Here is a 144,179-nt window from a genome sequence, read left to right as displayed (position 1 = left end):
GCAGAGAAGAACATGGGAGGCTCTGTGAGATTAGAGCTTCGTGAGATTTACTTAAAAGGCTTTCATTAGGCGCTGGGGTATCTGCAGCATATTAAAACCTCACCTCTGCACAATACATGGAGCTCGGGCTTTTAGCCCCCTTCTTAAGAAATACGAAACACTGGTGCTTTGAATGGGGAGAGGAAAAGGATATTTTCACAGCGTTCTGTGAAATAAGGTCTATATTTCAGATTGCTACATAATTAGCCATTCCATGCACTTCGTCCCTCCCTCTCTCTCTGCCTTCCTTCCTTCATCCCTGCGTTCATCAGTGCATGTTCATACGGGGCTTCTCTGTGGTCTGGTTCTTTATTTCGTTATTATTATTTTTTAAACCCCGTTTTCTGTTTTGACTGAATGGAGGAAAGGCTTTCAGCAGTTTCTCAAACTCGAACGTGCACAGGAGTCACCTGGGGCCTTTTTAAAATGCAGATTTGGGTTCAGTCCGTCTGAGGGGGCCTGAGATACTGCCTTTCTCACAAGCACCCAGAGAAGGCGACGTGCTGGGCCGTGGTCCAGGTAGAGCAGCAAGGAGCTCCAGCACTCCCCAGGTTAAAGCAGACGAATCAGATTCCTTTAAATGCAGGGGATGAACCGACTGGGAGAAAAGTGGGGACAAAAAAGAAAAAGAAGCGATAACAAGCAAAAAAACCATCCCACCAAACACAATATAAACAACTTAATTATCCATATCAATTCAGTTTAAGGATTTATCATTCTTGAGTGAGTGATGCCTCCAATGCAAATTTTGTCCTGTCTTTATAATGCAACTTGGGTTTTGGCAAATAAGTTGGAGTTCAAATAAATGAATCTTTGGGAGTTCAAAGAAATGAATCTTGGAGACACCGAATAGGGAGCTCGCGCGCGTGCGCGCACAGACACACACACACACACACACACACACACACACACACACACACAAATGCTGTCAGTCAGAGCAACCTGTTCTATATATCTAAGGCCCCATAATTTCCCCCCCAAGGATACAAAGAACCTTGTCATTAAACATAATGGCTTTTCCATAGACAGAGCTGAGGGTTGAGACCTGAAACATAGCAGGAATTTCAGCCTCAGCATATGCCACAGCCTCCGACCTTATTTTGGGAGCCAGGGTTCAGGAGGGCTGCCTTTGCCAATGAGATTGAAGGAGAAGATTGGTTTGGGAGTATAGCCAACTGTAGTGCTTGATAAGTGCAGCTTGCTATTGTTTCATCCTATTTGGATTTTATTTTCTTATGTTTTCTTATGTAAAAATATCCTTTGGAGTTGTGGCTGGTTCATGCCATTTACGCTGATTACATTGCAAATTGGCAATATGCATTAAAACTAAAAATTGAAAGCGATCATATACCCTGACCTATCATATTGTCTGTGTGGAATGAATTCTACAGAAATACTTATGCAAATGCGGGTGGTCAGTGCATTATTGCTTAATAGGGAAAAGTCTGAAAACCCTAAAACACCCTTCACGGGGACTTTCTCCAGGCCTGATGGCACATCCATAGGGTGAGATACCCTGTGGCAGAACCCCCGAAATCTGGGCATGGAAGGATATCCTGAATATACATCTATCTATATTTTAAAAAAAGAAAAAGGAAAAACAGCATGTCCTGAAGTTGAATTGCCTCTCTGTCTGTCTATTTTATTTCCCTGGTAAACCTTTAGAAAAAAATTACACTAAAAAGTTAACAACAGTGATCACTGGCGGAAGAATGATAAGGAACATTTCATTTCTATTTTCAAATTTTTTATACTTTTTCTTGCTGTAATTCTGAAGACAGAACATAGAAAAGGAGACGATAGATAATTAAAAAGACTTAGATTGGGGTCGCCGAGTGGCTTTGGGCAAGTTCCTCTGAGCATCTATGTTCTTAAATGTACAATGTGGTGTCACAACACCGCCTCATGGATTTTCTGGGAAGGCTGAATCAAGTGTGTAAAGCACTTTGCCCTCCGGGAAGAATCAAGGATGTTCTAGTGTCTTTTTGCTGCTCTAAACATACTGTATGACTGCAAGGCTTGGCACTCGGTGTCAATATTGTGTCTAGCCCAAGATGCCCCAAACTGGAGGAGGTGGAGCTCCAAGAAGCTCATTGGAGCCTCCGCACCACTTCTCCTTGCCCTTTAACCCCTTCCCAGACACTTCCTGTCTCCAGTGAAGCCCCTAAAATGTCAGAAAGCGTTACCTCCTCCACGTTTAAGCTTTTGTGTAAGCGTAAGCCCATGTGTTCTTTCTCCCGGGAGCACTTGCTCTTACATCTTACGTTGGAATATCTGCCAAAGGATTTTGTGACTTTGTCCCAAATGAAAGGAATCTGAGCGCAACAGACCCGCCAGGAGGAATGCGGGCAGGCGAGATTCTTCCTGCGGTCTCCGGAAGCCAGTCACTTGCAGCCAGTTACACACATCCATGTGCAAGCTCTGATTTTGTACGTAGCCTTTTTCTCTGTATTAACTAACTTAAACATCATTGTAAAAGGAAATAGAAAACCTATATGAAAGCTAGGCATTGATAAAAAATAAAATATAACTAATAAAATTTCAAAAGTGTTCATCTGTGCCTCACCTAAAATAGTGTTGTGTACGAGAGGGGTGCATTTGCCACCCTCGGACAACAAAGGCATAAAACATCTGCATTTCCTACAACGAGTGTCTCCTCATTTTCTTGGTGGACAAGAAACCAAGCACATGACGCCCTCATGTCTTGTGGGCACAGAACAGCCCTGATGGTCCAGAGGGGACAGGTCTCTTCCCAGAGGGGTGGACACTATATCCTACTCAGTGTTCAGTGCCTGGCACAAAACAGGTACTCAATCAATCCTGGGTGAATGAGTAGAAATATGAATGAATGCAATGTCTCTCTCTCATTCAATGCTGGTGGTTTAAAAAACAGGTTTCCTATCAGTTTCTTTTTAAAACAAAAAAATAATTTTTAGTTGTCATATGTCCAATCCCTTTGTCCATTGTGGAATATCTCATTTTTAAAGAGCTCGATTCAATTCCCTCATTATCACGAAGCTTGAGTTTGCACAAAGGACGAGAGGATTGAGGCTACTCTTAGGCTGGGATTTGTAAAGGGAGAGAATTAACTGCACATCCTATATGTATTTGCACTAATGTCAGTACTAGATGCCTTTTGTTCTTAGTTAATTGCTGTGGAGTCTGCCTGACTAATGCAGAAGTTGTCAGTTACATAAAATCAAAGGACCTGAGTCCTGGCATCCTAAGAGCTGTCTAATTTAAGACCATTGAAACCCACATAATATTGTTAATTCCTATCATGTCTTCACAATGGAGTTTTGCTAGATCCACGTGGATCACAGGCTAAGACCAGGGAGAAATGAGAAAAAAATAAGTGTATCTATGTGTATATATGTATGCACACACATGCACACTGCTATAAATCATACCAGAATATTCTAGTTTGCAACTGATATGCAGAATATGAAACTGTGAGTTACCAAGTATTCAGAATTCTGAGTATTATAATCCTTTTCTTAGTATAACTGACATAATTATTGTTTTCAATGAAATGAGAGATTTTCTTTATGCAATCTATTTTTAAGGAAGAGGTAGATATGTGTAAGCTAACAGCACACACACACACACCTATCATATAATTATATTCTTTCTGAATCTTTATACTCTCTGTGATTTCCTTTATGCCTTATTGGGGGTTTCATCCAGCAATTGAATGACTGGAGGAAAAGAAATTGAGAGTTTTTTTTTGGCATAAACATCAATGTGGTTAGTTGCAGCCATCTTATATAAGTAGGATTTTAAAAAATGCTTTACATCCTGCATTTTCAGATCTTTAGTGTGTATGTGTGTGTATGTGTGTGTGTATATATATATATATATATATATATATATACATATATACATATATATGTGTGTATATATATATATATATATATATATATATATATAGTAGATATTCAGCTTTTAGTTTCTATAAGTTGTTTTATTTCAAAAAATGAGATGTTTGGCTAGGACACATGTGAGTGTGTGTGTCCCACCCTCCCAAGCATCCACTCACCTGTTTTTAGTAAGACAGATCCAGAATTTCATCTCATGAATCACAGTCCCCTCAACCCTCTCAGCTCAAGTGTTTGGGTGTGATGGGCCCCAACTAGGGTTGTCAGGTAAAATATAGGCCGCCCAATGAAATTTGAATTTTAGATCACCAATGCTGTGTTGTTGTTTTTTTGTACAACTGTCTCCAAAATATTGCCTGGGACATAATATACTAAAAACAATTCATTGTTTACCTGAAATTCAAATTTCACAGAGCAACTGTATTTTTATTTGCTAAATCAGGTAACCTTAACCCCAACCCTCAGTATCAGGCCTGTGCCCTAATTGGCATAAGCTAGATCTGCATTTTCCACGGCCCATTGAGAGCCACGACTAGAAAGTTCGTTGGATGCCTGAGGGAGACACACACTTTCCTTCCTCTGGCTTTGAGGCTGAGGATGTCAGTGTCTGGAACTGTTGCTGCAGCCACACGGAGCCGTGGTGGGACACCCAGGGTGGAGGACATCACACAATGGTAATGATAACAATATCTATGTTCTAGGCAGGTTTCCAAGTACAACCTATTAGCTCATTATTCTGTCTGTTGCTTTGTGCTTGACTATAAAGGTGAGGGTTAGGGTTAGATTTATTAGGTTGTACCGCAGTTTGCTCTCACGACCAGGTGTGATGGCTAAGTGATGGCATCTGGACGCAGGTTCCCTCACTTTTGCTCATCCACCATCCCCAGCATGTGGTTTTCATCTTCATGGTCATGAGGTGGCTGCTACTCCTCAGGCATCATGTTAACATGTCAGGACAGGGGTTGTCCGAAAGGGCCTCTCCCAGGAAGGTTTGTCTTCTATTCCGGACCTCCCTTCCCCCCAATACACTGGACAAGAAGCTACCATTTTTTGGATTTGTTAGAATTGTTGTCCCATTTTAGCAATGAAGTACCCAGGCCATAGTAAGGTAGCTAACCTGTTCAAGATTACCCAGTTACTGTATTAGGGTTTTTCAGAGAAACAGCCAATAGGTTGTGAATTTTAAGGAGCTGGCCCATGCGATTATGAGGTGAAGTCTGAAATATTGGTGACCCAGGGAAGAGATGATAAGCCCAAAGGTCACGTGGAGGCAGAAATCCCTCTTCCTCAGGGAACCTCAGCCTTCTTTCTCTTAAGGCCTTTGACTGATTGGAGGGGCCCACCACATTTATTCACATACTGCTGATTTAAATGTTAAGCACATCTAAAAGATACCCACACAGTGGAATTTAGATTGGTATTTGATCAAATACTAACCATCACAGTTAGTATCCGGGAAACTAGAGTCAAATTCTGGCATGCTATCAGGGCCAGGCTTTCTCACTAGGCCATTTGCATGGCTCACTTGGCTTCTTGGAAGAAAAAGTATTACATGAAGAGAAGGCAGTTGTTATTTTTCATAGCAAAACTGAATCGTAGCTCTTCAGTCATTCTGCCTCAATCACTTGATATTACCTTTTATTTTAAAACTAGAGGCCTGATGCATGAAATTCGTGCAAGAGTAGGCCTTCACAGCCGCAGTGGCTGCCTGGATCCCTCCCTCACAGCTGTGGCAGCTGCCTGGATCCCTCCCTTGCCCTGGCTCTGTCTGGAAGGTCATCCAGAAGGACATCCGGAAGGACATCCAGTCTAATCAGCATATTATACATTTATTATTATAGATAAAACACAGATACTGAAAATCCACATGTCAGAATTACATAGCTTAATGCAATAATATAAGCTGAGCACCCTTATAATAAACAATCACCCTACTAAAAACAAACAAAACTAACAGAATTTTGCTTGTCACTCCAGAAATCCTTTCATGTAGTCTATCCCAATCTCAAGTCACCATTTCTCCTCCAAAGTAAACATGATCCTAACGAGGGATTGGTCTGCTAACTGTTTTTATAAATAAAGTTTTACTGGGACACAGCCATGCCCATTCATTTACTTACTGTCTATGGCTGTTTTCATGGTGTAACAGCAGAGTTGTTACAACAGAAACTGTCTGGCACTCAAAGTCTAAAAAATGTTTAATGCAAGAAAATTTGATGACTTCTTATCTCAAATGTTATAGTGGTAATTTCCTTGAGTTTTTAGATACTTTTATCACTAGTGCGCATCCCTGGGCTTTGCCTTTCTTCTTATTTTTTGGATGTCTTTTAAGTTCCATTTATTCTACAGGCACACCCCCCCCCCATCCCTTTCTTTTCAGTGCAGTTTATTTATGGAAGACCCAGGCCACTTAACTTGTAGTTTCCCACGGTTTGGGCTTTGAATTTGCATCCTTTGGTGCAGATCAGCACATTCTTCTGTCTGTTGTATTTCCTGCAAAATGACAGTTGAATCCTGAGTCTTAATCAGACTTGAGTATAGTTTCTCTGGCAAGACTCCTGGAGGCAGTGTGTTTATTCATCAGGAGGCATAGCATGTTTGGTCATCTTTCTTTCTATGAAAATAATGTGCAATGCCTGTATCTGCTAAGGTGCAGTGCCTACATCTGAGAATTCACGGTGTGGCTCCTACAATGTTGATATTCTGGTTGAATCATTGCCTTTTATGTACAACTAGGAATACTTTTCAAGAGATACTTTGCTTCATCTTCCATTTGAGTTCCTGGAAGTTCTTAGAAGTTCCTATAGGAAAGGCAGGATGAATCCTGCATTCTATCTTTGTTTTTGAGAGGCTAAATTGGTTCTCTAGCATCCTCCAGAGACCATTTACTTTTACTATTATTAATGTCATTATAACTTAATGAGATATATGATAGCTTTTAATCCATTGCAATTATTATTGAAGCTCAAATTATTCCATTTTCACCAGGAGGAGCCTTTACAAGTTGGCTCCTGAGTCTTTCTGACATGACTCTGATAGGCCCTTCACTTTCTGGTTTAATAAGATGTTCTAAACTCATCTTATATATATTTTTGCCCCAAATCTGGAAGAAGACACCCTCTCTGCTTTTAAAATGGTATTTTGAGCCCTAACTGGTTTGGCTAAGTGGATAGAGCGTCGGCCTTCAGACTGAAGGGTCCCAGGTTTGATTCCAGTCAAGGGCATGTACCTTGGTTGCGGGCACATCCCCAGTGGGGGGTGTGCAGGAGGCAGCTGATCAATGTCCTCTCTCATTGATGTTTCTAACTCTCTATCCCTCACCCTTTCTCTCTGTAAAAATCAATAAAATATATTTAAAAATAAATAAATAAAATAAAATAAAATGGTATTTCGAGACCACAGCCTGTATGCTAGACATGCTCATTTTACTTGTTTGATTATTGGTCTTAGGTTTTCACAGTGTACAGAGCCAAGACAAAGAAAAAATGCCATATAAATTCCTATTTATACTTTCATCTCAAATTCAGGCCTACAGGGTTTTGTCAAACCTCTTTTTATTATATCTGTATTTTCTTTTCTTCCTTGCTAATAATTTTGCTTGGGTTCATAGGGGATGATAAAATCTATACTAATAAAAGGGTAATATGCTAATTAGACAGGACATCTTCCGGATGTCCTTCCGGACAAAGCCATGGTGGCAGGGGCTGAGGCAGAGGCGGTTAGGGGTGATCAGGCTGGCAGGGGAGAGCAGTTAGGGGTGATCAGGTAGGCAGGGGAGCAGTTAGGGGGCATCAGGCTGGCAGGCAGAGGCAGTTAGGGGTGATCAGGCAGGCAGGTTGGTGAGCGGTTAGGAGCCAGTGGTCCCGGATTGTGAGAGGTATGTCCCGGATTGGAAATGGTGCAGGCCGGGCTGAAGGACACCCCCCCCCCCCACCAGCCGCTGTGCACAAATTTTGTGCACCAGGCCTCTAGTTAGACCATAAAAATATAAAATATCATTACTCATTTGCTTTATGTCAGATGTCATGACAACCTTGGAAAAACAATAGTGACACTACCACTAATATGATTATTTAAAATAGTTAAACTTATTTTTCAAATGTTTTCCCCAATTCAACACTCTCTCCTATTTTTTATGATTGTTAACTAGATCCATATGATCTGAGCACATGGTAATTGCATACTATATTTTCCCCTTTAATCCTCCTTTAGTCTTAAACCTAAAACTGTATGTTTGGTCTTCACCACCAGGCCTCTTGTAGATGTCTCTGGTCATTCTGATCATCTGAAGCTCTTTCTCAGTAGATTCTTTAAGAAGCGCTCAGGGTTTCTTCTATCCTCAAGTCGATCAGATGTCCCATTTTTCCCTCTGCTTCTTCTGCACAGAGTCTGATGCACTTAGGACTGGTGGCTCTTGTCCCCACAAGTCAGAGTACTTGAAATTCGTGGTATGTGGAGGTTCTAATTTTTTTCCCCCTGAGTTCTTGCAGGTGCCCTTGGAAGACAGTTTTGCTGGTTATAAAAATCCTTGGCTCACATCTTCTTTCCTTGAATATCTTAAGTATGTTACTTCATTTTCTGTGGCATGAAATGTTGCTGTCAAAAAGTCCCATGACAATAATTTTCTTTACTTTATAAATATTTTTTTTCTTTCTACTCAAATGTTCAAATGATATTCCTTTTGTTTTAAAGTCCAATTGATTTTATTTGAATATATCTTAGAGATAATCATTCAAGGTTACTATTATCAGGTTCTTAGTGTAGCCATTCAATATTTAATTCCAAATACATGTATATATTTTTTTAATTTGAGAAAAGTTTTCTTAAATTATATATTTTGACATTTGTTCTGTTTCCTTGCACTAATTTTCTTCTTTAGGGACTCCTTTTATCCATCCATTTTTGTATCTTCTCTGCCTATCTTTAATATTTATCTTCTTTCTTGATATTTTTATCTCCTGTTTTGTTTCCTTTATTTTAAAAATTTCATTTTAACTCTTTTATTAATCTTAACATATTGCATATTATGCTTATTCTTGTATTGATTGTTTTAATTTTGTATTATTTTCTAGTTTAGCTTTCATTTCTTAAAAAATACTTATAATTATTTCTTGTGTTCTTTTACTTCATTTTCTAATTCTGATTTGTGCTTTTTTTTTATCTTGTATAATGTTATTGTATAATGTAGTAGGCTATAGTTTTTATCTGTTTTGTGAGCATGTCTTTCGGGTGTATTTTTATCTCTGTAAGAATGTTATTGGTCCTTGGTTCTCTTTTTTCTCTTGTAATGTTGCAAGGGATCTGACCTCAGTACTTTTCTGTTGTCATTTTTATATGAAACTACATACACATTTCAATTTTCATTCTCTTACCAGCAACTTCTCCTCCATTGGGGCCCCGTCCTGGAAGGGGATTTGGGCTGGTTGCCATTGAGGATTCATGTGGTCCAGAAAGCTACTGTCTCTTTCAGGATTCACACTGGCTCTTGTACTCACTGGCTCTTAGAGTGCTCATAGAATTTCCTATGTGCCTCAAACTTGCCCACTGTGCTTTCTAATGAGTTTCTGTTGGCTGTTTAGAATTCTTCCTATTGTTAAGTGTGTGGATAGCCATTTCTCTCTTCTGTGCTAAGTCAGACCCATCAAGGACTCAGGGTCCTTCTCCCTCCCCATTCCCTGGAAATCTGAGGTTTCTACAGATGTCATCTATGTTGTCCATGATTTTGCTATGTAGTTGACCTATTTACTTTTAGGTAAGTATTTAGACAATTAAAATATTATATTGTCAAATCTCTATTTTCTAACATGCCTAACAAATTACCACAAATTTAGTGGCTTAAAAGAACACCTGTGCATTATGTCATAGTTTTTGTAGGTTAGAAGTCTAAGTGGGCTCAGTTTGGTTCTGTGATTAGAGTTTTGTAAGATTGAAATGCTGGTGTTGCCTGGACTGGGGTCTTATCCGGAGCTACATGGGGAAGAAACCTCTCATAAGCCTTATTCAGGTTGTTGGCTGAATTAAGTTCCTGTGGTTGTGGGACTGGCTATGACTGCTTTCTTGCCGGCTTTTAGCTAGTGGTCACTTTGAGTCCCAGGGACCATTCTCTGGTCCTCTCATTGTTCTCCTCCTTTGTATGCATAACAATACAATATTATTCAGCCTTTAAAAGAAGGAAGTCTTGCCATTTGCAACATGAATGAACCTAGATGACATTATGCTAAATTAAATAATCCAGTACGAAAAGGACAAATAGTACATGCTTCTACTTTTATGAGGTATCTACAATAGTGAAACTCATACAAGCAGAAATTACTTACAATAGTGGTTGCCAGAGGCTGGGGCTGGGGCTGGGGAAAATGAGGTGCTGTTACTCAGTGGATACAAAGTTCAGTTATCTAGATGAGTAAGTTCTAGAGATCTGCTCAAAATAGTGTCTATCATTAACAATACAGTGCTGTGCACTTCAACATTTGTTAACAAGGTAAATCTCATGTTAAGAGTTCTTACAAAAAGAAAAAAAAGGGACACAAGGCAACTCTGAGAGGTATTGGCTATGTCTATTATTGATGATTGATTGTGATGATGGCATCATGGTTGTTTGAATATGTCCAAACTCATCAACTTGTACACACAAAGTTTGTGAAGTTTTTTGTATGTCAACTGTGTTTTAATAAAGTCTATAAGATGTTTTCAATACTCCTTTTTCATTGAAACTTCCCATTTTGTTCTCAGCCATCGAAAACTCTGCTTTTAACGTTCTAATGTAATTGCATGATAACCTTCTTATCTTAAGGTCGACTTATTATTAACCTTCATTATATCTGCAAACTCCCTTTGCCATATACTAGTAAGGTGATATTATCACTGGAATAACACCTGGGGTGAAGAGCATGTAGCCATCTCAGAAACCTGCCTACCACATCTTCATTTTTAATCCCAACAGTTTATTGAGCTTCTATTATGTTCTAGTCATTCAGGATACACCAGTGAACAAGACAGACAGGCAGGTTCCTGGCCGTAAGAGTAGAAAATTAATGCTGTGTTTAATGAATGGGTGGGTGGATAGACAGATGTATAAAGGTCTAAATGCACATTCAGGGAAAAGCAACAGCAGACTGAGACTCGATATTATTGAGTATGTTTTAAGGGTCCATGTATCATCTTGAATGGAAATATTGCTCAACTTCTGATGAGAAGCCTAATACATCAATATCTCTGTTATCATTGACTGATGACCTCGCATAATAAAAGATCTTGACTTGCGTGTATGTTAACAATTAATGGAATGTGTAATGCATCACGTGGAGTATATGGAAGGTAATAAAGAGGTGTAAGTGATAATTACACGGGTTAGTTGGTGTCATTAATGTTCCTTTGTTCTGCTAGAGCAGCAGTATCTTATTCAGGAGACAGGGTTGCTGTTCTGGTTGCCAAAATGACTTAAACGTGCCAATTCAACGATTGTCGGTTCTTTAAGAGTGTTCCCCATGCAAAAGCCCCTCACTCAACTGTATTGACCACACTGTATACTTCTGACCTCTCCCTTTTTTAACCCTTTCAGGGGCTTTAACCATGTGGAGACCCATGTACTTTGTCAGAATATTGCTTCACTCCCATAATTATTTGTATGCTCTTGTCATGGTTCTTTATTTCCCAGAAGGTTTCTAATCCTGTATCCAGCCCCTAATGAAATAGAATCATAGTGATCAGTTTTACAATAGACACTTCTACGCAGGGGACCCTTTTTATTTATTCAGAAATATGTGTCATAAAGATTGAATGAGAAGCTAATATTCAGAGCTGGGAAAAGCAATACTGTATATTAGGAAGAATCAGCATTTGTTAGCATAAGTAAGACTCTGAGTCTTGATTATAAGTGTCAGTGTGTTAAAAAACATTGACTAAACCCAGTGTGAAATTACAAGTCTGTAATGCAAATATATTTGGGGGAAATGCAAACACATTTATCCGTTCATTTATGCATTCACCCGACAGCAGCTTATTGAGTGCCTAGCATGTGTCAAGTGCGGGGGATCTCGTGGGCTAACACAGAAAATCACATTGCCCTTTGAGAGCTTCTATTCTAGAAGAGGGAGTCAGAAAATTCACAAAACAAATGAAGACATCATAACATTATCATTTATTGACAGACAGTAATGACATTAATGTTAGCAAAGGCGTTTGGTTGAAACAAACCTGCAGGGTTTGAAGTAGAAACATAAAGAGATTTGTGCTGTTCACATGTGCATTTGTTCTTTCTTCTGTGGACATTGCTAAGGACTGTTTCATCTTGGTTGGCTCCCACCCCTTTTCATGTTCACTTCAAGGCGCAAAGCCATCAGTTGGCGGAATCTATTTACTTAGCTATTCAGGAAATGTTTATTGAATGCATGAATGTTACTGAGTTTAATTTTAATTCAAAATAATAATTACGGTAGTGGTTGAATTTTATAAATATTTTTAATTATATGCTTGTAATTTTACCCTAGATTTAGTGAATTATAATGGAGTCAGCACCACTACTAATAATGGCTACAATTTAATCTTTAGGTCTTGGTTTTATGGCCATCTAGTTAGAGAGGTTTCATTGATGGTTCTCTCCACCTAATACTGCATCCCTTTGGCTTCCTTGATATTTGTTTTCTCAATGCATGCACTCGTTTTATGTATAATTGCTTAGCATCTCTTTTCCTTACTAGACTGTAAACTCCAGAAAGGGAGGGGTTAAGTCTGTCTTATCAATGTATACCCTTCATAATGACGGGCATGTGATAATCCTTCAGGAATATTTATTATATAAATGATATCTATTCACCTTCCTTCCCCTCCCAGTCCTTCCTCCCTGAGCCTCTCCATTCCTTCCTTTCATATCCCTCTATCCATTCATGAATGAGTTGATCTATTCTGTAAACATTTACAGAACTAACAATAACGGCAGCTAGCTTATTTATTGAGCCTTTATGATATACCGGACACCATGGAAGCAGAATAATGATAATGCTAAATGAATGAAGGAAAATGAATTCTTACGGAGCACCGACACTGTGTCAGGCACTGTTGCAGGCTCCTTCCATACATCATCGTCCACTCCTACAACAGCCTTGCACAGTAAGCATCATTATCCCAATGCAGCAGGGAAGAATCTGAGATTCTGGGGGGGGGGGGGGCAGGGAGAGCGCCCAAGATCATGCAGCTAGAAATGGGTGAAGGTCTTCTCTCTGCATCTTCTTTCTTTCCCTCTGTTTCTCCCTCCTTCCCTTCCTCCCTCCCTCTCTCCCTTCCTCCCTCTCTCTCTTTCTCCCTCCCTTCCTCCTTCTTTCCTTCCTTCTCTCCTCCCTTCTTTCTTTTCTTTTCATATGCATGGTTTAAAATTGAAAACTATTTCAACGTGTACGACTAATTACAAGATGATGGCATAGTTTTCCTTTCTTGCTCCTTTCTTTCCTCCTTCCTGCTCTCTTGACCCATGTGCTTAGCCTCAGTACCTGAGGGCTATGAAGGGCATTCCAAACCCACACCTGAGCAGGAAGTGCCCGTCCTCTCCTGTGTCTCCAGGGCTCTCTGCCTGCTGTCACCCTCTTCAAGTCCTTCTCCTGACTTCCTTTTTGAGCTGGGTGCCTGCTACGACCCTGTCATTTTCCCTGTCTCCTCCCTGCATTCTATTTAGAGATATCTAACAGCAATTGACTGGGTTTTTATTAGTTTTTTGGGTACATTTTCCATTTCTCAAGGATCTCTCATCAGGGGTTCCTGGCTAGTAATTACTGCAGCTCTGAAGACGTGGAGGAGCTTCCTCTCAGCGTTGAGTGATGGGATTTCTTAATACGGCTGCTTTTTATTTTTGGAGGGGAAAAATTAAATTAAATGTGCTGCTCCATACGAGGCTTATTTAGTCCGCAAAGACACTGGAATAATTCTGTTACAATGAGCAGCCTTCTCAATCATTCTGTCCAGTCATCTGGAAATGAAAAGGCCTCTATGTATTTATTATTTCCCTAAGGGGAGTTACACAAAAAGGGTCACAAACACATTGAAAGGACAGATATAATAATAAAGACATTGGTATCGAGGATAAGCCATTCACAGGGGTATTACCTTGATCAGGCTTCAGCAAACCAAGGCGTTGGGGCCCAATGCAGCCTGCTGCCTTTTTTTGTAAATAAAGTTTTATTGGAACACAGCGGCGCTCATCCTTGACATATCTTTGTACAGCTGTTTTTGTGCTGCAATGGCAGAATGGAGTAGCTGCAACGGAGCGTGTGCAGCTCACAACGTCTAAAACATTTACTGTCCGACCGACCCTAATGCAGAAAACGTTTGCCAGTCTTGATGACCAACCCATGAGCAGACGTATCTCAGGATTTCTGCCTCTCCTGTTGTTCCACAGGGAAAGGCTCTGGTGAGCTGCCTTGCTGGCAGCCTTCACTGTGAGTTCACATACAAGAGAAAAGGTTTGTTTACCAGTTAGAGACCCCTTCATACTCTTTCATTCATCTCTCTCCCTCTGTTTGAAAACAAAACAAAACAAAGTCAACCCTGGAAGGACCAAACCATAAATAAGTCTTCTCTGCTCCGCACCTCCTTCCCCACGTCAGCTCCTTCGTGGGACCTCTGGTTCTTTTTTCTTAAAAATATATTTTATTGATCTTTTACAGAGAGGAAGGGAGAGGGATAGAGAGTTAGAAACATCGATGAGAGAGAAACATTGATCAGCTGCCTCCTGCACACCTCCTACTGGGGATGTGCCTGCAACCAAGGTACATGCCCTTGACCGGAATCGAACCTGGGACCCTTGAGCCCGCAGGCCGACGCTCTATCCACTGAGCCAAACCGGTTAGGGCGGGACCTCTGGTTCTAACGCACTGGGTGGAGGTTACCTGGGCCCACACGGAAGACATAGTTGATTTTAATTTACTTAAAATGATTTTTCCTTCTCAACTGGAAGACAGGAAAGTAATTTTCCAGGCTAAATCCTCTTTAGCCTCTGGAATCTGGCACTCAGCAATCAGCCTGACAGTCATGCTGAAAACTTACCACTTCACGACTATTTATGTCAAAAACATGGAGGCTTTAAGTGAGGATCAGTCACACAATTAGATAATTGGTGTGCGTGACATTCGTCTACTATTTCATTTGGGAATTAACTGGAACATGCAAAATAAACCCAACCAAAAATGAGCATTTTCCCCTTTTTTTTTAAGGAAAATATTGGAAGATTTCCTTAGCACCCAAGTTATTTGTAATGTAAAGTTAAGATAATTCAGGGGCCTTGCGCTCACCGGTGAGAAATGATGTAATAAGAGATTATTCCTCATTAGCAGGGATACGAAATAATATCACATGGAAAAAAACACCTTTTCTTTTTGTTTGAAAGAGCTAAAACTAGTATTCAGAGTATGGAATTATCTGCTCAGGGCCATGGTCACTGAATAATGATGACAGTAATAGTGATGGCTATTATTTCTTGAGCCTTTACTGTGTGTCATACTGAGCTCATGGTTTACTAGTATACACCGTAACCATTCAGTATTCCCCCAGAACTCTTTAGGGTGGCTGACATTTATCCCCATCTTACAGACGAGGATGTAGCAAACCCGAAATTTAAACCCAAGTCTGCCTGTAGCCCAGAGGTTTCTAACTGGAGGTGATTTTGCCCCATGTTCCCTCCACCAGGAAACACTTAGCAATGTCTGGAGACATTTTTGGCTTTCATACTGGGATGGGAGTGCTACAGGCATCAATGGGTAAAGGCCAGTGTTGCTGCTAAACATCCTACAGGGCACAGTATGGCCCCCATGACATAGGGTCATTTAGCCCCAAATGTCAATAGAACCAAGATTAGAGGAACCTGCTCTCGAGTTTGCACAATTAATAGAATCTTCTAGATCTCTAGATTCATAAGATGTCACCAGGGGTTCTAGCTTCTCCCTAATGCTGGGGAAGCAGTTTGTGACTCCCTCCCTCCATTCTTGGATGTCCTCTTTCTTTATCTTAGAAAAAAGTCTTAGATAATAAGTGCTATTTCTCAATAGCTACCAGTTCCACGTTCTACCCACGGTTGATTGGAGATCTCTTACCTTCCGTCCATGTGACTTTCCACATCCCTTCCAGGGACTTTTGGTTTGACAAGCACAGGAAATGACCCTTAGAGAACAGAAATACCATTCCTGTGGTCCAGTCAGCCATGCTTCTTGCCTTTCTGTTATTCCACATTAAATGCTGCACCTTGTCAATAGCATTTCCTGTCCACAAAAGTGAGGACACATGGCAAGAAATGAGCAACCAGAGGCCAGTTCTCCCCACACCCCGCGCATGGCTGTGACCTGGCAGGTGGTCCCCCAGGCGATGCAACAGTCTACGGTGGCGTCTTCCTCTTTTCACCCCAGCTTACCTTTCTCCATCCTCAATCCTATTTTCCACCATCAACCTTCCGACCTTACATCCTCTGAACATCTAATTTACCCAGGGCCATGCCAAGCATGCCACCTTTGCCTTAGTGGTCTTCTTTAAGTTTGCCCTTCAGAGGGGCTTAGTTCTCAATCTTTGATCTCAAGGCAGATTAGAAGTTTGGTGCCAATGATCAATGGCGCATCCAACTTATTCCACATTCCAGATCTGATTCCACTTCAAGCATGGTGCTTTTAATAGAAAAGAGGCTTTCAGAAAAAAAAAAAAACTATTAAAAAACAGTATTTAAAAAAAATCTCTCCAACTTCCAACTCCTTGACTAACCTCATCATGAGGCTACTCGACGTCTCTCTGGGCTCTGACAAGGGCATTAGCATTGCCTCTGCAGCAGATTAACATGCAGAGCCGCGGTGGCCATGGCGGGTGCGAGGCTCTGGCAGATCCACAGAAACAGAAGAAAACTCTTTGCCCTCAGGGATTTTACACTGTGGTTGGGGAAATAGGACATATGCACACAAGGAAAATGAAATAACTAAACAGGAGGTAAATGACAATGCAAAGCAATAGTCCAAGAGGTGACAAGAGGTATATCTGCTTAATAAAAAAGTCTGGCCCATTGTTCAGGAGGAAGAAAGTTTGCTGGGGCCTGGAGTATTCTGAAGTCTGCATGTGGAAGATGGGATTTGAGAGAGAGAACATACTCTTAGGGAAATTAGAAAAAGTGGAAACTGTCTATGGTAAAGACTAGAGGGAAAATATTTAAGGTGGGTTCAACGTGCCATGTGCCAACCAGCTGTAGTGCAATGACCATCAAGGAGTGTGTAGAAGTAAGCCTACTGGGGCCGCAGGGGCCAGGATTTAGGGGACCTTAATGTCATGTGATGGAATTTGAGCTTTATTCCATAGGCAATGGGGAGTCATTGAAGATTGCATTTAAATTAAAACAGCTTTCTAATGATCTTGGCTTTCACTCATGGCCCCCATCTAATCTACTTTCTTAAAGGCAGACAGACTTATCCTTGGTAATGAAAGTCCACTCATATTGTTGCCCCACTTAGAGCCATCAGATAGTTTCCCATAAACTTAGTAAAATCCACACTTCATACTGCAGCTTCTGTGGCCTCGTGTGACCTGTCCCTGCCTCATTTGAGGCATCTGTGCCCCCAAGTCACAATGCCCTGGCCACACTCTTTCTTGATCGCACAGATCTTTCTTCTACCAAAGGACGCCTCTACTTGTTAGACCTCTGGCTTGAACCTGCCTACCTCTGATTGTTTACTGTTCAATTCCTTTTCTGTGTTTGTCTCTCAGCTCACAGCCCGCCTCCTGAAGTGCCATGGATGACTCTGCTGCCTTTTCTCCATAGTCCTTATCGCCATCTAACATTTTCTTATTTATGTACTTTTTTGAGGGTTCCCTACCAGCAGCACTATCTGTTCTAGTTTAACTTGAGTTCATCCTAATGCTTAGTATGAGACATGGCATATATTTCAATAGATGTTGTTGAGGGGATGGAGGGATGGGGTAATGATTGACATAGAGAGATGAATTATGGAACTGTTTACTATTAATTCATTCATCATTTATTATTGAGGTCATCTTTACTAGTAGCTGAGGATACAGTGCTGAATGAAGCAGAGGTATTCCCTGCCACCATGGTGCCTACCAATAAGGGGACCGGGATTTAGCAAGTGATGACAGGTGTGTTGAATGCTGCCCAAGAGGAGATGCAGCTTACTAAGACAGTATAGAGAAGCTCTCCCACACCATGGACTTACTGGTAGGAAGAATGCTCTGAGACCACACTATGAATTCGGTAGGGAAGGAGGTAAGGTAGGAGAAGGCTGTTCTAGGTAGAGGAATAGCATGTGTGGAGGCAGCAAGATAAGAGAATATAATGTACCCCCAGAACCAGAAGATGACCAGGATGGCTGGAATGGATCAGAGGTGGAGAGAGCAATATTATGAAGCCACAGAGGTCAGCAAAGCTCACATCTTGAAGGAAGCCATGAAGAGGACTTTAAATTTTATCCAAAGGGTTTTTTAAAGGGGGCTTGGGATCAGATGTGGGTTTTTGAAGGTCTCCTTGGCTTCTGTTTGGCTTGTGGATAAAAGGGCAGAGACCGTGTGGAGGTAGTTGCCCTAGTTCATGTGAAAAATGACTAAGGTGCTTGTGGTGGTAGTGATTCACGAAAACATTCCTATTTGGGAGCTATTTGGATGTAGAACTTTTCTGGGAGATTATCTGGATAAGGGTGGTGAGAGGAAGGAGACGGGTATTTGCCTTTCTACCTGGGTTGTGGTTCCTAAGAAACAGATGGACAGGTAGGACCATTCGCGGAGAGCAGCACTTTCCTGGGAGGAAGGTTAGTTCAGCTCAGATACGTTGAATGAAGATAACTTGAGATACGCGGCAGTTGCCATTTACAGAGATGTCAAACGGACAGTAATAGTGAAGGAGTGGAGTGAAGGTGGCCAGCTCTACGCGGTGGCGATAGGAGAGGCAAACAAAAGGCACAGGACTCCTTTTCTTTCCCAAATGCTTTTAAATAACCCTCTCCTTCTCTCCTTCCCCCGCTGTCCCCTGAACCCCAACACACACACAAAGGCTCAGCTGCCATCCTGGATATTAAAAATGCAGATAAAATCCCAATTTTGAGCAGGCTAATAGAGGAAAGAGGGGGATCCTGGAAAGAGCCTGATTCAGTGCTCACATTTGCACCAAATTACTGTATTTAAAGGGAGAAAATATGATTTTACAAATTATGGAAAACATCTCAAGTGTCCCTTTTACGCTGTAATAGATCCTCTACTCTGAAGAGCATTTTTTGCTCTGCAGAAATTAGTACAAATGGTGCCTATTTTATGACCTGGGGAGACGAGGAGGCGCGGTAAGACCAGGGTTTATTAAACTGGACAAATTGGGCAGGCTGTTTCCTGCTATTTGAAAAAAGTGACTGATCTTTTGATTTGGAAATGCGATGGGGAAGAGAAAGCTACAGAAATGGCTTAAAACAGCCTGGCGGTGCATTGGGCAGGAAGTTTAGTGTGGCGTTTTTTTCGTGGGGAAATTAGGAGGAAAAAGGTGACTTTTATTGCTGAAATTAATTTTATTGCCATACTAACGAAGCGTCTTCCTCTCCCTGCCTGCTGTCAGACAGAGATAAAAGGTGAGCAGACAGGCCTCCTCAGACACGGCGGCTTCTGGTCCTGGTCGGGGTTCTGGCAGCCGAATGTGGGGTTTGTAAATATAGCCCAGAAAACTGCAAAGCTGCAAACAGATACATAAAGCATGAGGCATCTGATTAAGAAACAAGCATTTATATTTTTACTGGGTTTTACTTTTAACATAAAACATCTTGAAAAAAGTTTTATGATTTAGCATTTATGAATGACTAGATTTTAAGAGAATTGTAATATTTTTTTAGGGTGTTTCAGCTCTATGAGTTATTTCTTGTAGATTCAGATAATGACATTATAAATCTTTCTGTGGAGGCAATTACTAAGGCAGAAATGGCCTATTCCCCATTGGCTTTTAGGTTCAGCTTACTGACATATTACAAGCAGGCTTACCGTGGTCATTAAAAACGGATCGGGGATTTATTGTACCTCTTTAAACTCTCAGTACTTTGAAAAGTATTGAACAGAAAGAATACAAAGCGAAGTTACGAAGAGGGCCTGCAAGCCAATCAGGAGAAAAGCAGATCTAATTTATCCACCCAAGACCACCACAAGCGTCATGAAAATATCTGCAAAACTGGAACCACAGCTTTGTCACAGAGACAAGGACAGGCTAAGTGCAGATTTCCACCTGAAATCGTTTCGAACACGGTGCCGCATTGAGAGTTAAAGGGCCGTTTGTCTAAGATACTGCACACACGGTGACGTGGGCCTTTTAACCTTTATTGAGAAGCAGCCCTCCTGGAGACATAGAGCACACGGAAGAGGGACAACAGTCTAGCCAGCAAAGCACCCCCCTTCACCAGCGAGAGGCACTGGAGGAGTGGGTGGAGGTAGGCGAGAGCTCTCTCTCCCCTAGCCCAGCCCGGCTCCCTGGGTATCTGATTCACGGAGAGTCGCTGGCCTCCATCCTCTGCGTCTCTGCAAATGATATTGAAATACTTTTTCTGGGAAAAGGTATTCCCAGCAATGTTCTAAGCAGATGTCTTAGGTCAGCACAAAGGCAGGAAGGTGAGAGAAAGCACAACTGGAGACAAAGCAAGGAGGAAGGGTTCCTAAGGAGGGGAGAGTTTGGGGCTCTAACCTTGAACAGAAAACTCAAGGCCCTCATCCAGGAAGGCACCGACGCTTTTCTTTACAGAGGAGCTTACTGGACCACGGGCAATGCAGAGAGGACTGGGAAATGCTTTTACCACCTTGCACTGGAACAAGCTGGAAGTTCTGTGTTTGTTTATTTTATCGCGTGAAGTTTCCTTAATGTCATAACCTGGTAACTTGTTCATCACCTTGAAGGCAGTACTTGACTGAGAACAAAGACGGCCAAAATTGCCATTCTGTTCTGTTTGTCTAAAACACTTTGTTTGCCATGGCTGGTTTCTTCTCATTACTCTCAGGTTTCAACTCAAATGCCACGGCTCTAGTGAGTCCTTCCCAGACCTTCTACTCAGCTCCCCACTCTGGGCACTTCACACGTCACCCTTCTTGCTTCTCCACAGAGTTAGCAAACCTTTTCTGTAAAGGCCAGATAACAATATTTTAGGCTTTGTGGACCACAAGGTGTGTGTCCCGACTGCTTAACACTGTTGTAGCACAAAAGCCACCATAGGAGATGTGTGGACAAATGAGCATGGCAGTGTTTTAATAAAACTTTATTTATAGGAACAGCCTGGGGGCCATAGTTTGCCAACCCCTGATTTAAGAGAACCTAGGGTCTGATTTTTTTGAGTGCATTTATTTATTTTCCATATTTATGTGTCTCTTACCATTAGAATTTGAGATTCATGAGGCCAGCAATATAATCTACTGAGTTCACCACTATTCCTGAGCACAGAAAGGCTAGCACATATTAGGTGTCCAATAAATGTATGCTGAATAAATGAACCTGAATTCTCCCTCATATGTTGGTTGTGCTATTTTACTCTGTTTTGAGTTACAGAGCAAATTCACACTTTCTTTGGAAAATAATATAACATAGTTTTTAAAAAATAGAAAATTTTTGGTTTATTTGTAAAAGAAAATGTTGTAGTTAAAGTACCCTGAATTAATTTTGGGTTTTCCTTATGGTTTGGTTCAAGCCTTTCATTCGGACTTCATTCATTCTAGAGCAGCAATTTTCAACCTTTTTCATCTCGTGGCACACATAAACTAATTACCAAAATTGGTGGCACACCAAAAAACATATTGTATTATTTTCTGAGCTGACAAAAAAATAGGTATAATTTTAATTCAGTCACATCACATGGTCATTATTGTGTTGACTGTTGTCATTTTTCTATTTGACAATCTAAGGAAAAGAGGTCAGTGCCCCTGACTAAGGGCCAGGTATTGCATGTTTTAAAAACTCTTACAGGCCCTAGCCAGTTTGGCTCAGTGGATAGAGCATTGGCCTGTGGATCAAAGGGTCCTGGGTTTGATTCCAGTCAAGGGCACATACCTCGGTTGCAGGCTCCTCCCTGCTCCAGCCCTGATTAGGACGCATGCAGGAAGCAACCAACTGATATGTGTCTCTCTCACATTGATCTTTCTCTCTGTCTTTCCCTCTCTCTTCCACTCTCTCTAAAAATCAATGGAAAAAATATCCTCAGGTGAGGATTAACAACAACAACAAAAACACTCGTGCAGCACATGGGGTGAAAATTGCTAGGGTAGAGGGATGCACCCTGCCCCCAATTCATAGATTTCATCCACACCTTTTTATACAAGGAGATCAAGAAAGCAAAGGATCCCAGGGAATTCTAGAAAACAGAGCATGTGGATCGGGGAAGGACGCTGACATTTGAAGAACTTCCTCTTGTCTCACGTATGCTACCTGCTCTCTTCCCTCTCTAGATGGTGGAGATGTCTTTCCTGGACCCACCCTCTTAGCATTTAGAATGTAAATTCATGGCCTGAGGTTCCCCCCTTCTTTGTGGTCTCACGCCCGTGGGAAAATACCTGCTAGAAAATACCCAACTTTACATTCCGTTTTCCCCCTACACTACTCAGCTGTGAATATATGACTCAACTGTCAATATATCTTTAAGATGTGCGGAGGTCTGTGACGAAGCAGACACTTCGATGACAGTGCATGGAGTTGGGACGCAGGTCATGTTCTTTGATTTTAATAGGACTGTGTTGTTGGCTGTTCATTTAGGAGAATTGAGAAAGAGAGTCCCTAAGTCACTAGACCAACACTTGGTATCTCAGCATCATAAATAATCACATTGTCACAGTGATCATATTCTTCATTTATTCCACACATATTCATTTGTGGCCTACTGCATGGTACATTTCATTTGATACCACTTTGTGCAAGTTTAGCAGCATCCCTGTCCTCATGGGGCTTGTAATCTAACTGGGGAGACAGAGCAAAAACCGATGGACATGAGACAATCAACGCAATGGTTATGAAGTGTACTTACTGCCCTGAAGGAAGCCGACCGGATGCTGAGAGCATTGGCGGAGGGCGGGGGGTGTGGTCCAGGACAGCCTGTTTGAGGAAGTGACCTTTACACTGACACCCCTCCATGGGGTGAGGAAGAGCAGCGTACCTCAGGCAACATAAAGAATGTAAAGAACGTGGGAAAGGCAGCCATCCAAATGACAGCCAGAATAAAGTGAAAATTCCCCAACCAGATTATTCCACAGTAATTGCAAACATGTGATGCTGATTGGCTCCAAGAGAAAGAGGCGAAAGGTCTGGAAACTCGTCCCCACAATGCCTCCCCAGTGTCAGGTTGTGTGCACGTGCCTTTGTTCAAGCAGCTTTGTGTTTCCACTTCCTCGTTTTCCTAATGCCATCAGCTGCCTCACCTGAGTGCCCCAGCTACACGAGGCAGCAGCTCTGATCCAGAGAAACAAAGGGGAAGGTTGCCATAGTAACAGAGGCCACGGAGAACAGCTACTCTTCTCTCCAGAGTCCCTCTCGCAATGGGAGGCGTGGAGACACCCTCAGCCACCCAGGGTCCTCCCAGGGTCCTCCCAGCCATGGGCCCAGTTTGCCAGCCATATGCCTTTCAGCAGTTTTTAGGAAAGTTACTTAGTTCTTAGTTCCTGAGCATAGAGGAGAGAAATGAAACAGATTAGATGTTTCTAGACTGGACATATTCCATTAGATTTATTTTGCACTTCTTCATCCCTACTGCCCTTTCTCCCCCCCATCAGTCTCCACGCACATAAAATATGCACCAGCTTGTATTGGAGACATGGTACCCCGACTCCATTTACCAGGCAAAATTACAGCATTCCTGACAGCACTGTAATAAGAGTAGTTGCCCAAAGTTCTGTGACATATCGCTGTTCCCACCATTGGGAAGAGTGATTTTTTTGAAATATTCATCATGTTTGGATCAATTTTAACAGATCAGGGTATCTGTAAAAAGGTAATACTTGACAGCAAATGAATTGAAGCTGTTTTAATTGGACTGAAGTTCCCTTGTGAGAATTTAATGTTTTTTTTATTGACGTTTCCAGGAATCTATCCCAGATAAGTTGGGATGTCCTTATGAAATGCCATCCTCACCTATCTTTGCATATGCAGAGATTACTCCTGTTTTCAAGGGAAGGGAAAGTCTTAATCTATACAGGGTTTTCCATCCAGCCCTTGGTCATCTTGGATGCCTGTGGTGATTGGGCTGAAACTGGCTCTCCGGCATCCCCAGAGGGGTCCGGATTGCAAGAGGGCAGTTCTCGGGTTATGCACCCCAGAATCAGGCTCCCTCCTCTCTGGTTCTGGTGTGTCACCTGAGAACCACAGCTGCCAAGTCACTGCAGCTCAGCAGCTCCTGCGTTGAGCGTCTGCCCCCTGGTGGTCATTGCACATCATAGCTACCAGTAGGATGGTCAAACGGTCAGACAGTCACTTAGGCTTTTATATATATAGACTTGAGGCCCAGTGCATGAATTCGTGTACTAGTGGGGTCCCTCGGCCTGGCCTGCGGGATCAGGCTGAAACTGGCTCTCTGACATCCCCTGAGGGGTTCTGGATTGCGAGAGGGCACAGGCCAGGCTGAGGGACCCCACCGGTGTACCATCAGGGCCAGGGAGGGATGCAGAAGGTTGGCCAGCCTGAGAGGGACTGCGGGAGGGCTCCAGGGTGTGTCCAGCCCATCTTTCTCAGTCCTGATCAGCCAGACCCCAGCAGCAAGCTAACCTACGGGTCGGAGCATCTGGTCGGCTGGTCAACCAATCAAAGGGTAATATGCTAATGATATGCTAAGGTTGCTCAACTGCTTGCTATGACTTGCACTGACCACCAGGGAGCAGACAGTAAACCGGTAGGCCAGTCACTATGATGTGCACTGACCACCATGTGAGTGACATAGGTGCTTATGTATGTGGGTTCCGACTTATGGTGAAAGTGTGCTGTAGGAATGGATCTCCGACATAACGCGAGGACCTACTGTGTATCATTTATGTGAAGCCAGAATAATATAAGCTAATGTTTGAATATTAACTCAACTACCTAGCACTGTTCTCTATTTTATTAAGAAATGCTTACATAAAGTAAACTGCATAGGTTTAAGTGTGTTGTTCAATGAGTTCTGACAAATGTGTACATTTGGGTAACCAACACCTTTTACAGAGCAGAGGTGGCTAGCCTGCAGCCCCTGGGCCAAATCCAGCCTGGGGGAGTTCTCGTGTGGTCTGTGAGCTAAGAATGGTTTTAACATTTTTAAAGGGTTATTAAAAAATTAAACAAAGATTTTATGTGGACCACAAAGGCTGAAGTATTTACTATCTGGCCCTTTACAGAAAACCTTTTCCAAATTCTTTAGAACATTCTCTCATGCTCTGCCCCTCCCAACCCTCACCCCTGAGGCAAAGACTACTTGGATTTCTATCCCTATAAATTAGTTTGTCTGTTTTTGAAGTTCATTACAAATAGAATGATGAAGCACATTTTGTTCAGGAGCTGGGTGGATTCTTTTTCTGAGCATAATATTTCTGAAATTCCTCCATGTTTCTCTGTGTATCTGAAGTTCATTCCTTTTTATTGCTGAATATTATTCCATTACTAGAGGCCCAGTACATGAAATTCGTGCGCGGGTATGGTCCTTAGGCCTGGCCTGTGATCAGGGCCATCTTCCCCAGCTGCCCGCAGCCAGCCCTGCCCCATGCCACCACCCACCCCCAGTTCCCCATTTGCCATCGGGCGATCGGAGCCTAATGACTGGGGAAAGGGACCAAGAGGTCAGCCATTCCTGCCTGCTTGCTGGTTCCATTCCTGCCACGGGTCACCCTCTATGTGTGGGGTGACCAGTGGGGCAGGGGCCTTGGCCTGGTGCCACTCAGGTCCCCCACCCTACCACCCACCCCTAGTTCCCCGTTTGCCATTGGGCAATCAGAGTCTGCCAGTTGGGGAAAGGAACCAAGAGATGATCAGTGCACCTCATAGTGACTGGTTGAGCAGTTATTCTGGTTGTTCCGCTGTTAGGGTCATTTTGCATATTACCCTTTTATAATATAGGATAGAGGCCAGGTGCATGGGTGGGGGCTGGCTGGCTTGCCCTGATGGAGGCCCCAGATTGGGGAGTCTTTGCTGGGTGGTGGGGCTGACCCAGACGAGTTGGCGGGTCGTTTGCCCCCAAACGACGGCAGGTCGTTTGCAGGCCAGCCATGCCCCTGATCAGGGTGGGGGTCCTACTGGGGGGCAGGGCTGGTTGGGCCAAAGGCCGCGGTTGTTCTGATCTCTGGTCATTCTGGTCATTCCACCATTTCAGTTGCTGTGCTTTATTATATAGGATATGAACACACACTATGTTTATCCAGTCTGCTGCTGATAGATACTTGGGTTGCTTCCATTTATTTTTTTCTAGTGTGAGTAAGCAGCAGTGCCCATTCTTGTACAGATCTTTTTATAAACATAAGCTTTAATTTCTTTTGGGTAAAGACCAAGGGGTGGAATTGCTGAGTCATAACGTAGATGGATTTAACTTTATGAGAAAGTGCTGAATGGTTTTCCACAGCAGTGACATGGGTGTGGTGACACTCACATCAGACACGTGAAAGGGCCCAGTTGTCCTTCAATGTCATCAGCCTTTACGACTGCCAGTCTTTAATTTTAGTCAGTCTGGTGGGTATTAGATTCTGTGCTCAATGCTTTCAACACACAACCATTCTGCCCCATCCCCCACAGCTCTGGGAGGCAGATATTATTATCCCTGTTTAAAAGATTAACAAAAAAAAAACAAACAAACAAAAAAAAACTGAGGTCACAGGGGTGAAAAAATAGCCTAAGGTCACAGAGCTGATAAGGGACCCAATGAGTCTGGATTTTCAGCAGGACTATTGAATTATTACATTGAAGTCCCATAAGATCCATTACAATTCCATACAGTACATGGCCTATTTCGGGCAGGGTGCTGCCTATGAGAGCGAAGGCTGGGAGTGCCCATAGGGGCACTGCCCGGGTGTTAAGCGGGGCTCAGCTCATCAAGCAGCCCCAGATGGGACACTTTTTCCTAATTTACACAAAGGCTCGGCATAGCTTACCTGTGACTCTTGCCTACGGGTCTCCATTCATATTAGTTGAGCTAATTTCTTATGTAGCAATGTCTCTCAGTTGGTACACTTTATGGAATGAGAAGGCCTTTTGTAGCTGGTAATAAGCCCAAAAGGAGTTCAAAGGGAGAGTAGCAAACTCCATTTGCTCATTAAGATCAATAAATTTTTTTGTTGGGTCATTTATTTGTTTATTTTTGTGGAGGTGTCATTGACATAATGTAAAATTAACCATTTTAAAGTGAACAATTGACTGGCATTTAATATACTGACAATGCTGTGCAACACCACCCCCATTTAGTTCCAGAACATCCTTCTCAACCCAACAGGAGACTTGCACTTACTAGCAGTCACTCCCCTGTCCTCTGCTCTGAGCCCCTCCTTCCTGGCTGTGGGCAACAACTCATCTGCTTTATGTTTCTACTAGAGGCCCAGTGCACAAAATTCCGAAGGGAGGGTCCCTCAGCCTGGCCTCCACCCTCTCCAATCCTGGACCCCTCTGGGGAAGTCTGACTGCCTCTTGCAATCTGGGACTGCTGGCTCCTAACCACTTGTATGTCTGCCTGCCTGATCACCCCTAACTGCTCCCCTACAAGCCTGATAGCCCCTAACTGCCTCTGCCTGACCCCACACCCAGGACCCAGGATTTCCTCCTCTGGCTGGTCGCAGGCACCCAGGACCTGGTCTTCCCTCCCTCTGGCCGCCTGCAGGCACCCAGGACCCAGGCCAGCTTTGCCCGGGCCGGCTGCAGCCACAGGAGACCATGGGTGGGCACTTCACCTGGGCTGCAGCCACAGGCACCCAGGACCGTGGGGCGGGCGGCTTGTCCCTCTCCCGGGCTGCAGCCTGGCTGTCCCAATTCCTCTCTCGAGAGCTCATTTGTGCCTGGCTGGTTCCCCTTCTTCTCTCCCCAGTGTTGAGTGTTTGAGCCATTACAGCGTGATGGCATAAGGGCGTGATGACCATTTGCATATCAGCTCTTTATTATATAGGATAGACTTACCTATTCTGGATGTTTCATAGAAATGGAGTCATATAGGATGCAACCTTTTATGTCTGGTTTCTCTTACTGGGCATCTTGTTCTCAAGGTCCATGGCTGGATCCTATCCCATGGTAAGTACAGACCACAGTTTCATCATCCATTCATCAGCTGGTGGCCCTTTTGGTTGTTTCTGCCTTTGGTTGTTGTGAATAGAGCTGCTGTGGACAAGCGAGCACACGTGTTTGTGAGCACAGATGTTGGTGTGAATACCCGTCTTCAGTTCCTTTGGATAGATGATAAGATCCCTGTTTTTGAATCTGCAGTCTATGGAGAGAGAGGAAGATAGTTGGTGGTGGTGGTTGGGAGGTTCCCGGAAATTGAAAACAGGATACATTTCTTAAAAAATCCTTTAATACACAAAACTAGTCCATCTGAAACTTCCCAGTACCTGCTCTTGGATGGGTTAGCTGCTAAATTCCGCTCAGAAACCAACGAGGCTGGGCCCGGGTGGGGACCCCGGACGGTGCTGGGAGTTTGTAGGTTTGAGAACCGGTATGTATTTTCTTTATACAAAATGCAACAGTGGGAAAGTCTTTTTGAGGTTAACACGGAGGAAACATCATTTAAAGCTTGCTTACCCGTGTGGGAAAAGTGACCGAAGGTTTATTTCAAAGCTCAGTGAAGCCTACAGTAATCTGCTGAGTGAAAATGCTCCATGAGAAACACGGGGTCCAGAGGCTTCTACCTGCGGCCGGTTTCCCAGGCTCATGGAGCGTTTTCCCCTGACATCGGACCTAAGGCTGCCCCCGGGATAGGAAGGCCTCCTTTCCCAGATAAAAGACAGGGTGCCCAGTTCAATTTGAATTTCAGATGACACAAATAGCGTTTAGTATACACGTAGGTCCGAAATAGTGCATTATTTATCGCCCATGTCACATTCACATTGAACTGGGCACTCGGTGCTTTCATTTGCCAAAGCCAGCAGCCCTCTTTGGTGTGGCCCTGAGCGAGGGTGCGAGCCGCAGGGAGTTGTGGGAGCCCCTTTAACTGCACCTTGAACAGCCTTTGCTCACGCCTTTTCCTCCGAGAGAACCATTTCCCTTTTTATATAAATAATGTAGAAACGTGGAGATCAAGTACGTGGGACATGAGGAAGGTGAAATGGAGCCTTTCCAGTGGAAAGTGCTTTCTCCCCGGCCCAGTTCATTAGCGAGGCCTAGTGATTTAAATTACGCAGCTCACCCCTTCCGCCCGGCAGGCCTATAAATCAGGCCGCCGCTGAAGGGGTGCGTGGGCCTTCGCGGGAGGCGCTCCTCCGGCGGCGGGGGCAGGGCTTTTCCTCTCTCTGTGTTGTGCATAAATGGCGATGCGTGCACCTTCGGGGTGTCCGGCATATCCCCTCCACTCAGTTCCCTTGCTGAAATAAAAGCAAAATAGGAACATGCTCACCCCGTGGTCTTCCCAAGGAACAAACACGACGGCGGGGCTGTGTGATACTCCGCATGCTTTCCCATAGAGGCAGGCTCCTGCGGCCACGGAAATCACATTAAAGGTGTTTACTTGTCTGTCTTTCTCCTTTCAGTTTTGTCTGTCTCTGTGCCTTTATTTTGTGTGAAATTTTGAGAGCCGAATTCCATTTTCTATTAATTCAATGGCTGTCATATTGCATTACATCACGCAGCTCGGACCACAACAGTGAGATGTTAGGGTTTAAATGAACAGTATTGCAGCACATCACTGGATAAAGCAGTGTTCTTAATCCCATCTGACCTGCTCAGGGAGTCTGACTTCTGCCTGGAATCTGCAGGCTGCGGTGGAATTACCCAAGTTCAGTTGCAAACAAGCCATCACTGTGAGCAGATACTTGTGAGCAGATACTTGAGCTTCATGGTAGAAAGCATTCTTTTAATATGTCAGTGAGGTTTTATACATGTGACAGTTGTGTGTGTGTGTGTGTGTGTGTGTGTAGGGGTGCTTTCTGAACAGCCTTTTTGGTCCTAGAAATACACCTCCTAACAAATACCTGTTCTATGTAGAGTCGCCTTACAAGCCCTGTTAGCTAAAGCCAGCAGCCTGAGACACCCTTCCAGGGAACCATGAACCCAGTGACCTGCTCAGCAGGTATTTCCGCAGAGCCCTCCCCCTTCCCCACCCCCGCCCTCCTCCCTGCAAAATGACTTCAGCGTGAAGACAGCACCCAGAGCTGCGGGTCTGAAAGGCAGTCAGGTTGGACGCCCACGAGGGAAAGGGGTCTGAAGTCCATCCAACAGCACTCCTTACAAAAGCACACTGCTCACGGGGCTTTTTCTCCTGTGCAGATGCTTTCTCTGTGAAAACAAAACAAAACAAACAAGTAACGATGCATTTTAGGAACCAAGAGAGGCATTTGGGAAGCCCGAAGCCTCAGTCACGGGCCCTGAGGGGTGCAGGCGGGCGCAGGCTCTCCCTCTCCGGGTTCCTGCCTTTCTCCTCCTTCCCGCCAGCAGTCCCCGCCTGCCGGCCGCTCTCTGCAGTCCCTGCTTCCTCTGCCTGGACACCTCCAACACCCCCAGCATCGGGTAAACAGACAGACAGGGGATCTGTACGTGGCCTTCATTAAGGTGGGTTGCCAATTGTCAAATTAGTTTCTGCCCGACCTGCCGAGTGCGAATGCAAAACCGCCACCCGGGGTGCAGCCTCATTTACAGATATTGATTCGTGTTTGCCTGCGAGTTCAAAAAAAGTTGTCTCTGCCGCCTCCCTGTCCACACTGGGCCTCCCGGGCCCAGGTGGCTTCCCGGCCCGGGCCTGGCAGTCATTTTGATCTTTGCATTCGGAATGCCAAGGAGGGTCATCCCAGGTAACTTAGAAGCGAGATACAATCAGGAAGGATTTGGAAATGAAGTCTTTGCCTTGTCACATTAATGCGGCCCTATCAAGTGGCAGTTTATCAAGAGCCACCTCACAAGGTTTTAATGAGCATGCTGCCTGTTCTTATACAATACTAATTAATCCCATTTTTTCACACTGCCGTGATTGCTTCCTGAAACCCACATTGTTTTATACTCAGTAGCAAAGCGGCTCTTACTGATTAAATCTCCTTGCCTGCGATGGAGCCTGACAACTGAATTATACCTTGCTCAAAATAATAATGGGTATCAGCTAATAAATACGGTTTAACACACACAAAACCATGCAGCCAAAATCACACCACAAAATAGGAGTTTGACTTATAGGCTCAGCAGTGTTTCATTAAACATCTGTATTATAATTCACTGGTTTTCCAACTGATGTAATAACTTAATTGATGAGAACAAAGACAAGCTTATTTATTCACCCAATTGCTTGCTTCTTGACTAACGTTTTTCCTGGGTGTTATTGTGGAAATAAATATGTGATATTCTTTTTATAGAAGTCTAATTTAGGTCCTTTCCCCTATGGAGAAGTCAGCATCGCTGACAGGTTCTTGCTGCTTTGCCACGGAAGCGTTTGGATGAGGTGGGTTCTGGTGTTTGCCTTGCTGCCCAGTGTGGCGGGCAGAGGTGAGGTGCATAGCGGCTGCCCGCTGATTCTCTTCATAAGGGTGGGAATGCGCTCTCAGTGACCATACACCCCCCACACACACACACACACGCACACACGTGCATACATACGTACACTTTAAAATCTCATCCAGTGTCTTAAGTCACCAAGGTTGAGATGACCCCTGTGCAGCCCGTGAATGGCAGGGTCACTCTCATCTCCAGCTTGTTGCTCCCCACCCCCACTTAAGAGGCACCAGGGACCACTACGTTGTGTGCAGCACTTTTCTTTGTAGAAGATGTGTGTTAGCTGGAGAGAAAAGGAAAAATGAAGCCATCTCCTCATCCTTTCCGCTTTGGGTTGCATGCCTTCCAGAGCAATCTATTTAGCAATCATGCAAAGAGAATGAACTTCATGTTTCTCCTTCTGTGAGGCAGGGGCATTGCCACAGCTCTTATTTCTGAGGACGTGCCAGGGCCTTATCTCCGTGCTCTCCTGCCCGCGCACACTCACACTGTTCAGTTCTCTGCCCACGTTGGGCTGTGAGCTCGGTAAGGATGCACACTTTCCAACAACATTTACTGAGAGCTTACTGTGCTTCCGGAAGGTTCTAAGCTTTGGGATATCCTTGTAAACAAGAGATGAAGTCCCTGCCCTCAGGGAGCTGGCATGGTCCAGAGGGAGACAGAAATCAAGCAAGCAAGCACATATGTAATGCACCACGTTGTATCTGGCATTGCCAAGTGTTATGAAAAAGAATAAAACAATGGAGAGACACACTGTGTGCGTTTTTCACTTAGCAGGCACTCATCAAATACTGGTTGAATCAGTGCAAACTTTGTTCTCTTGCTTCTGCATTCTTGTGCTGTAACCACTCTTCCTTTATGATATGGCTCAAGACGTGATACTTTCAAGAAATTTCCTTTGGACACATAATCATTTCTTTGCTCTGGCTTCATCAGGTGGACACTGGTCGTGAGCATCTATAGCTCGTTATGTACCACTTTCCTCTGACCTCACTGTACAATTCTTCCCTGGACGGAGGAAGACCATCTCCGGGTCTTGTTCTTTGGAAACAGACAGTCTAGCACTGAACAGTTTCCCACTATCTACATGTCCTGCCTCTTACACAAGTGCTGTTTCCTTCTCTCTGGGTATCTACAAGACATCAATATGGATTCCACATTGTTGTTTGTTTTAAATCATTTTCTGTGCTGATCACTATCTCCCAATATATTCCAATATAAAATCAATATTTCCCCAGGTTTCTAATGATCCTGATGCAGCAAAGGTCCCTCTCACAACCTCTCAGTCCTCCAGTCATGGAATTTAAATAACCTGACCAGTTATGACTTGGTTTAAGTCACATACCTTTGCTCCGTAAGTCATCCTGTCACTAAGTTATGTTGCCACTTCTATTCACGAATTCCCCTCTCCCCCGTTCATTCTATTCCCTTCGCCTCTAAGATGACCAGGACCTCATTATTTTGACCCAGACGTAAAAAGCATTTCTGATTCTAGCATCTTCTCCCTTAAATGCAGGCTCTGTGATACTCCCCAAAACGTTGGATTCAGCAAACCTGTCCCCTGCCCCAGAACTTCTAATGAGTACGTAGAAACATGACCCCAGCATTGGCAAACCTTCTGATTTATTTTAAACACCAAAAATATAGATTTATATGTGGGGTTTTATGAGTTTTGAATGTTGGCAAGCTCTTCGAAATATTTTGAACCTTATGCAGATCAAACAAAAGGTTTGGCTGGACCACTGAGTAGGAATCTTTGCTCTAGGCTTTTGGTTGTCTTGTTTTCCTGTCTTGACTTGTTCTCACAGTTGTGTGAATTCAGCCACTCTCGCCAGTGATCATCTCCATGTGTCCAGGAAATCTTCCGCTCCCATCCATCTCTCTGTAGCCATTTGACTTACTTTCAGGTCTTTATAATGCTTCTTATGGAAAGGGGTCATATTTTATTCTTATTTTGAGTCACTCACTGTATCTGACCCATAAGGAAAAGTGCCAGATGGCGGAGGTTAAGGACTTGGGTTTTGAAGTCTGAAGATCTGGGGTTAGCCTTGGCGCTGCTGTTGACCATGTGGTCATGAGCACAGTACTTCACCCCACTGAGCTTTAGCTTCTGTGTTGATAATTGCATCACTGTGATGTTTTAGAGCATGTGCCTCACCCCATAAAGTTCTGCAAAATAGAAGTGAAGTAACTCCACATAAATTAACATTCATAGTGGCAAGGAAATAAGCATTCATTAAGTATTAGCTATTATTAATATGATTATTAGCATTATAGTTACTACAAAATACATACAATAACTGTTTTTTGGCTGAAAAATTAACCATTGAAAGTATGTGTCATGACCTATGTATATCCTATATAAGGGATTCACAAACACAAATATATAATCCAATAAATAATGAATAAACACATTGTCCAAAGAAATATATCTGCTCTCACAGATAACAACAACAACAACAAAAAATTCACAGTTGTCAATCTTAGGGGAAACAGAAGAAATATAATTCTATTTTTTGCAACAGAGGGAATTATTCACCTTTAGCTTATTTGTATAATTAAAAAATAGTAAACACACTTAAAGTACAATATCAGCACAAACCTGCATGCAACCCCAACAATCTTCAACTCTTACTCTATCTTGTTTTATCTAAATTTCCACCCACCCAAGATTATTTTGAAAAAAATCCCAGACATGTCATCATTTCATCTGTGACTATTTCAGTATATATCTTCAAAAGGAAAGGACTCTTAAAAATAAGCATTATCACAGCTTGGGTAATTAATAATTGCTTAATATTATCAAATATCCAGTCAGTTTTCAGCAGGTTTTTAGAATTTGTTTAAAACAGAATTCAAGAGGAGAGCTTAAATAGCTGAGCCAGAAAGGATGAATAAAAGCTCACTAAATGAAGAAATAATAATAATTACAGCAGCTCCAACAGCACTAATACTTAATACTTACCAAATACCGCCCTAAGCATTTTGCAAGTGTTAACTCATTGAATCCTTACTACAACCCCATAATTTAGCAAATAAGTTAACTGAGGCAGAAAGTAATTAAACTTCATACTCACGTAGCAAATAGAAGACAAAGACTTAGGGAAGTATTTTATAATATAGAGTAAGATGTTCATCATTTTCTTTTTATTGGTTGATGTTCACATTTTTCATAGTCAGCCCTCTCAGAGGCAGTCTGGTATTTAGGGTCAACTTTTCAGAAGCTTCATAGTCTAGACAGGTTTCATCATGGCGTAAGAGCTACTGCCAGCATTTCCCTGATAGCCACATGACATGGCATCCATGATAACCATGAAATAAAAAGTGAGATTGGCAAGGGAATCTGGTCTACTATCAATGAATTAGACGGTGCTGTCAAAAACCACACACTGAACCAGAATTTGGACTTATATTCATGGCTGTGTTTCAGTTATCATGTGAATTGTTACATTGATTTTCAAACTGATATAATAACTTAATTGATGAGACCAAAGCTGAGCTTTATTAACATTCACCCATTTGCTTAATTCTTAGTTTATATGTTCTCCATAGTTATGGAGGGGGATGTGCACTATTGTTGAGGATTTAAATTCTTAGAATGGAGATTTCAACTTATTCTGTGCCACAGATGTACCTTAGCAGGAGTGTGAAGTGAGCACTTAGAAAGTTAGTGGCAACCAGGTCATGAAAGAATGGAAGTGGGAGGTCCTTTTGCCCAGTTCTCTGCCTCCAGGAAGCACCATTTGCTTAAGATTGCAGAGGCTATAGAGCTACACTCATTAATCATAAAATACATATTGTATTTCTGTTGCCACGAACCCTGGGAAAAGAGTGTGTTCACCTAAATTTGCACTTAACCAAGTCAAAAATGTTAGAGAAATATGTGACAACATTTGATGAACTTCAGGGAGGCAGCAATAAGCTCCTTTTTCCCTACGGATATTCATCTCATTTTTCAATTTAGGTATTAAAGTTATCTGTGCACTTAAAAAATCAGACTTCAAAGTCTTAAAGGCAAAAAGAGCTATTTTTTTTTCCTCCTTCGGTAGTTGGACCTGTTAAGAATATCTGCAAAATTTAGAAGAGCTACATGGAAATTATCCAAAGCACCCATCTATATTATTACAAGCTTTAATCATACAGAGTTGCACTGATGTTAAGAAAAAAAGTACCATTTCATTGTTCAGATTTTTTTCCTGAGTTTTGTTCGTTGATTATAATTATGATGTGTGAAGTAATGAGCCCATACATGATGGGCAAGACAGAAAGATGATTTATTGTTTGGGGGAGCTTTAGGCAGGAAAAATATGCAGACAACAGGGAATTAAGTCTCAGGGTATAATTTATTAGGCAGGATGGGGATCTAGGTCTGCTGCCTTGACAAGATGCGGTTGCCTCCTGAATGATGCGGGTTGATTTAGATATTTTGAGAATAAGTGTACATAAAAGGCTAGATGTTCACTCCACTCACGGGACAACGTGCATCAGAAAATGACTGAGTAGAGGTCTGGGGAGATAAAGAATTGGAAAGGAGATCGGGAGAAGCTATTGTGTCTCAATTTTATTGAGTAATCATACTATTTCCATGATTATTGTACTATATTTGGATGTATCATCAACTAAGTATTCATATAAACATCTCTTCTTTTCTCATTATTAGATTTGATTACCTATTAGTTTACAGGTGAATGCCTGCATTCTAATCAGAGAACATGATTGGGAATAATGGATATAAAGCATTCTCAGCAACCAGTAAGTATGCATTTCCAACTTCCTGCTCCTCCCTTTGCTCATCATTAAAGCATTTGTCCTTGTCACCTACCACACCTGTGTGAGTTTGAAAATAATAATAATAAAAAAAAGATTCCTATTCATGCTCTTTGAAAACAAGGCAAAACAAAGACATTCAGTCTCTTAATGAACTAGACTCACCCTTTCTGGCCCCAGTGAGTGGCATTTACTGATATTCTCAACTCTTATTTGTAGTATTCTATCTTTACTAACCTCCATCCCATGAGAAATCCATCAAAAAGTCTTATAAGCCCACAGACAAAAGCATAAGGCAGAACCTCCTCTCCCCTCCAAGGCCATTGTCACTCTAGGCATATAGCCCTCCAGCTGAGCTCGCTTCCTGGCTTGCTGCTCTGTAATCTACATACTACATAGCAGCTAGCACTGCGGTGTCTTATCAAGTTTTACCAAGGTCAGACGTAAATTAGATCACGTCAACCCCCTGCTCAGGGTGCTCCAATTGCTTCCTGTTTCAATTCAAATAAAATCTAAGTACCTTTCTATGGCCTCTGAGTTCCCATAAGCTCCTTTCTTCACATCACTCACAGTGCTCCCCCCTACAGCCTATCTCTTGCTCTCTCTGCTCTAGCCACACGTTTTATTTCTGTCCTCCTGACACCAAGCTTCTTTGTGCCTGGGGATTTTATATTTCCTGGACCCTTTGTGCCTTCATCTCCCCATTCTTGTTTCAGGCTTCCCAATAGAGACCTTTCCTGACCAATCAATCTAAACCTCCCCCCGCTCCTTCTGTTACCCTCATCCCATTAATCTGACATTATTACGTGTCCTTAGCTTTCTGAAGGCAGAGTCTTTGGTTGTCTTGTACAATGCTCTACCCCAGAGCTAGAAACCATGCCAGTTATGTGGTAGGGACTCTAATGTGTGTTACAAGATGAAAAGCAAAAATCTAAGTGATTATGGAAAATCATCATTCTTGGGGCATTCAGACCTGAATTTGATTCTTAACTCTGCCTCTTGGTTTCCACATGTTGCCCTATTTAAAGTCTCTGTGACAGGTTACAAACAGCCACAAATTCTTTGCTTCACCTTTTATTAAGAGACAGAGTCTAAGTCCCTGTCCAGGTGAATGCTGGCCTTGGTCATGTGACTTGCCTTGGCCGATGGAACATCACTGTTCACTGGGATGAGCTGCGCAAGCTGAGGCTCGAGGGCACTAGCCCATTGCAGACTGTTCCATTGGAACTCTGCCCTGAGACCACCACGTTAAAAGAAAGCCAGTTTGGCTTACAGGAGTGAACACATAGAAGAGAACCAAGGGGCTCTAGCTGATAGTCAGTAGTGCCTACAAGATGTGAGTGAGGCCACATTGAATACTCATCAACCTGCCCATCTAGTTGAATACAGTTGTATGAATGAGCCTAAATAAAACCACCAGAGAAACTGTAGTCAAACCACCAAATTGTGACAATATTACACAGCTGTTGTTTTAAACCACTAGGTATTGGGGGTGGTTGTTGGGAGACCAAATGAGATATGAGACCAAATTAATGTCCAGTGCATTTTCAGTTCACAATAGGAACCAGTCTATCTTAGTTCTCTGTTATTATCTTTGCTTTGAATTTGACTGCTGAAATTTTCTTAGTCAAAATCTGGGTGTGCCTTCTACTTTGATATGACCAAGACTAATGGTATTTGCAAAATATGTCTGGGGATTGATCCTATCAAGCATAGGAAAGGTGGGACATTAAATCAATTAAACTCATCCTATGATTACCTCTTAAGACAACTAAGGTGAAAAATTGAAACAGGTTAAAAATACACGAAACATAAAATAATGGCTGCCATTATTAAGTACCTACTATGTGTCTAGAGCCATACTATAGTATTGTATTTATATTGACTTGTTTATATTTGACATAAATTGTATTTTGCAAAGGAGAAAACTGAAGTTCATATAACTTAAATAATTTGTCCAAGATCACAGATAGTAAGTGGAAAAGCTGGGACTTAGACCGTGGTCTGTGTGACTCCATGTCCACTGTGAAAGAAATTTTGGAGGGGTTAGAATTTCAGCATGGGAATGGGGACAACCTCATAGGGATCTGACTATTGGAAATCAGATAACCAACCTCAGGGCCAATAAACACTGCAAGTACTGTGGAAGCTCAAATAAGGGCAGTTTAGGTCAGATTGTTCAGATAAATTAGGCTATCTAGAGAAAGGAGGACTAAGAGGGTGGCCTGTATGACTTACCACCCATACTAGTAGCAAATACTGTGAGTCTAGACCCTGAACTTAGTGTGTTGTATGCATCCTTTAATGAATCCTCACAGAAACTCTATGAATTAATTGAGATGTGATTACATTTTCAGATAAGGATATCAAGGCTTTCAAAGGTTATTTGCTCAAGGTATTACAATTTTGGGCAGACCTGGGCTACAAGTCCTAGTGGTCAAAGTCCAGCACTGTGGTGCAGCGTTGGCTCTGGAGGGTGCTAACTGCTCCAGGAGATAAGTGGTATTTAGGAAAATTAGGACAGCAGTAGGCAGAGGGATGTGTGTGTGTGTGTGTGTGTGTGTGTGTGTGTGTGTGTGTGTACATATTTCTGAGTATATGCAAAAGACTGGAGAAATAACAATAGTTTAGGCCAGTGGTTGGCAAACTGCAGCTCATGAGCCACATGTGGCTCTTTGGCCCCTTGAGTGTGGCTCTTCCACAAAATACCACGGCCTGGGAGAGTCTACTTTGAAGAAGTGGCATTAGAAGAAGTTTAAGGTTAAAAAATTTGGCTCTCAAAAGAAATTTCAATCGTTGTACTGTTGATATTGGCTCTGTTGACTAATGAGTTTGCCGACCACTGGTTTAGGCCAAAGTTGGAAGGGAAGTAATCAAACATAAATTTAGGTTTCTATGACGGGGCAGCTTTGAGTATATAAGGAGCCCTGCAGCAAGCACTTGTTATTGCTGCCTAGCCCATATCCATTTCTTGTTCTTTTGGGACACACTCTGGTTGGCCTCTATTCTTAGGGTCTGTGGCCAGGTGATTCATACCTGGCCAATCAGAGCTCTGAACCCTATAGGCTATAGTTATTAGTTGACAGACAGGCCCATAAGATAATCATAAACTAGGGCTCCTTTCTGTTGGAATTAAACGGAGTGAAATATAGGCTGACTGCCATTTTGATATCAGATAGAGCCTGGGAGTAAAGCCAGCCTGGAGGAGACTGTGCTGAGCAATGGTGAACAGCATGTTGGGGGCATTGTCCAGCCCCAGGATCAAGCCAGAACAAAACTAGTTTTGCCAGTGGACTTTTCAGTAACATAAGCCAAGAAGGCCCCATGAATGATTAAGCCAATTTAAGTTAAGGGTTTCTGTTATTGGCCACACACAAAAATCTTGATGTCAAATTTATTTTTAAATTTAAAAATTTTTAATTATTATTATTTTTATAAATATGCTGAAATTTTAACTCAGAAATTTAACTCAAAAAAGCCTAATTTAAAACATAATCAGGGAGCAAAGATTGTGTAGAATTTAAAATCACTGGCTTTGAGTTCTAGTCTTGACTCTACTGCTTTATTTCAATGATGTAGTCATTTAACAAATGATTGTTATATGCCTTTCTGTATGCTAAGAACTTATTCTACTTGAGTATACTATGTAAAAACAACAAAACAACAACAACAGAAAACCAGAAATTATTTGCCAAGTAATTTGAGTCCAGTTACTTCACCTCTCTAAGCTACATTTTCTTCATTTGTAAGAGTCTACTAATTGTAATAACTTGATTCTAAAGAAATGAGTGAATGATTTGAGTCACATGTTGCCTTTCCATAAAGATAAGATCTTTGGGGAAAGGTCTCTATTTTGAAGACGATGATTGGGAAGCAAAGATACATGAGTCTTGGTATATAAACACTCTCTTGCCTGGAAACACCTGGCTCTGATAAACTCTGAAGGTCATTTCCAAGTGTCTAGTATTGGTTAGGATACAGAAAAGGCTGCTATTAGAACAGATCCAAAATTACAATGGCTTGAATCAGAACAGTAACTGGCCTCTCTCTTATGCAATACTCCAGAGGCCGTTGAAGATCAGCCTGCAATTCAAACGTGTCAGGGATGTGGCTCTTTTTACCTTATGTTCTGCCACATCTAGGGTGCAGCCCTTATCCCTGTGGTCAAAGATGGCTTATGGCCACACCTCTCCTCCTGCCCTCAGGAAGATGGGAGGGGAGACAATGGAGGGAACCCACCTTTCCTGTGAAGGACATGCCATGGAATTTGGAAACGTTCATTCTGTTCCTGTCTCACTGGCCAGAACCCAATTATATGGTTACACTGACATGCAAGATAGCCTGGGGAATGTAGTCTTTAGCTGGGTGGCCTTGTGATAAACAAAAACTACTGTCACAATTGACAAAGGGGAGAATAAATATTGGGGGCACCGAGCAGGCTCGGCCACATCTATTATCCCGTGTCAGAAGGAAGTAACCACACGTTCACTAGCTCCAAAGCTGTTCTTGGTTCTGGGTTTCAGCCATTCCTTGAGCAGCCAAGTGGGCCCACTTCCATCTGGCCTGCGCTGGGAGCCCTCTTCCCTTTGCAAAGAGCACTGCATGCATGTGAAGCACAGAAAGCTACGGCCACGGGCCTCTCCTGGGTGCATGTGAGTGTGTGGCCAAAATCATCCTGTGGTGGAAGGCTACCTCTTTGCGAATAACAGACCCTCTTATACTCTCTATTAGCTTCTGCCTTATTTCATAATTTTTTAAAGGAAACTCTCCTCTCATGCAAGAAAATCTAATTATGCAGTGACAGCAGTTGGCTGACTCGGGCACAACACAACATGTCAATTTTCAGTTGCTTACACGGTCTCACAGAAACTGTTAGAAATTGTTTTGAAATCTGGCATACATTTCAGTCATGTTAATTCCTACAACTGTGCCAAACTTGATGAAATTTGGCTCCTCCATACTCCAGGGAAGGTGGGGGATTGGGAAAGGCGAGCTGTATCTTTTTTTTTTTTTTTCCTGGCAGTGACATCATCTCCTCATCCTCCCTTTATGATGAACAGTGTCCTCAAACAAGCCAAGGAGTAATATAACTTTATATTTACAAGACTGTGTGACAAAATGACTGTGAGAGGTTGGAGCTGTGCTATAAAACGATGGAAGAAATACAGATGGCATAATGTTGTTTTTTTCCCTTCCAACAGATTTGTGCCAGATGTGTGAATATTGATAATTTCTCTGGGGCTCAACTCAAGGCACAGTATAGATTTCTGTTTGATGGGGGAATGAGAGAGCGAGAATCCATCCCAGTGATGGTATTTACAGGAAATGTTTTGCCTCTTCTTCTGAATCTGTCAAAGCAGACCCAGAAATCCCAAATTTCCAAATGAGCCTCTGAGTCATCCTTTGTTCTGGCCCCAATTTTTATCTCCCCAGTAATTGACAGACTGGAAAATTCATTTGTGGAAACATGTGGTAGAATTCTAAAGAGGAGTCTCTCTACTGGTAGAAGCTGTCGCTGAGCATCAGTTTCGAGCAGGAGTCATAGGAAAACCTTAGGAAAGCGCCTTAGACAGGTACCCGCTTTACCATAACAGATTCTCCTTATTAACTGAGTAATAAAAATGTTTTAATGAAATAATAATTTTCAGCATTTACAGTGGGAAAACGTGGAAAAAAAACTATTTGCAAAGCTTTTCTAACTTTTTAAAAAAATTATTTCTATTATTCTATTATTCTTGAACCCATTTCAAAATATGTTTCTGGGAGCCAGAAAATGCCAATAAAGTTCAATTTCTTAATCCAACTTTGAGTTTTTTAATATCAGAAAAAATTCTTGAAAATACTAAAAAAACAGGAATATGTATTATTCCTAGAAAAATCCAGCCTTCATCAAATAATCAAGCAAGTTGATTTCAAAATCAGTGTAAAAATGTGTTTATATTTATACCTTGGATCTTCTGGAAAGTATTTCAAATAGCTTAGAATAGAAGATGACATACTAGGATGGGACATAAAGGTAGGGAAGTAAAGAAATCAGAGGGAAAGAGCATACATCCAGAATTAGAGATGATAAATGGAAATTGCTCAGCACTTTGGGGACACCTATTCGCTAGAGTCTAAACTGATTTTTTTTTTCTTTGAGCTTCTTGGCAGCCACAGCGAAAATATAGACATGGTCACTTACATAATTTTCTTTTAGAAAGAAGTCTCTGCATCAACTCTGCAGGAGATAAAAATCTATTTTTAACATTAGGCTATGATGCTGGTTCTTAACTGGGGCTGATACCGTTCCCCGGGGACCCTTGGCAATATCTGGAGACACTTCTGGTTGTCACAAAAGGGGAGGGCGCTGTTGGCATCGAGGATGTGGAGGCCAGGGATGCTGCCAAACACCCCGCTGTGCAGAGATGGCTCCACAGTAAAGAATTATTCGGCCCCGAAGTTCAATAAGCCAAGGTTGAGAATTATAAAATCAACCCTGAATTATAAAATCAACTTTTCATGTGGACGTTCACCATGTTCCCTGTGAGGTCCTCACAGCACATGGCTTTGGAACAAGGCAGATTTGGGTTGAAACCCATGTTTTTACCACTTACCAGCTGTGTAACCTTTGGCAGGTTGGTTAACCCCTCTAATTCTCAGTGTCCTGGAGATAGTGGAATAAATCCTACAGGGTTGCTAGAAGAATTAGCAGGAATAATGTTGATGGAGCATCGAGCATAGTCCTTGGCACATAGTAAAAGCTGCATAGGGTATAAACTATTTAAGTAGTCCCACAAACACCGAGGGTAACACCAAAGTGTTTTTCTGAAGATGGTGATGGTTCGGGAGGGGTTGTGGGATGAAGCTCTATTGGGAACTGCTGAAGCTGTTGACAGACTTAAGAAAGCTTAGAAATGTGGATGGAATGCTTATAATGACCTACCATCAATGCCACCAAGGCAACAGTGTGAGGATGAACTCTCTGATGGGGTCAGAATGTGGATTCTCTAGAAATCAGACAAGCAGGTAGCATAATGAGATATTAAATGCCTACCTGGTGTCTTTGCCAGGTGCCAAGGTGTCCCCACAGGCAGTCTTGGTAAACTCATCATCTGACAGAAACGCCACAGAGCAAGGCTGTGCCCACCTTTTGGGAACACATTTAGGGATCACTACTTCAGTATTTAGGAGATGGCTTTTGAAAACAAAAATAGCTATAAAGAAATGTGGAATTCCAAATTCTGGGGGAAAAATCAATCGCTTTGTTATTTGAACTTATGATAGGTCACGTTACTAGTTGGGGTCTTGCTAGCTGCTAAACCCAATTTCAAAATGTCCACGGTTGAGCTCAGTAGCAGTGCATTTTTCTGCATGCAACAGATGGATGTTGGCAGCCCTGGTTCACATGTGGATTACTTTATCCCGGAAGTGGCTCAGAATGTAAGTTTCTAGTTTAGGGCTCTGATTCTCTGCCTCAGAGTCCTCACTTTATAAATTTTGTAGCTGGAGAGATAGAGATAGAGATAGAGATAGAGATAGAGATAGAGATAGAGATAGAGATAGAGATAGAGATAGAGATAGATAGAGATAGAGATAGAGAACAGAGAAGATACACAGGCTCCATAAAACTCCTCTCTGGACTGGATGTGACTCAGGTCACATCTGTGTACATTTGATTGGCCAGAACTTATCATCTGGCCAGTCCTGGTTGCAAGGCCAGGACCAAAAGCCCCCGCTGGCCAGATGCCACTGCCCGGGACGGGGAGCATGTTTTAGTGGACAGAGCCTCCTCTGCCACTACCCGCAGATACTAATGGGTTTTGTTAATCAACTTCCACTTGACAAAGTGTTTTTCATTCTGAAAGCCAGGATAAAATACCTATATCTAGAAACCATCCATAAGATTTAGCTCAGCCCTTTTCATTCCAGCAGTCAGAAAACTGTAAAAAGTGGACATGTGACAAGTTTGATAGACTGGTAAAACTCTAAAAAGGCCATTATTCAAATATTTATGGATCCTTTTAGCTAATGGATTCAAATTTATAATGCCGCACTTGTCAACAAGATAATTTTGCAGAAACATTAAAGGCTGAGCAGTTTGTTCCCTTCTAACCCTGAGGCCTCTCTTCTCCACAGCAAACAAGCAGCTATTCGTGGTGAAAATGGCCCAGCCGTGCTCGCTGTGTCCTTCTGAGACCCACGGCACGCTGTGTGGCGGCCACTGGGCTGGGCTTCAGGGAAGAGGCTGGCACGTCATGAGATGCCCAGGACTAGGCTGAAACATCTGTTTTAGCAAAAGAGGAAGGAAAGGCAGCAAATACTTGGGCCAACAGGTAGGCTATTGTAAGTGACATAGGGTAGTAAACCACTCTTTGTGACATAAGGCACTGTCTCTCTCCCCTCAGGGCATGTAGGTTGGTGGTCAAGAGTATCTGACACGAATTTGGGTATTAATGTGTTAGCAGAATGTACTGTATTAGGAGTAGTGTTGGTCGTGATGTGTCAGGTAAGAGAGTGAAAGTCTTCATGGGAAAATAGACCTTGTAGAGAGGTTCTACAAGTAAGCACACATGTTTAGGGTTATTTTATGTTTGGCTTAAATAAAATGTATTGAGACAATAGAATTAAATGAGGTTATCTTGGTGAATGTGATGTTTTTGAGATGCCAGACTTTCAAAGGGGAAGAAATCCATAGTTGTACCACTCTGATAATCGTCAGAGAGAGGGAAGGGAACTAAGATAGACTGGGAAGAGTTTGTTCAGACAACAGAGAGTAAAATGGTATGTGTTTGTGTGTTGGGAGGGGCTTGGGTCTTAAGGAATATTCTGAAGCTCAAACTAGGGAGCTCTCAGACGCAGTGTCTGCCTGTCATTTTGTCTTACGTTTTTGGGGATGCACACGGGCCGACCAGTCCGGCCTGCCAGCCAGCTCTCCAGGAAAACCTGGTGTCGGAGAAGCCACCTGGCAATTCTCATGCACAGACCTGGGTCTTAGAGAATGTGGCTGCAATTACACGATCTCCAAGCCCCTTATTGCTAAAGAGAGGATGGTACGTGTCAGTGTCGCTCCTAAGAGCTCTAGCGTAGTAGGAGTCGAGCCACCCTGCACGCCTCCTTCTGCCTCTGACTGACTGTATGACCATGGACACGTCATTTCACCTCCTCGCACCCTCGCTTCTAAAAATCTGTTCTAAAACTGAAATACTGAAACATCTCTCTTCTCTCCCTAGAACACAAAAGACAATAGGACTTCCCATTCAGTAACAGTGTAGTGAAAAACGCAATGTCTGACAAGGGGAATTTTAAATAGATTAGGGTGCATCCGTCTGATGGGATAGTTTACAGCCATTAAAATTCCATTTACACAGAGTTTTAATAATCGTGGGAAATTTTAATAATTTTTATTGTGACATTAAATGAAAGGAACAAAATTAAAAAAAAAACCTTGTGCAGCCAGCATGGATATAATTACACAAAAAAATGTGACACATAGAGAATATTCAGGAGGGCTTCTTTCTGCCTAATAGGGCAGACTTGTGAAATCCGATGTGTGAAATCTCCTTGTCCCACATTAACATAGAAGTGCTGGAAAATTTTATAATTTAAATACATGGCTAAGCTCAAAAGCAAGAATGGAAATCCTTAGGCATCTCAAGCAAAGTGTTTATTCAATGCTAGAGATGAGCAGAAACCTAAGAGGAATGCCTCACTGGGTCTAGGGATTGATGTCTGGGTGGGGATGGAAGATGAGGCCTCATGTTCATATGTTCATTCGGTGCCATCAGGCAATCAGAGCCTGCCAGCTGGGGAAAGGGTGTGAGAGGTGGTCAGTGCATCTCACAGAGACTGGTCGAGCGGTCATTCTGGTCATTCCATCATTAGGTTCAATTTTCATATTACCCTTTTATTATATAGGATAGAGGCTCAGGGCACAGGTGGGGACTAGCCGGCCTGCCCTGATGGGGACCCCGGATTGGGGGGGAGGTCCCCACTGGAGGGTGGGACCAGCTGGGGTGAGGGGCCACGGGTGGTTTGCAGGCCAGCCACACCCCTGATCCGGGTGGGGGTCCCCACTGGGAGACAGGGCCAGCTGGGGTGAGGGGCAGCGGTTGTTCTGGTCTCTTGTCATTCTGGTCATTCCGCCATTTTGGTCGCTGGGCTTTTATTATATAGGATAAGGAAACTGCCAGGGCAGAATTAGTAATATTTTGGGGTACTTGCTCTGGGCCAGGCAATGTTCTTCATGCTTTAAGATATTAATTCACCACCACAATAACTGTATGAGGTAGCTAGTATTTTTATCCCCATTTTTAAATGGAAAAATAAAGCACAATTGGTAAATATGTCTAGGGAGGAGTCACAATTCTTTCCACATCTGGAGTCCTGTGCGTAGAACTTTTGTCTTTGAGATTTGTAAAACATCTCACAGAGTTCAATGAAGCATCCAACATTTAATGATGTCACTTAATGTGCTTTCTGTTTGTTTAGGGCTTCTTTCTGTCTTTTCCTTTGTGGCATAATAAAGTGTTCAGGTGCACTGTTGGGATGGTATTAATTACCATCAGCCCAACGTGAAGAAGTCTTAGAATTATCCCAAAGGCCATTGGGAATGCTCACGGTGTTTATAAGGGCTCCCTGACTGGGGCCAATCTTTCAGAGATTAAACGTATTGAAATTCACAAAAGGATTTGTAATTATTTATTTCTCCAAACAGGCAGAATAATTAAAAACAACAATGCTGAGCTAGATAGGAATCCCTTTCCCTCCGATGTTGACTACAAAATGCAGCATCCTATTTCCTCCTTTGCCGGTCTAATACCAGTGCCACTTGATTGGCATCTAATTCTCACCGGAGGTTACACAGGGAAAGGAGACAAATCATTTCTTCATTCAGCACACACTTCCTAAGCTTCTACCAAGGGCCTGGCATCCCGCTAGGTACTGAATATTCAGAGGAAATAAAACAAGTATGGTACCTTTCTTCGCGGAACTTATAGTCAAGCAAAATATTGATAATGATTATTAATCAAATAGAACAAATGGGAATAAATAGGACATTATTCAGCTAGTCAGACAATCCAGAATATATTAGATATACAGAGAATGCTATTTGACCTGGGATCAAGCTGGGGTACACAAGACTAAATTTTGGAAGGAGAATCTGAGCCTCTCTTTTTATGTTATTTTGTTTGTGTTTCATTAAGTACATTTGCTCTGTGTTCCTTCTTTTATGATGATTAGAACATATTTTTATTCCTATGTGAAAATCTTAAATTTCACTATTAAGGGAAGAATCCACAGTGTTACATTTTGTATAATCTAAGCTGTGCAAAACAAATAAACACACAAAATGCACAGACAAAGAAACATACCAAAGTATTTAAAAGTATTATTTGGGGATCGGCATATTCGTCATGATTTTTAAAAGTTTCTCTGGCTGGGGGCGGGGGGTTTCAATTGGAGAAAAGGAGACATGTGTAAAACTTTAGACAATAAAAATAAAATTAAAAAACAAGTTTTTTCTTCATAGTTTTCTGTGTTTCAAAAAAATTTCTTTTAAATACATTTTTAAAAATTTATTTTAAAAAGGGGAAGAGAGAGGGAAAGAGAAATGTTGATGTGAAAGAGAAACATTGATTGGTTACCTCCTGCACTCACCCCTGATTGGGGATCAAATCCTCAACCTGAGCATGTGCCCTGACAGGGAATTGGACTGGTGACTTTTAGGTACACAGGATGATGCTTAACCAACTGAGCCACACTGGCCATGGCTCAAAAATTTTTGTTTTAAGCAATTTTATTTTATCTACTTGGCTTACTTGTTAGTGAAGTGTATTGTTATGTAGATGCCAGGGAACTCACTTGCAGGTCTATCTTCCTGGATAAAAAGATTTTGGTTTGTGAATGTAAGCATGTTCTAAGGATGAGTTCGTATGTTCATCCATGATTCCAGGGCAGACAGTACAGCGGAATCAACGGCAGATTGAGCACTGCACTGAATTATAGTCCAAAACTGAACTTGCACCAGCACAAAGGTGATTGCAGAGGGGAGAGAGGATGATGAGATCTGATGGAGGCCGGCTCTGTTTTTGACATATTGAGAGACCATGGGTGAGTTCAGAGAGTGGTCAAGATATGGAGAGAAGTTTGGATAAGGAGCTTCATAAATAAGTAATGGACACCGAGGGTTTAGACAGTTTCATATTTAAAGAGATATTTATGAACTATTGCAGGACTTGGAGCAGCTCTCCGCTCCTCTCTTCCCCTCTCATTACAGCCGAAGGGGAGAAATGAGGTCTAAAGAAAATGCAGACAAGCGTAGAACCACGTCCGACCTGTTCATTAAAAGTGAATGTGAGAGTTAGCACAAGCTGGGACGGAAACGTTCATTTTTATCTCTACCTCCGCTCACTGCTTCAGAAAAGGATCCTGTCACAAAGGGCTTTTGATAGGGATGCTGTGTTAGGCATTCGGACGGATGAGGACTGCACACACCCAGGCACCAAACCCATGTCAGTTTCAGGATCCCACGGTGTTGGTGGAGGAGACAAAGGGTAGACACAGCACTCAGCTATTACCGTTTTGTTTCATGTTGTTTATTTTTCCATTAAGGCTCGGTGACAGCCACTGTGCACAATTATTCAGTCCCATTCTTTCTGCATCCATGCATTATCTGAGAGCTCCCAGGGTGCAATCTGCAAACATACATGAGAATCTGTGTTAACACAGACATACATGTGCATGAGATTTGTAGCAAAATTTAAGAGTATAAACCTTCAAGTCACAGAGAATTGACTGTAGTTTCTCTATCTATAAAGTGCGAAGTGATTCCTGCCACATTGTATCATTGTCAAAATTAACTAAGATAGGATATGCAAATAACTTAGAATGTTACCTGGCACATAGAAGGCATTCAATCCATAATCTCTGTCATTACATTTGACGTTATATAGATATGCACTGATGCAATTATCAACGACTATGAAAATAGCAGTAAGATCTGATTTTTAAGTTTATTCCATTATATCTGCATTCTAATTCCAAAACAAGCAGATTGCTCATGACTGTTTACGTTGATTTCTCTCCTCACATTTCCTCGAACCCATTTTATGGAATGAGAATGATCTTTCTTGTTGCCCTGACACATGAATCAGATGTCATGTTGGGGAAGGCAAGGAGAGTCCTCTTTCTTAGACCTGACAACCTCTCTTTCTTCCCTTGAGGAGGGAGAATTTGCCTAACACGGTGAGCAAGCATCCATCTCTGCCCCAGCCTATCGCGGTGGGTGCATCGCAATCCCTCTTCCGGGCGTTCCAGACACTTGTATTTCATGATCAGTTATCTGCAGACAGGTGTCTTAGAAAAGTGCCTTGGCTTGAAATTGTCTGTTCCATCATCCTGTCCATGGAATAGTACACAAAAAGATTGTTGAAGGGGCACATACACTTTTCTTTAAGTAAATTAGGTTTTCGTTGAAAGGGGTTCTCAGTCTTCCCCATGACAGGCGTGACTCCCAAAAGACACCAAGTCCTCAGAGATAAGTGAGTTCATTGGATGATAAATGCGGGTCACCCTCGGAGCACCTGCTGGCCCACCTGTGGGTAAGCTTTCCCTGAGTGCGAGTGTGGCGGAATGAAAGGATCAAGCCCTCGGGTCTGCCCTGCCATGTTGGCAAGCCAGGCCTGCTAAGGATTAGGTGTTCCACAGTGGGAAAATCAGGATATCTTTCTTCTAACGGTAGTTTTAAAGGCAAGTGGTTTTGTCTATAGAATCTAATAATGATAAAATATGACTTGAACCCCTGGAGAGACTTTCAAGTCAAATCAACATCTATTGGTAGTCAACTATAGGCTTTCAATGTTTACAAACTCAGTTCAATGTATACAGTTATACAAAAAGGCTCAGTTTCAACATGAGGAGGTCTTATTGGGGGCAGAGATGCTATTATGGGTCCCAGACATCCAACTTAGACGGGAACTCCAACAATTATGTTAGGATTGTATGAAAAAATTGTACTTGTTGTCTACATATGAATGGGTAAGAGAACATGAGCTCAAGCAATGACAAAATGATTTCTTGAACAAATAGAAGGTCTTAGAAGAAAGGCTAGGACCTAAGACAGAAGCATGCAGAATTAGGTCATGGTTAAATAAGTAAACAAAGAGATTTCACTGTTAGTTGAGTGGAAGGGGTAGGAAGGAGGTAATGTTTAGGAGTAGGATATTAATGTGTGTAAGAGCAAGAGACAGCATCTGTTTATCAATGACTATGTGCTACATATTCGGCTAAGTACTTATATACCTGATCTCGTTTGATGATCACAAAACCCCATGACAGAAGCAGTGCAGAGTGGTGGTGGGAGCACAGCCCAAGTTCATGTCCTGATGCCACAACTTCCCAATGGCATCATCCTGAGCAATTTGTCACCATCGCTAAACCTCACTGTGTGGATATTATGAGATGACATGAAATGGTGCTTAAAAAGCACATCTATTCACTTATAAGGACTTCTCAAGGTAGGCTAACTGGAGTGAAATAGTTGGCCGTATGGGCAACTTGTTCAAGGTTGCACACCTGACAAGTGGCAGAGCTGGACTTGAACTCAGACCTGTGCCGTGCCGAAGCCTGTCCCTGTAGCCCTTCATCACTTGAACTTTTTATTTATTTTTTTGACATTCGATTCTTTATTAAGGAAATTTAATTATTTGTTAGAACTTTTTAGATTTGTGTTTGCAAACATTTAACATGGGAGTGGGGAGGGGAAACCAAGAACAACCCACACCACCCTTTCCCCAGCTTCTGTGGCAGAAGCAGGACCCAGATAGGCCTCCAGATAGAGGTTTCCACTTGAACCTTGCCCCGAAATGCCTTCAAAACCTGGGAACCGGGCTCTGGGTAGTGTTGGGGGAGCTCTGGGTCACCACCGCCTAGACTGTGTCTGGGGATCGTTGGGTCGCCACCTTCTGGACAGATGGGAGATAATGGAGGTGTGATTAGTTCTTTGCTTCTGTAACTTAGGACTGGCCAGCCTGAATGTGAAGATACCTCATTACCCATGGGGTAGTGCATAAAGAAAAGGCCAACAATAAGGGCAATACATTCTTACAAGTCTGGTTCTGAAACTTTAAAATCCAAGTTATCCTTACTGGTGGTTCTCACAACAGCTTTTTTAAATTATCTTTGACATCAGAGCCAGGTTAATTTGCAGACCCCGAAAGGCATAACTGGTATAACGTGATTCTACAACTGGAGGAATAAAAACAGCCACACCTCTTTTATTAGTTTCACTTAATGACTCGAAGCCCAAGAAACACTCAGAAATGGAAATTTTAGTATGTCCTTCATACAACCTTCCCTGACCTCATACCCTGTCTCCCATACCTACATGAATTGGTACTGAGTCCCAGGAGCTATATTCATCTCAAGTTTCTAGTTTCTTTGGATATATTCCCAGGAGTGGGATTACTGGGTCAAATGGGAGTTCCATTTTCAGTTTTTTGAGGAAACTCCATACTGTTCTCCACAGTGGCTGCACCAGTCTGCAAGTCCCCCTTGCTTCAAAAACCACTGGGAGAGAGAAATGGGCTGGGGAGTCTCCAAACCAGTTGGGGAAGCGGCTACTATTTCTGGTGCTTCCACAGGGTGTCACTGTGGAGAACTGGTCCCATGCAGCCTCTGTGGCTTTCATTGTCCACTGCTTCAAGGAGTCGGTTTGGCTGCTTAAGATCTTAGCTTTGACTGGAGTGGTGTCCTAACCCTAGAAGCCCATGTATTAGCCTTCTTGGGATTCCCTGGTGCACTCCAGGATTTCCGTGAAGGATGCCGCTGTGTTGGAATGGCAGGTCTGAGGTCTCTCTAGCCCATGTCACATGGTGGGCCCTGGGCAGGTTTTTCCAAAAGACCTTGAGGGACTGATGTTGTTCTGGGCCACCAGCCAGGATGCCCCTCATCCCAGTGAGTCCCCTTTGGGACCTGTCCAGAGATCTTAAACAAGAATAACTCAGTCCATCAAAGAGGGTCTAAACGTTTGAGCCACTGAAGGAAAGGGGTCCGTAAACTTTTCTTTGCCCCAGACACCTTGTCCCTATGTAAGCATCTCACCTCTTCTGCAGCAACCTGATCTGATGGCAAAGGATGCTGGGAGGGGCAGCCCTACAAGTTCCTACTGTGTCCTTCCCCCTGGGCACATGAGTGTTGTCTGGACTTTCCTTGCCTGGCTAAGTGGTGGAACTCTAACTCTTCCTCCAGCAAAGAAAGCTTCAAGTTTCTCCGTATCTCCTTCATAGGTAGAGTTGCAGCCAATAGCTTCTCAGGCTGGAAGAAATAAAGGCATCGCTGAACGGTTATTCCTACAGGAATGTTCATTCTTTCTGAAACAGAAGTTAAGGTCCAGACGGGAACAACTGGGACGTCGCCTTGTCCCCTGAGCAGGAAAGCGGTGCTGCAGTCACGGAAGGTTGCTTGCTTGTCCAGTGCGTGTGACCTGAGCCACCAGGGCCCAACCAGAGAGGAATAGTGAGGTTGTGCTTTCTGCCCCAGAGCCACCAAGAGGAAGGGTTGCTCATGCGGCATAATTAACCTTGCAGTGATGGTGAAATGCTGAATCAGTTACTCTAATAATATTTATAGTAGCCTTCATTTTCGTGCTGCTTTTAATCTAGACACTGAACAAAAAAAGACAATAGATAAAACACCCCACAACAGGCAGTGTGTGAAATGAACAGGGTGGGGTGCCCCAGCAGAGATTAGAGCAGACTAGGGTGGTCGGGTTAGGCCCTCTGAGACGGGGCACTGAAGCTAAAGTTGGAGAAGGTACCAGTTAGGCCGATGATTCTCAGCCGAGGGTGACTTTGTCCCCCAGGGATCCTTGGCAATGTCTAGAGACATTTTTGTTTGTCACGTTGAGGGGATGGCGAACTTGCTACTGGAATCTCATGAGTGGGGCCCAGGGATGCTGCTATACTGGTACATCTTCCAATATACAGGACAGACCCCAGCGAGAGACTTATTTAACCCCAAATATCAGAAGTGCTGTGATTGAGATGCAGGCCAAGAGCTGGGAGATGTAGTCCCGCCATGTGACAGGAATACACCCTTTTTAGGCAAGAAATAACGAAAGGAAAATATCCTCAGAACAGCATCGTTTATTCAAATTGAAAACCCTGGGTTTGAGCACATTGTTAACATCGGGGGAGGTCTGGGGTTGTGTTTAGAGAGAGGTTGAAGTCAAGTTGGGTAAAGTGAGTCAATCACACATGCCTTGAAGGGTCAGCTGGTAAAGGAGAAGATCAAGGCTGACCAGGTGAAAGCTGAGGGTGAGGTGAAACTGGCCGGGGCCACCAGTTCTCAAGTTCTGCAGGTCATGACCATGACAGTGTCGCTAGATAGTCTAAGCTTTAACAAAACGCTGCATCCTGAAAGTTATCTGGGAAAATGCTTTAATTTAATCCTTTTTAACCCTGTGGAAAAAAAAAATCCTTTTTAACTAAGAAAAATAAAAATACCTGCAGGTGAAATTTTGGCCTGCAGAGTTAAGATTTTCAACATTTGGTTCAATGATCCGTGGGACTAATTTTCTCATCTACTCAGAGAGGTGTTTGGACATGCTTTCTCTCAAGTCCTTTCTCAAGTCCCGGGCTACCTTCGCCTTGGTTACAGGTCGTTGCTATGCCCCATTTGTAGGTTCGGGGGTTCTTTCCTTCTACCTCCCATGGCACCATTCTCTCTGCCTTCCAAACCCACCAAGTCCCAGCACACCATCGCCAAGACTCACTTCAACAAGACGGAAGGGAAAGACAAAAATTCCCCTTAATCCCCGTTGATATGTGACTTTGCCTAGCACTTTGAATATTATTAAGTGTTTGAATTTCTTCCTGTGTCTTTTTCACCGAGATGACTGTCTTTCTGTTTCGTTGACAGCCTCTGCAGGACCAAATTGACAGCTCTTTAAAGGCGGCTGACGAAAAGCAGCATTAATTAAGTCATTGCCGGACTGTAATTGTGTTAAGAAGTAAAAATCTAATATGAGAAAAGGTTAGTGAGTCCTCTCTTGTGTCAGATTTTCTACTCCCTATGAATATTAATGTCCTTAATGAAGACAATCTTTGCCTCATCAAGCCGTTGTTCTGTATTCAGGTGCCAAATCCCCGTGCCATTGATTTGTTTTTAAAGAACAAATATGTCAGGAGAGAGTGACTGTCCTGTTTCTTATCAACATCACAGAGGATGCTTTTGTATTCCTGCGAAGAGTTTATAGATTGTGTGTGCGTGTACAACCTCTTGCCAAGGGGAGGGGGCAAACAATAACGTGCAGGCAAGGTAAATGGGTTACGGTAATTTAATATTAGTGTTGCGTTTGATCGCATTAGCTCCTTTTCTGTGTGTGTGAGCAATATTCATACATTAGTGGGGTTACGATCAGCAGTTTTAATGATAAAATAGGAAATCTCTCCAGAAAGAGAGAGGCCTGCAGTTTTAACATTGAAATGAGCTCCAGGAGAGAATCTGATTCTCCTTGGCTGATGACCCTTCTCCTCAGACGACGATGCGGATGGTTCTTAAATACAGTGGTTTTGAGGAACCCAGCTGCACCGAGGAATGTCCCGTGCCTTTCTTCTCTCTCTGTCTGTCTCTATCTCTACCTCTCATTGTGCACTCACAGCTCCTTCAATCAAAGATGAAATCTCAACTCTCTTCTCCAGGATTCTTGGCTAATAAGTGGAATGGCCCCATTTTGAATATCACTTGGGTTTCTCTGTTCTAGAAAGTCCATGGTATCCTGCTCCTGCAAATAAAGTCAGCACTGCCAATAGTTTTGTTGGTGAGAGCCTGATTATGAGTCAATACATTGAGTAATGTATCTCACTAATTAGAATCTATTAACAGGACTGGGTTGGGCTGGGAGTGACTAGGTCCTGCGAAGTATTGTTTGCATACGCAAGTCCAGGTTGATGTGGTTTTTCGGTGATGGTCAAGGGCTCCAGGCTCCCTCCATGTTTTCAAACCCAGGGTTTTTGGTTTGATTCATCCCTATTGTGGTTCTTGTCCTTTAGAGGCCAAGTTGGCTGTTGGAACTCCAGCCATCACTCTCACTTTCAGCGCCATGAGTGGGCAACATCGCATCTCCCAAGAAGGAAGGGGCCAAAATTTCCAGGAGCACAAATGTGCTAGGCAATTTTCTTATATTATTTTAGTTAATTTTTATGTCACTATATGATGTACCGCTGTCTATATTAGTTTTCTATTGCTATATACAAAGTTAACATACGCTTCGTAGTTTAAGAACAATGCACATTTATCACCTCACAGTTCCAATGCGTCCCCTGCTCAGGGTCTCACCAGGCTGAGAGCAGGTGTCCGTGGAGGCTGTGATTCTCATCCAAGTCTCTGGGTTCTCTTCCAGGCTCACTGAGGTTGGAATAGTTCACTTCCTTGTGGCTGTATGCTTGTCATCCCCCTTTTCTTGCTGGCCATGAGCCAGAAACTGCTCTCGCCTCCTAAAGGTCACCTGCAGTTCATCGCCCTGTGGCCCCGGAGGCACTTCACCACATGGTGGTTTCCTGTCTTTCCAGCAGGTCTCATCTCCCTGAAGCTTCATCCTCTTTCAAAGGCTCCTCCGACTATGTGCAACCCACCCAGAGGAATCTCCATTTGATCAACTACAAGTCAACTGGTCAGTAACCCAATCACAGGAGTGATCTCATCGTAATCACGGGTTCTATCTGCACCAAAGGAGGGGCTTATAGAGGTCGCGGAGCACCCGGCTGTGAGAATATTGGACACCATCTTAGAATCCCGCCTGCCACACTTCTCTTATAAATGCAGAAATTGAGGGTTAGAAAGACTAAGAAACTTATCCAAGTTTGTAAGTAAAGTAAGTAGTCAAGGACTGTATTGTCTCTATGACTCTAAATCTCATGATTATTTTCCAGTTAAGGTTATACCATTCATTGTCAATATACCTAGAGTGATTAACCATGCCCTTGGCTTTGCCCAATGTCCTTTAGTCAAGTGTCTGTAGGATGTAAAATTTTCATTAATTCATTTAAGAAGTGTTTATTGAAGATCTCTATTTGCTAAGTACAAAGGAGGAGAGACAATGACATGAGGCACGATGGAAAGCAGGTTCAAAGATAATGGGTCTCTCTGGAACTAGAAGGCTGGAGTTTAAATAGTAACTGTCCCATATTAGGGATACAACCCTCTGCAATTCCTCTACCCTCAGTTTACTCATCTGTAAAATGGGTACGAGAATAGTAGGCCTCAGTTCACAGGGTTATTGAGATGTATATCAATCAATATTTATCATTATTATGAAACATTGCGTTTATATGGTCTGTTTTTTATTTCAAACTTTGGAATTAAAAGCGGGGGTTTTTGGAAATTTTTTTATTGTGCTATCAAGGCTTCCATCACATAGCAAGACATATCGAAAATTAATTCTTCTTATGGAGGATGCTGGTAGCACATTTCTGCCATGAGGCAGATTCTCCCAATCTTAACACACACGCTTGGGCATTTGGGAGAGAAGGGGAAAACTGCACATTTTCCTCGTTCACTCCAAACGCCGTGCAGACTGCTAAGCTGTTTCTTCAGGGGGGAATCGCACTGGCTCCAGATTCCGTGCAGGCTGCCAGACCGTGGGAAGTGAGAGAGAATGTCAGAGCTGGCAGTTGACAAACAATGAGATTGTTCCAAAATGAGGAGGGTTGGCCTCAGAAATAGTCTTCACAAATGTTTTTCTCAGCTTTTAATGAAGAAGGAAAAAGAAGGGTAAAATTCCACAAATCTTACCAAGATATTCCGCAGAACTGGGGTCACAATTGGCAAACATTTCAAGTCCAAGAACATACCAGTGTTTAGTGCATAGCAGAAAAAAAATGTTTGTATATGCAATTAATCCATGGAATTAAAGTACTCTCCTTCTAAATATAAATGAACAGTAGAATAGTGCTAAGTCCCCTTTGGGCCTCATCCCCATTTTCATTTTCCTCCTTCCCCTAAAGAAGCCACTGTTATGAGTTTGAAATATGGCCTCCCTGCCATTTTTTAAAACAAATTGCATCTATGTTATATTCCCTGAGATAAGACATATAATTGTGTGTTTTTTCTTGCTACACAAAATGCACAGAATTGCTTGGAGTTCCTTTGACTTTTATAAAAAGAATCATAATGTTCATACCATTTTTCCCGCCATCTTTCAGAGCTCCCCATGTCAGTACATATTGATCTTGCTCATTCCTTTTAAGCTGCTAAATAGCCTGAATTTTATTTGTGTATTCCCATGTTGATGGAATGGTTTGTTTCCAATGTTTCAGTACCAAAAACAGTGACTCAATGTACATCTTTTTGGGAACACTAGGCAACCTGGTTTGCCTGGACACCTCACTTTGGTCCTGTGATATCAGGGTATTTATTGTCTTTTTAAAGTTACCTGTTTTGTTTTGTTTTTCTTTTCCAAATGGGCAGTTGATAGAAGATTCACTTATTCGTTCAAATGTTATATTCTAACAATATGTCAAGCATTGTGCTAGGTATTAAGGCTATCACATTAAGTAAAACAATCACCGCCCTCCCCCCCTCGCCCCACTCCACCACCACTGCCTTCAAGCAACTCAAGTGATTAATTCCACGAGAGATCATGTGCAAGGGACTCTGGTGGCACATAGTAGGGCATCTAACCCAGATGGTAGCAATAGAGAGAGTTCCCTGGAAGAGGGGTGTCAATTTAATTCAAATCTTAGGAATCATCCTTTAAAAAGAGTAGGCCCTTCCTTGAGTTATACTGGGTAGGAACTTCAAACAAGTGCCCAAGTGTATTTTATAAAGTTGTTTCTTGTTTGTGTTGATTTTTTTTGTTTGTTTGTTTGTTTTTGTTTTGTTGTTTTTTTGTTTTTTTTTTTTGTCATTTGACCTTTACCAGTTGATTAGGATGATAAAATATAGGGCTTTCAAATAATCCATTTTTATTTTAAGGAGCATTTTTTTTCTTTTTATCGTTTATATTGGTTTCTCCTCAAGAGATTAGTAAATCCTTGAGGCAGGAACTTCAACCACACATTTTGGGATCCTCACTAGATCCCTTTGTGAATAATAAATAAATGTGAAAATGGGTAATTCATGAAGATGGCATGCTTTATTCTTTTCATTTTGCATTTTTTAAAAATTTAAACCATCTGTTTCTTTTTTTTCTCACCCAAACTGTTATGGTCATTCCCTGTCCATCCTGATCATCAGTGTCCCCATCCATGCCAGGCCAGGAAGGGCAGCCCCTGTCACTCAGGCAGCACTCCACCATCTCCCCACCCAGTGATTCCCATGGAGGATCTGCTCAGGGAAGCCACTCAGCGGGAGCTCCCATCTTCATCTCATCCTTCTCTCCTGTTGCTTCCATTTGTGTCCACATCAGAGAAAACCTTGCGTGGAAACTTGCCATCTCTTCTCTCAGGTCTGAACTCTTTTTACAGTGGTTTTTGAGTTCGTGTTGTTGCCAGATTTCAGTAATGTTGGCCAGATTCAGGTTTGCACATTGGTGACAGTCTGTGACGAAGTTTTTGCAGATCTTCAGTAAAATAAAGAAAATTAAAAAAATACACATCTGACAAGCTTAATAGATTCGGTTTAAAGGGTAGTCCTTTATGGAAATACTCTTTTTCCCACTTTGGGAGTGTTTAAAATGACTTCTTTTCTATGCAAAAGTGTTTATGTTCATGGTGGTTATGTTTTATTCTTTCATGGCCTTACTTTGTAAAATGAAAAGTTGCCTCCCCCTCTGCCCCCCACGCTGGTCTGCATCTCCTTTTTCTGGAACTTATCTGTGATTGAAAACAATTAGCAAAAATATTGGAGACTATGAATGCACAATTTTTAAAAGCAAGCAAGTCTGATAATAGAGTGTCAGCGTTCCATGGAAAACTAGATAATGCTCAGATGCATACCTCCCCTTGGAAACTCACAGAACACATTTGCATTTTATTGCCTCTGAAAGTACTTCAGCAAAGGCACTCTTAACTTTGTGTACTGTCGAGTTTTCTTAATTCATTCATAGTATCCTTACATTTTCCCCACATAATGTGTATTTGTTCCACAGTGCATTTTGGGTAATGCTGCCATCAATGAAGTATGATATATTTGAGTGGAGAAAGAAGTGGGAGTAAGAAATTTGGGTAAGATTAGTCAGGCAAACTTTTATGGAAGCAATGCATGTGGGGCAAGCTTATTTGCAAGTAAAAGGGGACTTGGTTTGGCTGCAGAAAGAGGCCAAAGATGAAGATAAAATTAATCTATACATGCAGGTGCAAGCCAGTGTCCCAGGCAGCTAACCTGAATGTGTGAAACAGTCAAGGATGGAGTATTGGGGAGTAGTGGGGAGTATGGCCAACTGGGAAGCACATGCCTTGTGGCTCATCTCCTCTGGATTGTCATCCTTCAAGAAGGTGGGTGTGGTGCCAGATCTTTTGGATGTTGTAGAAAGCCAGAGATCCAACTTTTTCATAAAACATTTCTGTTTTTAAAAATTGACAATGCAAAACTAAAAGCAAAATGTGAGCCAAATATATGAATATCTATATATATATATATAATTTACATTCATGGTTACTAGTTTATGAACTATGATCTATTTGTTAAGAAAATTATTGCTAAATTATTTGATTTACAATAATTAATCACAAAGTCTTCTTTATCAAAAATTATTCTAATGTTGGGAACATACAGCATCCTAAGCAACCATGAGTACTTACTTTCAATATCCAATTAGGCCAATAAGGCACTGTTCCAAATTTCCCTCCTCTAGGTTATATTGCTGCTGTTTCTATATATTGTATTGTTGAAAGGACAGATTCTGCTTAGATGCCTGCACACTCTCTACTTCCCTGATTCTCTCCTTGTTCTGGGTCCTCTCTGCAGAGAATGTCACTCCGTATCATTGGCCCTGGATGCTGCAGCTTGTGGGGCACTAGATTTGGGCAGGCAGGCAGGTTTCATGAGCAGCAGAGAGAGAGAGTTCAGAGATTTCTCATCACGCCTGATCTACGAGCTGGGTATGTATCTCAGCACTCGGGTTGCATTTGTGCACAAGAGTTTTTAAAACAGCCACCGCAACAACACCCCAACTCCAAAGACGGCACACAACTCTTAACCTCGGATTAAATTAAACATTTTTTTAAATTAAACAATTTTTAAAAAGGTATGCCCTAGTAGGAAAAAAGAATCTCCATAATGTTATTAGGAATGACCAATATTGGCATTTTTAACTGGCACCCACAGCCCACTTAGGTAGGTGTGAAAGTCCACGCTGGGTGATTTGAATGGAAAGATTGTCTATTGAATATTACACTCTTTCAACATCCATTTTTTTAGAACATTTGCTTCCAATGTCTGAAGGCTCCCATAGAAAGAGGAGGATGCTTTCTGTGTACGCCAGGACTTCTCGACTAAGGGTGATTTTCAATGCCTCCCCACACCCCTTGGAGCCATTTGGCAATGTCTGGAGACATTCTGGATTGTCATTTCTGGAGGAGGACTGCTACTGTCATCCCGTGGGTAGAGACCAGAGATGCTGCTAAACATCCTACAATGCACAGGACAGCCCCAAAACACGCACTTCTCTGGCCCCAAATAGTGATAGAGTGAGGTTGACAAATCCTGGCTGGTGCCACCCTGAAGGGATCCTGCTCTGAATTACCGTCATACACAGGGGAGTTACTTGTTGTACTCACACCCTGGCTGGGTCAGGGGCACATACAGAACCACTGCCGTGTTTCAGCCTGGAGCCAACCTTGGTCTCAGTGCCTTGCAGGGAATTCATATGGTGAGATCAAAGCATAGCTGTTGCCTGGGCCACCATTTCTGTTACTGCTTCTCTGTGTAGGTGGGACCCAACCATGTCCTCCTGAAGGAAAACTGTTCTGAAACTATCATTTCAAAGATTTTATTTTTTTAAAAAAATCTTTAAAGAATTGGAGCAGGCACAAAATATACTGCATTTATTCCTTCTCCAGGTATATATTTCTTGGTATCTACTAGATCAGACCCAACTGGATTGCAGGAAGCAGCAGGGCACAGACACATGTGGTCATGAGTCACAGGGTCTAGACTAGGGGTCAGCAAACTTTCTGTAAAGGGCAGGATAGGAAACATCTTAGACTTATGGACCACACGGTCCCTGTCACAACTCTGCAACTCTGCCATTGTAGCTTTAATCAGCCATAGACTACACAACCCATCAGCAAATGGCGTGTCCCAACAAATCTTGACTTACCCAAACTGCCCACTGGCTAGCTTTGTCCCACAAGCTGTCCTTTCTTTTCTCTGGCCCACATTATGCGACAGACATGATTCAGATGAATACTTGATCACTCATATTTCCCCCATCTGTCTGGTATTCGATCCCCCTGGATTTTTGCATGATAATTCCTTCGTTGTAGTCAGATCTCAGTTAAAATGTCACCTTCTCAGAAAACCACTCCTTAACCACTTATCAAAAATTGCCTCTCTATTGGCACTCTGTCCCACCACCCTGCCTTATAAGGCTCATGATGCATATAAGCCAAATTATATATATATATATATATATATATATATATATATATATAATTGTTCAATCTTTTCTTGCAGAAAAGCAGAGACCTGGTCTGTTTTTTCACGTATACCCCCACCTCCTGGAACAGTGCCTGGCATGTAGCAGGTGCCACACACACACATACATGCAGCCTATAAAGGGAACTTATAAGAACAGACTTAATAGTAAGACTTAAAATAGTTTGCGAGCGTGTGGGGGAGTCTAGCTATATAACATATAGACTATCATTGAAGTAACTACCAATACCAGTAGCTAACACTAATTGATGAGGATCATATAACAGGCAATATTCTAAGTATTTATATGTATTAACAATTTTGTGAAGTGAAAATTAATATTATCATCCATTTTATAGGTATGGAAACAAGAGATTAATAACTCTCCTGAGGTTACTAGTACGTCTGGGATTGAAATCCGGGATGTCTAGTTCTTGCTCCTAAACACTATGATATGTTATTTTCACTGCATTCCTCACCCACAAAAAAACACACCAAAACAAAACAAAAAACAAAAAGCCAAAAGCAAAAACCTGACTATACCAAAAAGGTGTATTTATTTGGTCACATAATTCTAGTATGGCAGAGAGAGAACCTAATAAAATTTCAAAATGTGAATTCCCTCCTTGGATTGATTTGGGGGAATTAGGATTCTGAATCTCCGTGTGCCGCAGGTGAAATGGGTCTGGCGGTCTTCAGGCTGCGGGGCGGGGGCTGGTTTTTGTAGTGAGACAGCAGCTCAACCCACTGCAGGGCAGCAGCCCCGTCCTTCCAGTGAGGAATGAATGGAGGGAGAATGTGGCTTTACGGGGCCGAGCAACAAATGCATCAAATATTTATTGCCAAGAAAGATTTATTGCCAATTACATGCACATGAAACAAGACCTCGTCCCTGACCTAAACAGCCATCAAGCCACGAAAGGGGTGAAAACAGGCTGCCTCGAGGGGCAGTCTAGGAGGATGCAAGAGAGGGGAGGCGATGCCAGGAACAGAGACTGGGGTGTCTGTGGCAGCGATGGGTGAGCTTATGACTTTATGAGAGGTGTGTGGCTTTTGGAGAAGGCACACCTGAATGTGTTGTCTGGAGGAGCCTCAGGATGACCACAGCTGGTTTTAAGACTCAATCTAACAATCAGGGCACTCACTTGGCACGAGGCACCATCCTCAAAACTTTACATGCATCATCCCCGTGTGTTCTCCAAGCAAGTCCACTATGGTTACCCCGTTTTCTAGATGAGGAAACTGAGGTTCATGAGGCTTCATGATATTTCCAAAATCACATAGGAGCACCGTGTGTGGAAGTCCGGCAGGTGAGCTCCAGGTACTGTGTTTTTAACAACTGCTCGAGTGCAGCCCCAAACCTGGCTTCAAGCCCATTTATAGATGGAGAAAACAAGGCTTAGAGAAGGGCAGTGACTTCTCTAGATTTGAACCTGGATTTAAGTCCAGGTCTTTCCGATGGAAAGGCCCACGTTCTTTTCATGACCTGGAATATTATCTGTGGTCCCAAATCCATTTTACTAGTATCTCCCTATGGGATATCCTATATAATAAAATCCTAATATGCTAAGTGTCCGATGGTTCGACGTTCGACCAGTTGCTATAATGTGCACTGACCACCACCAGGGGGCAGATGCTCCGACCAGTAGGTTAGCTTGCTGCTGGGGTCCGGCAGATCGCGACTGGGCGAGACATGCCCTGGAGCCCTCCTGCAGTCCCTCTCTGGCCCTGATCATGCACCGGTGGGGTCTCTTGGCCTGGTCAGTACCCTCTAGGGGGATGTCAGAAAGCTAGTTTCGGCTGATCCCTGCAGGTCAGGCCGAGGGACCCCACCAGTGCAGGAATCCGTTCACTGGGCCTCTACTCTCAAATAATAACCTCTAAAAAGAGGTAACAAAGCCAACCTGGATTTGTTGCTCTTGAGAAGGGGAGGGGGGAGCAGGCACATCTTGTTGGATAGACCCAGCGAGACTTAAAGGCTGCCTGGCCATGACCAAGGACACCTAGGGAAGGGGAAGCTTCACTGGTGAGGATAAAAGGTCAGGTGGGTTTGGGAGCCACAGCTACTTTGAGGGCCACAATGATTAGGCGATGGGTTTATGTGGGTCACAGCCTTCAGTTAGGCAGCAGCTTAAGTGGATCAGGATAGAATCCATTTCACTTTTTAAACGAAGAACTCTTTTTAATTGTACCTTGAAGCTGGAAGATTTGATACACCATGCTTTGCCCTGATCTTGGAATTAACATATTCATATATTTACTGGCATCCCAGGAATTAAGGAGATCACCTACTCACCTCTCCAGTGTTATCCATTCCTCGCCCTTTTTCTCTCCAGGTTCCAGCCACATGGCTTTCTTCCACTTTCTCTGAGCCAGAACCATTTCTCCCTGCATAATACTCCTTTCGGGGCTGTACTCTTCCTCAAACTGATCTCTCCCAAATCATTCCTTCAATGACAGCCTAAAGTTAACTCCTTCAGGAAGCCCTCCCTGACGTCTTCCTCCTCCCCAAAGCTGGGTCATTTCTGCTGTTCCCTGTTATGACTGTTCTAGGTTTTCTCCTCTATAGAACTTACATCAATTATTATTAAGTAGTCTTTGTGTTATTACTTACAAATATTTATTTTTCGAGTAAGCTACAACTCCCTATAAGCAAGTTATCCATGGTATCTCCGTGCCTACAACAGTGTGAGTACATAGTAGTTGCTCAGTAAATAAAAGAACAATGAATGAATTAACAAACATTTGGTTAGTCAGTAGCCTAAACCCATTAACTATGATTTGGGGATGTTGCTGAAAGGCAACCCAGTATCTACAGAATTCAAACTCTGAATTCCGATACTTAATTCTGAGGCTTACATAAAATTTCTACATAATTTTTTGCAAGCATATATTCTATTGTTGTATTTTTCAATCTTAAAAAAATACTGAGTTTAATCAAATCATCTGAAACCTATTGAGATGTTACTCCATTGCATAAGATCTATTCATTAATAGCATAATGTGCCACTGAAAAATAAAATAAAAAATTTAATTATGGCAGCATTACCCAAAGTGTGCTCTGTGGAGCTCTAGTTTTGTTGGATGTTAGAGGAAAAAGAGTCACATGATCAAGAGCAATTGGAAATTTTTTTTTAAAGGTAGATATTGTTTGTTTCAGTGCAGAACTTCTTGAGCCTTGAATATGCTAATGTGCATTATGAAAACCAGAGAGGAGGATTTAAAATGAAGTGTTTTCTAAATATGTTTGACCACAGAGAATTGCCTGGTCACAAACCATCTTTGGTAAGTGCTGATATGTGTAAGGAAAGGCAGGTTAATATTTCATGTTTATACCTGCTTTGGGAGAAAGAACGGTATTGATTTTTTTAGAGAAACTCTTGCCTCTCCCACAAACCAAATTTTAGAAACAATTTTCCCTTCCTTGCATTGGCAAGCAACTTTCAATAAAACGCCAGCTCTGTGTTATGGATTCAACATCAATAATAACTATCATTAGAACGGAGGCCTGGAGTTCCCATTGTCACATTCCACATTGAGCTCTCTTTGGGAGTCAGGAAGGGCAGAGGGCTTAGGGATATTTAAGAAGTGAAATCAGCGTTTTTAAATGACATTTTTGATGGGGGGACATAAGCAAGGAGAAACAATATTCGGATCTGGTAAAATAATCAGACTATGGAATATAACCTCAAAATTGGACATCTGAGAAAAGTTTGCAGGGGTTAGCTCCTAGTAGGAGACAAACAATTCCGGAGGTCAGATTGAGAGCATGGGTTCTGATACAACACAAGTAACTTCAAAATAGTTTATGTCTGAAACCGAGAAGAATATGGGCTCTGCCAGTATGTGCTTGCTAATCCCCTTGTGAATAGTATTTCTGTTATATTTAATGACTATAGGGTATGACTCATGAATTTGATGGTAAACAGGATAGTCTTGTAGCCTCGGGTATTTTTTAACCATCTAAGCAGAAAGGGGGAATATTTAGGGCATAAAAAGGACATGAATTTTATAATAAAAATAGCATGAGCGTTTGGTGCATGGGGTTTAGGTATCTCTGTGGAATACAGAGTTAAACAGATTACCATATGTTCCCTTCAGGAGCATTTGAAAAATGAAGACCAAATGTGTTTTATAGAATGATGTTCTTCATAATGCAGATAGCCACTGATTTGAAGCTGCAGCTAAAATAAATATGATACCTTTTGAGTGCTATTCACAGACACTAGTGACCTATCAATTTCCCTATCTCGGGAAAAGCGAACTGGAGGATGACAGCTCACTCCCAGAAGAGTGGTTGATATATGTTAAGTGGCTGTGTCTCTGCTTCTGATTATTAATTGTGGCTAATATAAAGCAAGCAGATGTCCCCAGACTATGCAAACGTATCTTGGAATGGGGAGGTCCTCAGGCATCATGAAAAGAGCCCCCACTGTAGAGTTTAGAAGCTCCAGGCCTGGGTTTCTGGCTGTGCTGAATACCTGGAGACCACGAATGCTTAAGCTTCAGAGACTCTCACATTTCAGGCCCTGGGAGGAGTCCTGCCAATGGGTTGCCATGGTGATGTGTATCCATAACATCTGTGAAAATAAAATGTCTTAAGCACAATTGTTTTTCCCATTCCAACATTCCCTCTATCATACTTCCCTCTGAGTTAGATGGCATTTGGATGGCCATTGGCATTTTAAGAAACTGGCTATATAAACTATGAATAGGGGATTAATTTATTTTGAGGTTAATATGATATATTTGTGTTCTTCTTTATCACTTTCATTTATAGTTCAGGTACTGCTAGTATCCTGGTATAGCACTGGCTTCTCGGAATATTCCCATACCTGCTTTGTCAATGAACCCAGTGCTGTGATGGGAAGGTGCAAGGTCAATGGCAGCCCTGCAGTGTGAACATATCCTAAGGTGTCTGCATCACCAATGGGCAGTAGGAGAGAAATATGCTTTGGGATGTAAGGAGTGGGAAGCTAGCCTGTGGAATATTCTTCTGAGCATCAGATCTGTACCCTAGTGAGTGGAGGATTTGATTCTCATTAACACTGAATCAAACTGGAAGTTCTGTCCTCTCAGGAGTGTACTCACTAATGCAGGCTATACATTTATAAATGTGCCATACATTACTTCGTTGTTGATGGGAATTTTTAAAATTATCATATTCCTGCTGTTTAAATGTCTTGCTGATTTGACACAGAACACTAGCATAAAATTCAGAATACACCATGAAATAAACCATTAGTGACAAGCTGGTAACTGGGGGCCCTTAATTTAAAGAGCATTTAAGATTAGTCACTACACAAAAACACTTGAATTTCCCTGAAATTCTAAAGCTCACATTAGGGAAGGAAGTTTCCCAACTTTTAGGACTATCCTAAAAATTTATAGGATGCCATCAATAATGAGTTATAAAGCTCTCATGAGTATTTGTAAATAATAGAAAAGGTGTTGCTCAACCACACTGAGGGAAATATTTAAGTTATTTTTCCATTTTCTCTATAGAAAAATATTATGTAAAATCTTGGTCATGATGAGACAAAGAGCATGAAGCAAAAATGTAAGAAAAACATTCTAGAGCTGTCAGTCAGTTAATAAAACATGGTTATTATTCTAGATTTTGTGATGTTTGTTAGTTTTTTAAAATTTATGATTTGTCTTGGTTTATATTTTATTCCAAATATTCACTTTCTTATCTCCTTGGTATCACTAATTTGAATTCCTTTTTAGAAAGGAAGAACCCAAGTTGAATATGCTTTAGAATCAACACAACCTCAAAATACCTTCTTTTACTGTACTCACCCTTCTTGGTGATATGAAATAAGAAAAGTCAAGAATGTCACCTTTTCATTTAAGGGAAGCCTTTATGGCTTCTCTTCTGCTTATCCACATTGCCAGCAGCACTACCCTTGTGCTTAGGGGTCATCCTATATAATAAAAGGCTAAAATGACCAAATGGTGGAACTACCAGTCACATGAGGTGCACTGACCACCAGAGGGCAGATGCTCAATGCAGGAGCTGCCCCCTGGTGGTCAGTGTGCTCCCACAAGCCAGGCTCATGGCTGGTGGAGCGCAGTGGCGGTGGCGGGAGCCTCTCCTGCCTCCCCAGCAGCGCTAAGGATGTCGACTGACGACTGACGGCTTAGGCCAGTGAGTGTGCCTAAACCGTCAGTCGGACATCCCCCAAGGGCTCCCACACTGTGAGAGGGTGCCGGCCGAGCTGAGGGACACCCCCCCCCAAGTGCACAAATTTCATGTACTGGGCCTTTAGATATGGAATAAAAGAAGGGTCATTTGAAGCAAAGCAAGGAGCAGAAGGAAAGTGAGGGTCTGAGCCATGCTCAGGAAAGGCACTGGCCTCGGCTGCCCCTGATTCCCGTTCTCAGGTCCCTTGATCTCTCCTCACCTGCTCACTTACCCATTTTCTCTTTGTACCCTTTGCATTCTCTGCCATAGAGTCCGACCAAGGCTGCGTGGAAGACCACAGGCTCCAGCGGGGCTGGAACCCTGGTTCAAACACTCATTAGTCATGCAAGCAAGAATTTCACCTCTCCATCCATACTCTCCCCTGTCAAATGGGTGGTTTCTAATCTTAGGGCTCTTATGAAGATTCCAGAAGTTAATGCAGGTCAAACAAAGCAGTGCCTGGGGACATAGCAAAAGCTCATGAACTCCTAGGGTTCCCTCTCACCCTCTGCCCTGTTCAATTTCAAGCCATCTGTTCCCAAGCCTCACTCATTTATATGACAATTTCATAGTTTTGTCATATCCAAGAACATTCTATAATAGTATCACATTTGCTTAATTTTTCCTTATCTCAAATTGTCCTAAGTAATAATATCAATGATATAAAGGACTTAAGGTGCAAGTTAATTTTTTTTTCTAACATTGGTTTTTGTTGTTCCTTAGCAACTAAAATTAAAAAGTTAGTTTATGTAATTCTTAAATTTATCTGTGCACCACCCATGGGATGGACACTGCACCTTAGGGAATACTTGGCTGAATAATTGTTTTCACATTCACTTGTTTGATTATTAACTCACTAATTTACTAATTTCTCTAGTTATTTGTTCGACTGCTCCCTGAGTCATTCGTTAGTGAAATTGTTTTCCAGCAGAGGCTTCCCGAGTACCTCTGTGCTCCAGCTCGGTCCTGGATGCTGATGGGATGCACACGTCTCCAGGTCAGTCCTTGCCTGGGGAGTTCGGGGTCTCGTGAGGGAGTTGGAAGACTGATGAGGGAGGGAGCCCGCACACAAACAAGCAATTACAGCACACCGTCACAGCCACCTAAGAGAGGTGTGTGGTAGAAGTTTTGGGGACCTGAGGGAGTAGGTGCTCCTGCAGCAGGATGACTCTCCAAGGACATATACTCAGCTCCCTCCTCCTGACAAAACAACCGTGCTCATGATGCAATGGCTCCTGGTTGTTGCCAAGGCTGCGTGGAAGTCAGCAAAGAGAGGCTTCTGCGTTGAGTTAGACAATGGAGAAAGTGCGGGAGGAAAGGCTTCTGGCTGAAAATGAAGATGCTTCATCCAGTCTTTTCTTCGTTCCTTCTTTCTTTCAACAATATTCCTCAAGCACCTACTGTGCCTGACACTGAGGGCGGAGTCTCCGCCTCATGGAGTTTAAAGTCTCTGTGGGGGCCAGATGTTATGATGCAAACAATCACACAGAGGACAATTCATTTATAATTGTGACAGTTGCCAGGGAGAACGGGAATAGAGTTATGAAAGCTCTAGAGAACCCAAGGTAAGCTAGGGAGTTAAGTGTGTCAGCTCCAAGAAAGTGACATTTAAGGGCAGATCCAAAGAATGAGGAGAAACTGGCCAAGGTATGGGAGTGCGGGTGGCAGTGTGGGAAAAGCAACGTTACAAGGCAGAGGCTTTCTGGGGACCTTAGCCTGTGGAAGGGTTTAGGAGGGATGGGACGAGAAGGCTTGGAGAAATGCAGACACCTCCTCTTTGCTGGATGTTAGTGTGATATCTAAAAGCAGGGATTCAGGAGATGATGCCAGAAGCACAGGATGTTCAATGTTACCTGGGATATAGGCAATGTATTGTCCATCTTTATCCCAGCCATAATGATAAAAATGTAAAGATTTTAGGCAGGGAAGCTCCCAACTTGATTTCCCAACTTTGGGAAACTCACTCTGACTTCGGTATGGAGAATGAATTGGCAAGGGCATGGACTTGAACTGAATGCTCAAACCAAGGGAGGGAAGCGTGAAAAAGGGCGGTGAAAGTGATGAAGCCAAGGAGAAAAACTCTGAATGGATTCTCTAAATAAATTAATTGCCAAGGTGATCCCCTCAGAGACCAAGGGGAGGGAGGGCATTGGGGAAACCAATGTCACAGCAATATTTTGAGTTTCCTATGAATTCCACGCTGTGGGAAGAATGTAGGCCAGTTTGACCTCCACCTCTCAATTTTTCATTTATTCATTTACAGAATGGAGGCAATAACAGCACTGCCTTCCTAGTGCCCCTGGAAGGCTTAAACAAATAATGGAATTTCTGGCACATAGTAGGTGCTCAGCAAAATATAGTATTAGGATTGCATTATGCTCTGTTTCCCATAGATGCTGCAGGATCCAGGCTTTAGCACTGATTTGACAACGTATTCCAGGGGAGCAGCCATACTGTAAAAATATTCTTTCTGATAATGCTGCACAGTATAGTAAATGGCATTATTCATGGATGTGTCAAAGGCATAAAATAGGAGATTTTGAGGCGATCACAGCTGTGAATGATTAATATTTTCTTCCCCAGATGCCAGGGAGGTGGCAAGGCTATGTTAATTATTACATGCCTGAGCCTCACGGTGGGCTCCCTCCCCGAGTGCCTGTTAATTTGCTCATGTGCCGTGCAGCTGATGGGACCAGGAAACTCTGCACTCAGAAAACACAGTGGCTCTCCGGCAGCTCCTCATGTCCCTAATAACTGCTTTTATATGTCTGCGGGAGGAAAAAAAAAATTAACGTCCCCCAATCCAGCAGCCATGATGGGACTTAGACAGAATGTCACTAGAGAAATGCTTTATCAAAGTTGGCGTTGAGCTGTTCTTTTTGTTGGCAATTTATTTATTTATTTATTTATTTTAATTTTTCTCTTGAAATTTTTAACTGCTGCACTGAAATCATGAATACCTCATATGCAAATACTGTATCTCTTAAATTGTTTTCCATTGGTATTGAATTTTAGATTTCTCAGGATCATCTCCCTAGTATTTAAAAATGTGTTTTTACATGTAGCAATTGTTTCCTTTAAAAGCGGCTGCATATTAGGTGCCAGGAAAGCAACTCCATTTGTGTAAATATTTGTTTAGCTTTCGTGTTGTCTCTCTTTGTATGGAGGATGTTGATGTTAGATTGTTACTTCTAAACCCCTTTTAAAATATAGGTAGATTAAAAAAAAAAAATAGCAGGGGCCGAGAGCTGTGTGCTCATCCTCGAGGTGAATGCATGAATTTCTCTAAACCCCATTGTGTCCTTATTACACTGAGCCAATTCCTCCTGCAATTTCCGCAAATCTCCCTATTCATATGATTTCACTAGAATCAGTCTCTGTTGAAAAATCTAGTTTAAGCTGCCTGGCAGTCTGAAAAGAGGAAGATCTATTAATTTAATCATTTTGTATGAATCATGTCTAAATGATCTCAGCAGAGAAAATGTGTGAGCCATTTAAATCCCATCATTACATATTATATAATAATTACTGCTAATTCTAGTTTGGATGGGCCACAATTTGGCTTCCCATCCCCTAGAAGTGGGTAGGATGACCTCACCGAATTTTGCCTCTCCCAGAGCCTTGAGGCTGCCTTCTGCCGTCCTCATTATGGACTCAATAATCATGTTGCCATCAAGTGTCTAGCCAACTTCAGATCTGTTTTGTGCTCCTAATTAGTATTCGTTTTGTGAGCGTGGAGTCCACCCCCAGCACCGAACAGAACCTAATGCTAATCCCCGCCGAGTCTTCCTCCCTTGGACTCCGGTCTGCCAGCACTGGGAGCTGGTCCCCTACCTAATTTCTCCCCTCACCAGCCAGCGAGCACCTTCACGGCGGCACTGTCAGAATTAGAAACTTTTGACAGATCTGTAATCATGCGGCTCTCATCAGCTCTGTGCATGTTAGTCATTCCATTTCCACATTCCAACAGTTAATATGCCTTAATTTCTCTCACTTTGTGAATATTTAATTCCTCCCTTTTCAACATCATTTTTAGGTTGTGTGAATCATTTTCAAAGCCCTTGCTCTTCTCCCCGCACTCCCATCTGCATATTTTATGAAATGGCACGTGGAGTCTCGGAGGGCTCTTGATAAAAATGGAGCTGGCAGCCTGCTCATTAGCTGTTTACCTGGAGCTGTGTGAGCCCCCGATAATGGCGAGCTCCCATTTGGGTTTGAATTAGGATTCTCTAACAAATAACAAGCCGTAGCTTTCTTGGAACCTCCTCCACTTGCCTTCCGGTGCCCCTTCTCTCCTCATCTCAGAGAGTTTCCAGAACACTTGCTTTTGAGGGCTGTCCCAGGGAATGTCACAGCCCGGAGGCCTCCGAGGCAGTTTAAGTTCTGAAGTGGAGACACCAAAGCTTTAGCAAATTAGCACCTCCAAGGACAGCAGAGTTCCCCTAAAAGGACACATTCTGAAGGTCAGGGTGTTTGACCTTCCGGAATTTTGCAGATGCCAGAAGCCAGTTACCTGCTTTCACTAGGTGACCAAACCTCCGCCTGGGCTGGGGTTTCCTGGGGCATGGGACACAGATCAGAAATCAGGACAGCCCCAGGCAATGGCTCAGCCATCCTCCCTGTGACTACTAGTATATTCCAGGATTTGAAAGTGGATGAGAAGGTCTCGGAAGGATTGTAGAGAGGAGTCTTCTCTGTTTACGCAGGAGCTGAGAGCAGGGCACAGACCACAGACTTGTGGTCCCCGAGCTCAGCATGAACATCTAAACTATTTCTACTGGCTGATCGCCTGCATTTAAAAATCAGGATATTCATATATGAAAATTCAGGGTTCTCATTTCTCTTGAGAAACCAAAGACATGCTTATACCAAGCCCCCATTCTTTATGGAAATGATTGGTCAGCTGGGGCTGGGCAGCAACTGGCCCTTTAGGTGGGGGCATCAGCTTTGCGGTGCTTATAAAACAACTTTATTGGCTTCCCAGCTGGCTGCATTAACCTGGTCACAGTTTGCATTGGGTTTTGTATCTCTGGATAAAACTTAAGAGTGTTGGCTTTGCAGTAGATTGAAGTCTCAGTTCTGTTATCTCCTGGCCGTCTCACCTGGGCAAGGTAAATAAACACACTGAGTCTGCTTTCTCACCTGTAACTTGGGGATAACAAAAGCAGACTAGCATGATAATATGCTGTGGCAAGTGTTACGTAAGTTGTACATTGAGGAAATGCACATCAGCAGCGTGGGATAGTCCTGGTATATAACAAGTGTTCATTAAAAGTGTTTGTTCTTGTACTTCTTTTTGTAGTATCATTAGTTTTACATAAAAATAAACTGGAACCCAGAATTCCTAATGAGCTACTTAGTTTATAAATAGAAACTATGTGACTAAAAACAATAAGAGGGGGCTGTTATTGGCATTAAGAATAGTTACTTTATAATGTCTACTGGAACAAAATCTTGAGGTGTGCCCAAAACAGTCCCAGGTGACCGGCTGTGCCATTAATGATACTGTTGACTGTGCCACGGGAAGCGGAACATCCCGTCCTCAAGGTACACATAAGCTTGTGTTCCTCCTCGCATTAGGAAATCCTCTAACACCTTTTGAGTTCAACAAACCTATACTTTTTATACAAAGTAAATTCCTTTGTAGTAGAATCTGTTTCCTAAAGATTTTCTCCTGCTGAAAAGGTTTTAGCCTTGTGTCACTGGGGCTTTTATCACCGTGCAAAAATGATATACTATTAACACCTTGGATTTACATAGCATTTTCCTTCTGAACAGTTCAAAGGTATTAGATGGTTCTCAAAGAAACAGCATTTGGTATTAATGAAGATGTTAGACCACAGGAAGCAGCTACCTGTTTTTTTTAAGTGTTCCCCCTTACCCCCGCCCCTTCAGACACCATAATATTACATGCTCAGATATTTTTCCAAGGAGATATTTGGGAAGCTCTATGGTTTGGTGATACATATTTTTTATTCTAAGTTGTTGGGGCCTAGATTTGAATCTCTGATCTGTTCCTGAAGCTGTCTGGGCTTGCACTCATATGAGCATATTTTTAAGAGAGTTAAGTAAGGGTACTGTTTACAAAGCCGTGTGCAGGGTAGAGGGAACCCACCAGGAAGAGTGGAGTATCTGAGGCTGATAACAGAGGAGCCCTTTTACTGCTCCTACACCTGAAGAGAAGAGGAAGGACAGGTGGCCAGACTCTGGAGAAACAGGGCTGTGTGGGGAAGAGCACTTTATCACAAGAGGGTCCTGATCAGCTGATTATGACCACACAGAGAGGAAGCCAGCAGGAAAATATACTGAGATCACTCTCTCCTCCTTCCCTCTAATTTCCTGGTGGTGTTTTCCTTGGCCAAACCCAACCAGAAGCTTCAGGAAGAAGAATCTTTGGTTGTAAAGCATACTGCTTAGCCTCCCAGGGCACAGAGAGCATGGGATGGTACACAGGGAATGAAGAAGGGACAGACGTAATCAGTTGTGACTCTGGGCAAGACTTTTAACTTCTCTGAAGCTCCGTTTCTTTCTTAGTAAGATAGAGCTGTGTAGTATCTACCTCAGAGTGTTATGCGAGGATGAAATACATCTGGCACAGTCCCCTGGCACATAGTAGGTCCTTACTTGAAGGATGAAATAAACCAGTGCTTTGCATAGAGCCATTTCATCTAGGAGGCAATATACGACTAGGGGTTGGGTGCCAGAAGTTGTGTGAAACTCTACGAAAGTGTTTGAGCCCTGAAAATAGAAATCTGTGTTTCAAAATATAAAACAAAACTCAATAAAAATAGATAAATCTCTAATCAATTTTATATAAATCACTAGAGGACCAGTGTGTGAAATTGTGTGAGACCCAGACCCGCCGCGCCGGTGGGACCCCAGACGTGCTGTGCTTGAGTAGCTCGCCGAGCCCTGCACAAGCCCCTCCTTGCCACACAAGTGGCTCTCGTGCTGTGGGGGAGGGACCTGGGGGAGGGACCAAGAGGTGCTCCATGCACCTACTGGTGACCGGTCGTTTGGTGTTCCAGCATTCCGGCATTACAGCCACTGGCCTTTAACAATATAAATAATAATATGTCAATGACTTAAGCTGTGACCAACTCTTAGTTCTATATAAGTTTACTTAAAAGTGATCTGTTTGACATGTCTATCTAGGATTTATAATATTCTCAGTTCATCTGTTTCAAATGCTGGTTTTCCTGGAGAATATTTTATTTAAATATTTACTATCTCCTCAATGTTGTTGACCAAATAAAATAATCAAATATTGAGCTAAAAGGGTATCCGAGTAGAGTATATGGAGTTTCATCCAAGGCGTCCCTTGAGATAACTTAACCGTGCAGGTGTTTGGACATTAAGTAGTTGCTAGTGAAGAGACTACTCTAAGCAAGCAGGACCGAGGGAAGGCATCATCATCTGACCTTATATTAATATAGTTAAAACTGCTGGAGGAATTACACCACACAAAAATATGCAGTTGCAAATCACACAGCACACTTTATTACTCACAAGGTTCCTGGTGCTGTGGGCGCAGGCTTAACGGGGTCCCCGGGGAAGAGTGGCGTCCTCTGCAGGCAGCAGTGGATCCGTCTTTGGGTGGCTGGCCGTCTGGTTGGGTCGAGTCAGCGGAAGGAGGGCGACCGAAGATCGGAGGTTCGGCCATTCTTCTTCCGTCCAGCGTGGAGCAAGGCAGCGTGGAGCGTGGATCAAGAGGATGATCGATGTCTGAAGTTGGGGACCTGTTTTTAAGCCTGTCCTGGCCAACGGCAGTCCAGGTGGCTATCAGTAGCATATGTCATCACACAAGTGTTAATCAGAGTACAAGCTGGTTATCAATCACAGTGAGTCAATCAGAAGGTGTCTATCAGGTTTACATACGTCATTCCTCAGGGTAGCATTCAGCTACGGTCTTATCTATATGGTGCAGTTAGGGCTTGGCCAAAGTGGTCATTCCCTGTGCTCTTTAATATTACTCTTTAATATTTCACACAAAATAATTTTTCTATAAATTAATTTGTTACTAAGACATTGGGATATTGGAGAACTTGTAGACAAGGCAGAAGTAAAACAACAACAACAACAACAACAAAAAACTGGTGGTCTCCAGGTCATACTCAAGTATCATGATCTTTTATTATAAATTAAAATTCTGAAAATTATAATTTTAATGAAAAATTATAAATAAACATATTTTAAAAAGAAATAAACCTATTAGATTTCATTGATTCTAGAAAAAATGGTTTTATGTTTTTTACTTCTCAGAAATTAAGATGCATATTAAATGATCTCAGACTTGATGAAAATGGGGCTGACCAACATATAAACATCATGAGATTTATTGCAATATCTAAACATTGGAAGGCCTCTCAACCCTGGGCACCCACATAGCTATTGTGGTGAAATGGAGACACTGAGCTCTTGAAAGAGGACCAAGGTGCTCAGGTCCACCCTGTCCTTACTCAACCCTTCTTTGCCCATTGGAGTTTGAGGAATTTAGTGGCTCCTTCCTTGGGGCTTCTGGACCCATAGAAGCTCTGATAGAGAGGAATGAAGATGGATGAAACAATTTTAATATTTTAGAATACTTATGGGCATTTTACCCAGCAAGAATCAATAAATTATTGGTTCACTTGAGTGTAGTCATAATAGTTATCTCCCAATCAAAAGTTCTTATTGACAGGTAATGAGCAAATAGCAATAATAATAAAATACAAGGTGAGGGGCAATCGGTTCATTATGTGGTAAGTGAAGCATGACAGATACATGTGGATAGCTCGGGATGGGAGAGAAAGGGGAGGGAAGAAAGGAATCCTTGGCAGTGGAAACATGAAGGAAATGTCACTCCAGAGACAGGTAGTAACCTGTCCAAAACGTCACATTCCCAGCTCGGAAGTGGCAGACCTCTCGGCTCTCAGTACAGTATCCTCTCTATCAAACGTATGGAAGAAGTATATGCAAAATGCATAACAAATGCTCTCTAACAAAATGACTTTCAGAGAAAAGATTTTCCTGCTTTTGTCAAGATACATGCCAGAAATAGGTTTGAATAAAAGTAGCTATGTGACATTGTTTATGTTGAGTATTCCTCATTTATATTTGGGGACATGCAGGTTGCACTAGGATCATTATTTCTCAAAGGTGATCCTTCCTACATTTTATTTTATTTTAGACACTATATTATATCACTTCTGTCTTATTTTTCATATCTGAGAATTTGAGATTACAATAAACCATTTTGTAATGATGACCAGAGATATGCACGTAATATATGTACATATCCTTTACACTCCTTGAGTGAGAGCCCACATTATAAATGTGAGCAATTATTCAATATAATTTTTGACAAAGAAAATAGACCATCTGGTCTTGCAAATAAAAGATAATTTCGCAGAGGATGTTCTCTGTGTCACCTTTCTACACTTGACCACTTCAGGTGAAGACGCTCCACTTGTGTGACTGTTCACAATCTAATTGATCTCACTTTCCTTAATTTCATCACGTTACTCACTTACGGTGCTCACTGTTCAGATATCTGTGAGAGGGAGCCTCCCCCCAACCTTTGGAAATTAGACAAGCTATTGTTTCTGATTAAGATATCACATCACAGAGAATAATAGCAATTAGAGTTGGAACAGAGACCCTGTGAGTCACACAGTCCACTCACTTCCCTGCCAGCTCAAGAGAACATTTTACAGCACACTGTAGTTTTGTGTGGTTTTGGTGATGTTGTTTTTTAAAAAATCCGAGCACACATTGATGTCCATTATATCCCTGCCCCACAAGCCCACTACGACTTAATTTTCTACTTTGCATTGCCGATTCTCACAACTTGGATTGAGTGATGGATTCTTGATGTTATCATCTCATCGGAAGACAAGGGCATGGTGAATTTTCTTTTGATCAGAGAAAGCATTTGTTATTGTTTGGTTTGTTTTTTGTTGAGGGTTGGAAATGTACTCTGTACAGGTATATTCATTGACCAGGGTTCCCAAGCTTCAAACTGCCTGGAACATAGTAGGTTGGGTATTTATTAACTATTCCTTTATAAATCAGGTGTCTGCATTGCCCACTATCCAGAGTGGCCAGATTATTATGACCTCTGAACGCATAATAATCTCGACACGCAGTGTATATCCTATATAATAAAAGGCTAATATGCAAATTGTCCCCTTAACCAGGAGTTCGACCAGCAGGCAGGCCGGCCAGCCAACTGTCCATGTCCCCTCCCCCTGGCCAGGCTGGCCCGACCCCACCTATGCACGAATTCATGCACCACACCTCTAAGATATATATATATATATATATATATATATATATATATATACATATACACTGAGTGGCCAGATTATTATGCAGATATCATAATAATCTGGCCACTCAGTGTAAGTGTCCTTAATAAAAAAGTTTGAATTTCTCAGGAGCTTTTCTTTGAATCAGTTCTTCCTCTGCTTGGGGTTCAGGAGAAGGGTCTCAGTAGGGGGAAAGGACCCTGAGTGTGGGGATAGAAGAAGAGGATGGTGATAAAGTTATTGTTATTATATCCATTTTTGAACCCTTAGTGTATGCTAGACCTTGTACAAAGTGCTCTACATGCATTATCTCATTTAATTCTCACTGTTACCCAACAGTAAGGATTATTATTATATGCAAATAAAGAAAAAGAGGCCAAAGAGGTTATAAAACCTGTCAAGGTCATTATGCCACTAAGTTATGGAGCTGAGATAATGATGCTGATGATAGTTAATAATATTGAAATAATATTTAATAATAATAATAAATGGAGCCTCCCCACTTTAAATGTGGCTATGTAAATGGAAAATGGGGCTGTGGTCATTTTCTTTGAGAAATTCCAAGGCTGTGACAGAATTATGGTGACCTGCACATTGTATTGCATGCTACAGTTTTCCATTAGATATTTTATTTGTTAAAATCATCTTACCTAGATCAACCTGAAGTGATTGAGTAAATGCTTTGAACATCATCATTAATTTTGTTGCTTTGGTGTCATTTTATAAATAATGCCAACCACGTTACTTGTTTGATATTGAAAACAGTGCAGAAAGGAATAAAATGATAACACAGCACCTTCCCTGCCAATCTTCAGCCTCTATTCCAACTCCTGGATATGTCATCTGCCAACAGTTTTTTGTGTCTTCTTTCAGAAAGGTATGATAAATATTTAAATCACATAACTTTTATGTAAGTTTTTTAACAAATAGGGTGACACTGTGCCTATTGTGCTATAACTTATTTTCCTACCTTAATACATAATAACAATAACGCATAAATATTGTGTTTAATATGCAAAGGACATTGTGTTAAGCCCTTTATGTGTATTAACTCATTTAATCCTCATTACAACTCTATTTTTTATCCTTGTTTTATGCATAAAGAAACAGAGGCACAGAAAAGGTAAATGCATTGCTCAAGGACATGAGTTATTAAAGGGATGGAGCTAGAATTTCATTATACCTTGGAGATCTTTCCATTTCATGGAATAGTCATGAATCTTATTCCTTTTAACGTCTGTATAACATTTCACCATTTACCATATCAGTCCCCTAAACTGAACATTACTACTATTTACTATTTTTTTCTATTTTAAAACACTATTGCAATTATAATCTTTAGGTACACACAGCTTTGTGCACATGGGCAAGCAAACGTTTCTGCTTCAAATTCCTAGAAGTAGAATTCCTTGGTCAAGGTCATACGCACTTAAGCTTTCGGAGATATAGCTGAACTATCCTTTAGAGAAGTTGTTTGGGTTTTCCTCCCTGTCCAGAAGATTCTGCAACTTCATTCTCTATCTTAAGCATGTCCATTTTCAAAGGCTTCCAGATTGAGCCTATTCTCCTTTGTGTAGCGTCAGCCTCACTTTCTAGCCTCATTTCTTTGGAAAGCCCATGTTCCAGCTACTTTGATCCCCTTTCCTTTTGCAGAGGGGCCATGCTCTTCTGCACCTCTTTTCCTGAACACCTGCTGTTCCATCTACCTGGAATTCACATCCCACCTCCTTCAGCTGGCACACTCTTACTTCTGGCCCAACTCAGGTATCTCAGTCACTCCTAGATGGACCTAGTTAGTCCCTTTTTTAGCTCTCACAGCAGCTTGTGCTGTAACAGGTTCAAATGTTGACAGTCACAGACTCTGAGCTGCAGAAATGTAGATTTATTTTCCTACAACTAAAATAAAATTTTAACTGACGGGTTCTTATTCCCACTAATGGCTGAAAACTCTTAATCTCATCACCTCTGTCACTTTCAAATTAAATGTCAGTAATAGTCAAGATTCTCTACCTATCCTTTTCCCTCCCTTGGTTCTGTAATTTGCAGTGTGATGAGAAAGTCATCTGGCATTAGGAGAGAAACTTCCAGGGCTGACACCATCCTCTGGCCCCACTGGCCTCCACTACTAACAGGTTATTCCATCTGGTGTTTGGGGGTCATGTTCCAGAATCTCTTTCTCATGCCTAACATTCCTGCATTCTTTGTTTATTCTCTGCATCGCAGCACATTCCCTCTGCTCTTGGGAGCTCAGGAACCCCTGGCTGGTTTCCTCACACCATACCGGCACACTCTGGCTCTGGGACACTCTCCTTAGAACTCTGCATCTGGAGATGAAGCCCTGCCCTTGACAACAGATTCTTGAAGGCCACGCTTCCCTGGGGCCATATTGCTGCAGTGCTGTGCTGAAGGGGGAGGGCCTTCCCTAAGAGGCTTACAGTCTGCTGGGCTATGCCAGAGGAAGTGAGAAACAAGTCCTTTGGACCTAGGACGCGCCCACACCTATGTGAACATACGTCTCACATTCGACTTTTTCCTCTAAAGGTTGTTCTTCCTGAGGGAAGAGAGGCAAGGGCTTCTTCTTGGATACCCACCAGTGGTTCTACTGTTGTGCAAAATTCTCCCGCCCATCATAATCTTAAAAAATTCCTTACCAAAACAAATATATAAATTTTCACACCGAGTGAGAATAAGACTACCACATCATATATCTGCCTATACTTTAGGGTTTATTTATGAAACATAGTGTTTACCCCATCTTCTAAGCTCTAACATCAATATTTGGGATTCTGATAAAACCTTTTTCCCCCCTCTGAACAAAGCCTGGCTCTTGAAAATCAAAGGCACTTTGGCTTTCCAGGTATTTTTTGTTCTACAAGTTCAATGAATTGCAAATTGGCTTTTAAAAAACATCCTAGTTTTTATTTACCTTCTCCTTAAAGGTGTTTGTGGTCTTACAGAAATGTGCTAAAAGGCATTGAAAACTCACATATTGTAATATCAACATTTTAGCCATGGTAAGACCTGCAATGTACTATAACACGCGTCATACTGCCTTGTCAGTCTTTGTTTACCCTTCTCACTCCTCAGGAATCACTTCTCATCTCAAGTTGTATTGGCAATACATCTAAGTGCTTAATTTATCAACAAACAAACATGTATTGAGCACCGTCGTGTGTAAGACACTGGCCCAGCCCCTGAAGACCATCACTGATCAAAATAAAGTAGCAACTTTTATGGAGCGTATAGGCTAGCAAGGAAGGTGAGTATTTAACAAGTCATCACTCAGTTAATTTATTAATTACAACTGTGATCACTGTCCTTTACTATTTGCTTCATCTTCTAGTTATGAAGGGATACCATGGGGTTTCCTGGTTTATCTTCTGAAAAAGGGCCACTTGTGTAGAGCTATAAATGATGAGTAAAAGTTAGGTAGGAGAGTGATCAAATAGAATGAGGAAGGAGAACACTGGGTTAGGAAACACGGCAAAGTCTCTGAGGAAGGAGGGACCTCACCTTGTCCAAAGCACTAAGAGAAGGCCCGTTTGGCTGTAGGACAAAAAGAGAGAGAGAGAGTGAGAGAGAGTGAGAGAGAGAGAGAGTGAGAGAGAGAGAGAGAGAGAGAGAGAGAGAGAGAGAGAGAGCTCTGCATGATGAGTGGATAGGGGCTGGAGCAGACTCTTTAATGTTCCTTAAATAAATAAATGGATGAATGAGCATGGAGCAGGCTGAGGTTTTGATTTCTGCTCTAGGTTGAACAGCATGGTTGCCTGGAGTCTGTATTGACTCATAATTATGTATGGTGCAATCATAAAACACCAGAGATTGTGCTAAATGCAGAGCTGTGGAAAGTCTCCAGCACCTTAAATACAAAGCTCAACTACTTGTATCTCATCTACAGCAATAGCTTTAGAGCTAAGCTGACACAGATAATTTCTCCCTCACCCCTTCCATTTGGTGGTTTCCAGTTGAGGAAAGAAATGCTTGAGAAGTAAACTACCCAACACCCTCTGTCCAGTGTCAAACAGCAGCAAGGCATCCGAGAGAGTGGAATAGTGACTGAAGCCCCAGATGGGAAGAGGCTGAGAAGCACTCTGATTGGTCCTTTCCCAGTTGGAACAGAAAGAAAGTCCAGGATGTGCAGGCATCCTCAATGGATGGAGAATCAGGATAAATATAACCAGAATTCATTCAGGGCTAGTACGTGCCAGGCTGGAAGGTGAGACTCCAACAGGACCACCCCTATAATCCCTGCTTCAAGTTAATGACCAGGAGATGTCAAGGAATATATGGCGGATACCCTGTGGCAATCAGCCATTTGAAACAAAAATTTTGTCCTCACTATATTATTCGATAGCTCTAATAAAAGTCAGATGGAAGAGCTAATCAGATCGTTCCCTTGGCCTGGACCCTTTTAAATCAGAGAGAGGTCTGTTTTGGCTCTCCATGTTAAGTAGACCCAGAGACCTGACATTTTGTGTTTATTTGAAATGATAAACTTAATCATGAGCGAAATGTTAAGATATGACAGAACTGGCCACAGTAAGGTCACATCGTGTCCCTGCCAAACATAATACAAGCTCTCGCCTTCACCGGGTTGCCAATCCCTGCCACAGGGGGCCTGAGGCGCTTGCAAATGGGGACCAGAGTCTGTCTGTGTGATAATTAATCCACGGCGTTCAGTAAAGACTGCCAAAACTGCCATATGGTAGTTTTATGACCTGGACTGCTGTTATCTCTGGAGAAAGCTAACATCATAATCTCATTTACTTGTTATCTGTGATTCAAACTTGTACTTCTATGGGGTAAAAAGTCAGCACAGTGAGGAGGCCCAGGATTCCAGAGACCTGAGATGTTCTGAACTTCAATAGCAGCAGTGCATGGGGAGAGCCACAGAGCGCTGACCTGGGCACCTGCACGTATTCTGACCTCACGTGCTGGGGCCCCATGGAGAAATGTAACCTATGTTTTATAAGGACTCCACTAGAGAGACTGAGCTAGAAACATCATGGGATAGAATCACATTTATCCCTCTTATATTTCTGTGGAACGTGCAGACCAGGTGTCTTGTTAATATTTTTCCATGGTGACATCTAGTTTGTCTGGTGAAGTCACCGATAAGACTTCCAGAGGTGCTTTAGACTTCGATGAAATCTCAAAAGAATTTCATTGGGAAGTAAAGCTTGAATGTAACTCAAAACTGCTATAACCACAAATGGCACATTGAAATGGATATTTGCTAGGGCCTCACCGTGGAGAAGAAAGGCTGTGTACTCTGTCTGTCACTCAAGCTTTTCTCTCCTACTCAAGGAGGGACATTATCAGAGATGAGGCTGGTGCAGAGCTCAAGCCACAAACTCAATTTTGTGGGAAGAAACAACATCTCTGATACCCTCTAAGTCAACTTCATTTCCTTTGTGAGCCTTGTGCTGAAGACTGCCAGTTGGAGACTGCCGACTGATTTCCTAAATCTATTCTTCCCTTTATTTGTGACCAATATCCAGTTTTATTCAGAGTAATGGTGAGTCCAGTGAAAAGGCAGTATTTCATAGCCACACTTGAAGCCAGCAGCAGTCATGGAAAACATTCTGGCCAATGAGATGAAAGTGCAAGTCAGTATGTAGAAGTTGATCCTCAAACTGTGCTTTGCATTTCTCTTGCTTTCTTTCCGTTATGTTTTTTTTTTTTTCCTGGAATGCTGATGCAATGTCTGGAGCTTTAGCAGCCATATTGGACTTCCAGAGAGAGCTTGAAGTTGGAAACCTCATGCTAACGGTGTAAGAACAAAAAGAAGAAAAAAACAACACACCCCTGAGCTCCTGGAATGGGGGAGCCATCATACCAGCCCCAGCATGCCTACCAACAGGCTTCATTTACATTAGAAAGAAACACTTCCTTATCTCAGTAAGTCACGGTTTTTTGTTTGTTTTTAAATATATTTTATTGATTTTTTAGAGAGAGGAAGGGAGAGGGATAGAGAGTTAGAAACATCAATGAGAGAGAAACATCCATCTGCTGTCCCCGGCACACCTCCCACTGGGGATGTGCCCGAAACCAAGGCACATGTCCTTGACCAGAACCGAACCCGGGACCCTTCAGTCCGCAGGCCGAAGCTCCATCCACTGAGCCAAACCAGTTAGGGCTAAGTCACTGGTTTGGGGGTTTTCTATTATATACTTCTGGACTTAATCATAACTGATGCAAGTTCCTATTACCTCAAATGATGAAAATAAAATACTTTAATTCAGAGTCTTCTCTTTCTCAGGGTTGACTTTATGTTCTAGGAGGTTGCATAGGAATCAGAAGTGGGTGTGGGGTAGGGGGTGGGACCTGGTATTTAGTTAGTCTCTGTCTTTATTCATGCAGTATGTACTGACTTATTCTTGCTATCCTCTGGCTCTAGGTTGTCAATCACCCAGATCCCAGCTGCATCCTCCTTATTCTGACCACAAGATGGCTTTTATTTTTCTGTCTCTTGGTATCATAAGTATACTCATTACACAGGAAATTCCACTCTTCCCAAACCTTTCTTGTTTGAAGGAAAATTGTCTCAGGTCCATCTACCTGGATACTACTCAAAGGCATCAGAGACAGAGAATCTCATGATCCCACCATGTTGGTATTGTCCTGAGCCTGCCACAGATGTGGTGGTCCAGGTCATATGTAGGCAGACAGAAGCTTGCATCTACTCTAATTCATTATTACATTTGAGGTCATTACAAATGTCAGTACCTTATTATTGATAGAGATTAGCTTATAACCCACTTCAGCACAGTCTGTGACGTGCCAATGTGCGCCATGGCCGATACTGCTTGACTAAGATATTCTTGTCCTCCTGCTGATCTCCTCCCCCACCCACCCCCCCCCCCCCACCGCCTGCCCCAAGTGCCCTCATCATCATTCAGTGCAGAGAATAGAGAACCCCTCTTCTAGTGAATCAAAAGTCAGAGGGAAGGAGGATCTGCCAGATGGTAATCAGCTGGCAAAACTCTCAGGGATAGACATTTAAACCCCAGTAGATCCTCAGACCTGAAAGGTACTATTTCTCCTTTTTTCTTTTTTTTTTTTTAGCATATTTTCATCCAGGTGAACTTAGAGCCATTTTGAGAATAGGAAACAAGAGAATGTGGCTGGTCATAGGCTTTATCCTATATAATAAAAGGGTAATATGAAAATCAACCCAATGGCAGAACCACGGGTCGCATTGATGCACACTGACCACAGGGGGCAGGTGCTCAACTCAGGAGCTGCTCCCTGGTGGTCAGTGCACTCCCACAGGGGGAGCAACACTCAGCCACAAGCCAGGCTGACGGCTGGTGAGCACAGCAGTGGTGGCCGGAGCCTCTCCAGCTTCCGTGGCAGCTCTAAGGATGTCCGACTGACAGCCTAAGCCATCAGTTGGACATCCCCTGAAGGCTCCCAGATTGCTGAAGGGCGCAGGCCGAGCTGAGGGACCCCTGCCCTGCCCAAGTGCACGAATGTTGTGCACTGGGCCTCTAATATATACATAAATGCATATACATGTACATATACATACATACATGCTGTGTATGTATACAGGATGGGGTGAAAGTAGGTTTGCAGTTATTTGTATGAAAAATAATACAACTAATAAATAATAATACAAGAATAAACTCTCTGTTTTGTGTACTGACAACTATAAACCTACTTTTGCCTCACCCTGTGTGTATATGTGTGTCTGTGTGTGTGTATGTACCCAAATACATGTACATATATATATGTACATATATATATACATATAAATATATATTTACATATAAATTTCCATATCTTATTATTAGATTATAGATGTATATACCTTGCTATTTTACTTCTTTATCTTCTATAAGCTCTTTATTCTGAAGTATAAATTGAAATTGATATACAGTGAAATGCACAGCTCTTAAGGGTATGTTCTCATGCACTTTGCCCTGATGCAAAGTGCACTGATGTAAACCCAGTCAAGACAGAGAACATCTCCATGCCTCCAGGCCATTTTCAGGTGACATATTAAAGGGGTTGTTAGGAAGCCTTAAAAAATGTGTACATTCCTGCAGCCTCTAGGATGGGGCATGTCCCATTGCTGACAGGGCCTTGGGCTCAGCGTGTCTGGAAAGGGGGTTCGGGAAGTCACAGCTCATAGGAGGATCTCAGACCCCTGACCTTTCTCCTCTTCATATTCCGTGTGGTCACTCTTATCAAGAAATTATGTCAGGCTGTGTTCCACAGAAATATTCTGATTATGTGAACTAGATCATGTGGCCTGCGATAAATCACCCTCGTTGTCCCTTGGTATTTTGAAAACTGATGAAACCGCTGATTCTTGGCTCTTTTACTTGGTATGCTAACGATGAATTATAGATGGGAAATAGGAAAAAGCAGCTTTTCCCTGGCTTGCTGGTTTGAAGGGAAGTGGATTAGAGAAAGAGCACCACTACTCTTGACTATTGATTGTGACACTGCTTAGAAAAATTCAGGCCCCTGAGATTCCGGATCTCAGGGGGCATTGTTAGCCTTCTTCAGGAATTATTAAAATGTACAGAAATGTGGGCGCCACACTTTATAATAATTAATCAGGGCCTGTTGATTAATAAAGCTCATTTTTTAGTCCCGATGATTCTGAATATCATACAAAGGACAGTGTCCTTGTCATTTTGATTAAGAAACCAGACTTTGCAGTGGAAAGAGGTACAGGAACAGTCATGCTTTCTCCGGCTCCCCATAAAATAAATATTGAATGAGAATATTAACTCGTTAACCTTGACAACAATTTGTAATTTTCATAAGGGGGGTAAAAACTCGCATATTCAGCAAATAAATCGCTGTGGGGAATTCAGGAAAACAAATTGGAGAGAATGAAGAATGCTACCATATGAATTCTGTCATTTTTATGGGCCAGGGTGATTAATTTGTTTGTTTAGGTCCCTCAATTAAGGCCACAAATAGTGTAAGGTGTGGGGAGCAAGTTAACTGTTATGTCTGGTATGGAACAGTCAACTGCGAGTGAGAAAGAAAGGTCGTTTGGGGGAAGTGAGCAATTTGGCCCCCAACCCGGAGCTATAATACCCTACCAGAGCCACTGTACCTGGGGTTAGCTGCTGAAGCTGTAATTTCATTCTATTAACAGTTTAAAGCTTGTTTTAACAGATAACCCCTTTCACTGGGCAACTACGCCAGAAAATCATTAGGTGGAATTAGCAGGACCAGTCACAGCCTTTTCAGGGTTATCTAATTATTTTGAACTCAATTTAACCAGGAATAGAGATAAAATAAATAACCCATGAACTTATTTACCTTGCCAGTTAGAAGGCTTCTCTCGTCTGTTAAAAAAAAAGAAAGGAAAGAAATCAAAAGCATTTGAGGCCAGAATCAAAGCCCTGTTTTCTTAATTTTGCATTCATCCTGGGGACCCAAAATACATTTCTTCCTTCCCATGACCTTTCACACTCCTACCCTCACCCCCGAGGATGTTGTTTGTTGAGACATTTGCTGTTAGGCGTGTGTTAAGCTCTGTTTTCTCCCAGCTAGCTTGGCTTACAGCTCGCTGCCTAGGGACTCTGGATAATCCACATTTTTGTTTGTAAGGTTTGTTTATTCTTGCTGGCTCCACTGCTGTCCATCCCCTCAGGAGGGATTGAAAATTTAATATGGTTGTTTTAATTTTACATTGACTTTTTGAAGGAGAAGCAGGAGTTAGTGTGTTTGCGTATGGTGGAGGGGAAATTAAGTGAAGTGTGTTTCCTGTTTTGCTCAGAACAGAATGAACAAGTGGCAGAAAAAACAAGTCAGTGGGAAGATGGGAGATTTTCAGCAGCACCATATTATATAAGAGCCATCCTGGCTTTGCTACTTCTTACTGACAAGACAAGATCTTGGTCAAGTTCCTTTATCTCATAGAGCCTATGTCCTGTTGTGCAAAATGTAGCACCTACTTTATAGGGTTGATGTTAGGATTAAATGACACACTTCTAAAGTGCACATCTCAATATCTGGCACAGAGTTAAGTATTCACAGAATATTAGCCACTCATAATGATCAAGATGGAGGTGTTTGCAGGTAGAGAATGACAGGAGACTTTAAAAAAACAAGACGAGAAATTGGATAATTAATAGAATTAGTCTCCAGAGCAATAGGAAGAGTATCAAGAATGGAGATGAGGAAACTGGCTTTGGACTGTGGGAGGCATAATGAAAGACAGTGGTGGTCGAAATAGGTACATACTAGTAAGTTTGGGAATGAAGGAGGAGAAAGATGGACGATTCCATGCATTAGAATCCTCTTTATAGTTATGCGTTATTCAAATGAACCAAGTCAGTGCTGAAAGAGAAGACACTTGAGGAGTAGATGAAAGATAAGAAATGGACATGGTGAGGAATGAGAATGAATACCGGACAGAAAACCAGGAAAAGATTTTGATCTCACAAGCAAATCAGTGAATGAATGTGTTAGAAACCTCTTTGTAAGGAAATCTTCATGTGAAGAGCCATGGAAGCCAATCACTGGGCAGACTGGTTCCATGATGATGTCAGAGGCATTTGATCTCGAACAAAGAATAATAAACAGAAAAGCTGATGGTCAATTGCATTATTATCTGCTTTAAAAAAGCCATCTCATTGGGGTGCACAATAGGTGCTCAATAAATATTTTCTGGGTATTGATTCTTAACAGTTTTCAGGTGTCACAAGTTTCCAGTTGGACCATGGTTTTATTCACTGTGGTTACTGATGTTCAAGAGCAAACAATATGAGCCAAAAAATACACAAAGTAGTATTAGGCCAAAGCATAAGATAAATATTCATGAATGTCTACTGATACAAATGATTGAATAAACAAATGAATAGAGAGAAGAGACAAATATCCTATGTGGAATACTTCCAAATACTTTACGTAGATACTCTGTTCTAGAGGAGACGGGGCATAGCTCCCCACTCCTGAGGTGTAGGATGTGCTTAGTGACTGCCTTCCAAAGAGTACAGTATGGAAAAGGGGAAAAGAGTACCTCTATGGTAGAAATACCTGGCCGACATTACCCCAGCCAGGTGGTAACATTAACACTGAGAGTTGTGTTGATAGTATGTACCCTTGACATGATGTGATGGAAATGTCACGTTACTTCTTTGGTCTTCCTCCCCCAAATCCATGACTCTAGTCTCATCACAAGAAAGACATCAGGCAAACCCCAGTTGGGAACACTCTACAAAATACCTGACCAGTACTTTTCAAAATTGTCAAGGTCATCAAAAATAAGGAAAGTCTGAGTGGTTACCACAGGAAATGGACATTTGGGAAAAACTGAACGAAATGTGGACTTTACCTACTAATAGCATATTAGTATTGGTTCATTAGTGGTGATCAATGCACAGTACTAATGTAAGATACTAAACTGAGTATGGGGTATATGGGAGCTCTCTGTACTGACTTTCCATTTTTTGTAAATCTAAAATTATTCAAAAAATTTAAAAGTTTTTTTTAAAGCAAACAGTAGTGAATCTTTATAGAAGGTGATGAATGAAGAGTGAAGCTTGAAATTAAAATAAGCATTATCTGTTTAGCATAAGGGAAGGAAAGAGCCCAGATCCAAAGGGAAGATGAGAAATGTCAGCGTTTACTGCAGCAGGTGCCAACGTCCTACTCTCTGTTGATGAAACAAAGGTAGGCGTGGGGAAGATTCTCAAAGACAACAAGAAAGATGTACCCACCACCTTTAAAAACTCTAGGCTGTCAAACAGAGACTTCTATTACCCCTATTCCTTCCTCTCATTTTCTTCCCTGGAGGCAGTTTTCTTACATCCCCTTTGAAAATAGCACTTAACATCTGTAGTTCATAGAATTGTTGTGACGATTAAGTGAGACAGTTCATGTGAGTTCTTAAACAGCATCTGGCTTTTAATTACACTATAAATGTTAGTTTTTATAGATCCCACTTTTCCCCTTAACAATATAATTCAAATAATGTTTAAATTAATAGAGCTAACATTGTTAAATCATTCTTCCACTGTTAAAAAAATAGAATATTGTCAACTTTTTGGATCAATATAGAAAGTGTTGGTTAATATCCTTGTGTATAATTATTTGTTTTTCTAACAACTTCGTTTGAATAAATGATCAGAAGCAGGATTATTATAAAGTCAAAGGCTATGAATGATTTTAAGCCTCTTGCAACATATTGTGAAATTGCTTTTAGATAAAGAATAAATTGCTTTATACTCTCACAGGTAATATAAGATGCTGTTTTTACAGTGGTGCATATATTCTTTAGTCTTTTTTCTTCTTCTTCTTCTCTATATTGGCAGCCCTTTTCTGTGATTAAGGAATCCCTTAGGTTTGAGGTAGAGGCTTCCTCCCCAAGAGCTGCTGAAACAGTCATATGCTCACTTGTCTCTGCTGCCTTGAAGTCAAGATGCCATCTAAGCTCTTCCAATTAGATACCCAGGCCTGCCCAATATTTGCATGGAAGCTGGTGGTACAAAGAAGCAAGAGGCTACGCCGAAACCGGTTTGGCTCAGTGGATAGAACTTTGGCCTGCGGACTCAAGGGTCCCAGGTTCTATTCCGGTCAAGGGCATGTACCTTGGTTGCGGGCACATCCCCAGTAGGGGGTGTGCAAGAGGCAGCTGATCGATGATTCTCATCGATGTTTCTAACTCTCTATCCCTCTCTCTTCCTCTCTGTAAAAAATCAATAAAATATATATTTAAAAAAAAAAGAGGCTGCAAGGACATCTCCATGGCAGCTGTGGGGTTCTGAGCTCCATATCAAGTTCCTTGGGCCACTGGCAGGGGAGTTAGCAGCCAAGGTGATGGGTTCTTGGCAGCTCATGCAATAGCACCTAGTACTGGCCAATTCCGCATGGCCTTGTGGCCATGTGCATGGCTGCTAGCCCTGGATTTAATTCTCCAGTTCACCCAGAGATGTTGTGAATGATCCCGTAACAATGTGAGAAATTGCCTTCTTGCTACACTCAGCCTAAATGATCATTGCTGCTTGCTAGGGAGACTCCTCATGTTTATACAGCATCTTACCTCCCCTCAACAGCACTGAGTATTAAAACAGTTTTCATCTCTGTTCATAGGCAAGGTGAAAATCTGACACCCGTTGTTTTAATGATCACTATTGAATTTGGAATCTATTTACATGTTTACTTGTCAACTGGATTTTACACTCTACTTTCCCCCATACAATATGCTCCACTTTCCTCATAGTATATGGACTAGGGACTGAACAAAGGGAGAACACACAGAATGATGGCTCAGGGCTCCTGGACAGGCATTGTTGCTGTTTCTCTGGCTCTTTTCTATATTTGCTTTTTTTCTTCATGGTAATAACTGATACTATTTTTGTATAGTTTATATGTGCTAACACATTTTCTAAGGGTTTTCCATGCATTATTTCATTTACTCTTTCAAAAATCCTATAAGAGAGACAGTATCACTATCCCCACTTCATGGAGGAGAAAACTGAGTGATAGAGAGATCATTAACCCATCTAAGGCTACCAATCTGGCAAGAAGATTGTAACACAGAGAGCCTAATTACAGAGGTGGAAATACTTTTCCGTTTTATGAGGCTGTACATTATTTCTATGTGGATTAAAAATTACCAACTACATGAAACCCTAAGAACAACCACATAAGCAAATCATCAAAATTACTAACAAATCATTGTCTGCCTCTTATTGGAGTTTGCTGTTTTAGCATATCTATTAGCAAAGGATTTGAGGTTCTGCATGTTCGTTGAAATTCAGAATTTTCTGGAGGTGAATGGAATCTGCAGCTTTTTATATGTATCGTATGATAGCTTATTAAAATGAGGCAGTGGGGGAAAGACAGGGGAGGTAGTCATTCATTACGGCAGGTTTCATTGACTAACACCAGCGACAGTTTCTGTTCTGCTTTTGTTTCTCAAAGTGCTAATAGCAAGATTCTGTCCCTGCAATCCCATTACTGGTGGCAATGGAATGTAATCAGGCAGTACCTGCAGGATAAGTCAAAAGATTAAATTAAGTTGGGATTTGAATCCCCACTAAACACAGAATCAAACAAAGATTAGATTTCTGGACCCCAGTCTCACAGTGGCTTTCAAGGGCTTCTCTTAAACAACAACAAAAATATATCATTATTCACTTTGACTACTGGCATGTTAAAAGGAAATGCAGACAAAGAGAGATGAGGGAGAGAAGGGGTTGCAACAATATGGAGTCTCATTCTTTATTCCCTAAGTACGTCCGACTTTACAGAACTAGTTCATTTCCTTGCAGACCCTGGAGAAGTCCTGGGTTGAATTCACATTTGGTGCCATGAAGGATTCCAAGTGGAAGATTGTATAGTTCCACCCCTAGAATACTGACAATTTCTCCTAGAGCCATCATCGTTCCGCTTCTGAATAAGAAATCAAATTAGCACAAGGCTCATTTGGGGTTTGGAAAAGTGACTAAGAAGAAATTCTGCAAAAGCTGCAATTTATCGAAGTATTGGCAGCAAAGATGCAAAAAGTCAACAAATTGGATGGAAAGCGAGGGTTTTTCCTTTCTTAGCTTTTCCCTTTTCCATTTTCTGTTTTGGTTGGTGGACTTGCTGTTCTTAAATATACTATATGCTCTCCCTTTTTCAGCAGACCAAATTATGCGCGATTGAGCATTGACAGTGCTTCTTGAAACTGAGTGTTGTTCATGCCCCTGGCTTTCTGCTTTCCATCAAGAGCTACATGCTTCCTGAAGTCATCCTGACACCAAACTACCTTGTATATTTCTTCTAGAGGTTTTATTCTACTATGGTGCTATTTATAAAGAATCAGAGGTTTAATCCCTTTGCAGGATTAGAGAACAGGAAAACCACACCAAAGTGAAGGTGCAGATTGTTGGCTCAGAATACTTGTAAATATCTGGACATCAGTAATCTTCAGAACCACATTTGAATCTGATAACACCAAGGGCTTATCTATTGAACCACACACACACACACACACACACATACACACGAACAATATCAATCATTGTAAGAATAACTAAAATTTATTGATTTCTTAATACATATTAGGAACTTTTCTCAGAAATTTTAACATATTAACTCCTTTAATTTTAGTAACAACCTTATTAGATGAGATGTGGGGACCCATATGGAGAGATCAGTTGCCCAAACTCACACAGCTGGCAAGTAGAGGAGTTGGGGCTCAAACCCCAAAGATTGGAAAGCAGATCCTACACTCCGAATAGTTATACTATGCTACCTCTGCCAAAGATGCTAAAAACCAATTTATACTATATTCTCATTTTCTGCGCCTGGGCCTGATTTACAATTTAAAACATGCAAACAAACAATTTCCTTCTTTGTTAGTAGAAGTTTGCATCTATTTATTTGAGAGTCAAACCTGCCCAATTGTAGTGGCCTTTTTACTCTGTTCAGAATCATAACTACTGCTCTGCATTTGGGGTGCCATTTCTCTTTGATTATAGGAAGGATGGTCAACTAAACTTCCCCAGTGCCCCTTGGCCAATAGATGGTCATGTGACCCAAGCTAAACTGAGTGGTTCCATTTCCTTGTAACTTGAATTTTGAAAAGAAGAACTCAAACACTGGTTTATCCCAGCACTGTCCATCAGTTTCTCCTCTGAAGTTTTATGGAGCAGCCCCAGTTCATGAACTCTCTGAGACCTGATTCTATAGCTTTCCTGCAGATTTTGTGGGCTATTATATACTCTTCCAATAAACTTCTCTCTATCTCTCTCCATCTCCCCTCTCCTTACCTTTTCTCTTTCCCCCTCTCTTCCTCTCTTTTGGCTTAACATAGCCAAAATTGATTTCTGTTGTTATCAGCTAAAGAATCTGTTAATAGATATACCTATCAAGATGGGAAAGTGTTAAATAATAAAAAAATATTTTCCCACAGGAGTCCTTTTCATGCATTCTCCAAATCCTATCTAATAAAAGAGTAATATGCAAATTAAACATCACTTTGCTACACCCACAAGCCACACCCACCAACCACACCCACCGGCCAATCAGGAGAGAGTATGCAAATTAACCCAACCAAGATGGCTACAGCCATGGAGAGAGCAGAAGGGAGGCTTAGGTTTCCCCGGCAATGAAGGAAGCCAAGCTTTCTGCACACCCTGGCCTGGCTCAGGCCTCTGCTTAAGGCTACAAAGTTTCAATTATAGAAGATAAATAAATCCCATCAGAAATGGCTGCCACCACTGAGTGAGCAGAAGGCTTGGCTCTGCTCAAGGCTACAAAGTTTCAATTGTAGAAGATAAATAAATCCCAGATACCAGGGCCTCCGCTTGGGTCGCTGGGGGGTGTGGCCGGCCTGCAAACTACCACAGGCCCCTCGCCCAGGCCGCCCCATGCCCCAAAGGAACCCCCATCCTGATCCAGGACACCCTTCAGGGCAAACCAGCTGGCTCCCACCCATGCACCAGGCCTCTATCCTATCTAATAAAAGAGTAATATGCAGATTGACCATCACTCCAAAACACAAGATGGCTGCCCCATGTGGTCAAAGATCCTGCCCCCATGTGGACACAAGATGGCTACCACAAGATGGCCAGCAGGGGAGGGCAGTTGGGAGGGACCAGGCCTGCAAGGGAGGGCAGTTGTGGACGATCAGGCCAACAGGGGAGGGCAGTTGGGAGGGACCAGGCCTGCAAGGGTGGGCAGTTGGGGGTGATCAAGCCTGCAGGAGAGGGCAGTTAGGGGTGACCAGGCTGGCAGAGGAGGGAAATTGGGGGAAAGCAGGCTGGCAGGGGAGCAGTTAGACATCAATCAGGCTGGCAGGGGAGTGGTTAGGGGGTGATCAGTCTAGCAGGCAGAAGCAGTTAGGGGCAATCAGGAAGGCAGGCAGGCAAGCAGTTGGGAGCCAGCAGTCCTGGATTGTGAGAGAGGTCCCAGATTGGAGAGGGTGCAGGCTGGGCTGAGGGACACCGCCCCCCCCCCCCCCCAGTGCATGAATTTCGTGCACCAGGCCTCTAGTTAAATATAATGGGGAAGAATTATTTGTTAAGTGCTTATTTATAGAAGCACTGTAGAGATGAGAAACTGGCTCACAGAGTAAGATGCCACAAAAGGATATGAGGGGTATTGGAATACTTCAAAACCCACACAACATAACAAAACAAACAAACAAACAAACAAAAAACCCAAATCTCATTCTGGGATCCTTTCCCCCAGGTAGAATTTTAGGAGTGGTGGGTCACTGGCATCTGACTCAAAATGAAGACTGATCACAGATCAAAATGAGCAGTTATGTAACCTTTTAATTTACCAAGTGCTTTCCAAATAGGCTTTCATTTCATCCTTGAGACCACACTGCAGGTGGGGATTATGACCACCTGCCAGGGACACTTCCCCCAATCCTTGCTTTGGTCTCGCCCCTCTTTTCACTCAGGGCCCCACTCAGATGTCACCTCCTAAGAGAGGTCATCCTGACAAACTCATGCAATACGTTTGCCCCTCTCTGGCCACTCACCATTCCCTTCATTTTCCTCCTGGTTCTTATGACCACTAGAAATTGTGTTCCTGTGGTTTGTTGTGTCTGTCACACCAACAGCATACAAACCCCTGTGTCTATCTTGTTCACCTCAGCGCATGAAAACCATTTCTGACACAGAGTAGACACAAACATTTACTTAAGACATAAATAAAAAAACACATTTTTATTATTTTATTATTCCTCTCCATCTACAGCTCTGGAACTGCTGGCTGTGTGATGGAGCTACTTTACTTGGTAAACTTACATTTTTTCATCTGTTAAATGGGAACAATAAAAGTACCTCTTGTTAGGGTTGTTATTACACTTAGGTGCAGCGATAGAGCATTGTGTCTAGTTACAGGAAGTGCTCAGTGGCAAAGGAAGGGGAGCAGACACTTGTGGGAAGAAAACTTATCTTTCATCCCCTATTTGGACAGACTGCATTTGACTCTTGCATATAAAATGCAAAATTGTATGGTCATGGGGAGGAAAGGAGAAATGTTTAATATTGGAAATTTAGGCAGGTTCAGAAAATGGGATATATAGAATTTGATATAAAACATCCTGTTGATGTAAATTTACTGTTAGGACTCTGGTCCCACATCAAATGCATGAAAGCACAAAAGTATATTCATATCACTAAAACAGATAGGCCAATCTGGCAGGGCTCCATACAGTGGCTCAAAGTTATTGGCAGGATGTGTCTCTTTCCATCTCTCAACTTGGCTTCCCTGGAGGCTGGCTTCACACTCAAGCAGGTCATTTCTCTACATGGCTGTCCTCTACAACAGTAGACTCACAGTCTGGAAAGGAAAAGTCCTGGTGAAGGAAGAGGGCATCTTTCTTTATATTTCCAACAAACATCTCACAATTGTATCTTTTTGGCCTGGCTTGGGTCACATAATCATTTCCAAACTAATCATGGTAGCCAAGGGGACAGATTGCTCTAACTGGCCAGGCCTGGGCTATGTATCCAGGCTTGGAGTCAAGGGTAGAGTCAACCACTTGGACTAAGATTGGAGAAGGAATGCCCCCTAAAAGAGGTTCTATTATCATAAAGGAAAAGACTGGGTAGATACAATGGATAGACAGCTAGCTACTCCCATTAGATATTGTTAATTGATAGCTCTGAAGATGGTAATTTTGATGATGATTCCAATGATAAAAGAGAAGAAAGTGTGACATGGAGTGATCAGACAGCTTGGACAAGATTCCTCATCTAGAAAGACTTGCATTGCTCTGATCCTCAGGCCACAGTCACTCACCAAGCTCTTCCTGAGCAGTTCCTACATATGAACCATGCTGGGCACTGGGAGTCACAGATAGCAGAGAGTCTCTTCTGCCAAAGAAGACAGAGAATAATAAGGCCATAAGGACTTTAATGCAGTAAATCCATAAAAATATGCAATTGTGTTGGAAAGTGACCTAAACTTGAAGGGGGTTGTGTATGAGGTTAGGCATAAAACCATTCTTAGAAGAGATAACTTCTGTCATTTTTGAAGGAGAAATAGGCTCAAGCCCATGATTCCTTATTCCAAGTAAATGGTCTTCCATTCTTAAGCTGAACTATAAAGTGTGGATTACGTCAACAGAAACACAGAAAGATACTTGGTTCTCCCCAGGAGTGACCTCCTGATTGACAGCTTAACATAAACAATAGGAATGAGGATGTACACAGATGTGGACATCCAACCCCAGAGAAGTGTGTGTGTGTTCATTTGAATTTAGAAGACTGGTGTCTGGGTGTGTCTGATCTTCCCCAAGAAAGAGAACAAATGTTTGTGCAAATTTTTGTCCTATCTTCCTCTTGTTGAGCCTCTTATCCACATAACGCTGTAGCATCCACACCATCAGGGCTCAGAATCTCTCCTACAGCCAAGAACCTCCATGATCATGGCTCCTATCCAAGAGCAGATGAAGGATGGCTCTCAAGACAAACCCTAAATATCAACTTCACCCTGAAAGAAACGTGTGCGTGCGCACACACACACACACACCACAGTGAGAAAATTATTCTAAACCCCCTGCTATTTCAAAGAGATTGTACATAAAGGAGGATTTGAGTCAGGAAAAAAACCAAAGCATTTTGTTTCATAAATAGAATTGGTGTGGGAGTTGATTGTTTTCTCTCCTGAGGGATAAACATTTTAATTTAATAACAGTCAGAAAGTGCCTAAATGTTCTTGAAGAAAAAATATGGTGTTCCTAGGAGGGCAGAATCTATTCACTTGCTGAATACTAGGGATGAGGCATTTCATCAGAGTGTTACTCAAAAATACCAACCAAAATTTTCCAAGTATCGAATTTTACTAACTAAAATAACTGTAGTTATCACCTATTGGGAAGTTTTTATGTGTGGCAAGTGCTGCACAGATGTTATCTGACTTAGCTTCCATGTCAAACTTATGATGTAGGGATTATTATAATCCCATTTGGTATGTGGGTAAACTGGGAAGTTAATCAACTTACCAGTAAGGAATAGAGCAGGAATTCAAAAGCAGATCTGACTTCAAAGTAGTATTTATATTCACCATTTATATAGCAGGTCTGTTTGCAACACCTTCCAACAGACCTATCAAAGGTGGGGCATAGATTCATAAGAAAAGGGACTGAAAAAGGAACTAAAATAGAAAAAAATGTGTTAAAATAGTATTATTTAAGAGAATGCTATCACAGCTGAGCCAAGGAAATAAAATTTTATATGTGGAAAAAAATAAAAGAGTATCTTCATATAAATACAATTGGGTCATATTTGGGGTAGATTGCTTGTTTGCTGCTAGGCCTTTGTGAAGAGTCTGCTTGCTTTTTGTGCAATATGTGAAATACAAAGGGTTAGACTGGCACAATCAGAGCTGGTGAAGTCAGTAGCTTCTATTTCATCTATGGCAGATCTGCTCTGTCTTCATCTTCTTGGCCTCTGTCTATAGTAGCCAGAGATGCCACATCCAAGGGAGTTTTACAAACCATTTAAAGTCAGTCAGTCAATAAGAACCTAGCCTTTATGAATAGCAATAATGCACAATTCTTATGGAGTGCTTATTCTATGCCAAACTCTCATCTAAAGACTTTATATGTATTAAATAATTAAAATTCTTATGTAATTACCTAAACACTTGTCTGTCTCCTTCATTAGTCAACTCCATGAGGAAGGTATCTTTATTGACCCTATTTTTTAGAAGAAAAAATCGAGACACAAAGAGTTAAGTCACTTACACAAGGTTTCACAGTAAGTAAGTGAAACTGACTGCAAATCCAAGAGAACTGACTGTAGAGCCCACACCGCTAACCATCAAGCCTTATTACCTTTAGACCAGGATTAACATACTTTTTCTATAAAGGGCCAAATGATAAATATGTCAGGCTTTGCAGGCCACATAGTTTCTGTCACAATGACTCACCTGTGCTGTACAGCTACCGTTACAATTTCAGTGCAAAAGAAGCCATAGGCAATGTATAAATAAAAGGATAAGGCTGTGTGTCAATAAAACTTTATTTATAAAAAGAGGAAGTGAGCCAGATTTGCTGGCCACTGGTCTAGACTGTACTACACTATACATAATGGCTGGATTCTTGTTCTCTTATGTAGATCATTCCAGCCATAGTTACGGTAAATTTCCTCACATGCCTTTTGGTTTTTCCACATTTTATTTTCTCTGCTGTTAACATTTCCCTTTCTTTTGTTAGGTTGATGATAACATTGATGATGATGGTGATAATGCTAATGTTGACTAAGCATCTCTATACAGGAGGTGAAGCTGAGGTAAGAGAGAGAAAGAAACTTTCCCATGCAGCCAGCATGTGTGAGCAGAGCTGAGACTTAAAAACAGACGTGTCTAACTCCAGAGAACCTAGCTTACTCACTGAGCACAGTTTTTTAAAGTGTGACTTAAATACCACTTGCATTAGGATCATGGGGGGCGGGATTTCAAGTCTGTGTCTTAACAAGTTTCCTAGGTGATTCTTTTTTTTTTTTTTTTTACAGAGAGGGAGAGGGATAGAGAGCTAGAAACATCGATGAGAGAGAAACATCGACCAGCTGCCTCCTGCACACCCCCCACTGGGGATGTACCCGCAACCAATGTACATGCCCTTGACCAGAATCGAACCCGGGACCCTTCAGTTCGCAGACCGACGCTCTATGCACTGAGCCAAACCAGTTTCGGCCCTAGGTGATTCTTAAGTGCATCACAATGTGATGAGCACAGCATTAACATTATGTGACCAACCACATCTTCTGGGATGCTCTCTCAGACCTTCAAGTCTAGATTAGGGCTTCCTCTGGGTCTCTCCAACCCCTGTGATTATACATCTTACTACTACTTACCCTATATATACAAGTACCTAACACTTGTCTGTCTCCTTCATTCGTCAATCATCCCTGAAGGTCATGAACAATGTTTCTAATTCACTGTTCTACAGCCAAAGCACATCATGTAGTTGGACCACATGTATATTTTTTGAATGAGTAAATAATTAATAGAAACTCTAACTTCATGGGTTTTACAATAACCTTCATAACTACATTTTCTATGTCTACTGCATGATTTGTATCATTTTCCTCTGGATTCCCCTGTATTCCTTTCTTTTGCTATGAATCTCTTTGTTCAATTTTTAGTATATTTGAAGTATGCATCTATTCCCCCATAAAGTTTTTACCATTTATTTTTAGTTTGCCTTATCTTACCTAATAAAAGAGAAACATGCAAATTAACCATCACTCCAATCAGAGTGAGTATGCAAATTAACCCAACAAAGATGGAGGTTAATTTGCATATGCAGGCACAGACCAGAGTGAAGGCTGCTATGAGGGGAAAGGGGGCTGCGGAGGGAGCTACTGGAGTGGTGCTCCAGACAGAAGTGAGGACTTGCTGGCTCTGGGCGGCCCGGGAACGAGGACTTGCCGGCTCCCGGGCGGCTGGGAGTGAAGCCAGGGGAAGGAAGGCCTATTCTTGCACGAATATCGTGCAACAGGCCTCTAGTCTTAAATATAACTAAAGAGAGCTAGGGAATATGGCCTTGTCCTATAGGAAGGATATCCTAAAAGATGGCTTTTTTATATGTCAATTTATTCATGAGCTTTCTATTAACACCTGTAATGATCCTAGTAAGGAATTATTGAAGAGTCCTTACTTTCAAAGGATTTTCAATTTAGTTGAGAAAGACCCCAAACTCTATTAAATGGCAAATATATGTAATTCTGTGCTAAATTGCATTATACAGATATATCCATTTATTTAACAAGTATGTATCAAGCACTTAGACTTTCTAGTTACTGCCCAAGTGTCAGAGATCAGGAGTGAACAAGACAGTGTGCATGGAAATTACATTTTAGCTCAGAGAGACAAGACCACAAAACAGAAAAACAATATATGAATAAGACAATTGCAGATAGTAGTAAGTGATGGAAGGGATTGAAAGGCTGAAGTGATGGTACCTGGAGTGGAATACTCTTGGATAGGGTAGTCAGGAATCTCTGATGAGGAGAAACTTGAAAGACAGGAAGGAGCAGGATATGTGAAGATTGAGCATTCTAGGTTGAAAACACACACACACACACACACACACACACACACACTCACACACACACACACACTCACACACACACACACACACACACTCATGCGAGAGTCCTTGAGGGAGCAAGCTGAGTATGTTCTAGGACATATCTGAAGCATAGTGATGTGGGGGCAGGGGTAGTGGCAGGGGATGGAAGCTAAGAGGTATGGCCCAGTCATACAAGGTAATGGTGTAAGAAGTTGAGATTTTGTTCTGCATATGTTGTGAAGCCATTGGTGGGATTTTGATAGAAAATTAATATGAACTATTGAACTTAATTTTAAAGGTAACTTTCACTACTCGGAAAAGTGGACTATTGAAAAACAAGAATAGAAATAAAGAGACAAATTTGGAGGGTGGTCTCAATAATCCAAGTAAGAAATTTTGGCTGGTGATGGAGAGAAAAAGAGAGATAAAGGGTATTTTTGTGGGCAGAAGATTTGCTGATGGGTATGTGGGCCATCAAGGATGACTTCCAGTTCTTTGTTTTGAGAAATTGAGTAAATGATACTTCGATTTACCAAGTCATGGGAGACTATAGGAGAAACATTCTTGCAGAAAATTTAGAAAGGTCTTTTAAAGACATGTGAAGTTTGAGGTGCGTATGTGGTCATACAAGTGGAGAAATCAAATATGTAGTTGGATAATTGAATGGAATTCAGTGAAAAAAATCAGAGCTTGGAATAAAGTTTGGCAGTTACTAACCATAGATGATACTTAAAAGCATAGCACAAGATGAAGTTGCTCCGGAAAGAGTACAGATGGAAAAGTTGAGAACTTGAGAACCCCACCCTGGAACAGGTCAACATATTGAGTTTCAGTGGGCAATGGTGACCAGCAAAAAGACTGAAGAAGTTAGAGAAGACGACAATAAAGAAACCCACAAGCTTCCATAAGAACAATAGAAAGAAAGATTTGGATTGGAAACATGGTGGGAACTAGTGAGCAAACCACTTGAGTAGGATGATGAGAATGGGAGCCTCAGTGGAAATTTGAGCCTCCTCTCCAACAAGAACACAAAAGGGTGGGTGCAGAATTGGCCTACAATAGCTTAACAACCTGTTCATGGGCTAAGAATAGGGAGTGATTATGCAACTCTACTGAGAAGTTTTGCTGCAAAGGGGAGCCAAGAAAGGGGGCTCATTTTGGAGGATGCTATGGGGAAAAACATTTCCAGTTGCCTCTCTCATCCTCAGGAATTGGTTAGATCTTTGTAGAACTTCTCCTGTCTGGGTGCCAAAGGTCATGCTGCAAAGAGAATTGTTATGGTCCCCAGAAGCCAAGATGTTAAAACATACTTGTTGCGATGTTTCTAAGGATGATGATTTTTCAGTTGCCATCAATTAAGGAATTTCCTAACTAATGTTCATTTTCCTAAATTTATATTTTTGTCATGATGTAACACATCCTCTAATCTCAGCTATGTATACAAGGAGGAATTGTATTGCCAATACCCACCATAGATGCTTAATGCATACACATTTGTGCTAGCCATGGGCATGCATCCCTTAAAACACAACCACCGATTAATTCAGATCATCTAAAAGAAAAAAGTTAGAAACAAAGGGACAACTCTGGATATAAATCAGCCCAAAGAATACTCACAATGTACTAAGAGACCCTAATGAGGACTGCAGCCATCTGGCAAACAACCCATTCGATTGAAACAAAAATGTCAACACAAACAAAATATGTGAAGTTGACCATGGACAGCTTGTTGATGGGCACCTATTTAGCTTTAAAGCAGTCTGGCAGATAGATTAAAAAAATCCATCAGACCTGAAAAGCCTTAACAGGATAAATTTCCCCAGGGGGCCTTTCTATATGGTACTTATCATTTTCAGAGCAGTGATAGCTCTGATTGTCTCCAGCATCATTAGCCTAAATAGAGTAATGATGCCAATGTGGGGAATCATCTTAAATACATAATCTGGGGGGAGGGGAGGCGCACGCCTGACTGTGTACATTGCATGGTTTCGGCTCTGCAACTTGTAGAGTTGTGTTAATTTCCATGGCTTCATTAGAGCTTTGCACTTGGTAATTATCTTCCTGCCATTGCCAAGTCCTTTCCTGGGAGCACACAGAGGAATGAATGGGCGACCTCGGTGTCCATTTGCCAGGCATGTGTTCCTTGTCCTGAACCCCATCCCAGCGTCCATCAGCAGCCACCTTCCGCCAAGAAAGAGATCCTTGTGCAATGTCTTTACCTCATGAAACTGTTTCCATGTTCACTTGGCTTCCTAATTGGGCCTCATACCTTTTGGAGCAAAAAATATATATATTGGAGCTGCCTCCAGCTTGGCAGACGCTTAAGTGAGAAGTCATACAGATGTGGAGCAATTGATTTGTTTCACACACCACCTACCTTCCTTGAAAATTAAAAAAGCTCACCAACAAAGTGGCAATTGGTCAGGACCTCAGGAGGGCAGAAATACAGAAAAAAATTAATTTCAAACTGTGAAACTCAGCCAGCAAGAGCTAATAGCCCCACTCCTGACAAACAGAGTTCATGTTCTGGTAAATGCAACAGAGCTTCTGTGTGTGTGTGTGTGTGTGTGTGTGTGTGTGTGTGTGTGTGTGTGTGAGTTGATGTTTTTTCTTCAGTGGGGGAAATCTGTGAAGGCATATGTCCCTTACCCTGATTTTATCACTCTCAGTACATGTACTGAATGTCATGGCCATCTTCCTAAAGAAGAGTTTGTAAACCCAGTCCCTCAGTATTGCCTGTACCAACAGTTCCACCATGGAGCAGATGAGAGTCATTTGCACAGTTCTCCCTAATGGTGGAAACATAATAATTAACCACATCCCCCCAAATGTTGGCTGAATGGCTGGCCCCTAATTTGTATACTTTCTGCAGAGGTTTCAGTGTCTTGTGAAATTTATTGCCACACTAAAGTCACCTTTTAAATTATGGATCATGATATTGGTATGCTGCTAAAAATGTTCACAGCATTGTAATTTTATGCACTGGCAATAAACATGAAAAATGCATTTTGGGGTTGTTTAACATTAAAAATAATGTTTTGGAAAATAAATTTTAGGAGAAATTTAGTGCTGGGGAAAAGGACCATATTCACAGTCCTGGAGACACAGATTCATAATCCAAACAGTGCATTGGATAGGGAGTAAATGTGCAGCCCAGGTAGGTCAATGCCAGGTACCACAGGGCAGTGAACTTCACATAGTTTGGATTTAGATGGTAGTGGGATTCACGTCTTCCTGCCAACTCTCATCTATCAAAAGGCTCCCGCTTATTGCTCTCTAAATGGTAGCGGGATTTGCAGGCAATTGGCAGCATTACAACAAATCACCTTGTTCAGGAACGAAAATGATATGGCACAAGCCAGCTTTCTGAAGAGTACTTTAACCTGATCAGCCAGGGGCAACTGCTCATGGCCTTGACTTCACCTGAAGAGTTAATTCAATGACTGGTATCGTAGCCATGGCATTTGGCTCTATCAACAGATGCATGTCTTGTTAATGGGGTCAGTGGCCAGCAAAGAACAAGTTGTCTTGAGAGATATCATGAGTCCAACTACCTAGCTCTGAATCTCATCATATGTCTTACAAGCCATGTGACCTTGGGCAAGTTAGTTATACCATCTGTTCCTTTACTGCCCATTAATAAAATAGAGGTCATGATAGAACACAATCCCAGGGTCATTTTGAGTATTAAATTAGAAAAGACATGGAGACATACATGAGCAAGGCACAGAGTAAAGAACTAATAATATTGCTGATGGTGGTGATAGGATGAGCCCATTCCACATTGCATTACATAAAAACTATATAAAACAGATGATTTGAGAAGGAGCAACCATTGAGCTTAAAAATAATAAATTTATTTTCTCTTTTGCCCCTAAAATTCTATTCATACTTCAAGACTTATCTTAGCAAGAGAGACTCAGCTGTGCAGCCTTCCTTTACTTCTCTCACTCACTACCTTGCCAAGGAAGAAGAAATTGCTCTCTCATTGAGTATTCCCATTGATTTTCCCCAGAAATCTTTCTTTTTTTCATTTTACACATCATAATAGATTTAATTGATTATGTGAGTCTTTAATATCACACTTCAAGCTGCTCCACACAAGGAATATATTTGATTTATCGCTGTGCCCACAGTGCCCACTATAATCACATGAAGAGTTTATTTACTGTTTTACAGGCTCTTTAAATATATTGGGGGGAAATAGGAAATTTGGGGTGTCTTAAGGAGTGTCTGACCTGGGCTGAAATTGTTTCTTGGGCCTCCCTAAAATTTGTGTTTCCTACAAATTTAAGACACCTGTAAAATCCATTAAGACACCTGGTCCCTCACTACATTAGAGAAGAATATTAATAAAATGACCCCTGTATGAATAGCCTTCTGACCACTGTTGATTTCCAAGTTTCATTTGGTTTTGTCTATTACCTGCGATTCTTGGAAGCTGAGAGGAAAGTTCACAAGCTCAGATATCCACTAACTCTAGAGAAGATAAGTATGTAGAAATATTCTTGTTCATGACACATATCTAAAGAGCCTGAAACATATTCCAAAATCATTTGGGCTGTATTTTTATTAAATGATCAAATGAATTAATATAAAGATATACAAATTATATAAATGCCATAAAATGATAAAATGAAAAGCTTGATAATTGGGTATTGAACCATGTGAAAAACAATGGGTATGTCACACCCCAAACAAAGTAGATGAAGGTGGTTTCACTCAAGTTTTAGCATGTTGCAGAATGGTCCATGAACATTGGGGTTGTATGGAACTCAAATTTCTGATGCCCATCCCCAGAAATTGTTTCAGGGGGTGGGGGTGGAGCCTGGGAAAATTTTTGAGCATGCACAATCAATATGTGTTATTTATAAGTTTTATTCGTGTACTGCTATGCAATGCGATACACATTATTAAAATTCACAAAATAGAAGTTATACAAGTATATATGACAATAAGTAAGTTTTTATTATTTATACTCCCCCAATAGATCTTCTTGGACACCCCCTGGGGTAAATGTACCCATTTTGAGGATGAGTGCTCTAAACAAGTGTTTTTCAGATTTTAATGTGCATATAAGTAGCCTGGAAGTGTTGTTTAAATGTAGATTCTGATTTAGTAGGTCTGAGATTAGAGATTATTTTTCTAAGAAGCTCCTAAATAATGCTGATACTCTGGGTCTGGGAAGTACACTTTAGGTAGTACTGGTCTATGCAGTAGCTTCTCTGTTTCTGATCTAAATCCCAATGAAAACTGACCTTTTAACTGGTCAGGGTTTTGTGTAGATGGTACGGAGGGGCTGAAGACTATTAGCCAGCTTCTCCTCAAAATCTCAATCTAGAAGACTTTCTGTAATTCTCCTTTTGAGTTTCACTAATGTGAAACAACTAAAAAGCACCCTAGAAAAACCTCCCCCATCCCTAGCCCTTTATGTACTTTCAGGAAGGGTTCTTTCAGCTTATCTCTTGAATTAACAAGACAGTACTCCCTGAAGTCATAAACAATGACTTTCCTGGATGCAACAGTGGGCAAGATTATTTTCTCTGATTAAGCCTTTGACAGCAGGCATCTTTGCAGCAAGCATCATGCCAGGTTTTATTAGTAAATTGGCCCTACAAAGTTTTTCTTACCTACAGATGCCCTAGCTCAGCAATCCTTCCCATAGATTGGAATGAGCACATTGAAGAATGTCATGCTTGGCGGTACCAGGAACAATAATTAGACAAATTTACAAATCATAAAGGGATACGTGGAACGCACTAATCTGTAGAGATTATTAAGTGGAAATAGAAACTTAAATAATTAATTCTTAAAATCATTCCAAGAAGGCTACATTTTTTTCCTGATGTACAGACACTGCAATTAGGTTCCTGTGACAGCCCATTTCAGATGAAACAGGAATTCTTCAATGTGCTTATTTAATAGAGCCGAAACACGTTATAAGGAGTGATTTCATTACCGCATCCTTCCGATCTGAATGAAATCAGAACTCCAGATGATGCTGCCCTTTGAGTAATTCCACAGCATGCTATGGACCAAAGACAGGGAGTGTATAGTCCAGAAGATCTGATGTGCATGAAAATCAACACCAGAAATCCTCTTAATGTGTTTTAGTAAAACGGGGAAGCATTATAATTTTGCATCAGTCACCTGCATGTCACTTACAAATCAGCCCTAAGAAGCAGCAATATCCTTTGTGAACACTGGAAATCATGGAGTAATATATAGTGGCTATGTTGTTTAGATATTTACAAGTTCCTTTGCTTAAAAAATTAACATGTACTAATTACACTACCCAATTTGAAAGCCCCTCCCTACCAACCGTGCTGTCTATTGGAAACTCCCAGAGAGCACACAAGAGCCTCTAGAAAGGCTGCTGTTTTGGTGTCCGATGACCTAAGCCTAACACAGCTTAATCACATGGGCAGGTCCTGTAGACTTCTTGTAGATTCACTTCCTTTGGTGCAATGGGGAACATATCATTATTGTCCTGAAAGATGAGATTCAAATACAATTTATTTTAAAGAGGTTAGCACAAGGGCACTCAATAGAATAGTAATGTGTTAGTTTCCTTCTAGATTCTGCATTAGGCTTCCCTGTGCTATTTACATAAGGAAGAATTCCTATTACTTATTTCTCTCCAAGATTGTGTTGAGAATGCAGTATTACTCAAAAGGGAAATCATTTTTGTTAGCGTTTCCAATGTTCATTAACACATAAACTGAGTTAAGTTAGTACATGTAGAGAAAACAGAATGCTTGAAAAGTCCTTGGCTAGGGATGAGGAGGGGTGAGAAACAGACCAGGCAGGGAGAGGGAGATACCACAGTGTTAACCAGATAAGACCGACTGATCTGCAAACCAGGTGAGTCCACAGTACACCTGGCCTCTGATTGAGCAGAAAGAGCAGAGGTCTCGTTGTAGTGGGACTCCTATTGTCCATCTGACCTCTCCTAGTCCCATTGGCAGTGGGGCCCCTCTCTTACTTTTTGATATGAAAATTAGAACATACACTCTTGCAAATGAGGTCAGCAGAAATTAAAGGAGCCACAAAACATTGGAGAAGGTCAGCTGCACATTGGCCCAAGAAAGCATTAGAAAAACAGTCTACAACAATGAAAAGGAACGTGCTTTTGAGTATTGAATGGCACTGTGTGTACCTCCAGCTGACTTCTGTGATAAAATAGTAAACCAAGTGGTTTGCACACCTGCTTTGTCTAATCTGAGCCTTGGAGTGTCCACCTTCAGAGAGGGAACTGGGACAAAGTAGGATCCACACCTGCAGCCCTTGAGAAGCAGCCTGACAGCTGTGCCGTTGTCATTCAGACAACTGACATTCAAATATTTGATGATACTGTAGTCAGGACATAGTGTCATTTATGCCTTTAAGACAGTGTTTTTGAAATTCTCTTTTGTTAAAGCTCATGATGTTAATAGGCATGACACACTACCAACAACAACAAAAAAATCCATAATTAATAAGTTTAGGAACTGCTGCTTTCTATATCTTAATATTAGATATTCCTTTTATCTGCATATCAAAAGATCTGAGAAGTTCTGCCCTAAAATAACATGTTATTAGTTTTACTTTCTGTCAAGACTTTCTAAAATACAAATAAGCACAGAACACAATCATAAAAAAACCACTAGTTTTGATTTATGGGGGACTTGTTTCTCCTGCTCATTCCTACTTCCCTCTCCCTTTCTCTCTGTTCTTTCTTTTTCCCCTCCCTCTAACCTTCCTTCCCTTCCTTCCTCTGTCCCTTTCTCCTTTTCCCCCTCTCTCTCACTCCATCCCTCCCTCCTCTCTCCATAATTTCTCTACATTTTGAGGGTTGGGAGAGTCAGCCCTGAAATGTCTATTCTTACCAGTACAATTTACACTGGAAAACCCTGCATTTGGAACGGATTACTGAACTTGGAGCCTTAATAAATCAGGTCTTCTGGACTTCACTGTACAAGTAATCATTTTAAGTATCTTCTTCCATACAGAATTCTGATGGAGAGGTGCAAGGAGACATCCAACCATATATCTTATATCCCAAAATATATATGAAGTGTAATGTTGTCTCTTGTCCAAGGTACTTATTCCCTTTATAACTGAAAAACTGAACTGGGGCCAGGAGTTGGGATCTTCAGAAAGAATTGGAAAATAGGGAATAGGTTGGATATGATGAAAAGTCCAGCTGTGCAGAGGTGCCAGACACTTGTTTTTATTTGATATTGGCTGCTGATTCTAGGGTGAGCTAAGTTAATTTTTTTAAGCAAGATTTTTATTTTAGAAAAAAATTATTTTAGAAAAGTTGTAAAGATAATAGAGAATGTTGCTATAGACCCTACGCCCAATTTCCCTATTATCATCATCTTACATTAGTGTATATGTAATTGTTCACAATTAATGAATCGATATTGATACATTGATATTAACTAAAGTCCATAGTTTAACAAAAGTCCCTTAATTTTTCCCCAATGTCCTTCTTCTGCTCCAGGATTCCACCCTGAATACACTACACTCAATTATCATGTCTCCCCATGAGTGTGACAGTTTCTCTTGGCTGTGACAGTTTCTCAGACTTGCCTTGTTTTTTGATGACCTTGGCAGTTTTGAGGATACTGGTTAGGTGTTTGGCAGGATGTTCTCCAACGTTTTAAAAAATGTTTTTTCTCTTCATTAGACTGCGGGTATGTGTTTCGAGGAGAAAGAGACCACAGAGGTGAAGTGCCATTTTCATCACATCAAGTCAAGAGTCAAGCATCAACTCAACCTACTGCTGTTGATATTAATCTTGAACATTTGGCCTAGGTTGTGTTTGCCAGGTTTCTAGACTATAAAGTTACTCTGCCCCCACTTTTCATACCAGATTCTTTGGAAAGAGATCACCCTGTGTAGCTCAAGCCCAAGGAGTGAGAAGTGTTGCCCCACCTCCTTGAAGGCAAAGTATCTACATAAATGTTTTGGATTCTTCTGCATTAAAGATTGGTCAACTCTTCCCCATTTATGTGTGTATGTGTATATTTATCCATCCAGTCATTTATTTATAGCAGATGGATACTTAGTTTACACTTTAGGTTATAATCCAATATTACTTTCTTCATTTTGTTGCTCAGTGTGTTTTAGTTTTGGCCATGAGGCTGGATCAGGCTAGAGTGGGAGTAATCCCCCAAACTGGGGTAGGGTTCTGGCAAAGTCTTCTCCAAGAGAGTAAGCTGTGGTAATAAAAAACATGCTGCAGTTATGAAGCACATTGGCTTCCTTCACACTGACGCTATTCTCTTGCCCCTGCCAGAGCCAGGAGAGGATCTTTCTTAGAACACCAGGTTGTCATGGTGTTCCTGCCAGTTTTTGGCGCCTGCAGCTTTTTCTTAGGGGTAAGGAGATCTCATCTCTAACAGTGAATTTGCTTGTCTCTCTAGATTTTACAGTGCTCATTTGCCGTATGAAGTCAGTTCTCTTATGTGTTTAAAAAAAATGGGTTGGTTTTCAATTTGTCCAGGTTTTTCTTGCTGTAAAATTGGGGATGATGATTTCCAAGCTCTTTACATATCAAAGCTGAGGCTGTAAGTCAAGGTAAGTGTTTCTAAAATAAATTTAGCTTTGCTAAACATAAAATAAAATGATCATGTAAGAGGAGATGGGTTTGTGAGAATGAACTTCTCACACTCATTAGCACAGGATGCCATGTGCCACTAAAGATGGTAGACCAGTAGTGTTGCTCTACTACCTACTGAAAAATCAGAAATGGCAATGGAGGGACCACATCTCTATGGCTGTAGCTCTTTCAGAAGAAAATGCATAACTCTGCATTCTGGTTGGGTTTCAAATATGCATGAAGGCAGGTGATGCAGCTTGATCACCTTTGGTAGCCCCATTGACTTATACCCCAGCCTGGCATCCTGGGAAAAGACACTGGCCTTGGGTGGATGTAGCCACATGTTGCTCCTCTGAATTTGCTCTTTCTGTTGAAGGAGACGGAGTGATATATTTGAAATAAAACATGGACTCTAGAAATTTCCTAGAAAATTATTACTTTGTGTTTGGGAAGTGTATGGCATTAAGTGTGGAGATCATGTTATTATGGCGGCATGATGACAGAGATATTTCCCAAGCTCCAGTCCTTTGTAAACTATGTTCCATTTTTTTCCACATCCACATGCCGATTATACTGGCAGTCCCTAAATTTCTTCTAAGTTTCTTCTAAGGCTGTTTAAACTCAAATATGCTTATTTAAATGACACTATACCTCAAGATTTTTATTTTCTAGTTAAGTGATTGATTATACATTTTCTATATATGTAGATACGTATATGACTGCTAAAGTAAATTGAACTCACAGACTTACTACCTAAATATCATCCAGTATTATAACAGTGATACAAAATTTAGGAAGACATGAGTGTTAGCAGATTTTTTAGTTGAGAACAGGTTTGAAAATAGAACACAAGGCAGGCAGGTTTTGATGGGTGGAGACAGTGATCAGGAAAAAAGTTGTATTGTTAATAATAACATGCTTGATTGGAGCTTCAATGTGTATCTTGCAGAGTGTTGAGTTGAGGTTACCTGTCTGAATGGGATCAGTGTTAAGCTATCCCATTTTATATGTGGAAAAGTCATAAAAGGGAGACATGAGTATAGTTTACTTGCCTCGGGACTTTGTCTAAAGCTTCTCATGCTCACTGATCCTAGGACACTTGTTAAGAACCGGAAAACCTCTCCCTGTTACAACACAGATAGACAGGAATGGGAATTAAAAGCATAACAAGATTTTCGTTAGGATTTTTTTGCTCTTTTGTTGTTTTTCAAAACTGGGCTCTAGGCTCAATTATGTTGTGGGCTATTGGTTCTCCTGATAGCAAACATGAGTTACCAATAATCTGTGGTCTCTATTTCTTTTCATTCAGTAAATATGTGTTGAGCACCTGCCATCCTTAGATTTTGTGATAGGTGCCAATTATACAATGGTGAAAAAGACAGACGTGGTTGTCCACACTGTCTTGGAGGTTATAAGCTAGTAAAAAAGACTTAATAAATAGTCTTCTCTTTTAAGATGACTTGCTGAGGACATGCTTCAGATCCAATCTTTTTTAATTAAACCACTAGAAATAGTAAAAAAAAACAACAACAACAAAAAAAAACACATATTTTTTAAAAGAAATGAAATATGTGGCCTCACATAAAGATAAGAAACAGTCTGTTCTTGAGACTAGATTTCCATCACCAGTGTGTTCCCTACCCAGAGATGGGAAAAGCAGAAGTGAGAGAGAACCCATAACCAGAGGACAAGGTAGTTCATTGGAGTACCAGGTCAAGATGGTTGCCCCTGCACCTACCTTCTAAACCAGGCCCAGTAATGGAGGTATATACCTGCAGGTAAGAGCAGACACTGTGGGAGTTTGACTCAGAGTGACAGGGAGAAATACAGCCCTTATGTTCAGAGGAGCAGCTATGAAAATGCCTCCACTCCCCAAACTCTCACAACAATTAAAGCTACAATTTCAGGTCCTATCTCAGTGGGTGACACAAACACATGAAAAATCTCTAGTACAAAAACAGAGCTCGTGAGGAATGCTGAAACCATAAAAGACAAGCAGAACCTATACCTGAAAAAAAAAAAGAGGAGAGTGAATAGATCAATGAAAAAATGGTATAAAACCATCTTGGCGAAGAAAGTGAGAGAAGAGTATTCCAGATACAAGGAATAGTATATGCAAAGGCCCAGAGACAAGAGTGAATTCAATATCCTCTTGTGTATCTAGAGTAGAAAACATGAGGAGGAGACAGTCAAGAAATGATGCTAGCATTATGGACAGAGGTTAGTTTGTAGGTCTTTTACATAATGTTTAAAATTTAGTCTTATCCTGGGAAAACGATATGTAACTTAAGGGTTTTAATTTTAAAAATGAGAATGATCTTGATTGACTCATAACAGATGAGAGGTGAGCAAACATTTTCTGTGAAGGATCCTCTGGCGAGTATTTCAGGTTTTTTGGATTATAAATTCTCTGCAAAACCATCCAACTCTGCCATCATCATAGGATGGAAGCAGCTGTGAACAATACATAAATGAGTGAGCATAGAAATGTTCCCAAAAAACTTTATTTACAAAAGCAGGTGGTGGGCCAGATTTGGCAAAGGAGCCATAGTTTGCTAACCCCCATATAGAGAGGCAATAAACCAGAAAGGAAAAAAGAAGATAAATTTAATTCAGTGGCTTTAACTTAATGGATGAGACAGAAGTCTTTTTTTTTTTTTTCATTAATTCTTTTTTTTTTTTTTTTTTTTTTTTTTACTGAATCTGAACAGACTGACATCAGAAAGGATGGGAACATGTTTATAATTTTATTTTATATGCTGACAGGTTTAAATGGGGGAAATCCTGAATTCTGTATCTCAGCCTCATTCTCTCCCATCACCCCAGTAAGGCCTCTCTCACTGCTAAATGGCTACTCCAGCTAATGGTCAGACCAACTATTTCCTAAATTGTATCCACCTGCACAGCTTTGGGGGAGGGGTAACAGTGCTTCGCACTCATTGTACTGCACCCATCCATTACTCCAGCATCACATCAGTCTGCTCAATTAAAGAGCCCGTGAGCACAAAGCCATGCATATCATGTATTACCCTGCCACAGGGCTAGTCACATGTCTGACGCTCAAGGTCCTTTCTGCTGAGCTATGCACTTCACCCTCATTTAAAATTAACTTACAAAAAGCATCAACAATATCCTTAAAGTGAATCTTTCCATGCCCACCCATGTCTCTGCCTTATAGAAAATGATTTGAAATAGCTTCTCTCTTCCTCTGAAGTTTCATTTTTAAATTACCAAGAGTATTCGGATGATAGTCAGGTCTGGGGAAAAGCGGCCTTTAGAGACGGCCTCTTAAATTCTCCCAATTCTCTGAAACTATCAAAATGATTATAAAACTAATAATATTAGTTAAAACTTATTGAATGCTTACTCAAAACTTTAAAAAATATGGCATTTAATTGACAAAAAAATAACCTACCATGGAGTTACTATTTTCTACTTAAGGAAAAGGAGGAGTTGGCAGAGCCAGGCCTTGGCCTCTGGGTCTCTGACTCCAAAGTCAGGCTGTGCTTTGTGTACAGTGCCTTCCCACACCAACACCACTCCTACTGCGACCTCACCACCAGGTGACCTCATTGCTGATGGGATAATTAGACAATAATTACAAAAGTGATCTTTTGTTTCTATATCAAACCTTCAGTGTCATACATACACATTGTCACACTCAGCCAGATGAGGCTGGTTAAAATAGATGCAAAAAGAAGTTGAAAAGAAAATAATACTTTTAAGGATGAGAAAATGTGTTCACAACCTCATGGGTAGAAGCTAGCAGAGTTGGGTCTCAATCAGGGCTCTCTACTCCAGGTGCACTGCTCCTCATTCTTCCTCAGGGGTTCATTTTTCCAGGTCACCTGATTCCTTCCTCAGATAAAACACAAATGATTTCAGAAAGCCCTTGAGAGTGAGGTGAAAGGTGGGCAAGATCCCTGGGGCTATGGAAACTTCTGGACTCCAGACCATAGGCCCTGCTTATTTGAAGAGCTTATCTTAGTTTCAGAACCCATTTAAAGTACTGTCTAAATATTCTAAAAGAAATATCAGGACATATTTTATATATTGATTTTATATATTAAATCTCTCTATACACACATACATACACATATATATCTATATATCGAGGAAAAGATTTTTTTATGGAACCCTTAAAAAGTTATGCCATGACACTAAGAGGGATAGACAAATTTAAAACATCTACTTATCCTATATAACAAAAGCCTAATATGCTAAGTGTCCAGTTGTCTGGTTGACCATCCAACCAATCAAAGTTTAATATGCTAATGATATGCTAAGGCTACTCAACCACTCACTATGATGTGCACTGACCACAATGGGGTAGATGCTCTGACTGGTAGGTTAGCTTGCTGCTGTGATCCAGCCTATCGAGACTAAGCGAGATGGGCTGGACACGCCCTGGAGCCCTCCCGCAGTCACTTCCCTGCTGGCCAACCTTCCGTGTCCCTCCCAGCCCTGATTTTGCACCAGTGGGGTCCCTCAGCCTGGTCTGCACTCTCTCGCAATCCAGGCTGAGGACCCACTCCCCACCCTCCTACCCCCACTGAGTGCATGAATTTTGTGCACCAGGTCTCTAGTAATTATATATTTAAACTTGTGAATCATGCATGGTGTAGGCTGGAGTGAGTGGATTACAGATTTGAGGTCCAGTCTATATTTGGAATCTCTCTATACTGGGAAAACAAACCAGAAAAAAAGAGACTTCAGGCTCCATAGGAACCTCCCAGGAATTTCTGAAACTTTGCAAGCCCTTTCCTCTTGTCTCCCAACACTTCACACAACTCCTATCACCTGCTGCAAATAGTAGGTGTGAAACCGTACAGCAACCCAGGGGGGAAATGCTGACAAAATCAAGTTTTTATGCCAAATTCTATTTTCTAAAAGTGACTCTCATCATTTCTCACATTTCAAATCTTCCTTTAAGCCTGCCCCTCCCAGCAGCTTCCCCTAAGCTGGTCTTCTCTACAGTGTGAGCTCCCAGTGAGTTCTGGGAGGGCCCGGATTCGTGTGTCAGGTGCAGCTCTCTCTGGGAGAGTCAGAACGTCTACAGCCTTTTCTGAGCTCTGGGATTCCCTGCATTTTCCAATCTTCATGGCCACCAATCACTTCCATAGAACACTTCATTAATTCCAGGGAACTACTGTTTGCAGAACGTGCTCTGGGAAATGTTCAAGTGAAGGGTAATGTCTGGACCACTGAAGATAAGCCTCGGATGACTCACTTATCTGGAATCCTCCAGCCTCTCCAAGCTCATTGTTCAACTGATGTTCCCTTTCGTTTAACCGTGTCCTTTGGTAGTGAGCTGCTTGTAGATTCCAGGTACACAAACTTATACCTTGTGCCTCTAAAGCTTGCTCATGGCCACTTCTGCCTTCTGGCAACAGAGCCTTGGCTAAGCCATGTAGGGTTAGGCTCAGTTGGCTCATCTGTAAAGTGGAGGGTTTGGTGAACAAATGAACTTTAAGATCCCTTCATATTCCATCTTATACACATCTTGTGATTTTCTCTCCCATAGTCCTTGGGTGTTCTACTTCCTTTCTCTAAGCCCTCCTGCTTTATCTGCAAAGTGGGGGAAATAGCAGAATGCACATTGTAGTATTCTATGAGGATTCTGTGGAATGAGGAAGGTGAAGATGACTATTATGGTAGAACTCAATGAAAATTAATAATAAGCTCAATCTACCACTTATAAGAAAGTTATTCCAGCATTCCCTATGGTTGGTCTTGCTTGAAATTGATACATCCTCTGTGCTCTCTGGCTTTGAAAGCCTCTTACTGATGTAAAAATAACACTTAAAATGTTCTTAACAGTGTAGTTCAAAGAATGTTAATGGACTCTGAGGCCAAATAAAGAGAAATTCAATTGCTGTAAACTTAATGTTTAAACACCTTAAATAAATGTGTTTTCCCTAATGGCAGAGAGTCAACTCCCATCAGAATCTTGAAGGGAAGAATGTGGCAGGACATATATCATGGTTTCCCAGGAAACTGGACAGAGGAACCTGAAGACCTGTTAAGTGATATGACTTTGAAAATAACTTTTGTACATAAGAAACTCACTTTACTATGTGGTTTTCCTCCATGATCTTAGTTGGTTTTCAAGAGACAGATGAGGGAGATGGAAAAGTATTATCAATACCTTTGGATGTGCCTCAACTCAGTATGCCAAGGGCCAGACCTGCCATCTTCCACTTGCAGACTGGACCCTCTCCTGTCTTGGTGCATGATTCCACTGTCCAACCCAGGCCACATAACTAGAGTCACCCTCCTCTGCTCTTTCTTCTTTACTTCTCACTTTCAACCAATCCTCAAGCCCCTTTGAGTCCATCTCTAAAATCTCAAAATCCAGGAAAAAAAAATGGCAGCAGAGTAGGTGGAAGCTGCACAGACATGCTCCCATGAACAAGCTGAAATTACAACTTAAATATGGAAAAGCTTCCTAAATAATCAACAGAAAACTCGTAAGAGAGATCCCTGATACCCAAGGACCGAAGGTGGAAAATGCATAGAGACTGGTAGGAGGAGTGGTGGCATGAATGGGCTGGCCGGGCACCCACAGACAGGAACTAAAGTCCTGGAGAGTTATTTCAGCTGTGTGGGGGTGCCACTGAGAACTTTGGGATCTAATACCCAAGCTGGGCTCCCCAGAAGAGAGCACCAAATCTGAGGAGGGTACCCACATAACATCTAGCTGTGAAAAGCAGCAGGGTGCTGACTGCAAGGTAGTGGCAGCTGAAAGTTTGGGCACCCTCTTGAAGGGCCAATGCACAAAAATTCCCTGTGGAGCCACCCACCTTGTGCTCTGGCAGAGGGAGGGTGAAGTGGAATGAAGCTGTGAGAGCAGAACCCAAGACTGAGGACTCGGGGGATAGAGCTCAGAAGGCAGACACTCCAAATTTCTTGGGCTGAGTCATTCCCCCACACAATGGAGGACATCTTTCCCATGTACACATTTTCTTTGCCTGGGGGGAAGAAAGTGGACACACCCTATTGGAAAACACCTTACCCTGAGGCCACTAAAGAGATTAAAAGTAACAATTAGCCTCCAGGGAGAAGCAACTGCCCCACCCTGTTTAAAAAACAACAACAAAAACTCTTGCCACACCTGAGGACAATTGCCTGGAGCTATTGAAGTAAATCCCATTAGTCTGTAGATAGAGGTGGTCTCTGGAGGCTTTGAGTCTTTGCCTGATCCAATTAGTCTTTAACACTGTCTTGCACAAGAGATTGAGAGGTGTAGAGGATCTACCTAAACCATTGTCACAAACCCAAACAGACAGCCAAAATGAGGAGACAAAGAAACAACCCTCAAATGAAAGAAACTAGAGAATTCTCCAGAAGAAGAGATAAATGAAACAGAAATAAATTTATCTGAAACAGAGTTCAGGGTAATAATTGTAAAAATGCTCAACAGTATGAAAAAAGATATAGTAACTATGAAAAAAGAACAGTCTGAGATAGAGAATGACATGACACAAATAAAGAATATGTTGGAAGGAATACACAGCAGATTAGGGGAAGCTGAGGATCAAATCAGTGAATTAGAAGACAGAATTGAAAATATTACTCAATCAGAGAACCAAAAAGAAAAAAAAAACAATTAAAAAACAGTAGGACAGCTTAAGGGAGCTGTGGAACAATGTGAAATGTAACAATATTAGAATAGCAGCTGTGCCAGAAGTGGGAGAAAGGAATAAAGGTTTTTGAAGAAATAATGGCATAAAACTTTCCTAACCTGGTAAAGGAAAAAGTCACACAAGTTCAGGAGACACAGAGAACCTCAAACAAGAAGAACCCAAATAGACCCATGCCCAGACATGTCATAATTAAAATGCCAAAAATCAAAGACAAAGAGAGATTCTTAAAGGCAGCAAGAGAAAAGAAAACTGTTACCTACAAAGGAGTTCCCATAAGACTGACACCTGATTTCTCATCAGAAAATCTACAGTCCAGAAGGGAATGGCATAAAGTACTCAAGATAAAGGAAAGCAAGGATCTGAGACCAAGGTTACTATATTCAACAAGGCTATCATTCAAAATAGAAGGTCAAATAAAGAGCTTCCCTGACAAAAAATGGCTAAAGGAGTTCATCATCACCAAGCCAGCATTACAAGAAATGCTAAAGGGATTACTGTAAGGGATTGCTGAGAAGAGGAAGCAGAAAGAGAAACCTAGCTATACAGACTTTAAATGGCTATAAATAACTAGAGGCCCAGTGCATGATTAAATCATGCACGTGTAGGGTCCCCTACACGCTTTCGCTTTCGATCATGGGAGAGCTGGGTGCCTGTCCGCTGGTGCACCAGGCCTTTCAGCTCCCCCGCTTTTGATGGTCCGCGGTGAGACGTGAGCTCGCTGCCCCAGAGGCCCCTTTTGTGCCGCAGCACAGCCATGGCACAGACACTGAGCTCGCGACGCGAGCTCAGCATCCTGCCGGCCCAATCAGTCACCCCGAGTCCCGCCCCCGCGCCTCCTGGCCAATCGTGGGCATAGCGAAGGTACGGTCAATTTGCATATTTGTCTATTATTAGGTAGGATTACCTCTCAATAATAACCCTAAATGTAAATGGATTAAATGCTCCAATCAAAAGGTGTAGGGTAGCTGAATGGATACAAAAACATGGCCCAATTATATGCTGTCTAAAAGAGACTCACCTCAAAACAAAAGACACACATAGGATGAAAATGAAGGGATGGAAAAAAATTTTTCCATGCAAATGGAAAAGAAAAAAAGCTGGAGTAGCAATACTCATATCCAACAAAATAGACTTTAAAATAAAGGACATCACAAGAGTCAACAAAGGTCACTACATAACACTAAAGGGATCAACCCAACAAGAGGATATAACCCTGGTAAACATATATGCACCCAATATAGGTGTACCTAAATATATTAAACAAACAAACAAACAAACAAAAACATCTAAAGGACTTTAACGGAGGGATTGACAACAATACAGTCATAGTAGGGGACTTTAACACCCCTCTGCCTTCACTGGAAAGATCTTCCAGACAAAAACTTAACAAGAAAATAGAGACTCTAAAGGACACACTGGATCAGATGGATTTAATAAACACTTATAGACCATTTCATCCCAACTCAGCAGAATATACATTCTTCTCAAGTGCACATGGATCATTCACAAAGATAGACCACATGTTAGGACACAAAACAAGTCTCTACAAGTTCAAGAAGATTGAAATCATATCAATCATCTTCTCAGATAAGAGTGGAATGAATTTAGAAATCAACTACAGTAAAAACACCCAAAAACATTCAAACACATGGAGGTTAAATAGCATGTTATTAACAAATGAATGGGTTATCAATGAGATCAAGAAAGAAATAAAAAACTTCCTGGAAACAAATGAACACACAACAACCCAAAATCTCTGGGATACAGCAAAAGCAGTCCTGAGAGGGAAGTTCATAGAACTACAGACCTACCTAAGAAAACAAGAAAAATCAGCAATAAACTATTTAACTCTACAACTTAAAGAACTAGAAAGAGAACAACAAGAAAAGCCCATAGTAAGTAGAAGGAAGGAAATAATAAAGATTAGAGCAAAAATAAATAACATAGAGGCTAAAAAATCAATACAAAAAATCAATGAAACCAAGAGCAGGTTCTTTGAAAGGATAAACAAAATTGATAAACCATTAGCCAGACTCATCAAGAAACAAAGAGAGAGGATCCAAATAAATGAAATCAGAAACAAAAGTGGAGACGTAACCATGGACACCAAAGAATTATAAAGGATTATAAAAAAATACTATGAACAACTATATGCCAACAAGCTGGACAATGTTTTTAAAATAGACAAATTCCTAAAAAAATACAAACTCCCAAAACTGAATCAGGAAGAATAAAAAAATCGGAATAGGCCAATAACAACCATTTAAATAGAAGCAATAATAATAATAATAAAACTCCCACCAAACAAAAGTGCAGGTCCAGACGGCTTTACAGGGGAGTTTTTCCAAACATTCAAAGAAGAACTAACACCTGTACTCCTCAAACTATTTCAGAAAATCCAAGAGGAAGGAATACTTCCAAACTCCTTTTATGAGGTCAGCATTATCCTAATTCCAAAACCAGATAAAGACACTACAAAGAAAGAGAATTACAAGCCAATATCCCTGATGAACATAGAAGCTAAAATCCTCAACAAAATATTAGCAAATTGCATCCAGCAATATATTAATAAGATCATACACAATAGTCAAGTGGGATTTATTCCAGGGATGCAAGGCTGGTACAATATTCACAAATCAATAAACATGATACATCACACAAACAAATTGAAAGATAAAAATCACATGATCATATCAATTGACACAGAAAAAGCATTCCACAAAATTGGACACCCATTTTTGATAAAAACTCTCAGCAAAGTTTGAATAGAGGGAGCATATCTCAACATGATAAAAGCCATATATAACAAACTTACAGCCAACATCATATTCAGTGGGCAAAAACCAAAACCATTTCCCCTAAGAACAGGAACAAGACAGGGATGCCCATTTTCACCACTCCTGTCCAACATAGTACTGTAAATGCTAGCCATAGCGATCAGACAAGAAGAAGAAATACAAGGCATCCAAATTGGAAAAGAAGAAATAAAACTGTCATTATTTGCAGATGACATGATATTGTACATAGAAAACCCCAAGACTTCATAAAAAAACTACTAGAATTAATAAATGAATTCAGCAATGTAGCAGGATACAAAATTAATACCCAGAAATCCATGGCTTTTTTATACAACAACTAGAGGCCCGGTGCATGAAATTCGTACACGGGGCATGGGGTGTACCTCAGCCCAGCCTGCACCCTCTCCAATCTGGGACCCCTCAAGGGACATCCCTCTCACAATCCAGGACTGCTGGCTCCCAACTACTCACCTGCCTGCCTGCCTGATTGCTCCTGTTTCTGCCTGACAGCCTGATCACTCCCTAACCACTTCCCTGCCAGCCTGATCAATGCCTAACTGCTCCCCTGCTGGCCCGATTGCCCCTAACTGCCCTCCCCTGCAGGCATGGTAGCCCCTAACTGCCCTCCCCTGCAGGCATGGTTGCCCCCAACTGCCCTCCCCTTCAGGCCTGGTCACCCCAACTGCCCTCCCCTGCACACCTGGTCACCCCAACTGCCCTCCCCTGCACACCTGGTCACCCCTAACTGCCCTCTCCTGCAGGCAATCTGGTGGTGGCCATCTTGTGTCCACATGGGGGCAGCCATCTTTGACCACATGGGGGCGGCCATCTTATGTGTTGGAGTGATGGTCAATTTGCATATTACCCTTTTATTAGATAGGCTAATGAACTCTCAGAAAGAGAAACTAAAAAAGCTATCCCATTTACCACTGCACCAAAAAAATTAAGATGCCTAGGAATAAACTTATCTAAAGAGATAAAAGACCTATACTTGGAAAACTACAGGACATTGAAAAAAGAGATAGAGTAAGACAAACAAATGGAAGAATAAACCGTGTTCATGGATTGGTAAAATCAACATCATTAAAATATCCATACTACCCAAAGCAATCTAAGGATTCAATGTAATCTCCATTAAGATACCAACAGAATATTTCACAGACCTAGAATGAACTCTAAAAATTCATCTGGAATTTTTAAAAGGCCCTAAATAGTTGTAGCAATCCTGAGAAAGAAGAACAAAGTTGGAGGGATCACAATACCAGATATCAAGCTATATTACAAAGCCACTGTTCTCAAAACTAACCAGTATTGGCACAAGAACAGACATATAGACCAATGGAACAGAACACAAAACCCAGAAATCAACCCAAGCCATTAGGTTCAATTAATATTTGACAAAGGAGGCAAGAGCATACAATGGAGACAAAATAGTCTATTCAATAAATGATGTTCAGAAAATTGTACAGCTGCATGCAAAAAAAAAATGAAACTATATCACCAACTTACACCATACACAAAAATAAACTCAAAATGGATAAAGGACTTAAACATAAACAGGAAACCAAAAAATCTTAGAAGAATCCATAGGCAGCAAAATATCATACATATGTCATAGAAATATCTTCACTGGTACAGCACCTAAGGCAATGGAAACTAAAGAGAAAATAAACAAATGGGCTACATGAAAATAAAAAGCTTCTCACAACAAAAGTAACCATCAACAAAACAATAAGATAGCCCACTGCATGGGAGAACATATTTGCCAATGTTTTCTCAGATAAGGGTTTAATCTACAAAATATACAGGGAACTCACACAACTTAACAAAAGGAAGATAAACAACCCAATCAAAAAATGGGCAAAAAAACTATATAGACACTTTTTGAAAGAGGACATAAAGAAGGCTGAGAGATATATGAAAACATGCTCAAAGTCACTAATTATCTGAGAGATGCAAATCAAAACAACAAAGAGGTACCATCTCACATCAGTCAGAATGGCTGTCATCAACAAATCAACATATGACAAGTGCTGGCGAGGATGCAGAGAAAAAGGAACCCTCTTGCACTGCTAGTGGGAATGCAAACTGGTGCAGCCACTGTGGAAAACAGTATGGCATTTCCTCAAAAAATTAAAAATGGAACTCCCATTTGACCCAATAATCCCACTTCTAGGAATATATCCCAAGAAACCAGAAACACCAATCAGAAAGGATATATGCACCCTTATATTCATAGCAGCACAATTTACAATAGCTAAGATTTAGTAACAGCCTAAATACCCATCAGCAGATGAGTGGATTAGAAAACTGATACACCTACACAATGGAATACTATGCTGCTGTAAAAAAGAAGGAACTCTTACCATTTGCAACAGCATGGATGGAACTGGAAAGCATCATGCTAAGCGAAATAAGCCAATAGGAGAAAGATAAATATCACAAGACCTTACTCATTTGTGGAATATAATGAACAGCACAAATAGTTGAACAAAAATAGATCCAGAGGAAAAAAATAGTTTAGAATATAATAGAAGTAATCCTGTTATTTTCAAATTTTTATTATTTCCTACAGCTTTTGTGAAATCATACTATTTAGTACAGTTTTGCTAATATTATTATACTTAAAATCCTTTTTTTCTTAAAATATTAATGTTTATTGTATGTAATATTATATTTAAGACTAGTGGCCTGGTGCACAAAATTCTTGCACAGGGTGGGTGTCCCTCAGCCTGGCCTGTGCCCTCTCCAATCTGGGACCCCTTGGGGGATGTCCAACTGCTGGCAGCCGTACATCCTTCTCGCAATCCGGGACCGCTGGCTCCTAACCACTCATCTGCCTGCCTGCCTGATCTCCCCTAACCACTCTGCCTGCGGCCTGCTCTCCCCCAACTGCCCCTGCTGTCAGCCTGATCGCCCCCAATTGCCCCCCCTGCCAGCCTGCTCATCCCCGACTGCCCCCCCTGCTGGCCTGCTTGCTCCCACCTGCCCCCCACTGCTGGCCTGCTTGCCCCCAACTGCCCCCCTGCCAGCCTGATTGCCCCCAACTGCCCCCCCGCGCTGGCCTGCTCGCCCCCAACTGGCCCCCCCACCAGCCTGATCACCCCCAACTGCCCTCCCCTCCTGGCCTGATTGCCCCTAACTGCTTCTGCCTCACCTCTGCCACCATGGCTTTGTCTAGAAGGACTCCTGGAAGGTCTCCCAGTCTAATTAGCATATTACCCTTTTATTAGTATAGAATAGAGGCCTGGTGCATGGGTGGGGGCCAGGTGGTCTGCCCTGAAGGGGGTCCCAGATCAGGGTGGGGGTTCCCTTGGGGGGCATGCCCGGCCTGGTGAGGGGCTGATGGCTGTTTGCAGGCTGGCCACACTCCCATCAGGGTGGGGGTCCCCGCTGGGGGACATGGCCGACCAGGGCGAGGGTCCAAGGGCCATTTGCAAACCATCCAAGCCCCTGGCTTTGTCTGGAAGGAGGTTAGGAAGGTCTCCAGAAGGTCTCTCGGTCTAATTAGCATATTACTCTTTTATTAGTATATATCATTTTTCTTGAAAAATTGGTGTTTATTGTATGTAACATTATTATATTTAAAATCATTTTCTTGAGATATTAAGGTTTATTGCATGTAACATTATTATATTTAAGATAATTTTTCTTGAAATATTAAAAAATAAGAAAAATAAATTTAAAAAATAAAAATAAAAATCTCTAAATCCAGGCTCCTAACCTTCTTCCCAAAACATTGTTTTAAAATCTTAACCCTCCTACTCAATGGCAATTTCCTCCGTCAATCTGCTTAGACCCCTAACATCGAAATCCACCCTGATTCCTTTCTTTCCCTCACTCTCCATGTCCAGTCCATCATCAAATCCTGATACTCTCTGTCTTCCAATCTGTACAGAATATGACTTCTGATCCACATGTCCATCACTCCCAACTGGATCTAGAGCACCACTTCTCAGCAACTTCTTAGCTGGTCTTCTGGTTACTGTTCTTATCTTCTTTCGGAGCGAGCTTTCTCAATTTCAGCACGATTGACATCTGGGTACCAATAATTCTTTATTGCCAGGGGTCATCCTGGACATTGATGGTATTTAGCAGCATCCCTGGCCTCTACTTACTAGACACCAGTCCAATCCTTCCCCCATCACTTGTGATGCTTAACACCTGACAATGGCTTCCCTTATCCCTCAGAGGAAGATGCCACCAACATTACTCTGATCTCATTTTCCACCTCTTTCTACCTTGCTTATTTTTCTTTATCCATACTGGCATGCTGGGTTTGTTCCTACTTCCCAGCCTTTGCCCTTGCTGTTTCCCCCACCCAGGAGAGATCTTTCCCAGACACCCATTTGGTTTGCTCCTTCATCTCCTTAAGGTGGCATCTCCATATCCTATCTAATAAAAGAGTAATATGCAAATTGACTGTCACTCCCACACACAAGATGGCTGCCCCCATGTGGACACAAGATGGCCACCACAAGATGGCCAGCAGGGGAGGGCAGTTGGGAGTGATCAGGCCAGCAGGGGAGGGCAGTTGGAAGGGACCAGGCCTGCAGGGGAGAGCAGTTAGGGGTGACCAGGCCTGCAGGGGAGCATTTAGGTATCAATCAGGCTGGCAGGGGAGTGGTTAGGGGGTGATCAGGCTGGCAGGCAGAAGCGGTTAGGGGCAATCAGGAAGGAGGCAGGCGAGCAGTTGGGAGCCAGAAGTCCTGGATTGTGAGAAGGATGTCCGACAGTCAGACATCCCTCGAAGGGTCCCAGATTGGAGAGGGTGGAGGCTGGGCTGAGGGACACCCCCCCACCGTGTACGAATTTCGTGCACCGGGCCTCTAGTAGTCATATAATGCTATATATTTGCCTTAGTGACATTATGCTTTTAAAAAAAATTGATCATCAGGGTGTATGTTCCCAAAATATTGCAAAGTAACAGGATAATTTGAAAAAAAGGTTGTACATTATGACCACTCCCCTTTTCCTAAGAGGTGAACCAAATGTGTATTAATACCCATATTACTACTAATAAGTAGAGAAAATACACAGAAAGGATAAACACTAATGTTTGACTGTGTTGCTCTCTGAGCATAGCTAACTATATCACCAATTTGCTTGCTGAGTACTTTTCTGTATTTCCCAAATTTCTATTATGAAGATATTTGATTTCATAATCAAAGAAAAACAATGAACACAATTTTGTTCTAAAAGGAAGAGTGTCATAATGCTAAATGTCTCTAAGATCCAAAGACCCGTTGGGAAAATGTGGAAATGTGGAGCATGGTAAATTTAGGTGTACCCTGACCTTAAAACACTGTTGATGAAAATCAAGGGCATGTGTTTAGAGGCTTTATATGAGTCAGAGAGAAAGAGAGAGAGAGGAACTGAATTAAGTGACCTAGAATGTTTACATTTATGGGGACCTTGGCAATCATGGAATATGACATCCTCTTCTTTAATAAGGTCTAGGAGCTCCAGAGAAATCAACTAACCCGAAGTCACATGATTAAACAGTAGCAGAGATGGCGTTGTTCAATTATTTTTCATCAAACATTTATTAAGTTTCCACTGTGTGCTGGGTGCTAGGGGTGCAATGATGAAAGATAAATATATTCCTTGCTCTTGAGTGCAATGGGGAAGAAACACAAATGCACATCCCAATACTATAGAAATGAGCCGTCCACTATAAAAGTCACTGCTCCATGTGGCCTAGAGCACTTAAACTGTGACTGGCAGACAGACACTGGATTTACATAAGGATATATAATATCCCATTAATATTTTATATCGATTGCATGCCAATTGGTATTAAGATGGACATATTCAGTTAGAGAAAATATATTATTAAAATTAGTTTTGCCTATATCTCCTCACTTTTTTGTTGTTGTTGTTTGTTTTAATAAGACTCTTTAAAATTCTAACTTACCTGAGTGGCTTTCATTCTACTTTTGGACAGCACTGCATGTGCATTTGATGCATACTTAACAGGATGTTAGAAATGAGAGTAGAGCTAGTTCTTTCCAAGTTCCTTCTTGGTCTTGGCGACAGAGAAAGCCTTTGAAAGGAAGTACGATATAAACTCTTACCTGGTTAATAAGTGAGACGTAGGCTAGGAACAGGATGAGGGTGGGCTGGGAAATGAAATTAAAGGCAAATCAAATATTTAGAGAAGGTTACCATTTGCAAAGTTAGAACCTTTCATATTTAAAAAAAAAGATTAAATAGTAAGTTGCAATTTTTAAAAATATACTTTTATTGATTTTAGAGAGGAAGGGAGAGGGAGAGAGAGAGGGAGAGAAAGAGAGAGAGAGAGGGAGAGAGAGGGAGAGAAAGAGAGAGAGGAGGGAGGGAGGGAGGGAGAGAGAGAGAGAGAGAGAGAGAGAGAGAGAGAGAGAGAGAGAGAGAAAGAGAAATATCAGTAATGAGAGAGAATCACCGATCGGCAGCCTCCTGCACATCCCCAGACTGGGGATCAAGCCTGCAACCCTGGCATGTGCCCTGACCGGGAATTGAAACGTGACCTCCTGGCTCATAGATCCATGCTTGACCACTGAGCCATGTTGGCCTGACAAGTTGCAATTTTTTTAATGGATTGTTCCTTCTAGTGGAAACTTTGACAGTCCCTGGATTCCAGGCCTGGGAGTGGGTGTGTGGACTTCAGCGACTCCAACTCCACCCGTACTGTTCTTCCTCCTCCAGTACCTTATGATGAGATAAGCTCATTTCAGGGAAGGGTAAATTTGCCTGGACCAGAGAAAAATAATGACACTGAATTAACTAGATGGATGGCAGTGAGTAATCCACATGAAATTCTTAAGTTTGGATTGGGAAGGGAGATTCAGCATTGGTGAGAGGGCCTCTGATTATCCAATTTATTCTCAGCCAAGAAAATGAATGTGCTCTATAAAATATTTCTGGAATAACCTTTTAGTGAAAAACAATAGAAATTGTAAGACAGATTAAGGTTTAGTGTCTCAGGAGATTATAGTGTGAACAGACTGTCCTCATAGGGTCTGTTTAACGGGTGACAAGCTGGAGGAGGGAGAACTGTAAGGATATTTGACATGAAAAATGTGAATTCGCTCTCTGAGTGTTTACTAGCGTTCACAAGTAGCAGGAAATGAGCCGTGAAATGTATTGTCAAACATTCAGTGTTCAAAATATAATGCATTACTTTAAGTTGGGCTTTTTGCTTTCTGACATCCTCATTCTCAATTTGCCCACCTCGAGGATAGATGAATTGGCCTTTTATTGTGTCCTTCCCAAACCATAACGGTAAGCTGTGGCAGAAATTGGGAACTGGCTTTCCAAAAGCCATTCGCAACTGCTTTTCTCTTGCCTGCCTTGATCGTAGAGGCCTGGAAAACAAAAAGGCTTGCCCCTTGCAGTAAGCGGTGGTCATGTGACCTGCTGTTGCCCAATGAAATTTGCGTATTAATCTCTAGGGAGAATATCTCTTCCCAAATGAAAAAACACAAAGCCCCGCTAAAGAGTACCCCATGCCCTTCTTCTTGCCTCCTCTTTCTGCCTGATTTCTAGAGTCAGTGCTGACATCTGGCTGCTTCCACAGATATGGCGGTATCGTTGTGAAGATGCTGAGATACCTCCATATTGGTTGATAAGTTGCAACCTTCCTGGGATCCCCAAATGCCCCTCTTGCCCACATGCCTTGCCCAAGCCCACTGGACCTCCCTATGATTCCAAAAGAGAAAAGCCCAGAGTAGCAGGGGGTTCCAGATCTGTGCCATTTGAAAAATCATTTTTAATATCACCCCTACTGGAAATACAGCGGCCACCCCCTGGTAGCCATGAGGTCTCCAGCTACATGCAAGGATAAGAAAGAAATATTAGAGAAGCGGGTCTCACCTCTTATCATCCTTGTTACATAAAAGAAATTTCTGGGGGAAAATGCGCCAACAGCTAATCTCAGAGATAGGCTGCACTGCTCCCCTTTCATGTTCTCAGGCTCCTGTTCCTGTGTTGGGCTGTTTGGATCCATTGATCCTTTACAGGCTCAAATTCTTGTCCCAGTTTGGGGTCTGCAAGATATCTCCTCCAGTTGTCTTCTTATCATGGGCAGCATTGCCTGTTTTCTAGTTTTTATATTCATTTTGTTACCATCCCTCAAGGTCTCTCATTATTTAACCTTGTCTCACTTTGGGGTCCATTTTTTTTTTTTTTTTTTTTAGTATATATTTTATTGAATTTTTACAGAGAGGAAGAGAGAGGGACAGAGAGTTAGAAACATCGATGAGAGAGAAACATCGATCAGCTGCCTCTTGCACAACTCCTACTGGGGATGTGCCCGCAACCAAGGTACATGCCCTTGACCGGAATCGAACCTGGGACCCTTGAGTCCGCAGGCCGAAGCTCTATCCACTGAGCCAAACCGGCTTCGGCATGGGGTCCATTTTTTAAGCTAGAACACCAGTTGCAAGCAACAGAAACTACTCCAGCTATTGTAGGAAACAAAGGGGGAGGGGAGTGTGTGGTAATAATGATATAGGGCAGTCTATTTGGAGTCTGGCTCCTGGCTCAACATCTCTGTGTGATCTTTTTTGACCTGACCATAGGCAATTACAAAGGCTTTTCCTGGCAGGCCTCCTGGGGAAAAGCTGCATGGGGCTGAGAGGGAGGGGATCTTCCCATTCTTCAAATACTATGCAGGATGGTCCTTTTAAAATGCAAAACCAACTACATCACTCTCGTGATTAAAACTTTCCAGTATCTTCTCAGTGAATTTATTTAAAATTTTAATTTTTTCCATGTCCTGAAGGACTCAGTCCTACAGCTCTCTCCCACCTGAATGTACACCCCTCTCCTCTTTCTGTCATATCTCAGCCACTCTGCCCTGCCTGTCTATCCCTTGATCCAAGTGAGTCTTGTCCCCAGCTCAGAGTCTTTGCACCAACTTTTTCTTTTGTGTGAAGCATGTTGCCATGTGATCTTGGCATTGTTTGTTTCTTCTCATACTTCATATCTCAGCTCCCATGAATGTCCCCTTCCTGGATGGGCTGACTCTGACCAGCCCCTCCAAAGGAGGATCCCCACCCAAAACCTCTCACTCCCTCTCTATCACATGATCTTTTAAAATTCTTATTTATTTTGCTTATTTATTTCGTGTTTAATAGCTCTCAAACTGCCCTGACCACCACTACCCATGAGAAGTCATCTCTATGAGGGCAGAAATTTGGGAGTGCTTGTTCATGGCTGTTAGCCTGATGCCCAGAACCATGCCTGGCACATAGCACATGCTTAATAAACATATGTGGAGTGAATAACTGTGTGTTAGATACCCACCCCTATCCATGAGGGCCAATGGAGAGACAAGTCACAGAGAAAGTCGCCATTGGTCCATGGATGGGGAGCAAACACCTTCGTGGAGGGCAGGTGCCCATGACTTCAGATGCCATTAGCTATGTCAGTATTTCTAATGAAGCTGATAATAAGTGGTTTCCAGGAAGATGCATAAATGTTCTTTGAGAAAATTGGTGATAAAAGGTTTATCTTCACACTACCACTCCTCCCCGACTCACCTAAAGATATTCACCACTAAGCAGGACTGATACGTAGCTTGCACCAATGTTGAAAGCTATAAGAATTCCACAATTAGTTCTGGCTTCATTTATTAAAGCAGAAACTTCCATGAAATGTGACTGCTTTCTCTTCCCATCTTCATTTAAAAAAAATCAGTTATTCAGGTAGAAATGCTAATCCTATATAATAAAAGGCTAATATGCAAATTGTCCCCTTGGGAGTTCAACTGACTCGGGAGTTCAACCGCTCACTATGACGTGCACTGACCACCAGGGGGCTGCACGGAATAAAGGAAGGCCAGGCCGGCAGCTGGAAGTCCCCGATTGGCCCTGATCGCTAGCCAGGCCTAGGGACCCTACCTGTGCATGAATTTCGTGCACCGGGCCTCTAGTATTTTAATAACCATTATCTTTCTTTGTACAAACTAAGGATGGTTAAGTGAGTTTAGCAAAATCCATAGTTATATTGCATTAGATTAGGTTAGAGTGCTTAGTTAGGTGGGAGTCAGATCAGATAAGCAGAAATACAGGTTTTAGTAATTGTCTGTAATTTCTTTATTGAAATATGAAAGTCATTCCACTGACTCACCCTCTACAGAAGCTGGATGCTTTGCTGATTTCTGCCTGCTCTTTATTTAGCATCTAGCAAATGTCAATTCAAATATATATATATATATGTATATAACATATACAATGTAATATACATATACATCTATAATATATGTTTGGATATAAATGGATGTATACATGCACATATATACATATATATATGCCATCTGCACATGTATTGTGCTACATATATATGCATATATACAAATACACACCAAGTATTTATAATCCTATTTCTTATATTTCCAACCTCACAAAAGCTTTCTCTTCTGTGTGTGGAAATCGGTGAGAGTCCCACCTACATTTTGCTGTCAATCTCTGGTCATTATTTATAGTTCCACATCATAAATGTCTCATGTGCATAAATGATTTATGCTTGACATTAAGGATGCCTCCAACTGCCAACCACTTCAGGGGTGATGGCATCCCATTTGCTAAACAGCTTTCACTCATTGGCCCTTAAAACCTATCTCTTTCCTAAGTCATTGCCCGGCTACTATGGTGGGTAGCTTTGGGATGGACAGTGGAGCAGAAAAATGCTCTTTGGTCTCTGCTTTGCTAGGGCAGTTCATGCTCTTGCTCCCTCTAAGGAATTCTGAAGTTAAGAATAGAGAACAAACAAAATAAAACCTGGTGATAATATCAAGTGTGTGTATATAGCTTTCTGACTCAGTGCATTTTCCTACACATGAATTCATGTGATTCTAATAAAAACAGTGTGATGTAGGCAGGATGAGAGTCCTAATTGCTCTTTTACAGATGTGTAAGGGAGATTCAGAGAAGCCAAGTGACTTGCTTAAGGTCACACAGATAGTAAGTTTTAGAGTCAGGAAGAGAAATTCAACCTTTTCCAAACTCCTCATCTAACAAGTTTTTCACAATGCCCGTCAAGGTGGTTTTTGTTTAAGCAGAAGGCATATTATTTTTCCAACCATTACCCTAATAGCAAATTCATTAGCCTCATAGCACATTTTGAAACCTGACCAAGTACCTTTTCATATGGGCGTAGAATTTTAGCTTCTAGGAGCTATGTAGCTCTACCTGTTCCATTTAGGTCTCAAAGGGCCAGTTGGGAAGAGAAGGTACTGTCTGTCCATCACTCTCTTTTTATAGGAATGCCAGCCCCCAAGGGAAGGTGCGAATGAAAAACAAAATAGTGGCCTCCATCTAGTCCTGATTCCAGTGAGAGCTTTGTGTGTCGCCAGCATCACTCATCCACATTCATCAGGCCCCTGCTCGTATTATCCCAGTGCCTTCCCTTCTCTTTCCACGAGGCCACTGGGGTGAGGGCGTGTCAGTATGTAGCCAGCACTGGGGCATTACAGGTGCCCCTGGCTTCCCCTGCTTAGACATTGTTCACACATTTCTTTCCTGCTTAGGGAGAGAGACAAACATCCATCTTGGGAAAAAGAACTCAGTGTGAAGTTAGGAAAACATGAGGAGAAGCAAGAGCCAGGCGCCAGTAAGAGCAGAATTCTTTGAGGCTGCAGTAGCGACCGTACAATTTTAAACACTTAAAAAAATCCATGTCAACTGGATATCAGAAATGAATTTTAAAAACTTCACCCTGCCCAGGGCTGCCAATAGCAAGGAGTCCCTCAGGGCCAATGCAGTTTAGCCTACAGTGCTCCCTAAGCTAAGAAAATCAAGTGTCGAAACCCATATCTTCACCTTCCCTAAAAATGGAAAGATACATAAGCCAATTTCTATTTTTGGTTAACCCACCGAAGTCGGCCAAATATGAGCTCCAGTTTTAATGTAAGATTTCTCTCAATAAAAATGTGCTTCTATTGTTATCAGATTTGTATGAACATAGTAATATTAATAATACTGCAAATTACTTGTCTGAGGCCTACCTCTTCCAAAATAAATATTGGAAAGTCAGACTCTAGTATTTTTGGAGAGACTTCATTACAATTACTTTCAAAAGTGAAGTGAGCCATGCTGCTTTAGGCTGGAAATTGAAGGTGCAAGGTAATTCAGGCCGACTTCATCCCTTGCTGGTGTTTCATTAAATGACTATTTCTCGGCTGCTATCATGTTGAAGGAGGGATTGTAAGGATCCTCCAGTTCACCCAGGATCTTCCATGTAGGAAAACCTTTGAGAATGGATAGGTTTGTGTTGGTGCCCCTGACAACTTTGCCCTGGATGGTTTAGACTGGGTGAGTGTTCCAAGTTTTTTCTTCAACCGTAAAGGGGGAAATATAAGGTTTCTTCTTTTGTATGTGAGTTAGCCTCGGACACAATTCAGACTTCTGGCTCCTGGTTTTGGAGCTTTAAATATGTTCTGACCCTCTCATTTTGTATCACCATTCCCCCAACAATTCCTTATCTATCTTGTTTCCTATTTTCTTATGACCTTGCTCTCTGATTAATTCATCTGATTAATTAATTGGCAACAAAGGTTTGTGAACTTTACCTGTTTTAGCTATCCCACAGGCCCCACCCAGACATGGTCTATATCACATGATTGGCATTCATTTGCCCTGGCATCATCCATTCAGCAACGAGGACCTTTCTGGTTTAATCCGGGCTGCCCCAACGACAAGTCAAGAATGTAGGACATCATCTCAGTAACTTATCTATAAAAGTTGAAGCTACTGCTTCAACTCATTAAAGTTGCTTGACTTCTCAGCATTTACCTCTTGGTAATCATAAACTTTGGCAAAATCAGAAGACTCATTCCACGGGAAAAGGATGTGAATAGCTGCTTAAATCCAATGGATGGCTAATGGTGGATATTTCAAAGGCATTCCAGATCATTTATCTTTTGCAAAAGTCTAGGTATCAATAGTTGCCAAATCTTCCTTCTTTCCAGTCTTCCTCCCTTTCTCCCTTTTTTCCTCTCTTTTTCTCAAGACTCACATCATTGTCCTAGCCGGTTTGGCTCAGTGGATAGAGCATCGGCCTGTGGACCAAAGGGTCCCAGGTGGGTTTGATTCTGATCAGGGGCACGTACCTTGGTTGCAGGCTCCTCCCCAGCCCAGGCCCTGGTTGGGTCGTGTGCAGGAGGCAACCAATCGATGTGTTTCTCTCACGTCGATGTTTCTCTCTGTTTTTCCCTCTCTTCCACACTCCCAAAAAAATAAATGGACAAATATCCTCAAGTGAGGATTAATAACAACAACAAAGATTCACATCATTTGTGAATCTGCACAAAGGTCTTCTTGTGGTTAGAAACAATAGCACTGCATTAAAAGTGTCAAAAGATCTAGGATTTGAAACTTAAACTCTCCTGCTTGGAAATGACCTTGGACACGTCATTTAAACTCTGAGTATCCTTGGTAATTATCGCCATCTCACAGATGTGCAACTAATATTGGAAGAGGTTAAGTAGTATGCTGAATGTGACACAGCTGGTAATGGTAGAGCTAGACTTTGTATACAAGGCCTTCTGGCGCCAAAATCCATCTCTTAATCGGTATCTTCAAATGAGGATAAAGTGGGGTCATGAATACTAAAGACCAGGACTCTGAGTAAAGAGTACCAAAGCCACAATGAACCCCAGATGCCATCTCCACCAGGTGTGTTTCCAAGTTCGTTCCTATGATGCCCCTCGTGTCCTTCCCCACACTTGGTGTTGCCTGAGCATGTTTACAGCTCTCCTCTAAAGGCCTTTGATCAGGTGAACCTCCATCCCTCGCTCACTGTCCCTCAATGACTGCACACAAAGGAGGTGGCACCCATGGCATTATGCACCATCCCTTATTTCAACTGTGATGCTCTCACTTTTATCTCTTTGATCTAGTGGGTTTCTACCCAAAATTTAAGTTGAAGAAAACTATCTGCTTCTTATATACCCCTTCACTCACACCCACTCATATTTGAAAAGCACAAACGTCGGCCAATCTTTCCATATCTTAAAGGTAACTAGGGAAAGAGTAGGATTGAGGACATGGAAGGCATATGTCCCTAATGCAGCCAGGGAACTGATGCTCTTTTGTATAAATTGTCCTTTGCGTTTGGACAACGATTCCACATGGATCTTGGTAATAACAAGCATCACTTAGGCCAGACATGTCGCTATTTGAGAAGGGTCTTTCTTCTGCTAATCTGGCTTGCTCAGTGGCTCACACCTCTTTTTTCCTTTTTAATTCTTTAGATTACTAGAGGATTGGTTGTATTCTTGAGAAGAATAAAAATCTCAAAGCCATGCTAAAATAGTAATAAATATAACTTGATTGTCACTCCAGTGTCACCAGGCTGCCCTGTCTTCTGTACTCAGGTCCTCCGGCCATCTCGACACCGGGCCAGGGCTTCCAGAGAACTGTTTGTTGCCCAAACTGCATTCTCTTATAAACTCATGAGACAAATTCTCCAGTTTTCAGTAAACAATTGCTCTTCTTTTGACAATCTGAACTCTTTCTAGGCTCTTGTCATGTTATTTTTAAATAAGTCAGATTTCTCCCTCTCTCCTAACAAGAAGTCTGGAGGTAGATGGTTTCTGATCCTGGCTCAGCTCTTCAAGGATATCTAATCTAAGGTCAGAATTTCTCAAATAATCTTCCCTTTACTGGTCCTGATGTTAAAATGGTGGCTGCAGGTCTCAGCATCAGACCCTCATTAAAGACAGCAAGAGGGGAAGGGGCTCTCTTACTATCAGTGTAACAGTGTAAGCATACTCTACTCCACACGACAGTGGCACCCTTTAGAGTCCCCTCATTGAAGCTGACAGACTTTGCCATAAATATACATGTCCCTTGGTATAGTAAAGGTAAGTTTTATACATTGGTCAATACTTAGCAACTCATTTATGCCCCAGAATATCACTGGATAATCACTTACTTCTGTCGCATTGGTATTTCTTATTGTCCTGAAAGTGAAGTGATATATGTGACTCACTCTGAAAACAAAATGAATGGAGACAAGAGGAGACCATCCTAAATTTGAAAGTCTTTGCATGATCAGGACCCTGTTGACTGCTCTGATCTAAATTCTTATCTTCTCTGTAGTTCAATGCCAACTTGTCACACAGGAATGTTTCTTGCCCAAGCTTTATCTTAATATACAGTCTTTATACCTGCCATTCCCACTGCCTGGAACATGCTTCCCCAGACTGAAACATGATTGGCACTCCAGTGTTCATCCTCAGCTCAAATGTCATCTCTTTTGGGAGCCTTCTGGAACTTCACCATGTCTGTTAGTCCAATCCTAACTCAGCCTCAATCACACTGCTCTGTGTGATCATCTCTTCATAGTACTTCTCACCATCTGAAATTGTCTTGCTTATTAGCTTGTTTTTTTCTCAGCCATTCCTACTAATATCTAAGCTCAGTTACCTCAAGGACAGTGTCTGTCATCTTCACTACTCACCTGGAACACTTAGATGAACACCTAAACAGGTGTCGACTTCATGAGAAAATGAACAGACAGTCATCATGAAGGAGAAGCCCAGGGTGTCAGGGGAGGTGAGTGGCTTATAGAAGAGCAGAATTTCTTTATGAAAATATGCATCATACTCACAGGCCAAACAATGTGACAAAGCTCTTAGATTAACCTCCTGTTCTATGTGTGCTGGTCAGAACATGCATAATATGATCTCTGTTGCAGATATGGGAGGAGCCAGCCTATTATTTCAGGGTCTTTCATGCAGCCATTTGAGCTGTTTTTGGCAGCTATTGTATGCATTCATGATTTATAACAGAGTGACAAAACCATCTATGTAGAAAGAAAAAGTCCTCTAATGCTCTTTAGGGTATTATCTTCCAGAAGAACCCTTGGTTCTTACCACCTGCCAAATAAAAACTAGCGCCTTAGAAATGTGGAAATAAAAGTCTAAAGAAATAATGGGGGGAAAGGTTAGAATAGGGTAGCATTTCCTGGTCATAGCAGTGCAGCTACAAGCTTTTGACCACATGGTACTTTTCAGTGAAGACAATGCAGGGACTAAATAAAGATGCTGTGATTCATTAAAAACCTAAATAAAATAGTGGGTTGTCTGACAGAGTGCTATCTTTCCGAAAGGATTTTACATGAGCCAAATGAGCTCCTGACAAAGTGGCTGTTGTCCACTTATGGGTCCCTTTCCATGAAAAGCATGTTCTCTGTGCCGTGCTAACATGCCAGAAGCAAGGCAGTGGAGTGCCCCCTGAGCTAGAGCAAGAGCAAAGGTTGTTGACCATCTTGGAAACATGGAGTTATTATTGTCTATAAATCTAGGTGCTTATTAGTGTTTGATGTCTTCTGCTTTAAAACGATCAAGTCACAGGTGAGTAGCCTTGCAAGTGTCCACATGTAATAAAAAACAAAGCAAGACAGCACTCTGTCCCTTGATTTTATTTTCCACTTCCCTACTCTATCAATCAACTTTCACCCAAGAGCACTTCACAACAAAAGGAGATTCTAAACCAAACAGATAATAGCAGGGACTAAAAAATGGAGCTAAAAATATAAGACATTAGCTTATATGAAGGGAAAACAGTTAAGAGGAAAGTAAAACGAAAGCCAAACCAAGTCGGGGCAGAGAATTCCTGAAGCAAGAGTGTCTCTGAGAAAGAAGGCCCAATAGAAGTGACCAGGCTGAGACGTAGGGCGTTTCTCTTGTCCCCACAAAGAAAAACAGACTTGCTCATGGGAGAACAAAGGAAACAAAAGACAATCACTTGGATGTGGTTGCAGGAATGTTCTTGCTGGAACTGGGCAATGACGGTGTTGCCAGGAAGGCAGTCCATCGCCAGTAGAGAAGTGGCAGGTGAGAACAGGTTTCTTCACAAATCCTCAAACACTGGAGGTCAGACAGACTTGAACTTGAGAAGCTTAAAACATATATAGTTCAGAGAATGTAATTTTTAACTCTCATTCAAAGATCTCTACGTGAGATTTTATAGCCTAGGGGAGGAAAGGGAGAAATTGTTATTTAACCAACTGCAGATTTTTTCTGGTAATTTGGTGATATAAACGAAATGTTCTTTGTATGCTCTTTTTCCCTTAAAAGAAAAAAAAAATAAAATAAAATTCAATCTTCCAATAAGTGCTAGTGGAAAAAAGTGGTGAAGGAGGGAGTGAAAGGCATACAGACCATGTTATTTCCTCAGCCACCTGTTCTCCATTCCCGTTTTTCTTCTCAATAAAAACTCCAGTCAGGTTGTATTTTGATGCTTGTCACTCTGCATTCATCAGGTGACAAGACTGTCTAAACTAATATGTTTAGCTTTGGATTTGTGGCCTGAAGGATGCTCCAGACTCAGAGAGCTTTTCCTGCTTAGGTTGGAATCGGGGCTCAGGACCTCACCCTATAGCACCCACTTGTCTATGCACTAGTCCCTTTGCATGATCTCATCTGGCAAAGTCAATATAAGAATTAATAGTCTTTCCATCTACAAATAAAAGTATGCCACTTTAAAAATTTTGGCAGCAAGCTGGCATTTTGTCATTTAATCATTTCACATCATTACACTGTGATATGGAATGTAATGACATGGCACTTGTAAATGACAAACACTTGGTCTCTCCTGTACGGGAAGAAATAATGTAATGGGAGGCAAATTCTATCCTTAAAGGCAATTTGGGATTAAGATACTGAGCAGATGCAAGGTGAAGAAAAGGAGAACCTCTCCTACAGATGTCCTGGGTAAGACAACATGATAAGTGAATTGTCTCCATCCAGAAGCAGACGGAACATTCCTGATATTGTCAATGTCCTTTCCTTCCCGGGGACCCGTGCAGAGAACTGTGCACAGGATGCTTTCTTGGGTTAAAGGCCTAGCTGAAATGACGGAAATTACTGTTGACAAACAATTTTTTTTTAATTTTTTACAATTCTGTTGTTATTTACTAGAAATAATAAGCCTCTGGCCAAATAATTGTTCAAATTACACAGTAGGTACGAAATGGCTAATGGATGTTTTATAAAATGACCACCCTTAGTTAATTCTTCTCATCTCTGGGCAAGTTCCTCCCTTGCAGGGCAGCAAACCAGACTTGTCCTTTCTGTATTATCTTATAGGCACCTCAAGTTCAACATGTCCAATACAAAGCTCATGACTTTCTAGCACAAACTTGCTTCTCTTCTACCACTCACCCTCTGGACAAATGACAGTGCCAGCCTTCCAAAGTCTTAAGAGGCACCCTAATCAGCCTCCTTTCTGATTTTTCTAGAAGTTATTAGCAATGCATTGAACACTGGCTCAGCAAGGACTTCAACCCATCAGAAAGGACACCAGCGATAACTAGTCTGCTCCAACAGGGGCCTTCTGGTTAAATCCCTTAACTTGTCCTATTGGTTCACCTTCCAAGTAATTAACACTCATTCTTCTATCCTCCTTTATTGGGCCCTCCTGGCCTAACACCCTCTTCTCTCACCTGGAGAGCCACTTGAGTTCATTCTTTCCCACCACATTCCATACAGGTTATCAATTAATTTTCCATACTGCAACTAGAGATCTCTGCAATATTCAGATATAATTCTTTGCTTGATGGCTTAAAGTCCATCAGTGACTGTCTACTGATGGGGTGAGGAGCAGCAGACCTCATGGAAACCAGGCACAGCACGTGAGCTTTAGCAACTTGGCCTCCTCTCGCAGGACCTCACCCCGTGTTTCCTGTGCTCAAGACCAACTGCCATTTGGGGTTCTCCTGGTTTTTTACTCATCTTAATCCCTCTCTGCACTAGACTCTGCACCCACTGCTCCATTTGTCTGGAATACTCTCTGCCCCCAACTTTGCTAGTTGACTATTATTTATGTTTCCGTTCTCTGCTCAAGTGTCATCCTCAGAGAGACATGATATGGGTTATGTTTTGTGGTTGTCACTCTCTTAGGACCTTTGAAGCAAATAATCTCAGTGTGTAGCTATATGTTCATTGATATAGGTATTTGGTTAGTGTCATCTTCCTGCCAGACTCTATTCCAAGATGGCAGGACCCATGCTTAGTTCTTCTCATTGTTTCCTGGCACAATAGTAGTCAAGAATATGACACCTAATAGTTGCATGCCTTTAGCCAACAAATATTAAGTATCTGTTAAAGGAATAAATTAGCAGAGGGTCTGAGGTCTTACCTGGACCATTTGGACACTGCTCTTACTGTGGGGTTTTATAGTCTAGTTATCCTGATAGAAAACGTGATTTGCAGAATAATTCTAAACAGAAAATGGATTCCTTCACCATTAAGAGGTGTTGATGTCTTGACACTCCCAGCATCAACCCATTGAAGAAAATTTCTGGTCATATCCACTCCAAAGTTTGTTGCTAACACCCTCACACCAAGGAGGGAGTAGACTCTATAGATGCACAGGTGCTGTTGGCCTTTCTTGTGTGACAGAGATGAAGAAGTGATCAGTATTTCTGAACCCTGAAAATGTCAATTCTTAAAGTAAGCTACTTAGTGGAAAAACTTCACTGTCCTTGCCACGTACATCTTGGTGATAATTTAGGGCTGGGGTGATGGTCATGGGTGAATGTGTAGCTACACACTGAGAGGATATGCTTTAAAGGTCCTAAGAGAGTGACAACCACAGAACATGACCCATATCGTGTTCCCCTGGGGAGACAAGTGAGCTGAGAACCGAAACATAAATATGAGTCACCTCGGTAAAGAAGGGGGAGAGTATTGCCGCAGGCGACATTTGACAACGTCAGAAAGCATTTGGGGTTGTCAGGACTAGGTAGGGGATGCTGCTAGCATATCCTGGGTTAAAGCCAGAGATGTTGCTAAACAGGGATCCTAAACATCCTACAGAGCACAGGACAGTCCCCATAACAGAATGATGTGGCCCAAAATGCTGACACTGCTGAGGCTGAGAAACCTTGGTGTATATAGAGCAGGTAGAGACTTCCCCACCCACTCCTGAGGACAGGAGGTGCTCTATGCAGAGACCACAGAGGCATTTTCCTTAGTGGAGAGCTGCCTCTTCTCCTCTTTAGTATCACCAGGCAGCATGCAGGTAGGCACCACAGGAGAGAGACATACCAGGAAAAGGCTGGGGGCAGGGGAGTGCTCTGTAAGTACTCACCCAGCTGTGGAGGCCACGTGTATCTTTGAGTTATGACCTGATAAGGGTTTTGAGAGCTTGCCAACTACGCATTCAAGAAAAACACAGAAAAAAATTGAGCCGATGATATCCTTGATGCAATTTTCCTTTAAGCACAGCCTCATAAATACCAACTATAGAGTCCAACTGAACTTATTGGAAATTTCCCAAAAACCTTGGAAAATAGACAAGTGCAGGTGGTAAGATATTTACTGAAATGAACTGTCTGTGAATGAAAAATATGTGAGCAAAATAGATATTTTATCTGTCATTTTATTCACAGAAAGAGATCCATTAAGTTTCTCTATTTCATTCTGTTCCTGTTTGGTATAAAAGCATTTTAAACTAGATCTTCATTTTCTTTTTTTAAAAAAGTGAGTATAGAAAATAGGGACTTGGCACCTCCCTGCTCACCTCTCCCCCCAACCCTCCAAAACAGTATTTTTTTAAACCTTGGAAATAAGGAATTCTAAAGATACCAAAACATGTCTCATTACTGATGCTCAGTCTTATAGATAGGATGAATATAAGAGGCAACTTGATGATTAGATCTAGCTTCAGAGTCCTTTCCTCCTTTCTAGGCAAGTCTACATTCTTAATAAGCCGAAAGTCCTGTAGCAAAATAGTATCAAATAATAATCTATAAATATTCACTGAGCAATCTCTACCTGCAAAGTACTCTGCCTAAGCTAAAGCAGATAAAAAGATGAGTAAATTATGGTTTCTGACCTCAAAGAACTTCACTCTATTTTCCAAAGGGACATTTACACATAGAAAGTTAAATGACCACACTATTAACTCCGTTTTCTATCGCAGTGCAATTTTAATTAAAATTAAAGATTTAGTTTCTCGGTTACACTGGCCACATGTCAAGTGATCAGTGTCCACATGTGGCTCATGACCACCATATGGAATCACACAGTCATAGTGACATTTTCATCTTTGCACAAAGTTCCATGGATCAGCTCTATTCAAAAGTACAACTTTATTTTCCCTTAAAAAATCTGCATGTCTAACCAACCCTAAGCTCTGACATCCTCTTTGTCCCCAATTTCCTTAGCAACATATATAGCAAGGAGGCAGTGTCTTAATGGAGGTTGAGGTCATGGGCTTTGATATTCGTCAGACCTGAGTTCAAGCTCTGGCTCTGTTGTCATCCATTTGACCTTATCATCTCTTCACTCACCTAAGCTCCACTGTGCTCATATTTTTTTTAAAAAAATATTTTTATTGATTTCAGAGAGGAAGGGAGAGGAAGAAAGAGATAGAAACATCAATGATGAGAGAAAATCATTGATCGGCTGCCTCCTGCACACCCCCTACTGGGGATCAAACTGTGCTAATCTTAAGAGAATGAGATATTATACACAGAGCATTTGGTTATAGGCAAGTGCTCAATAACGTATTGTTATTTTTTTATTGTCAATCATTTAAACTCACCAGTGTGGCAAAGACTAGAATGCTTGCCCTCCAATCCATCTCTCCCTCTACCTTTCCCAATTCCTCTGCAGAGTGCTGCATGGAGTCCCTTCTGGGCTGAGGAAGGCAAAGCACTCATGGAACCCTGCATGCTCTCTTGTTCCCTTTGTTGGGAGTGTGAAGGCCACGGGCTCAGTCCCAGAGGCACAGGGATGAAGCAACTTGGACCAGTGAGTCAGGGCATGGAGTTGCTCTAGAGAGCTGCTTGACCTTCAAAGGACTTTGCATGTGAGCGAAATGAACTTTCTGGACTAAGCCACTGAGATTTAGATATGGTCATTTATCTCCACTGCAAAGACTGAACTCATTTGTGCCTTCATCTGTCTAGACCTTCTCAGTTAGACCTATTGAGGCTGGATAATATTTTCTTATATTAATTGATGTGCTCTTTATTTGGGGACTTTTCTTTTTATCTTCATCCAAGCTAGACTGAGAGGCCATCACTCCTCAGAGAAGAGCTTAATAGTAGAAATGCAGAGAATAAGTTTTTCTGAGCTTCAAATTTCTGGAAATTTGAGTATCTAAAAATCTCAGTGAAAGAGGGCATGAAGTTTATGTTGTAACTGATTTAATGAGAATGATGGACAAAGAGCCAGGTTGCCTCATTTGATGACTCATTTAGATTCCCCAGACTTGTGATAGGGAAGAGAAAGAAATGGGAAAAGGAGTATAGGCCTCCCAGAAAGAAGTTTGAGTTCTAGCTCGACTACCTAGAATCTTAGTGACTATAGGCAAGTTACACAATCTCTCTGAGTCTCAGTTTTCTTGGCTTAAAAACAGAGATTGAAGACTCTCAGAAAACCCTTAAGATGCTAGAGGATGACACTGTAGACCAGCAGTGGTTAATAGAAATTCCTGTGAAGGTGAGAATGTTGTGTACCCATGTGATCCAGTATGACAGCCCCTAGCCAGATGTAGCCATTGAGCACATGAAATGCAGCAAGTGCAACCGGGGAACTAAAGTTTTAATTTTAGTTCATTTTAATTTTTTTTAGTGGCCACATATGGTTAGTGGTTACCATCTTTGAGCAGTTCTAGACCAAATTCCCCTATCCTGATGTCTTTGCTTTACGAATGTCCCTGAATGAGTATGAGTTGACTGAGGGATCCTGAATTGACCAAGATTATATCTTCCAGCCAGGAGCAAAAGGCTTGATATAAAAATTAACTGGTAACTGAAAAATAACATTTCTTTCCCACTTGGTTGTGATTCTCCTATAGCGCCTTCAGATAGGGACCCGTTTTCTTCTGAGAGGG

The 144,179-nt window shown here is 41.8% G+C and overlaps 3 long non-coding RNA genes across 3 annotated transcripts; 2 read left to right on the top strand and 1 right to left on the bottom strand.

Annotated features, from left to right (window-relative positions):
* Positions 1–44,492: 44,492 nt before the first annotated feature.
* Positions 44,493–68,963, top strand: LOC129150907 (uncharacterized). The gene is made up of 4 exons (XR_008557713.1): positions 44,493–44,579; positions 54,166–54,279; positions 55,818–55,918; positions 68,889–68,963. It is a non-coding gene; the product is annotated as an uncharacterized LOC129150907 (long non-coding RNA).
* Positions 58,437–69,044, bottom strand: LOC129150908 (uncharacterized). Its single transcript, XR_008557714.1, has 3 exons — positions 68,958–69,044; positions 66,306–66,404; positions 58,437–58,807 (listed from the first exon to the last, which is right to left on the bottom strand). It is a non-coding gene; the product is annotated as an uncharacterized LOC129150908 (long non-coding RNA).
* A 20,889-nt stretch (positions 69,045–89,933) lies between these two features.
* Positions 89,934–110,233, top strand: LOC129150909 (uncharacterized). The gene is made up of 3 exons (XR_008557715.1): positions 89,934–89,949; positions 99,446–99,521; positions 109,980–110,233. It is a non-coding gene; the product is annotated as an uncharacterized LOC129150909 (long non-coding RNA).
* The last annotated feature ends 33,946 nt before the right edge of the window (positions 110,234–144,179 follow it).

This window comes from Eptesicus fuscus, chromosome 12 (assembly GCF_027574615.1).
Source record: "Eptesicus fuscus isolate TK198812 chromosome 12, DD_ASM_mEF_20220401, whole genome shotgun sequence".
Classification (NCBI taxonomy): Eukaryota; Metazoa; Chordata; class Mammalia; order Chiroptera; family Vespertilionidae; genus Eptesicus; species Eptesicus fuscus.
Note: the sequence above shows the minus strand (reverse complement) of the source record. Positions and strands in the feature narration are given on the sequence as shown.